The sequence below is a fragment of the Pipistrellus kuhlii genome, unplaced genomic scaffold (assembly GCF_014108245.1).
Source record: "Pipistrellus kuhlii isolate mPipKuh1 unplaced genomic scaffold, mPipKuh1.p scaffold_m20_p_1, whole genome shotgun sequence".
Taxonomy (NCBI): Eukaryota; Metazoa; Chordata; class Mammalia; order Chiroptera; family Vespertilionidae; genus Pipistrellus; species Pipistrellus kuhlii.
In genome coordinates, this window is record NW_023425404.1 from 62,785,714 (window position 1) to 62,922,513 (window position 136,800).

Consider the following 136,800-nt stretch of genomic DNA (forward strand, 5'->3'; position numbering starts at 1 on the left):
CTTAGTATGGAGAACCCAGCACCTCTCCCTCCCAGGAGCACACCCCATACTTTTCCCTTCCCCTCATCCTTTCCCTCTCCCTCCCCCCCAGGCCCATCACATTTACCTTCCTCACTTCTAAACTCCAAGGGCCCTTTCTTTACCTCTATATCCTTTTTCCTAAGCCCATTTTTTCTACAATTTACTTCTCCTCTGTGTTTTTCCAAATATATGTTCTTTTATAGTTTGAGTCTTAGTTCTGAATTCTTTCCTAGCCAGAACTCAAGTACCAAGGTTGCTAAAGCCAGGTCTGGTCTGACTCCACAGGTCTAACATCTGGTGCTGTTCCTTCTGCACCCAACATAGGGAAAATTAGAGAAAGGCTATAAACCTTAAATAGAGAAAGCTCCCTAGTTAGTATTTTTAAGTCATTAATTCAAAGTAAATGACAACAGCAGGAACTAATTTTAAGGCTGTACTAAAACCTGCCATGTTTGAAATCAGGAATAAATAATAGTTAAAGTTCACAGAGAAATAACTTCAGGCTTCTTTTTTTATTTGTTGTAGAGTCTCCTTTTTCCATCAACTCACAATACTTCTCTTTCTATTGGCCTAAGGCTCTGTGATAAGTATCAACCAACAATAATAAGGACTAGAAGTTCACTTATAATTTAGCATAATGCAAAAAGAAATTGTTTGTAAGACCAGATTATGGTTTTCCTTATTCTTACCCAGTCTCAATAAGATGATGATTTTTTTCTAGTGCATACTTGTTATTTGTGGAGAGACAGATCTTTTCATATAACCATAAACTCTACTTCTTGCATCTTGAATAACAAACATAAAATCTCCCAGAAACATTTTAATATTTTTAATGTATGTATTTTTATTTATTTCAAAAGGAAGGGAGAGAGATAAAAACATCAATGATGGGCGTGGCAGGGAGGTGAGGCGTGCGTGTCTGCCTGGATGGACGTCGCGGCCACCATGCAGCTGACGGTGAAGGCGCTCCAGGGCCGTTAGTGCAGCCTGCAGGTGTCAGAGGATGAGCTGGTGTCCACGCTGAAACATCTGGTCTCCGAGAAGCAAAATGTCCCTGTGCGCCAGCAGTGGCTCCTGTTCAGGGGCAAGGCCCTGGCAGATGGGAAAAGACTCTCCAATCACAGCATCGGGGCCAAGTCCAAGCTCAACCTCGTGGTCAAACCTCTGGAGAAGGTGTTACTGGAAGAAAGCCCCACGCAAAAAGTGGCCGAGGCCCCGCCCCTGCGCCCATCGGCCTGGCAGCTGATCGCCAAATTCTTGGCCCGCCACTTCAGTGCCTCCGATGCCAACAGGGTCCTAGATCAACTACAGAGGGATTATGAGAAGTCCCTGAGCCGCCTGACCCTGGATGACATCAAACGTTTAGCTAGCCGCTTCCTGCACCCCGAAGTCACTGAAGTTAAGGAGAAGGGGTTCTCTAAATAAGATTCACGGAGTGAGCCTGGCCAGGTTGCAAGCTGCATGTAGCATTAAATGTGTTCTGATGTTGCAATTTGGCTTATAATACTAGCTGGTGGGTACCCAGGAACTTGTACCTGGCTCTTGCGAGGTGCCAGGCACCACTGAAAGCACTTGACCTGGGTTGGTTCCTCCACCTCGAACAAAAGGTGGGACGGCCGAGACTCCTTGCAGCGAAGTGAGGGAGCTCCAACCCAAGTCCAGCCAACTTCTCTAAGTGCCTCCGGATGAGAAAAAAAGAGGGGCTGTCTGGAAGATGTCGAGGGATGGGCTTGGGCATCTGATGTTGAGCCCACTGAGACTAAACCCTCATGTGATGATTCCTTTGCAGACCTCTGGCAGGTCCAGCCTGGGTGAGAGGCCGAGTGCCAGGCAGTCCTGGCCCTCCCCCACAGCCGCTGCAGCCAGTGTGCACATGATGAAGGAAAAGCAGCTGGGGAGTCGGAGGTGAACATGGCCCAGAAAAGGCTTAGAACCACTGTGGGCAGTAAACTACACACATAATGGGCCCTGACACATAGTAGCACTAAGTGTAATGGGAAGATTCCCCAGTTCAGTAGGTAATAAATTTTTCTTACAACGTTTGTAACCTTCTGCACTACCACTATAATATTAGTAATGTGGTAGACAGTTAGACAGTCATGAGCAGAGCAAGGACGATGGGCCAGGTACAGAAGGTCACCACGGTGGAGGAAGATCCAAATGCCTAGCAAAGGACATTTGGAGGGTGGGAACTTGTCCCTGGGGTAACCTTTCCTCCCCTAGCATATCGCTGGTCATGTGGTTTGGACCCCCTGGCCTTTCCTCCCAGAGATAACACGTAGGCCTCAGTTGTATTTCAGCTCCAGGCCCAGAAAAGCAGCAAAACCAGACAAGCGACACCAAAGCTGACCTCAGGTCCTGCTGCATTAAATAATGCCTCCCACCCTGGTGCTGGCCAATCAATCAGTGGAGACCCCTATCCTAAAAGAACACACCTGAAAAACTGCTGACTATTCTATTGAGACCTTCCCCTGGTTCAGTCCCTGAAATCTCCTCCCTTAAAATCCTGAGGAAGGGGACCTAGTGCACGGCCCCTCCTGGAGCACATCCACACCATTTCCTTTCTCTTCCCCATTCCCACCCCGACCCCCAGGTGTGTCACTGTTGTGGCAGAATGCACGGGAGAACCATCAGCCAGCACTCTGAGGGAGGAAAGTTTAACCTTATTTCACAGATCTGCTAGTCCAGGGAAATTCCGGATCCAAAGCCTGAAGTGAACTCATGGGGAGGCTCTGATCTACATATCTCCTCCTGTGCGACCCCTGATGGTCCCCAAAGCTCCGCCCAAGTCAGCTGTGGCGGGGCCCTGGGGTTAGATTCTGCAGCTCCACCCAAGTCAGTCAGAGTGGGGAAGTGAGACTACAGTTTTAACCAGATACTGAGCTAGCTTGCAAAGGCCCCATCTTCCTTTTTATTACCATTTACCTTCCTCACTCCCAAGCTTCTAGGGTCCTTTCTTTGCCTCCATAACTCTTCCTCAGCCCATCTCTTCTACAAATTACTCTTTCTAACTCTGTGATTTTATAAATAAACCAGAGGCCCAGTGCATGAATCTGTGCATGGGTGGGGTCCCTCTGGGTGGCCTGCAGGGATCTGCCGAAACCCTTAGTCCAACGCCACCTGTAGCTCCTACCTGCCTTTCCTGCTCATCCCAGCCCCACTGTGCCTACCTCGGACTTGCACCCAATCAGTCCTGTTCCAGAGAGGCTCACGCTGCCACAGCCGCAGTGCCTACCCATGAGCCCTGCGTCTGGCACCCTCCCAAGGTGAGTAGCCTGCGAGATCAGGCTGAATCAGGCTCTTCCAACATCCCCCAAAGGGTCCCAGATTGGGTGCAGGGCAAGCTGAAGGACCCCACTGGTTCACAATTGGGCCAGGGAGGTACCACTGGAGGGCTCCAGGGTGTGTCTGGCCCATCTCAATCAGTCCCGATTGGCAGCAATCTAACCTACTGTTCAGAGCATCTGCCCCCTGATGGTTGAATAGCTTTAACATATCATTAGCATATTACACTTTGATTGGTTGTTCAGTTCTGCAGTTCGGTCTATTTGCATATTATCCTTTTATTATATAGGATGTTCTCTTATAGTTTGAGTTCTGATTCTGAATTCAAGTACTCAGGTTACTGAATCAAGGTCTGGTCTGACCCCATGGGTCTCATACCTGGTGCCATTCCTGCACCGTACAGCACGTCCTCTTAATAATCACCTGGACTTGCAAAACCGGTTTGGCTCAGTGGATAGAGCGTCAGCCTGCGGACTGAAAGGTCCCAGGTTCGATTCTGGTCAAGGGCATGTACCTGGGTTGCGGGCACATCCCCAGTAAGGGGCGTGCAAGAGGCAGCTGATTGATGACTCTCTCTCATCGATGTTTCTAACTCTGTATCTCTCTCCCTTCCTCTCTGTGAAAAATCAATAAAATATAAAATTTTAAAAAATCACCTGGACTCGTATTGTGAAATCTTTCCTGCACAAAGTTAAGAACCCACACACCACCAACTGGTCCTAGGTAGACCCACTCAGAGCCAGGTCCCCGCTCCAGTAATGTTTGTATCTTCAATTTTATAATTTTTGTTTTAATTTTTCTGTTTTCCCTATGTGAGTATACATAAGACCATTGTCAACTGTCTGCTCTTAGCTCCCCACACAGCTCACCCAGGAATTCATGTCGTCTTACAGTTTCCATTATCACATCAGTGCTGATGGTGAGAAAATATTTTCAACTCCTTGTATCTCCCACAAACTCCAGTGGTGTACTTCCATCTATTTACAAGGCTTTTATCTCTACTTGGATAGCCTACTGTCATTACAAATTCAAAATATCCAAAATCAAACCCCAAACCAGACCCAAAATCCAGCTCCACAACAGTTACAGTCAGGATCCAGTCAAGAGACAGAAACCACACCAATTATTTGAACAGAGAGTTGAATGTAAAGAATGGTTAAGTAGGTCTAAAATTGTTAATTGTGTAACTGTACAGCTTACATAGCAGTAGCAACTGCAGAAAGCAGCTCCCACCCTCACTGCTGAGGGAACAAAAGGAAGAGCTAGGGTTATTTGTACTTTGAAGCTTAGAGAAGGGCCCTGTCACAACTGAAATTCAGATATCTGAGGAGAGAGCACAGCCAACTGATGCTGGTGTCTCTGAGGGGATGTGACAAGATTGCTTCTGCAAGTGTTGGGGAAATTGAAAACCAGATTCAGCGACTCTAGGACAAGCACTGGTGGAGTGAAGAAGACTGCTGGGAGCTGCTCACAGGAAACACAACTAGATAAGCAGCCCGCATGGAATAAACAAGGTGCAAGTCATTTTTCCACCTCTAGCCTTCCAGCTCCCTCCAGCTCCCTCTAGCACCCTCTCCTGGCAGAGTTGAATAGGAGCCAGATGCCAAAGCAGAAATGCAGTTTGTTGATTACTGGCCCCACATCACAAAGCAGTAGAGTTTGGAACAGAAACAATTACAGATTGTCTAAGCTACATTAGTCAGGGACAAACAAGGAAACAGAACCCACATGAAGTATGGCAGGGGAATTTCACCACAGGAACTGGTAAATCGAGAGGATGCAGGTGTCTGGGGAGCTGAGAGTCCAGGACCTACTATGGGTTCTTGGCTTCATAAAAGAGAGAATTCAAACTCCAGCACAAAGTTCAAAGTGCAAGTGATTTTACTAATGAAGCCATGAGACAGAATGGGCTACTTGACAGAGCAGTCAGCCCTCTTTAGAGGAATTTGCTTTCTTTATTGAGATTCATTTAATTGGGAGTTGGGGAAGGGAGGGAGGGTATTCAATAAGGCGAGAGGTGGGGGTAGGGAATATTCAGATTCTTCCCAGAAAGGGATGGAGATTTCTCAGAGGAGCTCCATCAGCCATCTTGTGTTCTTTTATGTGCTGCCCATTTCTGATCAGAGCAGTTCGGGGTGTGTTGTTTAGCATGCTAATGTATTACATGATCTATAATGAGGCTAGGGGTGACCATTAGGTGAAATTAGTGACCATGTTGGATCGAGCTGGTCTCTGTGGGTTTTAAGCCATAAATCTGGTGGGGAAGGGCATGGGGTCTTACTGTCTTCTTGATAGTTCCTGTAGCTTTTATCCATTGCAACTATTCCAGAGAATACATAGTGTTTCTCAGAAGGACTAGGAAGACAAATGGGGAATAGTAAAGTAATCGAGAAATGGGCCACAGTGGTAAGCTGCTGACACACTCTAGGCTGGAGGAACCATTGGAGGTGGTGGTATTACTAGAGCCCAAGAATCTAAAGGCATCCAGCCTTTGGCCAGTGTGACTCAGTTGGGCATCCTCCAGTGCACTGAAAGGTTGCCAGTTCAATTCCTGGTCAGGGTACATACTTGGGTTGCAGGCTCTCCCCAGTGGGGGTCACCCAGGAGGCAGCCCTTTAGTTGGGCTCTCACATCAATGTTTCTCTCTCCCTCTGCCTCTCTCTCTAAAATTCAATTTTTTTAAAATCTTTTTTTTTTAAAGCCATCCCTGGTGTTCTCTTAGTTAGAAATAATCTCTCCTCAGAACTCCCAAAGCACTTTATTTGCCTCTATCAAACAACAAATATTCATGCTGGGTTAAAAAAAAAAAAATAGTCCCGGCAGGATGTGACTCAACTGGTTGGGCATTGCCCCATACACCAAAAGGTCACTGATTCAATTCCCAGTCAAGGCATGTGCATAAAGATCCCTGTAGTAGAGGCTTGTAGGAGTCAACCAATCCATTTTTTTTCTCTCTCTAAATATCAATAAACTATTCTTTAAAATAAATATGCCAAAAACTAAGTTTTTCACTTGAAATACATAGAAAACTAATGCAAGAATGCTATTTCAACAGTATCTAATTCTATAAACTTTTTCCACTTATAAATCAAATTTATTGATGTATAACTTAAAATTCAACTATTTAAGTAAATAGTTGTTGATTTTTGATAAATGTATTCACCTATACAATCACCATCTTCATCAAGATATAGAATATTTCTAAACATCTCTGCTTTCCTGCCTGGTGCTGCCTCTGCCGCATCTCAGCCAAGTCGTTGGGCCCGGCTTCATCCTCCTCAGACTGCCCTGAGTCCCGGAGCCTGCCCAGAGCCCCAGCATCGTGACTAGTGATGATGAACCAGGTTATAACCTTGATTTATTTTGTTATGCCTAATCATTATGCTGAGGATTTTGAAAAGGTCTTCATTCCTCATGGACTAATTATAAAAAAGACCCAATCATTTGTTTGAGATGTGATGAAGGAGATGTTAGGCCATCACTTCCTAACCCTGTGCATACTCAAGGGTTGCTATAAATTCTTTGCTGACCTACAGAGTATATCAACAGAAATAGTGATAGATCCATTCCTATGACTGTAGATTTTATCAGACTGAAGAACTACAGTAATGAACAGTCAACAAGGGACATAAAGGAATTGGCAGAGATTGTCTCATAGCTTGAACTGGAAAGAATGTCTTGATTGTTGAAGATATGAGTGACACTGGCAAAAACAATGCAAATCTTGCTTTTCTTGGTCTAGCCACATAATCCAAAGCTGATCACAATCTCAAGCTTGCTGGTAAAAAGGACCCCTCCAGCCTGGCCTGTGTGGTTCAGTGGTTTAACGTGGACCCATAACCAGGAAGTCACAGTTAGATTCCTGGTCAGGGTGTGTGTCTGGCTTTCAGCTCAATCTCCAGCAGGGAACATGCAGGAGGCAGTTGATGGATGATTCTCATTATTGATGTTTCTATCCCTCTCTATCTCTTCCTTCTTCTCTTTAAAATCAATAAAAACATATTTTTTAAAAATTTTAAAGGAGTCCTTGAAGTATTGAATATAGGCCAGACTTTGTTGTATTTTATTTTTTTAATATATTTTATTGATTTTGTACAGAGAGGAAGGGAGAGAGATAGAGAGTTAGAAACATCGATGAGAGATAGACATTGATCAGCTGCCTCTTGCACACCCCCTACTGGGGATATGCCTGCAACCAAGGTACATGCCCTTGACCGGAATCGAACCCGGGACCTTTCAGTCCCCAAGCAGATGATCTATCCATTGAGCCAAACCGGTCTTGGCTAGACTTTGTTGTATTTTAAATTCCAGACAATTTCTTATAGGGTATGCCCTTTATTATAACGAATACTTTAGGGATTTGAATTGTGTTTGTGTTATTAGTGAAACTGAGAAAACAAAATACAAAGCCTATGTTGATAGTTTGACTTTGGAAACATCTGGAGTCCCATGTGAAATCACCAGTGAAGTTCTCAGTCAGCTTATTGCATGTATCTTCTAAGAACTTTATCTGTTTTGTATTTAAGATATAGAATATTTACTCTCATGCCCCTCTGCAGCCAATTCTGCCCTCACCACCCATTCACAGCTCCAGGCAATCACTGATCTGCTTTCTGTCACTATAAATCAGTTTTACTGTTCTCGAACTTCGTGTAAATAGAATTGGGTTATGTATTTTTTGTGTCTGGCTTTTTTGAGTAAGCATAGTATTTTCAATATTCACCCATGTTATGGGTATTGGTGGTTCATACTTTTATTGCTACACTAGAGGCCCAGTGTCCCTCAGCTCAGTTTTCACACCATCATAAAGATGGCTGTGGCCACAGCGGAGGCCACGTTCCCGTAAGGAGCCTTAAGGAACAATCAGCAGGGAACTAAGGCTGTGTGGCGCTGGGCCAGGGCAGGGGACATGAACCTATGCCCCCTGCCCAGCAATACTTGACAGGGGACTTCAGCCTGTGCCCCTCACACAGCAGGCTTGATGGGGGACCTCAGGGTACACCCCCCGCCTTGGTGACAGTCTGGGGGACCTCAGGCCATGCCCCTACCCAACAGGACTTAACAGGGAACCTGAGGCTGTGTGGGACCCCTCTTCCCCTGCCTCGCCACCCAGTGGGGCTTGATGCAGGTGGGGCTGGCTGGGTCTGGATCTCGCTTGATTTTCGAGGTGCCACAGGTGGGCAGGGACTTGACTCTGGGTCTCATGGTATGCCCCAGACCTTGACAGAAGGAAGATTTTCATATACATTTTACTAATTTTCTTTCATCTCTGACACTTCTATTATAGAGGAAGGGCAGGCAAATAGCAATATTAAAATATTTCCTCTAATTAATCCCCTTTTAATGTGTATGAATTTCATGCACAAGGCCACTAGTTATGAATAAAGCTGCTGTGAACATTTATATACAAGTCTTTTTATATTTTTCACTTCTCTTAAATAAGTGCCTAAAAGTAGAATTATTTGATGTGCATTTAGTTTTTTATAAGAATCTGCCAAGTAATTATACCATTCTTCATTCTTATCAGAAATTTATGAAAGTGACACATCAAAATTACAACTAAATTATATACATATTCACCAATACTTGGAATTGTCAATCCTTTCATTTCAGCAATTCTAATAGGTCTGCAGTGATACACCACTGTGGTTTTATTTTGCATTTCTTTGATGACTAATGATACTGAGTGACTATCATGTAACTATTTCTTCTGATATCTACTTTTGTGAAATGTCTTATTAATACATTTACCTTTTTGTTGGATGGCTCTGCTTTTAATTAAGTTGTAAGAAAACATTTACATAGTGTAGATACAAATCATTTGTCAAATACATATATTGTGATTTTTTTCCCAGTATGTGTTTTGCCTTTTAATTTTTCTAATAGTGTCTTACATAGAGCAGAGGGTTTTCCATTTTGATGAAGTCCTATTTATCAAATTTTTCTTTTATGACTATTGATATTTTGTGTCCTATCTAGGAATTTTTTGCCTATTCCCATGGTTTTCTTTGGTGCTTTCTTCTAGGAAAATTATAGTTGTAGCTTTAAGTTCCAGACTATGATCCAGTCCAAGTTAACTTTTATATGTAATAAGGGACCCGATGCACAAAATTCGTGCAAGGGGCACGGCCCATGCAGCTGCAGCAGCTGCTCAGCCCTCTCAGCCCTGGCTTTGTCCGAAAGGTGGTCCAGGTCATTCTGCTGTTCGGCCATCTGGTCTAATTAGCATATCTATTATGTTTTTATTATTATAGATGTAGTACAAGCTAACAGTTGGGGTCTGAATTTTTTTATAGGAATATCCAGTTATTCCAGAACCTTTGTTGGAAAAACTTTCCTTTTTCCCTTTAAACTCCATTGGCACTTAAAAAAAAAAAAAAATCTCCACCCGAGAATGTTTTTATTGATTTTTAGAGAAAGAGGGAGAGAAACATTAATTGGTTGCCTCTTATATATACCCTGACCGGTGATAGAAGCTGTAAGTAACCTAGGAATGTGCCCTGACTGACAGTGAACCCAAAACCAGGACTATGCTCCAACCAACTAAGCCACACAACCAGAGGTCCCCTAGCACTTTTATTAAAATAAATTGATTTTATGTGTGGATTTATTTCTGGAAACTATTCTGTTCCTTTTATTCAAATGTCTATTCTTATGCCAGTTCCACACTGTCTTGATTATTGATACTTTATAGTAAACTTTGAAATCAGATATTGTAAATTCTCCAACTTTGTTCTTTTTCAAAAACATTTTGTCTAAGTGTTTTACATTTTTCATATATATGTATTAATTACTTATCAATTTCTATTAAATTTTTATTGAACCTGCTGTAAATCATTTTTAGAAGAATTAGCATCTGAACAATACTGATTTTTACAATCTATGAGCATAGTGTATCTCTCCATTTAATTAGGCCTTCTACATATTTTATCAGTAATGTCTTATAACTTTCAGTGTATAAGTTTCACATATATTTTGTCAAATTTGCTATTAAATTTTTCTTGTTTTTGATGCTCTTGTAAATGGTTTTATTAATTTTCACATTGTTCATTTTTAGTGTTTAGAAATGCAGTTGATTTTTGTATATTGACCTTGTATCATACATCCTGCTAAATTTACATATTAGTTCTAATAGAATTTTTTCGTATATTCCTCAAAGCTTTTCTCAAAACTTTATTGAGATATAATTGGCATATATAATTAATAAGTTCGAGTTATACAATATAATATTTTTATATACAGGTTGGGGGGAAATAGATTTACAGTTGTGAGTATGCAAAAATTTATTATTGCATTATTAATTATTATAAACCTACTTTTGACCCACCCTTTAAAAAATAATTACTACAATAAGATTACTTAACAGAGCCATCACCTACCTCACATTGTGACAACGTGTGTGTGCACAGGCGTGGGTGCACATACTGAAAATTTTTTCCAGTGTTGAGGTATAACTGTGCCCAGTGGTAGGGCAAAAGTGTAATGGCCACCATAATAAGAAGGTATTATCAGAGGGAAGAACAATACACACAACTCCACAGAATAAAACAGAATGTATTAAAGGTTAATTTACTTACAGAGTTGTAGGTGAGGGTGGACAGATGACCCAGCAATTCTGTATAAATTAGCCTCTGCTAACAGACACCTGATACAATACTTTTTTATTTATTTTTTTGTTTTGTTTTAAAACTATGGAAAGACTGTATTATATTTTGTTACAGAATTAGAAAACTTCAAAAATAATTGTTTGGCACCACTGTTAAAAAGAAACATAACAGCCCCATAAAATAAAAAATAAAAAATAGAAAAAAAGCATTCTGGCATCTGTTAGAATTTTTTCTCAGATTATGAAATGCAGCTTTCCAATGATTGTTATAATAGCCATGAATATCTATGATTTCTGAGGAATACTCTCATAATTTTTCTTCTGAAGGAAGACATGATGATTATGACTCATTTTTTTCTTTAATAGCTCCATCATTTCAGGAACTACCTTGAGTAAATCTGCAGCTATCTCATAATCTGTCACTTGAAAAATATTGTTACAATATTTTTTGAAGTTTTTATTCAATTTATTGGGGTGTCATTGGTTAATAAAATTTTATAGATTTCAGATGTCCAATTTTACATCATCTGTATATTGTATTGTTGTTCACCAACCCAAGTCAAGTCTCCTTCATCACCATGTATCATCCCCTTTCCCTCTTTTAGTTGCCCCACCCCTAAGCCCCTTTCCCTCTGGTAATCACCATACTATTGTTTGTGTCTATGAGGTTTTTTCTTTGCTTAATACTTTCACTTTTTTCACCCAGCTCCTCTGTTACAGTACTTTTAAAAATATTTTTTATTGATTTCAGAGAGAAAGAAATAGAAACACCAATGATGAGAGAAGGGTGCTGAATCATTAATCAACTGCCTCCTTCACACCCCTACTGGGGATTGAGCTTGCAACCCGGGCACGTACCCTGACTGGGAATCGAACCATGACATGACCTCCTGGTTCATGGATCAATGCTTAATCATTGAGCAACACTGGCCAGGCTGAGGTACAAATTATTGACAAGTCAATGGGACAAAGAATGTAGTACTGGCTAGGTGCCATATCTGTTGGTGGTCTTGTGATAAGTGATTATTTATCATCAATATATCAGTTTAATACTTATCTAATTGTCATGCCATGCCAGACATTACTAAAAAAAAGTTTTATTGCTACATTTTTTGGAACACAGATAATCATCAACTAGAAGGCTTTGATATGCTTGCTAAAGCCAGTGAAGTTGGCCAAAGGTCACAGCATGAAATAAATCCAGGACACTGAGATGGAGTTAGTTGTATTCACATCTGCATCTATACAAATTTATATATAGCACAGTATAAGTTTCAGTTGTACTACTTTCTATAGTAGCTGTACAAGACTGTACAAGTGTGCAAATAATGGTAGATATGGTTTATTGGAGACTGTAGGGAGCAGCTCTAGGTTCAAGCCTCGGACTGACCTATGGCAGGGCTACAAACAAGTCCCAGCTGGGGAGCAGAGCCTTATAGTTCTCACTAGTTCCTTTCTAGGTAGCTAATGGGCTGTGGGAGGTGCAGCTAGTGCTGCCAAAACAAAGTGAAACTCACGGGACATTGTAAACAGGTTGACCACTTCCCTTGTTTTTCTTTGTATGCTCTGACTATAAAATATGGCTTTAGCTTGCAGGCTGGGTCTCTCTGAGTCCTCATCCAGGTTCAGGAGATTCCCCCCAGCCCCAGCTGTATTCTCTTTGTCTGTCTTCTTTAATCAGGCTCACTGAACCTGACAGTGCTGGACAAGGTCCAGGGGGCCACCAAAGTAACTGTCTACCACAGGATAGTTTTATTTCCCCCCAAGTGCCCTGAGCTGTGTTTTTGTCATCAGTTCTAACTGTATTGATTCTTTTATGTATAATATATTTTTTAAATTTATTTCAGAGAGGAAGGGAGATGGAGAGAGAGAAACATCAATGATGAGAGAGAATCGTTAATTGGCTGCTCAGCCCCTACTGGGGATCGAGCCCAAAACTGGGCATGTGTTCTTAACTGGAATTGAACCTGGAACCCACTGTTCAGTCCACAGACAGATGCTCTATCCACTGAGTCAAACCTGCTAGGGCAACTGTATTGATTCTTTCAAGTAACAACAACAACAAAAATAATAATAAAAGCTTGCTTATAGTATCCAACATATGTGATTAATCAGTCATACTCCTAATTACTACTAAATCTATATATTCTATTTCTTTGCCTCTTATTATTACCATTTGTCAGGTATATTCATAACAATCCCCCAAAAGCAGTGATTGAAATAACTTCAAGCTATTGTATCTTTTTCAAGCTATGCTTTGTCATTCAAAAAGCATTTGTAGTTGACTTATTAGGGGGTTCCAATATAATCAACTTTCGCCTTTCTGAGCTGTTACTATTTTTTATTTGGAGGGAAGGAATTTCACCTCATATATCTTTAAGAAATGTTATTTGCTTTGAGAAACAAAACACCTAAGCAACAGAGACTTAGAATCTGGACAGTAAAGACTTTAATTATCTTACACAACAAAGTCTAGGGATGGGTGGCTACAAGGTTGGTGCAGCAGCTCAATGACATCATCAAGTATTCAGAGGTTTTCCATCTTTCCACACAGCCATCTTCATGTTAGCTTCTCATCTTCAACTTGTCCCTTCAGTCACAAAATGCTCCTCTCACAACCCCACTAAGGAAGCAAGAGGGTAAAGATGGAGTCTCCTCTTAAAACTCTGTGGGTTTTTTGGGTTTTTTTTTATCTGAGAGGTAATTTTTTTCCTAGAAGCTGCCTTCCTTCAATTTCTGTCAGACGCCAGAGTACACTCAATTTTCCCTGGATCTGCTACTCCAATATTATCTAGGAATAAGAATCGAACATCACTGGGCAAGAAAAAAAAAATCCACACCCGTCACAGCCAAGGCTGTCCGGAGGCTATTTTTTAGTTCAACACGTCGCAGGAGAATCAAGGATTTAGAGATGGAGGAAACTCCTCATCCACCTATGTAGCTCTTAACTCCATTCTCCTGGAACGAGGCCCTTGGCGCCTCCTTGCCCACTTCAAACATGGCCGCCAGACTCCGTCACCGCCGAGGCCGAGGCCGCAGCTCCAACTTCCGCCCACTTCCAAAAGGGCGTCGGCCCGCGAGGCTGCAGTTCCCAGTGCGCAGGTGCGAACGGAAGTCCTCTTCCCGTCAAGATGGCGGGGGTGTTGCAGTGCGGGCGCCGGGAGCTCCTCCGCCTGCTATGGTCCCAGCGGCAAGTAAGGAGGCGCCAGGGCTGAACAGCGGGGTGCCGCCCTGTCCCTGCGACCCGAGCCGGGGGCGCTCTTGCCGGGTCATGAGCAACGCTGAGCTGCTCGCCAGCCTGTGTCCCCTGACCTCGGGTCCCCTGAGGTCGCAGAAAGGTTACCTTCTATTACCCCAGGGGCTAGGCGACCCTGTGTGGTGGTCTGAACCCGGGAACAGGCCTCCCCCAGTCGAGGGAACCTCGGGGTGGTGGGCCTGCGGCAGGGGAGGTGCAGGACTTGCGGAGTTACTGCCCACCTGTGGGAGCGGGCTGCCTGCTTCTTGGGGGGGGGTTGCACAAATTGAGGGACTTGTGCTTCCAATAAAAGTGCTCCCCCTCCCTTTCCGCGCGCAGTTCCACAGCGTCGCGGGGCCCTCACAGTGGCCCCGGAAGCCGCTGGCTGCAGGGTTCGCGTTCCCAGCCGGCCGGTGCGGCGGGCGCCCCCACTATGCCCTCCTGGCGGCCCCCAGCCCGCGTGGCCTCAGCGTCTCTGCCATCGCATTTGCAGAAGCCCAGGTAAGACGCGTTTGCAGCCCTGCAGTGTTAGGAGTGGTGCCCCTTGGTCGGTTTTTTGTTTTTATTTTGCTTTGACTAGAGGGAAGTGGAATGTGCAGGCGAGTTCTTTCCACGCTGCACACAGCTCCCAGAATGGTAGCATCTCTGCCTGGGATATTTTCACATCCGCTGGGGGAAGGATTTGAGAGTACAGCAAGAGAGATTTACATTCATTCTATGCATGCCCTTGTTTCCCAGTGCCAAGCCACTGATGGCGATATGAAATGTGTTTCTAGGTGTGTATATGAAAAAAATTGAAACTTGCATAGCATTTACATGATTTCATGGATATTGATATTTTTGAGGATGAGACCAAGTAGATATTTTGATCATCTTTCTCTTTTTTTTTCTTTCTTTTTTTTTTTTTTTTTTTAGATATTTGGGTCTTAAAAACTTTTAAAGGGAAATTATGAGTACAATAGTTTGAGTATGTACAAAATCATAACAGTGATACTCGAATGAAATTTGGAAAATACTAATGCAAGAAATAACTTTCATAAAATATTAGTATAATATAGTAAGTTATTTTCCTACTTTGGGGGGAAAATAAAATGTTCTTTTTAAGAGCTGAGTTCTGTGGACATTTAGGCTAATCTGGGAGAACGAGAAGTAGAGTCAAGAGAACAACCTAGTACTGGTTATAAGGGAACCCTCAATGTCTGTGTCCCACCTACTGAATATTACACATGGCTTCCTTTTGCACAGGTTCAGGCCCCTCCCGTCATTCCTGCAACTCCCTCACCCACAGCAGTGACTGAGGCTGCTTCTGGAGAGACTGCAGATGTAGTCCAAGCTGCTGCAGAACAGAGCTTCGCTGAACTTGGGCTGGGGTCATATACCCCAGTGGGACTGATCCAAAACCTACTGGAATATATACACGTTGACCTTGGCCTACCTTGGTGGGGAGCCATTGCTGTGTGTAAGAGGATTGCATCCTGGAAAGGGATCCTGGAGGAAATGGGGACTTAGGGAGAGAACTTTAAAGAATAGCAGTTCTGTGAGGGGGTCAAGGAAATAGTGCAGAAGTTTAGGGGTCAGAAAAAACAGATTCAAATGAGGGGGAAAGGCTCATGATACTAGATATACTATACCTATATTTCCCAAAGGGCATTATAAAACCATGGTCAGCAAACTGCAGCTCTTGAGCTACATGTGGCTCTTTGGCCCCTTTAGTGTGGCTCTTCCACAAAATACCATGGCATGGGCAAGTCTATTTTGAAGAAGTGGCATTAGAAGAAATTTGAGTTTTAAAAATTTGGGTCTCAAAAGAAATTTCAGCCATACTGTTGATATTTGGCTCTGTTGACTAATGAGTTTGCAGACCACTGCACTAGAGCATCTGTAATTCAAGAAATGTAGATATTTGAGTGTGAGCATGAGGTTAGAGCAAGAGGATCTTGTTAACAGTGATGAAGCTGCCCTGGTTTAGGAGAGCAGGTTTGGTCAAGCAGTTAAACCCCAAAATTGGGAAAACACATTGCAGGCTAAAACTGCTTCAGATTCTGTATCCTCCTACATGTTATTCCAGTAATCATCTCCCTGAGTCTTCATCTCCTTTTTACTGCCCTACTCTGAACATACAAACATGCTCAAGCATACCATGTGTTTCTTGGAAGGAAATATTTTCCCTTTATCTTTAGTTTACCTTTGTCTTCTCTGCTGTCTTTCTCCTTTTCATAGCTGTTATTTAAAATTATATTCTGTATCATAGTAGGCTTATTTCTTTCTACTCTTTGACCCTCAGCAATCTGGCTTTTACTAATACTGCTTCATTTTAACTGCCAGTTATATCATTGCTAAATCCACTTTGCTATTTTTAGTTGGCCTTTCTGTGTTAGATACTAGACTTGGGAATATATTCCTTGGCTTTTGTGACAGTCTTTTCTGATTTTCTTCTGTCTTTCTGACCACAACTTACCATTTCCAGTGCTGGTGTTCTGCATTCCATCCTTAGCTCCCCTCTTTCCACAGCACATCAGCATCATGTTGGTAAAGTCTAAACTTAAGTCTCTCCCCAACCCCCATCTCTTTTTAGCCAGAACCCACTTTTTAATCTATAGATACCATAAATTAAATAAACATCTGTTGGCATAATTGGGAAATATAAAGTGTAAAAAAAGAAATAGGGCTCAAGCAGGGTAAGAAATAAAAAGGAGCTTAAGCAGCAGGCTACCATAATATTATACCTCCTGCTCCAGAGGTTTCTAGGGCAGCAGCTTTTAAACTTCATTTGTGAGAACCCCAGAGTTCTGTAAAGGTACCTCTGAGCAAAGCAAGTCGAGAACTAAAACAGTCCTACAACCAGACTATCCCCTCACCTAGGAGAGCTAGGTTTTATCTGTCACACATATTGGGACTAAGAGTTGGGGGCAGAGAGATGATGTTCCATTGATAGAAAAGTTTAGAAACCATTGGTCTAGAAAAGTACCTACTGTCGCCTTTTGTTGAAGGAAACAAACTAGATTCATGATCATTTGTTTAGAGAAGTTAATGCTAGACTTTTGTAATGTCAAAGCAGAGAACTGAGCCTTGAAGAAACTAACTCATATCCCTACCCTTTGTTTTATGCTCCTTGGGTATGAGTCACAATGTGGAAAGACTAGAATAAGAGAGCCTTTCAGTGAGAATCTAGAAATCTTCAACCTTCTAGCTGCAGAACTGCTTTAATTTCACTCCAATCCTCGTGTGTATTTTGTAGGTACAGTCATTGCCCGCTGCCTGGTGTTTCCTCTCATTGTGAAGGGCCAACGAGAGGCAGCCAAGATCCACAACCACATGCCAGAGATCCAGAAGTTTTCCATGCGAATCAGAGAGGCCAAGTTGGCAGGAGACCATGCTGAGTGTGAGTCAATTGCAGGATGAGCGTGGGACCACATTTACACTCTTCCTGACTTCTACAGAGGGAAAGAAACAACCTAAGTCAGGAGTTGCTACCTCTAGACAGGTCTTAAAGTTTTACCTACTTCTTGGGCCTAATGGTTCCAGTCTGATGGGTCAGTTAGAAATGCGATGGGCCGGGTAATGAGGACGGTCACTTCCATCAATGTAACTATCTGTCCAACCACTAACTTCTCCTCACTTCACAGTTTACAGGGCCTCCTCGGAGATGACACTGTATCAGAAAAAGCATGACATTAAACTCTTTAAACCTCTCATTCTACCTCTGACTCAGGTAAGTAAAAATATTTTCCTTTTATCCTGAACCAATCAGATTACCTCCTATTTCCCATGCCCTAGATGTCCAAAAACAGGTGGTTTTCAGGAATGGGATAATGAAAATATTCCCTCTGATAAAAGATACTGACACTGTTTGTCCTGTGTACTAGGCACCAATCTTCATCTCCTTCTTCATTTCCTTGAGAGAAATGGCCAACCTTCCTGTGCCCAGCCTGCAGACAGGCGGCCTCTGGTGGTTCCAGGACCTCACACTGTCTGACCCCACCTACATATTACCGATGGTGGTCACTGCTACAATGTGGGGTGTCCTTGAGGTAAGCCCAGGTTGGCCAAGTGCCAGGCCTGCAAAGTGAGCTGGGATTAGGAGTAATGTAGTTGTACAGAATAGTCCTCCTTCACTCCCTGGAGGAGGAGTTTTGATGCATAAGAAATTTGAGCCATAGTCCCTAAAATTGCTACTCTTCCTCTGATTTTTTTCCCCCCCCAGTTAGGTGCTGAGACTGGTGTGCAAAGTTCTGAGCTTCACTGGATGAGAAATGTTATGAGATTGATACCCCTGGCAGTCTTGCCCATAACTATCCATTTCCCCACGGTAGGTAACGACGTAGGGGCTAGCTTCAAGTCCTTTCACCTGGCCTAGTCACCTCCCAGCAGGCTGATCAGGGATGCAGCTTCTAAGAGCCTTCTTTTCCTTCCCATCTAGGCAGTGTTCGTGTATTGGTTCTCCTCGAATATGTTTTCCCTGGTCCAGGTGTCTTGCCTCCGTATTCCAGCTGTACGCACTATTCTTAAAATCCCCCAGCGTGTTGTGCATGACGCCGACAAATTACCTCCACGGGAAGGCTTCATAAAGAGCTTCAAACGCGGTAAGGGCCTGTCCTCTGAATCATGACCAGGGGAAAGTAGCCTAAAAGTAGGTATGAGACCCAACTGTCTTATTCTATATAGGCTGGAAGAATGCTGAAATCAACCATCAGCTACAAGAGCGTGAACGGCGCATGCAGAATCACTTGGAACTTGCAGCCAGGGGTAAATAACCCTTTCAGGCTAAATTCTGTCATTGTTTCTCCCTTTCCGTTGTTCATTAACCTTCTCTTCTTCCCCTAGGTCCCTTACGACAGACCTTTACCCACAACCCTCTGCTACAGCGTGGGGAAAATCCCCCTTCCACCACCCCTAACAGCAGCTGCAACAAACCAAAGTCAAAGAAACCCTGGCGTGACACACTCGGCTGAATTTTTTCCCTGCTCATACTGACATTAAGTCGTCTTCTCCCAAGACTCAGCCTTAGAACAAGATTTTTGCTGGGTCCTTGCCTCAGACCTAGAAACTATGGGACATGGAGATGTTTGTTTTAAAAGTGGATTCCACTATAAACTCTTACATCTATTATAAGTATAAAAGAGCACTGGGGAGCCAAGTGATCTTTCCATCTACAAAATTAGTAAACCTCTGTATTATATGTTGCTTCCTGGTACTTATTAAGTGGGGAGTTGGATTGTGTGCTTCAGAAAACTAAAGAACAGATTGATGGTGATTGCTCTTGCTGGCCCGTGCTCTTAGGAAGTGTCTCAGTGAAGTAACCTGGTGTTAGAGCTTAGATACCGACCCCATAAATGTGTTGTTCCAGCCACATTTGCATTGCAGAGATATGCCTGCTAAGTTGAGATTATATTTAAATAGAATAACCACATTTATTTATCCCAAGGTTACCTATAAGACATCCTTCAAGAGGTTGATGTGCTCAAATTCTTTTTTTTTAATACATTTTTATTTATTTTAGAGAGGAAGGGAGAGAGATAGAAACATCAATTATAAGAGAGAATCATTGATCGGCTGCCTCCTCATATCCACTGGGGATTGAGCCCGCAACCTGGGTATGTGCCCTGACTGGAATCAAACTGTGACCTCCTGATCAGTAGGTTGACTCTCAACCACTAAGCCATGCCAGCTGGGCTCAAATTCTTGGTGGAAATTAAGAATTGGTGGAAGTTGAGCCCTAACTGGTTTTGGCTCAGTGTCTAGAGCATCAGCCTGCACATTAAAGGGTCCCAGGTTCAATTCCAATCAAGGGCATGTACCTTGGTTGCAGGCACATCCCAATAGAGGGTGTGCAGGAGGCAGCTGATTGATTTTTTGCTCTCATGATGCTTATAACTCCCTTTCCCATCCTCTCTGTAAAAAATCAATGACATAAATTAAAAAAAAAAAAATGGAAGTTGATGTCATTTTTATCTAACCTTAACCTACAGCAGTTTAGAGGTAGAGATTGGTTTTATCAACCTTCAGCAATAGGCTTGAGAGGGAAGAAATACTCAGGTACTTTCAAGTATTAGATTGTGTGGGGTTTGTTTGTTTGTTTGTTTGTTTTCCTGCCAGACTAATAGGAACTGCCCCAGAGACACTATGTAAAATGAAGCCACTCAGAGTTTAGGAACATAACCCTTTTATTGTCCAGCACCCACACATTCTCATGTCTCTAAAAGAGACAGGAAGTTTGGAGCATTATTGGCCCTTTTAAAGGAAAAGAGGTGTAAGGCACACCCAGAGGTGAGTGAATATCTTAACACATGGGAATGTGCTATTAGAATAACCAAGCCCACACCTGACATGCTCCCACCACAGTCTGCTTTATTATCCCTTTTTAAAAATTGGAACAATATGTAGCAAAACAAATAAATTACTGTCTATCTCAAAAAAAGCAAGTTCAAAGGTGGTTGAAGCTGCCTAGACCAGGCTTCTGGACAGGTGCCTCCAAAGAAGTAAGCTTTCCTTTTCAACTTCCTTGGCTCCAACCAGTAGAAGATGAGGTTCTGCTTTTCATATCTCAGGATTCCAGGTGTTATTTACTTAGACTTGGGCATCTCTCCATCTTCCAAATCCATCTCTGCAGCTACTGACATACATAGGATCTGGAGGTACCTTGTAGTAGATGCTACAAAGAGAAGTGAATCAAAACTCAGAATTCTGAGGTCAACTGGTCTGAGTTCAGTGGCACTGAATTGGGCCTGAGGAGACGATAAGCCTTGCGGTTAACGATAAGAAGGGGCTATGGCCAAGGTGACTTGGAACAGGATTTTCAGAAGGGGCAAAAAAAAAGTACATTAGCCAAGCTAACCTGAGTATCCAGATCTTACCCACAATCCTTCGGAGGCAATGAGGTCGTTTTTGTTCTGGCACTCTGATAATGAAGAAGTAAAAGGGCAAGCCCGAGAGGGCAATGCCAATGCCAATGAGGGAGTTGATGGTGTCGCTGTAAAGTGGAATGACCACCAGGAAGATGGTACAGCAGCAGAAGACAATGGGGAAGAAAAGGCTGAGCTGAGGGCACAGAAGAAACAACTGGAAGTTAGCTCAGGATTGACAAGCTAAAGTAACCCCACCTCTGTGCAGATCAGAGCACTGAGCTGCCTTTCCATTCCCTTCATCTCAACACCCTGACACCAGCAAGTCCAGGGCAAAGGTTTCTAAACAAACCATCTTGTAAGAATCCCCAGGGCAGGTGGAGCAGAGGTGGGATGGAGGTGACTTACCTTAAGGGAGCGAGGTCGATCAGGCTCCTTCCAGCGCAGATAAAGCTGACCCACAATTGAGAGCCCCACAAAGAACCAGTAGCTGAAGCTATAGTAGTTAATGAGCTTGAAGATGTCCTCCACGCATAGATAGATCAATGCCATGAGTCCCTGTAAGTACAATCAGCTCCTCAGGGCCTTTGTTCAAGGTATTTTTCACTCCCCTTTACTGAGTCCCTCTCTTGTCAAATCTTCAGAGTCTCCCCATCTGTCCTTTTCTGCTCTAGCATCTCCTGAGTTTCAATACCTCATTTCTATAAGTATAGCTCAAAAACGATTCCTCAAAAATCTTGCTTAGCCTGTCTGGTGTGGCTCAGTGGTTGAGCATCAGTGTCAAGTGTGCATGAGGCAGCCAATCGATTCTCTCTCATTGATCTTTCTATCTCCTCTCTGAAATCAATAAAAATACATATTTTTAATTTTTTTTAATCTTTTGCTTAAAAGCCTCCCTATAATGGTTCCAACGTATTTTTCCAGCTTATCATCCACTACCCAACTTCACAGTGCTTTACCTCAGAACTTTCTGATGCTGTTTCTTTTAACCTAAAGCCCATCTCTACTACCATTTGCAACCCTAACCTTAAAAATCTACTTCAAATGCACTTAATCAAAGAAGTCTCTTCATTTACCCTTTTCCCCCGTGGACGTGACTTGTTTCTTCCCTAAACACTACATCACTGACTATCATGGCAATCATTACAAATAATCTCATGTGCTTTATGCCTTATCCTAAACCAAAGGAGGTTATCATTCCTTAGAGAAGATAGATTCTCTCTTAGGAACCACCGCAGCAGTTAGCAGTGTGTCTTGCCCACACTATGTTCCATTAGTATTTTTTTCTGTTAGATTCTCCTTTAGAGTATTTAGGAAGTTAGGACAGTTGCCTCTACTGTTACTAAAGTTTCCCCCACTCTGGCTTTCAGCCTCATCCTTGGGATCACTTACATTGAAAAGTAGCGCAGGCACTGGGGTGAACCGATGGACATGAATCATGCAGATAGCATCAGGGAGATGGCCTTCTCGTGAGCCCACAAAGAAAAGCCTATTTTAGGTAAGATAGGAGAGACTGAGAAACATGGGATATTGAGTGTGGCCTGGTTCCTGAACTAAAGGGCCCTCACTCTGCAATCACCTCCAAAAGGGTAGATAATATGGAATGGAGTTCAATGTAGAGATTCGTAAGTACTGGAGGCTACTGATGGAAATAAGAGCAAAGAGGTTGTGAACGTCATTTGGGGAGCACAGTGACTAAAGTCTGGATCCTGTAAGTCATACCCCCTGCCATAGTTTTCAAAATGCTTTCCAATAAAAGATACCGCTCATACCTAGAAGCAGCCACAATGGAAGCATTGAGGCCACCAAAGCAGGATAATGCAACTGCTAGTGGAATTGTCCAGTTGAATATTCCAAAAATCTGGTCTGCGAAAGTCTAAGGAAAAGAGTCATTAGGGGTGAGAGGCATAAACAGGCATGTCCCTAGATTCCCACTACTTGGAATCCAACCCTTCCACCACAGAGGTAATAGTACCTCCTTGCAAGCCCAGTATCCCAGCATCCTTTCAAGGACTGTCTCTTTACTGGGACTTTCAAGAGCTGCACTGTACCTAGAAGCCCACAAACACCCTCAGCTTCTCTGCTAATGAAAATCATTTACCACAGCAACAGCATCACTGGCCAGGATGTCCTTCATGTCTAGCACGGTGTAATAGGCCACATTGGTCAAGATGTAGATGATGGTGACAATGGGCATAGAAATGCCAATGGAGAGAGGCAAATTCCTACAGCCAAATAGAATAGAAGATATGTTAGTCCATAGTCGCATCCTCATCTCTCCTTTAATCCTTAGCTTTGAACTCTTAAGAACTAAAGAACATCAAAGGAAAGGATAATCTTATTTGGAGACACAGATACAATGCCAAGATAAAGTAAAATAAAGGATTTTATTTTACTACTAGGTGTACCAGTTAATAATGCAGATTTTTTTCAATAGATGGAGTAACACATATGTTGCTATATATGTGATTTGATATATATGCTATTTTGTTGTATTGACAACAAGCTTCAAAACTTTATATGTCAATTTTCTGAAAGTGTTAATAAATGTCAAATTTCATGCCAAAAAAAAGAGCATTTGTGAGAAGTTTTAATTCATTACTTTATTTTGAAGAAAAAGTTATTGTATATTTTGGGAAGCTTATGATAAACATATTTCATCTCAACATACTTGTGAATGCTGGTTTAAACACTTTGAAATTGATGATTTTGATGTGAAAGACAACGTCCAGGTCAAATGAAAAGGTTTGAAGACCAACAGTTATCATACAAGCATTATAGGATGAAGATGCGTGTCAAACTCAAAAACAATTTGCAGAAAAATTAAACATTACTCAGCAAACAATTTCTGATCCTTTACAAGCAATGGAAAAGATTTTAAAGGGAGGAAAATGGGTGCCACATCAACTGAATGGAAAACTGAAAAGTCATCAGTAAAATGTTGCCTCAACACACGAAAGAAAGTCTTTTTTACATTGAATTGTGACTGGCGATAAAAAGTGGATTTATTTTGAGAATCCCAAACTCACAAAATCATGGACTGATCCAGGTCAACCACCAACATCAATTGCAAGGCAAGGCCAAATTGCTTTGGAAAGAAGACAATGCTCTGCATTTGGTAGGATCAGGAAGATGTGGTGTATTATGAACTTCCAAAACCAGGTGAAACCATTAATACTGATCACTACCGACAAAAATAACCAATTTGAACCATGCTTTTATCGTGAAACAACCAGAATGTTCCAGAAAACAAGGCAAAGTAATTTTGCTTCATGATAATGCACCATTACACACTTCAAAACCAATTAAAGACACATTTAAAGATCTTGCCTGGGAATTATTAAACTACCCATCATATTCACCAGACCTTGCTCCTTCAGATTACCACTTGTTCCAATCAATGTCATACACACTTTCTGAGCAGGACTTCAAAACGTACGAAGAAGTGGACAATTGGGTCTCTGAATGGTTTGCCTCAAAACAAGAAAAGTTCTATTGGGACAGTATCCACAAATTAACCTAAAGATGGGGGAAATGTGTAGCTAGCAATGCACATTACTTTAAATCAAGCACTTTGGATGATTCTCTTGAATTTATCGTGTTTTGATTACAAAATCCGCATTAACTGGTACACGTAGTATGTCTTATAATAACAGCACAGGAAGATGGGTTTCTTTTGTTTTTTGTTTTACAACCAGAATTCTTTATAATAGTGAATACTGAAAAAAATAAAATGTAAAAAAAAAAAATTCTTAAGGTTGAGAAATATAAGAAGAAATTATGAAGGCCAAGTCTCCAGAGAAAAAGATATTCTCTCATTGGGAAGAACAGTGAATGAGCAACCTGAGATATGATATGTGAATGAGATATGTCCATCCACCTCCTTACTCAGTTTGAAAACCTTGGGTACCATCCTAACCAGTAGCCAAGAGAAAGATGCAAAGACTTCCCAAGGTCCCTCTAGCCCAGTGGTCAGCAAACCGCAGCTCATGAGCCAAAGTTTGCCGCCCTGTTGACTAATGAGTTTGCCAACCACTGCTCTAGTCCAAATAAAGCCATGATCTATATAAACATTCTTCACAGTGAGAATCAAGGGGGGAAGGGGCGGAGCTAAATACTCAAGTCATTCAGCTTCTGTCCAGTAGGTGGAAGTACCACCTAGGCCTCAATTCTGTTTCTATTTGCTCTGGGTTGCAACATTGCAAGTGTACCAAAAGTATTCTGTTTCTCAAAGCCAAAAGGAATTTATTATTATTCTTTTGACTAAAAATTTATATAAACTCCGCTCTTGGGCAAATCTTAGTTCCCAGAATTACTGAATTTCAAAGCCAGGAAAGGCTCTGAGATCTTATAATTTACCCCCTTCTGTTAGAGATAAGAAAGCAGATAGATGTCAAGGACTCCCTCAAGGTCATCCAAGAAATTGTTGGAAAGAGAGGCCTTGCTAATCCCTGTCCAGTGCTCTTCACTCTGCATAACTAGAGGGTAATTTAGGGTAACAATGGTGAGGTGATCCCATTGAATGACAAACAATACCACTATGCCAGTATGAATTTGAGAAACAAAGGATCAGAAGGGAAACAGGAAGGATTCTGGGAGTGTATGAGCTTAAATTCTCTATGTGGGGATATGGGTGAGTGAAAAACCTAGCAAGGAAAGTCTATTGTGAAAGCATACAGGAGTCCATTAGATAGCCTGCCTTAATACAGGGATGAATGAATAAGTGTGAAAAGACCTTAATTTTTTTTTTTTATAAACACAAGAAACTTCACAAAGCTCTGTTACTATGATGACAGATAAGATACTTTTCTGGGCCTCAGGCTTCACATCTATTAAAACGGGGCTGATAAACGCGTGTCTCGGTGGCTGTGGTGTGCTGTGCAGCAGAAGCTCCGTAAATGAAGGCCATCATTATTGCCGTGGAAAGCTGATGGTGGGATACCTACCTCTCAGGATTCTTGAGCTCTTCGGTGACATAGTTGAGGGTGTCCCAGCCCGAGTACGAGAACAAAGCTGAGTACAGCGCTAGAGCAATGTTACCCATTGCAAATGATGACCCCTCAAAGGAATTCTCAAAGTGATTCGTGGCTCCTGGAATCCAGGGAACATAGAATGGTAGGAGGATTAGTGACCTACTCCCCACCCTCAAGATAACCCAGTAAAGGAATGGCAGAGTATAACGAACAGCAGGTGAGTAGCTTAGAACACCTTTGGCAGCAAGGCTATCAGTGGAGGAACAGGAAATAGAACAGAGACATCTACTGTGGTGGGCCAAATGCAGGGCACAGAATGGGGATCTTGACAGGAAGGCCCCAAGGTGGACTCCTAGGAGAAGGGCTGGAGAACAGGAGTGATGCAGTTCTGTCCTGCCCTGCAAGCTGCCCAATCCTGCCTCCTTTTTAACACCAGACTGAGCTGATACAGGGTGGAGAAGGGCAAGGCTCAATATGCCCAGGTCAACAGAGCTGCTGTAGGGTAGGTGTTCAGGCCTGGATACTAGAGAGGGGTGGGTATAAGGAGTTCATTTCTGCCCTCCCTGGCTCATGCCCAAGGGGAGAGCAATCATAGCCATAGCATAGAGCTTGACAATCTGCAAAAGCCATCTCCCAGTGCATGGCTGTCTGCCCTTTTGCCAAGATCATCCTACACTGGGAAGCAGTATGCATAGACATTAAAGGACAGGTTTTGGGTACAGATTTCGGCTCCACTACTTAATAGCTAGGATCTTGGGCAAGATACTTAATTCTGAAGCCTCAGTTTTTTCATCTATAAAATGGGGATGATAGGGCCTATCAAATGAGATAATGCATAAAGAGGGCTTAGAGGAGTGTGACTCAGAAAATGGGTAACAAATGTTAGTTGCTATTATTTCTTACCTTGGCCAAGTTTAACGATGCCGGCGATGATGACACCGATCAGAGCCAGTACTTTAGCATAGGTGAAAATATCTTGTACCAATGTTCCCCACTTGACATAGGCACAGTTAATGAAGGTTAAGAGGCCTGAAAGAAAAATAATGCCGACTGGTGACCGACTGCACCATCCAGATGGCCTTACACTCCCAAGCAATTTTTCCAGTACCAGTAATAGACCTTTGGCCAAAGACAAGTGCTGGGCTCACACCTGCACTGTACTGGAAACCTCTGCCCAGAATGTCCTCACTATTATCATGCAAAAGAACTTGCTGAGCACCTATCTACACAGCACCACACACACACACACACACACACACACAAAAGCAAGCACACACGCATGCACACTCACACAGTCAACTAGATGACACAAATGGGAGACACAAAGTAAATGTGGATTTGCTTACATACAAAAGTGCTCACAGCAGTGGGAGGCAACTGGAGGCTGTAGGGAATTAGGATGTGTTCAGCTGTAGTCTCTGAAAAGTCACAGTTTCTGCCCCCTTTTCACCCTCCTACACACCCACCGCATGGGCTTAGGACCCAGGACACCGATGCTGTCGTATTACTATTAACCTTAAGGAGTCCTGTTATGACTATCCAATGTCTGGGCCAGCAGGTCAGGACTTGTAGCCAGAGTTTGGGATGGAGGCCAGACTTCCTGATAGTGTCTGCCAGCTCAGCTGCTTGTTTTTGTGCTTGGAAAGATTCTTGGAACAGAGATTCCTACAGAATGGGGACAGGGCATTTTTCCTGACTGTACAATGGAAAGATGAGAGCCACAAACAGTCCTCAAGTCCTTCCCCCAAGGTAGAGGCAATCCCTTCACCTGGAGGAGCTTCAGTAAAGTTCATTCGAGGATTGCCCTTAGAGCCAGAGTTCTTAACCTAGGACTTCCACAATGCCTGAAATGTTTCATAGAATGTTATGTAGGAATAGCCAAAGTATATGCATTTTTCTAAGAAAAAGGTTTGTAGCTTTTTTCAGAACCTCAGAGAAACCCATCACACTCCACAAAAAAGTTACAATCCGCTTCAGAAAAATAAATTCAAGAAGGAAAGGCCACACATGCTGTGAGGTTGACCAATAGCGCCAGGATGTGGCAGGGAAAAGTCACAAGATATAATTCTGAAACTCAGCAGAATGTCACTCAGCCATCCTGCTTGCCCCCCCTCCCCCGCCGCCAACCTCTTACACAGACAGGCAGGCACATACCCCACTGCGGCAGAGTGAACCGCTTCACTGCTCCTTCCTTCCCAGCTCAGCAACTGGAGCACAAGAAGGATAGCTTAACAGTCCTTCTCAAAAAGGGCAAGGTCAGAATCAGCCTGCCTTTCCGGTGGAGAAAGTGCGGCCCAGTGCTGGGCTTGCCTGCTTCAGGCCATCAACACAGTCGGAAAGCACTCCCTGTCTCAGTTCGCAGTGGCGTGTCCTTCCGTGTCCCTAGTTCTCCCATTTTGTTCTGTCCTAGCCTCATCACACTAGCCAGAGGCTACTTCATTCTGAGAAGCAGAAAGACCAGCCTCTCACCATAGTGGTCCTTTCTTCTGTTTGTTTCTCTCCCTTACCTTATAACCTTCCTGTTCTACTCACAGCACAACTTCTTTTCTGCTCCTCCTAGCAAAGGGACATTCCTGTCCCATGCACTTGCGTTTCTGCCTAATAAAAAAGACAACAAACTATAAAATCTTATCACAAGGGCTGGGCAAAAAAGTACCCGTAACTTTATATATAGTTATGGGTACAGTTAAACTGGCAGTCGGACATCACTCTCATAATCCAGGACCACTGGCTCCTAACCACTCACCTGCCTGCCTGCCTCATCACCCCTAACCATTTCCCTTCCTGCCTCATTGCCCCTAACCACCTGCCTGCCTGCCTCATTGCCCCTAACTGCCTCTGCCTCAGCCTCGCAGCCTCGGCTTTGTCCAGAAGGACTTATGGGATGACATCCAGAAGTTCGTTCTGCTGTCTGGTCTAATTAGCATATTACACTTTTATTATTATAGATATTTTTATTGATTTCATAAAGGAAGGAAGAGGGAGTGAGAAACATCAATGATGAGAGAGAATCACTGATCAGCTGCCTCCTGCATGCCCCACACTAGGGATCAAGCCCACAACTGAGACATAAGCCCTGACGGGGAATCGAACCGTGACCTCCTGGTCCATAAGTCAATTTTGAACCACTGACCCACGCCAGCTGGGCATTTTATTTTTTCCCCCCAGTGCTGTTAATAATTAAAGACAGAAGCATACAGTCTCCACAAGCACCCTACAAAATGGCTAAAGTGCCCTTTTTCTCACCCTCCACAAATCCTTCATATCTGTGGATCCTCCTCAGCTAGTCACTCATCCTTTATGCCCCACTGTACTTCTGCCTCCAGCCCTTCTCTTCCGCCTGTAACCCTTACCCTAACCCCTGGGGTTCTGCTTCTGTCTTACAAATGGAACCATATGATGCTGCCATAAAACCCATGCTTAGCCATCAGAGTAACCTCGGTCATAATACCAAATGGGATGGGCTGCGGGACTAGCTCTGGTTCAGTCTGTAGCCTGTGCATGGGTTCTGTTCTCGGCTCTGTCCTTTATTATAACAAATTCTGAAATGAAAATACATTGATGGCTTATACTTTAGTCCCCTACAGCTTCTCTACTCCCATCTCCATTCATTTGTATCCTTCCTTTTACCCACCAGTCACCACCCACCCACACTCAGCCTTCTTCCTCAGCCACTGTCCCACCATATTGCCATAATCTGCTCTCTGTATTGAGCACAGGGGGCTTGGTTTTAATGGAGAAGGGAATCCCATGGGAAGAAATCAGGAAGCAGAGGAACTGCCTAAAGAGAATACCTTCTCCCAAACACAGCTTCCTCCAGGACCTCCTGGCCATGAAGCAGGAAATGGTATGGCAAGTAGCAGTGCTGACTGGGCTCTTTGTCCCCAGTCAGCGGATACAGCTGACCGGAGGCCCTCAGAGCCCAGCCAAGTGCACTGTTCTCAAAGCAGAGCCCCCACCTCCTGCTTCAGAAACAGGGAAAGCAGGTGAGGACCATGGAGTTAGAATTTGAAGGCAGCTTCAAGTTAATCTCAAGGACCGAGATGCCCTATCCTCCTCTCTTTATCTCTAGGTACAATTCAGTCCCCACCCAACACTGACCCAAGTCCACCAGAAGATGGGCTGAAATCACTTTGGACCCTTGACTCAGGTGCAGCTCCATTCCTGTTCTGACACCTGCTTTGGAGAAAGGAGAGGCTGTAAAGAGGTCACTGCTCTAAGCATTTAAACCCAGTCTCCATGGGCTCCTGGAGTAGCTCAGGCACAAAGGCATCAACTCTGGAACTAACAGCCAGGAAGAAACCGCCTGAGTAGATCCAGAACAGAACGAAGCCTGCAGGCCCACTCAGGATCAGGTACCCACATTTAGTGTGCTTGCCCAAACTAAGAAGTCCCTGAGAAAGAATGGTAAACCTGAAATAATTCTTCCAGCACCAAATTTCAAACACTTACTATGTAACACACAAAACTTAGGCCACTGTTGAATCCATTTTCTGTTTCAAATGCCCAGGGACTATAAAATCTCAATACTTTACTAGAAAAATGATTCCATTTATTTAAAATTATGTTTTTATTGATTTCAGAGAGAGGCAGAGAGATAGAAACATCAGTCATGAAAGAGAATCATCCATCAGCTGCCTCCTACTGGGGATCAAGCCTGCAACCTAGGCATGTGCCTGACTAGAAATTGAACTGGCAATCTCCAGGTTCATGGATCAACACTCATCCAATGAGCCACACCAGCCAGACTCATTTCATTTTTTTTTTTTTAAGAGATTAATAGCTCTTCTTCCCACTAACCCAAAAACGTGTTTCTCACCGTTTCTACTCAGTAGTTCTAGGCCTCTCCTCTGGAGCTACACTGAGTCAAGCTAACACCTCTTCCACATAAGGGCCCTTCTTGCCATTAAATATTTATATCTCTCCCCCTTGAGTTTTCCCTCTTACAGGCTAATAATCCAGTTTCTTCAATCTCTTGTGTGACAAATATGGCTTCCAGACTACTCACCATCCCAGTTCTCTCCGCTGCATTTACAGGACTTCCCTCTGTCAGTGTCTCCCTGAAAACCTGAGACACACACAGGAAACGGCAGACAACTTGCAGTTTGAATCCACTGTCAACTACAACTCCCTTTTCCCACCTGAAACTGATGAGCTTTTCCCTCTCCTTTAGTGGGCCGATAAAAATGAATTTTTTCAAAATCCCAAATATGGCACTTTACATTCCTTTGTGAATTTTTAGGCATCTGTCCCATCTACCTTAATTTCGTCAGTTCAAATGCCTTGCATTTCAAATACAAAATTGAAGGTATTTGAACTAACTTCGCTGGAAGTCACTGATAAAAATGTTGACCAGGAGAGGCTAAGCCCTGTAATCTTTCTCTATAGACTCTCCTTTATGCTGGTATTTTTCCAGAACATCAATCAAGAATCCAGCAAACTATTCCTTTATCTAATCCACCTTTTTCCAGCTGGTCAACAAGAATATCATGAGAGTTTGCCAAGAACCTCTCTGCAAACTGTATACACGTGTCTCTGGTCTAACAATCTAATGATGCTATCAAATGATTCAAATAAAATTGGTACACATTTATACTAGATTGCTCATAACCATGCCATTGTAACAGTCAAAAATTAGAAACAAACCAAATGCCTATCAACAGTAGAGTGGCTAAATCAATACAATGGGATACGAAGCAGCAGTGAGAATAAGCCACCTACGACTACCCACAAAAATATGGATGAACCATGCCCAGCCAGCCAGAGGCACCTCGGCTTCCACACCTCCCGAGAGCCATGCTGGGTCTGGCCCTTAGGAAGGATCCGGAAGAACCCTGCTCCTGGCCTGCCTGCTGCCAAGCGCTGTGAGAGTGGGGCCTCCTACCTGGGCCTCGGCCCTGTCTCTGCACTTTTCTCTGGGGAGAAAGGACGCTGCCCCACCACCTGGGCCCACACTGCTGTCTTGTCCCAATAAGAGGCTTTTGGACCCTCGGACCCTGACCCCACTCAGCCAAGTGTCTTTCTATGTCTCTGGGGGTCATGGGGGGGGAGGGGAGTAGACTCCTGAGTGTATGGGCCAGTGTGTGCATGACATGGAATAAACTGTGCCCATTCTCAAATATATATATACTGTGTTTCCCCGAAAATAAGACATCCTCTGAAAATAAGACCTAGAACAAGGAAAGATAAGATATCCCCTGAAAATAAGACCTAGCGCAACTTTGGGAGAAAAAATTAATATAAGACACTGTCTTATTTTTGGGGAAACAGGGTATAAATACATATATATTAATTTCACAAACATATTAAGTGAACAAGCCAGACACAAAAGAGTACATACCCTTTATACCCATTTACATAAAAACAGGCAAAACTAATCTATACTACTGAGTCAGAACAGTGGCTTATTTTCCTTTGTGTATGTTTGATGGAGCAGAGGGGATGACTAGGAGGAACACAGGAAGGGTTTGAGGGCTACTTTCATGACATAGATGCTAATTACATGTGTGTTCAATTTGTGAAAATTCATCAAGCTGTACACTTATAAGGTATACTGTTTCTTGGTGTATATTACATGTTAATAAAAAAATTAAATTGCACAAAAAACAAGGTTAGCTTAGCATGGCTTGTTTTTAGTGAATCTATACAAGTTACTAGAGATTCTTCTTTCCTCTCAAATTCTGCTAATCAAGTGAGCCTAGAATTTGGGCAGGAATCAACTTCAAATTGTCAGTACAGAATGCTTCGAATCCACCTCTTCCTCTTTCCTGTAGTGGGCAGAACAAGGCCCTGGGAGGCAGAGGAATCAGTGTCAGAGTGATGTGATGTAGTGTGGTGTGGTGTGGTGTGATGTGATATAAGACTTGACCAGCTACTGTGGGCTTTGAAGACGAAACAGGGCCATGAGCTAAGGAATGTGGGCAGCCTCTAAAAGCTACAAAAGGCAAGAAAATAGATTCTCCTCTAGACACTGCTGACCCCTTGATTTTGGCCCAGTGAGACACAGTGAAGACTTCGATCTATGGAATGGTTAAGATAATAAATTTGTGTTGTTTTAAGCAGATAGTTGGTGGTATTTGTTAGAGCCTAATACATCACTCGATAGCTTCATTTCACACCCTTCCTGTTCTCCAAGATCCTGTAGATGCCAGGATTCTGTCAACTCAACTAATTATGAATCCTTTCCATTTGTCTACAAGTGGATAAAGACATTTAAAGCAATAACATGCTTTATTACTACCTGCTTTACTCTCTTGGCCTTGAGTTTTTGTTGGCCTAGATCTGTTAGCCTTCTGTTGTTTTGGGGAGTGTGTGTGTGTGTGTGTGTGTGTGTGTGTGTGTGTGTGTGTTTTAATTTAACCCTTTCTAGGTTAGCAATCCCTGCTAGGAAAAATTAGAAGAAAAATAAGCTTTCTTCTTTCTGGCCACCTTTCATATAACTAACTGCCATGCCCTTGCTGTTCTCACTCTGAAGATTCCTCTAGAGCAGTGTTTCCCAAACTTCTCTCATGATGAGAATCACCTGGTGGAGTTGTTAAAATACAAATTCCTGAATCCCAACTAAGAAGTACTAAACTAGAATTTTTGGGAATATACAGGTAAAATTATATATTTAACTAGTGCTCTAGACATTTCTTTTAGAGGAAACCTAGTATTTCTTTTTCTGGGAGATACAAAAACTGAACAAGCAAAGTCACTTCCTCACAAGGATTCCTCATTTCCCTGGTTAGGTTTAATAATAATTAAATAAGTCCTTATCCTTTTGAGATTCATATCAAAGCCTGTACAGGTTCAATGACTTGATGTCTTGGATTTACCTTAAATAATCTAGTGTGGTGGCACCTTGCTAGTGCATGTGTCAGACTCGGAGATAACAGCACCTTCTCGGCTGCTGCTCTCTGTGCCCTGAGGGCCCACACACCAGGGGAACCCCAAGAGTAGGAGGCAGATGCGAGCAGGTCTGAGGGTCCAACTGTCACTGCCAAGCACTCACAGCAAGATTCAGAGGACAGGCCCAGGAGTAAGGGAGTCCAAAGAGGAACAAGCAATAAAAAAAAAATCTCAACATGGAAAATTCAAACAGGAAAATGAAACAAAGAATGAAAATGAGCAAGACGCTAATAAAGGAGAGCCTGGGCCCTCCTTTGGGAGCTGGTGAGGAAACCATGAGAGGCTCCCTCTTGGGCAGCCCATCCTGCAGTACAGATGGGACGGGCAGAGGCATAGAGAGCCACAGGCAAGGATGGGACAGGAGAATACAGAAAGGATTGGGAAGAGATGAGACAGCTGATGGAAAACAGGAGGGAAAACAGTTAAGTCAAAGTCTGCAGGCAGTTAGCCCTGACCCCCTCACCATGACCATCACAATGAGTTTTGTGTTACGCCTTGAATCCCGATGTTTTCCCTGAAGTTAATGGGGAGATACACCTGTTTCCTAAACTGACATGTTCGTGATGTGCCTTCACTGTAAACCTTTTGTTGTTGCCTGTTTCCAGTGGGTCTCCTTTTACCAGTTTCTAATTGAATGTTGTGTTTTGACCCAATTTGTAAGTTTCTGTCAGCAGGAGAGTTTAACTATTGCATGGGAAGATGCTCATTACATACTGTGAAGTTAATAAAGCAGTTTAAAAAAGCAAATCATGCCGGGACCGGTTTGGCTCAATGGATAGAGCGTCGGCTTGGGGACTGAAGCGCCCCGGGTTCGATTCCAGTCAGGGGCATGTACCTTGGTTGCCGGCATATCCCCCGTAGGGGGTGTGCAAGAGGCAGCTGGTTGATGTTTCTCTCTCATTGATGTTTCTAGCTCTCTGTCTCTCTCTCTTCCACTCTGTACAAAAGTCAATAAAATATATTTTTTAAAATAAATAAATAAATAAATAAATAAGCAAATCATCATCATCACCTAGTGGGGTAAGGGTGGGGTAGTTTGAATATAGATAAAACAATGTTGATTGTCATTCATGAACCCTGGGAGTTCATCATATTGTTCACTCTATGTTTGGGTACTTTTGAAAATTTCCATAATAAACCTTTTTTTATTTTTTTAAAATATATTTTATTGATTTTTTACAGAGAGGAAGGGAGAGAGATAGAGAGCTAGAAACATCAATGAGAGAGAAACATCGGCCAGCTGCCTCTTGCACACCCCCTACCAGGGATGTGCCCGCAACCAATGTACCTGCCCCTGACCAGAATCGAACCCGGGACCCTTCAGTCAGCAGACCGACGCTCTACCACTGAGCCAAACTGGTTTCAGCTATAATAAACCTTTTTTTAAAAAAAACTTCACCCAATGATAAGTTTATTGACTTTAAAGAGCAAAAAAAGGGAGAGGGAGGGAGGGAGGGAGGGAGGGAGGGAAACATCAATGTGAAAGAGAAATATCAATCAGTTGCCTCCCAAACAAGCCCAACCAGGATCGAACCCACAACCTTTCTGGTTACAGGAAGATGCCCCAACCATCTGAGCCATCCAACCAGAGCCATAAAGAACCATTTTTAAAAATTTATAAAGGTACTGCTTTTAATAGAAGGCAACTATCGATAACTTTATTTATTTTTTTAAAGCATGTATAGCTGTTATTGAGGTATAAACTCATATATATATATATATATATATATATATATATATATATAATTTATTTTTGTACAGAGAGGAAGGGAGAGAGATAGAGAGTTAGAAACATCAATGAGAGAGAGTCATCGATCAACTGCCTCTTGCACACCCCCTACTGGGGATATGCCCACAACCAAGGTACATGCCCTTGACTGGAATCGAACCCGGGTCCCTTCAGTCCCCAAGCCGACGCTCTATCCATTGAGCCAAACCGGTTTCGGCAAGAAGGCAACTAACTTTAGCAAAATATGCTCAGAGACTTGAAGTTTCTATCACTACCATATTTTCCCTTTTGTACAAACTTTATAATCTTCAGTAAGAAAGCAAAATAGTCTCCCTCTGATCTGACAGTGTGCAACCTATGTCCACACTTACATCATTCCTACCTCTTTTTGCTTTTATCCTCTTGTTCTGTTCACCATGCTTCTTCCCATAGGGTGAGGACTTATTTCCATGCACTATTGCTATGAGAGACCTTCAGGAAAATTCCCTAAAAGGATCCTAGAGCCTCTGACAACACCATGTAATAATTCTTCTCAATGTGAGCAGACAGGACTACCAGAGGCTGGTGTCTTTGTGCCTTTCTAAGAGACAGGCCACATATCTGTAAGTTCTATTTAGCTGTAAGAAGAAACACACCTTCAGGCAGAACTGCAAACAGAAGTGGCTGGTACTATTCATTACATTCACTGGGGAAGTAAAATCCGTTGACAGGTCTCTGTATGTTAGTGCAGTGAAATTTCCCTCTCACTGCAATCAAAAGAATCAAAACCTGACCTTGCCCAGAGAGAGTAGGCATCCCTTATTACAGCAGAGCCTACTACAAGTACATCTCTCTGATACACACACACATTAGTCTCAGCTCTTCTGGTAAAACCATCATTTTTGAACAAAATATACCCTTTCATGTCATATTCTAATCAAATATGAAACTGTTTCTACCTTGCAGTAAAAGTAAAAAACAAATAAGCTTATTAGCCTTAAATGTTTATAGATGTGAGTCTAAAACATCACTCCCCTATTTTCTATCCTATTTTCTACAAATGCATTACTGAGCACATTTTCCATCTTTATTCTCCTTTCTGTATAATACCTCAAAGTCTCCAAAACACCCAGATTTATACTATAATCTGTGCATTTTCTCCTTTCCTTTAAAATTTCAGTTTAAAGCCTTAGTTAACACATCTCTTTCAATTCCTAAGAAATCTGCCCTGTCCCTTGCCAGAGTTCACCTTTCTGGTATCTTAGCATTTACAATCAGGCAGTCTGCTCTCTGTCCTTCTTTTCCTTCACATACACAGCCTTCTCACTTGGCAGTGAGATGAAAATTATACCTGCCACTCTCTCCACTATCTTGAATTTCAAAATCACATAACACACCTCAGGTGTCTTCTGACTAGTGACGCCATTGCCATTCATCCCACAGGACTTGGCAGGAGGGAAGTCTGTAGACTTAACTGGTGTGAATAAGCTTTTCATCATATGTTGCTCAAGAAAAACCACACATGCCCGGCTGGCATGGCTCAGTGACTGAGCATCGACCTATCAAATAGAAGATTACAGTTCGATTCCCAATCAGGGCACATGCCCAGGTTGTAGGCTTGATCTCCAGTGCAGGGTGTGCAGGAGGCAGCCAATCAATGATTCTCTTATCGTTGATGTTTCTATTTCTCTCCCCCTCCTTTCCTCTCTCTGAAATCAATAAAAATATATCTTAAGAAAAAAAATATGTCTCTCAGGGGACAGCCACGCTCCTTAATCTGTATGCCCAGGCCTGCTAGTACCCATATGTCTCCAGAACACTCTACCACTGCTGTTTCCATAGGAGTATCAGATTTATATTCTCTGAAAAAGTCTCAGATCTGTTGCCTAAAGCCAGGCATTGCAAGGTTTTCCTCCTTTTCTGTATTGCTTGATTTATTTGTGTTCCCTAAAGCTGGTTTAGGATACACTCTATACCTTACAATTCTCTTTCCCTTCCTGGTTTCCTTGAGGTATGATGTCTTCCATTCTTCCTAGGTGCTTTTATAGCTCTTGGAAAGCAGACCTCAAACTCTTACCTTTTCAGGCTAGAGCAGTGTTTCCCAACCTTCTCTCATGATGAGAATCACCTGGTGGAGTTGTTAAAACACAGATTCCTGAATCCCAACTAAGAAGTGCTAAACTATAATTTTTGGGAACATATAGGTAAAATTGCATACCTAACTTAGTGCTCTGTATATAAAATCTGTCTTAGAGCACTAGTTAAGTATACAATTTTACCTATATGTTCCCAAAAATTCTAGTTTAGCACTTCTTAGTTGGGATTCAGGAATCTGTGTTTTAACAACTCCACCAGGTGATTCTCATCATGAGAGAAGGTTGGGAAACACTGGCTAGAGAACCATTTTGCTTCCTCAGGCATCATGGGTGAGAGCATCTGGGTCACTGAATCAGATACCTCCTATTCTGCCTCCTGGAACTCAGTCAGCACTTGAGTTGCAGTGGCTCCGCTCCACTCCGAGGGAGCAAGCAGGCAGTCTGTACCGGAGGATCTCATATTAGACCACTCCATCTGCTCCCTTCTCAAAGCTGGCTAGTCCTTCCTGGTTTGCTCAGCTAGTTCCAACTGAGGTCCTCAGAAGCAAGACAACAAGCCTGAGTGAGCATCAGAATCACCTGAGGAATGTTAACCTACATCTCTGGCGTTCCCCCTCAGGTGTTTGAAGGCAGGGGTCTATGGCAGGGTTCCCAGGGAAATGTGATGGTCTGCCTGCTGCAGGTGTGCTACCTTAAGTAATGGCACACAGAACTGAACCCTTCACTTAACTCAGCGCTCCTCTATCCTGGCTGCACATTGGCCTCACTTGACAAGCTTTAACAGATCTCGGGCCCCACCCAGGCAGTGAAGTCAGAAACTGAAGGAACCCTGGCATCAGCATGTTTTCCAAGCTCAGCAGGTGCTCCTAAGGCACAGTGACAATTGAGATGCTCTCTTCCCAAGCTCCCCATCAGTGCTCCTCAGCAGCGACTTTCTACTCCTTCAGTTCACATTCTCTAAGCCAGTTCTCACCCTTCTACCCAGAGGTGCAGATTCATTTGGCTGGGGGCACAGGGAGGGAGAGGAAGAGCCATGAGTATTTTTTAAACCTCCCAGGTCATTTCAATGTACAGCCAGGGTCCGGATCCACTGTCCCTGACTCCTTTCCCAACTTCCTCCTGCGGCAGAGAGAAAGAGAACATATAGAGGAAGAGACCAAGGGTGAACCCCTCAAAAGTCTTGAGGATCAAAGCACAGGACCCCACACCCTCACTGTTGATGGGTTTGCTCCTACGGTCACACTGACCCCACATCAGAAAGAACCCAAGGCTCTGACTCCAGCTTCTTGGTTGCTGTGAATGTGGAACATGAAATGAAAGTTTCCCTACCATGAACTTAAAATGACTCTTGGGAAAATCCCTCCGGGAGCAATAACCAGCTTCCAAGAATAAAGTGCAAAGGGCAAATATCAGTTGAGGGCCCAGTATCTGGCTGTTCCATCCCATTAGCCACAAGGACACGAAGTCAGTTACCATTCTACCAGGAACAGCTGCAGGGGACATGTGGCCAAAGCTTCCAGACAAAAATACAGAAATCTGAAGTCCTTTATATTCCTCGAGTAGAGTTAGCAGACTCAGTATAAACTGTCTGCCTTCCCCTCTGCCCAATTCCTACAACTGCCCCATAACCCTCAGCACCACCACCCTGAGAGTCAAAAGCACTCAGCACTCAACTAAGCTGAATCTGGAAACATATCTTCTGTTCATTCATGGAAACATATCTTCTGGAGATGTGTTGCTGGCTGACCAGGATAACAGGCAGATTGAAGACACAGGAGGCAAATGTCCTGTCAGCGAAAGGCAAGAAACTAGACAAAAAAAACTAGACCATGTGATGGACACGGGTAAGCAGGAGCAGAATGACCCAACACTGCTAGCAGTGGACCGAAGCATGTCAGCTCCGAAGAAAGGGCCGTTGGGTGGAGCTGGACTCCTGGACACCTAACCCTGACTCCTGCAAAGAGGAAGGAGAGTCTCAGCCCTCCTTTCCGATCTCAGAGCTAGTATAAAATTAAAAGTAGGTGTGTTTATCTTATAAGTAAGATAAACTGAAGTCATTCAGGCCAGCTCCAAAGGTATACATTCCACCACTCCCTGTGCCTTCCTGTCTGGATTCAGGGATGTGAGCCTGGGAGTGGGATTATCTCCCCTCAGGTAATGGCTGCAGGGATCTGGAGCAACCTCAAAGAACTCTGGGGGGAGGGGGGACAAAAACAGAATAATCAGTCTCAGGAAGGGCCGTCTGCATACCTCACTGGTTGAGAAGGGTCCTTCCAAACTCAGAATTATTTAATCCACCCACCAAGCATGTCCTGGGACCCACTGCAATCCAGGCTTGTACGGGCTCTGTGATTAATACCCAGGCCCCAGCCTTCAAAGAAAAGTGAACATGGGCAATTATAAGAATGAATATCACTGCCAGGTAACCCATCCAGCCTGGGGCAGTGAAGGAGTGCAGATGGGTACCAGGACCACTGTTACTGGCACTGAGTACTATTAATAGTATATGGAGGCCGGTGCTGGGGTTGGGGGAGGGGAGGAAAAAATATCTGGCAGAAAGGGCAACATGTGATTACCCTGACAATGAAGTCAAAAGTGAGTAGTCATCCATACACACACAAAAAAATGTACCTAAGCCAGCAATTTTCTCTCTCTCTCTCCCTTCCTCCCTCTCTCTCCTTTTTTTTGTTTTGTTAATCCTTCACCCAAAGATATTTTTCCATTGATTTTTTTTTTTTAGAGAGAGTGGAAAGAAAGGAGAGAGACATAGAGAGAGAAACATCAATGTGAGAGAGATACATTAGTTCCCTCCCGCACATGCTCCAAGCCCTTGACTAGAATTGATTCCAGGACTCTTCAGTCTGCAGGCTCTATCCACTGAACCAAACCAGCTAGGGCCTGCAAGAATTTTTTAAATATTCAATATCTGACTATTTAGTCAAGGGCACTGACCACTTTTCAAATTATACCTATTTTTTTGGTCAGATCGGCAAAAAATGTATCTTTTGGTGTGCCACATAATTTTATTAGTTTATGTGTGCCATAAAAAAAAGGTTGAAAATCACAGACCTATATAATAATTGGTGATCTGGGACTGTTGCAATGCTAGTCTATCTAGAGCTGTAATTCACCAGCAGTTTACCTATAGAGGGATAGTAAGCCACTCTGACAAAAGCAGAAACCTTTATTTACTCTCTTGAAATGGTCACTGTTTAAACAGAAAAGGATGAAAGTATGGCAGAAATAGAGATCGTGCCTCTATGAGATAGAGACCCCATTATAGAGATGAGGAAACTGAGGCTAATAAATGTAGCCTGCCTGATCCCATGCTCTTAACTACCATGACTGCTGCCTCCCAAGGAATGAAGGTGTCCTCTGCACTGTTCAAGGGAGAGAGACGCTGACTCAAGGCACCCAAACACTCCAACCATGGAGATCACCTTATTGCAGGGTAAAGATATTTCACCCACCCTAGCCATTTGGCTCAGTGGACAGAGAGTCAGCCTGCAGACTGAAGGGGCCCAGGTTTGATTATGGTCAAGGGCACATGCCCAGGTTGTGGGCTCAATTCCTAGGAGGCAGCCAATCAATGATTCAGTCTCATCATTGATGTTTCTATCTCTATCTCCCTCTCCCTTTCTCTCTGAGATTGGTAAAAATATATTTAAAAAATAAAAGCTATTCCACCCAACTGTTCCAGAAAATACCCCCAAACCAAGCTAAGGCAGGCATAAACTCCTCCCTTAACCTTGGTCCCTTCCTCTACCTCTGCATTTCCTACCTTAAACAGTAGCCCACCCTGACCTCCTTACAATTTCTCAAAGATGTCCTTCTTTCTTGTCTGTGAGTTTTCATACATTCTGTTCTTGCTGCCTGAAAGGATCCCCTCTCTGCTCTTGGTTAATTTTTCTCCATCATTCAGATATCATGTTAAACTTCCTTAGGGAGAGTTTCTAAACTACTAGGCTAGTTCAGGCCTCCTCCTGTGGCTCCTTGCACCTCACAAATCACAACACACATCGTGATCCATTATAATCTTACGTAGTGTTGCCTCTCCTAGCCATCCACTAGAACACACACACACTGTCAGCTCCATAAAGACAATTATCCGTGCTGGGAGGATAGCAAGCACTTCATGAATATTTGGTGAATGCTCATTCTCCAGCCCCATCTCTTTCTTGAGCTCCAAATAGGCACATTGCCTACTATCTTACAAATAAATTTCAAATTCAACATCTTTGCATCCCCCTCCTTGTAAATTATGCCGGCACCTACTGATTGCCAAAGCCAGAAACCACATCTCTTCATTCAGGGAACATTTATTGAGTTCCTCTTTGTTTCTTTGCTGGGGATACAGTGGGTCATAAGACAGGCTCACACTTTATATGGCACAGAGCTTACAGGCTGGTGAACATCACCTACCTCTTCCTTATGCCAGACAACCCAATAAATGTTATTGGTTATACTGATTATAACTTCTAAATCATTCTCCCAGCCCTGGCTGGTTTTGCACAGTGGATAGAGTGTTGGCCTGGGGACTGAAGAGTCTCAGGTTCAGTTCTAGTCAAGGGTATATGCCAGGGTTGTTGGCTCGATCCCCAGTAGGGGACATGCAAGAGGCTGCCGATCAATGATTCTCATCATTAATGTTTCTCTCTCCCTCTCCCTCTCCCTTCCTCTCTAAAATCAATAAAAATATTTTTTTTAAATAATAATAATAATAATATTAAATCACTCTCCCATCTGTCCTTTCCCAGAAACAACATCTCCTGAATAAGCCATACCCCCTCTGCCATTGTCCTAATTCAAGCTTTTGTCATTTCCTGCCTGTATTTCCAGGAGAGCTTCCTATCAGGGTCTCTGCCTTCAGCCTTGCTCTTCTGTCCCAACCCAGCTACATGGCCCCCTGCTTAGAACTCTTCAATGGCTCCTCAGATGCTTTAAAATAAAATCTAAACCCTCTAGCAAGGTTTGTCTCAAGCGTTAGCCCCTTGCCTTCCCTTGTTCCCTCACATCCCAAAATCCTCCACAAACACCCCACACTCCATTCTTCTCACCTTTGTGCCTTTACATTGCCTTTCTCTGTATCTAGAATGTCCTTACTGTTTCCTCATCTATAGATATTTATTGAGTACCTTCCAGACAACAGACACTGTTACTAAGTGCCAGAGATTCAGCAGTGAGCAAAACAAAGTCCCTACTCTTATGATGTTTACATTCAAGAGGGAAGGATAGCCCTACCTGTGTGGCTCAGGTGATTGGGTGTCCTTCCCTGTGCTGAAAGGTTGCTGGTTCAATTCCCAGTCAGGGAGCATGCCCAGGTTTGCTCAGGAGTCAGCTAATGGGTACTTTGCTCTCACATCGATGTTTCTCTTTTTTTCTCTCTCTCTCCTTCCCCTCTCTCTCTCTGTCCCTTCCACTCTATCTAAAAATCAATGTAAAAATATCCTCAGGTGAGGACTGACCCAAAAAAGCAAGTGAAAGACTGAGATCCATAACTTTAAATAGGATAGATCTCTGATAAGGTAATATTTGTGCAAAGACATGAACGGGGTGAAGTAATACATTCTGAGGGTATATTTCAAAAGGAACAAAAATTGTTCCCCAAATACAAGATCCCTAAAGCAGAACAAGCCAGGAAAATTGAAAGAAAATCAAGACAGCCCATGGCTGATTTGGCTCAGTGGATAGAGCATCAGCCTGTGGACTGAAGGGTCCCAGGTTTGATTCCAGTCAAGGGCTCAATCCCCAGTAGAGGATGTGCAAGAGACATCCAATCAGTGATTCTCACCATTGATTTTTCTCTCCCTCTCTCTCCCGTCCTCTCTGGAAGCAATAAAATGTGTATTTTTTTTTTTTTTTAAGAGAGAGAAAATCAAGACAAACAGTATAGCCGGATCAGAGAGAGGGATGGGAGAAGTCTGGGATGAGTCGAAGAAATCAGATGAAGTGGGCCTTGAAGGTCATGCTAAGTGGGTGTTTCTCCCACCCCCTGACTCCTTTTCATCCTTCAGTGCCAAGTGCAGAAATCACTTCCTAAATAAGCAACACGCCACCCTACTCTTAGCACTTACATATACAATATGTTTAATTTACTACTTTTGCCAGTCTCCACCACACGATGAGTTCCCTAACAGCAGGAGCTCTACCTTTCTGCTCCATGTTTTATGGGCCCCATCACAAGCAGTAAATTGTTTCTGAATAGTTGAAACATTCTTCCTTCATTCTCATTTCATGCCCTGCAAGTAACTCCCCAATTGCCAGATTGGTTTCCCAGTGGCCATGGTACTAGAAAGGAATACCATGTGCTATATACCCTCCACATGCCTTGATAGTAAACACATACCCTCTGGAATGTAGAAATTACATGTGTATGCTCACCATTGTACATTTAATAAACATTATCATTTATCCACACCAGCCTCTTTTCTGGGTGAGACTTAATTGGTGAGAAAATGATCAACTCTGGGTCATGATGACCCAAGGAAGGCACTGCTCATGGAAGGGCCTCCTGAGCAGCCCTACAGAAGCCCCAGCTGAAACAGGTTTGGCTAAGTGGGTAGAGAGTTGGCCTGCGGACTGAAAGGTCCCAAGTTCGATTCCAGTCAAGGGCATGGACCTTGGTTGTGTACCCGGTGGGGAGTGTGCAGGAGGCAGCTGGTTGATGTTTCTCTCTCATCGATGTTTCTATCTCTTTATCCCTCTCTCTTCCTTTCTGTAAAAAAAAATCAATAAACTATATATTTTTTAAAAAAAGAAGCCCCAGATACCCCCTCATCACCACCTTCTCTATTTCATATGGCAACCCATCACCTTCCATCTGCCCAAGCTTGAATCCTTAACATCACCTCAAAGAGCTCCTACACATCCCCATATCCAGAAGTCCTAGAAATTCCACCTTATAACGATTTCTGTATCTACTCCCTCATCTCAGTTCCAAAGGCCCTGCCCAGAGGGCAGGCCTCCACCACACTTCCTATGGACTCAGGTTTCAGCTCCCTAAACCGGTCTCCCTACCTTGTCTCTCTTTCCAAAAACATTCTCCACATGTCCACCAGAGTTCCTCCAAGCAAATTGTACTTCCCCTCTTAAAATTGTCAGCTCTCCCCTCCCCCCCATTTCCAAAATAAAGTCTAACCTGTTCAGGCACCATATAAAACCCTCCTTGAGTTGACCCTGGGCTGTGTTTCTAGTCCTTATCTCCTCCCCTGTCTCTTATTCCACATTCCAGCTCTACCAACTACCTGCAATTCTCTGAACAGCCTGTACCTTTTGGCACTCCACACCGTTTTCCATGCAGTTACCCCTGTGAGAAATGTCCTAGCAGACAGCTACATATCTTTTCAAAATTCAGCTCAGACATTGTAGTCTCTATGATGCCTTCCTAAGAAGAAGAAAGTTGCCCTGCATGCTCCTCTGGTCCCTTTATCACTATACCTATTATCTCGCATGACAATTATTTGTTAGCATGTCTGTCTCCCTCTTGGTTTTCTCCTTCTTGGTTTCCTCCTGCATGATTATGGATCAATAGAGATATTACTGCATAGGCCGTATCTGGGCAGAAGGTCCTCAGAAGTCTCAGCATCTGACTTGTCCTGGGTACTCACTAAGCAATAGTTGAAGGGAGAAACTCACATGTCCTTAAGTTCTTACAATCTTGGTTGTCCTTCTGATCTTCTCCCAGATCTCTGTGCCTCTGACATTACTAGAAATAGGACAAAGTCCTATAAGCAACCAAGAGACATACTAATTTTAAATACAATAATTTATGTAACATTGAAGTCATGATTTATGGTTTTCACTGAATCTGATTTCATTTTTGCCGGAGCCTGGAAGTGAACAGTCATTGCACTTTGCATAAGGTCTCCAGTTACTAAGTCTAGGCTCAAACAAAGCCTGGTGCACGCTTCACTCTACCAGAGCTGTCTCAAATACATGTCATAAATCCATGCACAAAACTCTGTCTTCTATTCACTGGGAGCTCTGCAAACTAATGATAATTGCGGCTACTTTGCATATATCTGTATAAGAGTGCGTGTGCATGTATGTGGGTGTACAAGAGTTTGAGTACACCTCCATGCCCTAATTGGAAACAGCAAATTAAAAAGGAGATGACTGATGGAAGTAGGCACAATGACAGAATCAAGGAATGACAACTGTCAGAGATGACAGAGAAAAATCAGAAAAGAATAAAACCTGATGAACTGAAGTTAGTCCCGCAGCATAAGGCCACTGAGGAGCAAGCGTTCATCCCCACCCCTTTCCCACGCTGCTGGCCTGGGAAGGCCTCATGATCATACAAGAACTGAGACAGGCAATAGTAATTAATCCCAAGTCACCAAAAGAAATGTCCAGTTAGTAAGCCAAAGCATACATAGCTCTGCTTTTAAAGATATTTCAACAAAGATGGTTGAATAAGAGCATTCTGGTGTTTAAAGGAATGCAGCTTTCTTAGAAATTTTACTTAGATGGAATAATCCTTGCTCTACATGTGACTATCTACCTACATCTGAGCAGTCCCCAAGAGCAGCATATCCTAAAATTAGTTTCACCAGTAAGTCAACCTACCATATCATCTATAATAGCTTTAATAATCTAGCCGACAGCAAAACTCACACATGTGCAAAAAGATATTCACTGGAGCATTCTCTGTAAGACTGAAAGAGTTGGAACCAACTTAAATGGCCATTAACCGAAGACCTATTCTTAAAATTAACATGGAATAACATGAAGCATTTTTTAAAAAGTGGATCTATAAATAGAAAAGAATGTCACCGATAAATTCCTGGAGAAAGGCACACTGTAGAATTATTTGTGGACTATGATCCCTTTTTGTAAACCATAGAACAAAACTACATCTGGAGGAGCAAGAAAAAAATCAGGAAGGGCACACAAACTGCTAATGATGCTTACTATGGGCAGCTGGGCAAAAGGTAAACTGGTGGTTTTTTTACACTTTGGCACTGTTCGAATTTTCACACAAAGCATACATTAAAAAAAAAATTTTTTTTTTTAAATAAAAGCATTTCCAGGGGCATGCATTTCTTCCCGTCTCCTTCTCACCAGCTACTCACATCCAGGCCTCCGCCCTGGCGCTCCCCTCAACACCTCCTGCCCCAGCCCCACTTACAGATGCAGGCAGCTGCCAGCAGGCGGCCAGCAGCATAGGGGGCAAAGCAGCTGGGGAAGAAGGGCTGCACCATGTAGTTGGCAAAGGTGATGGCGATGATGGCCTGGCTGGTGGGCTCGATGATGAGAAGGGAGGTCCAGAGTCGGATGAAGGCAGGGAGTCCCCCGAAGGCCTCGAGGATGTAGGCATAGCTGGCCCCAGACTTCTTAATGGTGGTGCCCAGTTCCGCGTAGCAGAGGGCCCCAAAGACAGAGAAGATGCCCCCAACGGCCCAGATGACCAGGGAGAGGCCAAAGGAGGTACTATACATGAGCACGCCCTTAGGGGACACAAAGATGCCCGAGCCGATCATGTTCCCCACAATCAGGCTCACGCCGTTCAGCAGCGAGATCTCCTTCTTCAGTGTCACCTGCTCGGATCCTGCGTGGGCCTCCTCCGCCAAAGGGGAGGCGTCCCCTGTGTGCTGGGAGGCCACTTCATACTTCACACCGTTCACCATGGCGGAGGCGGAGAAGAGGCTTCACCAGCTTCCTGGCATGGCCCTCTAAGGAAGAATGGTGAAGATATACATCAGGTGGTTGGCAATTCCATGGATGGGCAGCCACCTCCACCTACCAGGGCAGAGACCTCTCTCTGCTTCCCACCCATGAAACTCTTCTTCTCGTGGGAGCTCTGGCTCATCAAAACAACCCCAACGTGAATCATTCCCCAGAGAGATGATCGTGAGGCTAGTGCTGCCTACCCGACTTACACCATAGAAAGCTGAGTCCTGGTTCTATCGGAGCCTGCCGTGACAGGAGGCAGGCATGAGGGCAATCATCTGGCAGTTACCGGGTGTAAGCGCAGTGATTTGAGCTGGCATTTTCCAGCCTTACCTCAAAAAGGTCTGCCTTGCCTCCCATTTCAGACTCACCTCTCACCCGTGCTGAGATGCAACACGAGGAACCAACCTTGCAAGCAAATAATCTGTGGGTTCTCCTGACAACACTGCTCTTTCCCCATCCTCCTCCCCAAGGATTCTAGCTCTGACAAACCTAAAGGCTTCAGTGATCTCTTGCTGGAAACCCATAACCATCACCTGCGTAGGTGAAGTCCCAGCAGCTTCACCCTATCCTGAAAGAAGACAGGCTATTCTCCTTCCCCAGATACCTTTAGATCCCCTGCCACCGAGGCCCTCCCATCAGCACAGGTGCATCACCCCAAACAGTATGAATGGGAAAAGGGTGATCCCAATGTGCAGCCCAACCTAGAGATGATTGGAGTCAGCTGATGACCGCTCCCTTCCCTGGAGATACAGCACCGGAAGCCAAGGCTAAGAAACAGCTGAAGGGGGGCAGCTGATGCCGGCACCGCAGAGCAGGAGACAGCTGAGAGAAAGAGGCTAGGCTGGCCGAGCGAGTGGAGAGATACTAGGGCAAGAGGCACTGGGGAGAGCCAGTGGCCAGACCCTGCGCAGCAAAGGGGTCTGGGGGCCAGGGAGCGGGGCTGAAAGAGAGAGTGGGCAGCACGCACTACCTGGCCAGAGGTATAAGCAGGTTCCTGCGGAGGCAGCAGCCAGAGGAGGCCAGGAGCTGTGTGCTCTGACCACTCCCCGTCCTCAGCCAGCAGTGAAAGGAATGGCCTGCCCAGTGCTTACGGAGGACTTAAGTCAAATCAAGAAGTCAAGAAGGGCGGAGGGGATGAGGGCAGGGCGGGGGAGAGGAGGATTAAGCAACTGTCTGGGTCCAAGGTTCACTGGCCCCTCACCCCTGGAAACAAAAAAAAAAAAAAAAAGGGCAGCTCGGAGCTCTGGGCTCAGCACTTTCCGAGATAAGGAAGGCGCTCCCTCAGGAATCTCCTCTGACAAGGAACAGAACAAAGGCCTGGCAGCTGGGCATGGCTCTGAAGCCCCGGGGAAACTGCCCCCTAGCAAATTAGCCCTGATAAGGCCGGGCGGTGGCTGGGAAGGGCCCTACCCCAGCCCAATTCTCTCTCACCCCAAACCAGAAAGGCAGGAGGATTGCACAACGTGACTCCACTCCGAAGGGTTGTTCATGCGCTGAGATTAGAGGAAGTGTGAGTGCAATCCCTGCGCCTCGTGATTGGCTGTGCTGAGAGGAGAAGTCCGCACACTTCCCCACGAGTGAGGAGTGGCTGCCGTGGGCCAGTTCCCCACGGTTGAGCCCCAAGCTCCTATCAAGGAAACAAGGTCAAAAAAGTATCCCCAAGCCTCTGACTGTATCTCCTTCCCTTCCATGTGCCCTTTCATCTTTAAAAAGACATACCAGGATCTTTGGGTAAGCAGAATTCTTATAAACACACCCCCCAAATACAAGTTAACTCCAATTTCCTAAAAATATGGGGAAATAAGATTTCCCTGAACATACAGACCCAGAACAGAAAGAAACGGTAGAGTATTTTTTGGAAATCATAGATTATTTTGCCTTTATAGTCTAGTTAGATATGGTATTTGGTGTCTCTTTTGCCAAAAGAAATACATTCTATCCCTTCTGAAATGCAACTACCTGACCCTTTCCACAATATTTCTAAAAACCTTCTTTGGTTATTCTATAACCGGAGAATAAAAATCCAAGGGACCTTGTCTTTACCCTACACTCTCCCATCCTAGCCCCTTAAAATTTATTTTTTAAAACAAGAGAGCGATCCAGATGTTAGCCTTCCCAGAGATCTTGCTTCTCCCAACCCACCCTCACAAATATCTGAAATCTGTAGATGAAAAAAAAAAAAAAAAAAAGGATTATATGAAAAGCAACCTCACAGGATAATCTAATCATAAATTCCTAACTAGGCAAGTCATGTTAGGTAGTCACACCCCTATATATAGGTATATAACTTCTTTCTAAAGGCTTATCTTTGGCTCAAGTCCTGTACATTGCTTCTATACATACAGGTTACACACCTTTGAAATGCCCCTCCTTCTAGTATATGCCCACCCTTTTAGGACCTCCTTCTAAGACATGATCACCCTCAAGAATGCACATAACGCTAGAACCAGTTTGGCTCAGTGGACAGAGCGTCGGCCTGCAGACTGAAAGGTCCAGGGTTCGATTCCGGTCTAGGACATGTACCTTGGTTGTGGGCACATCCACAGTAGGGGGTGTGCAAGAGGCAGCTGATGGATGATTCTCTCTCATTGATGTTTCTAACTCTCTATCCCTCTCCCTTCCTCTCTGTAAAAAATAAATAAAATAGATTTAAAAAGAAAAGAAGAATGCACATAACCTTAACCTATAATCTAATCCCCACCTTACTTTTTTCCACCTTCATGTAATCTTCTTTACATTTCTTCCTTGATTTCAAATGCATTAAAGAAACTATAATACTGTTATTCTCAGGACCATATGAGAACTTGCTTCCCTAGCATATGTTGCCAGTTTGGCCCAAGTAAACTCATAAAAATTCTCTATAGGACTGCCTGGCCAGCATGGCTCAGTGGTTGAGCTTCAACCTATGTATGAACCAGGAGGTCATGGTTCGATTCCCGATCAGGGTACATGCCCGGGTTGAGGGCTCAATCCCGTGTGGGACATGCAGGAGGTTCCCTGTCAATGATTCTCATCATTGATGTTTCTATCTCTCTATCCTTCTCCCTTCTTCTCTGAAATTATAAATATAATTTTATTTTTTAAAATTCTCTACAAGTTTGGACATTTTTATGTCCACAAATCTGACCAGAGGAGACTGTCCTTCTCTCCCAGGTGCCCCCTAAATACTCCTATAATAGCTGTCATTTATGAGCACTCATCAGGGCCGGACTCACTGCTAAGCACCTACATGCCTGATCTCATTTAATCCTCCCTGCAGTCCCTTAAGGCAGGCACTAAGTCCCATGCCAGGGTGGCAAACCAGTGAGGGAGGCTAGCCAATAGAGCCCAAGACCTTAACTGGCACTGCCATACCTCCCCAAGCCACCCCCCACCTGCCCAGCCTCTAGGCCTTCCTCAGACAAGAGGCATTATCAGATGTCTGCCTAAATGAATTATCCAGAGGAGGCCGTGATTAAATTAAAAAGAAATCCTCTGCTCTCCCACAGCCCTCCCTAGACCTTCCACCAAAGCCCATTCCTGCGGCTCCTCCCCTTTCTCTCTCTTTGCAGGGGATTACCCATCCTCTTGGCAGCACTGCCCTCGCCAGGGTGCCCACTGCTAAAGCAAACAAGACCCATGGAAATACATCATCATGCCTGCCCTTTTAAGACCAAATCCACGGGCACCAAGGAGTGGGCATGAGTCCTAATGGGATGTTAAAAAAAAAAAAAAAAAGGCAATGAAGGTGGGATAAAGGAAGGAGAGAGCGTGAGGGAAAGTGGGGAGAGAAGCCTGTCGGAGTTAGTTCCTGGCTAGTGGTATCCGAAAGGTAAAAGGCTCCTCTTAGAATCTTGGGACACTCCAGCCAACAGCATATCCCAGCGGACTCACCAGGAATGCAACAAGCAGACCCTCATCCTCTCCTACGCTTCATTGGCCCACACCAACTGGGCAAAGGTTAGGGGCTACCCTTCACGGAAAAGATGCCCCCTCTTTCCTCAACCACCGCCCAGCACCGGCTCGAATCCCTCCCTGAGACCCTAGTTCCCAGGGCACTGCTTCCACCAGTCAGGCAGCCTGGGACCGGCAGGACCTCTCCTAAAGGGCTCTTGACTGGAGAACTCTGCAGAGCTTGGAGCCCCGTGCGATAAAGGCGTTCCAATAAGCAGCACCCCTTGCCTTCTTCCCCTGACTGATGTGCATTCGGGATCCAGTGGAGACTACAGGACAGCACGCATCCCACAGCCTGTGGGAGAAGTTGCAGTTCAGAGGTTCAGGAAACACAGGTAGCAGGGCCCCCGGCATGCAGTGCCTGGCACAGCAGCCAGTGGAACCCCTTGCCCTGTCCCTACCCATGCATGGCAACACCAAAACACCCTTCCTCCGGGAACCGGCCCACAGCTCAGGGTCGTGGCTCCTCGGTCGAGCGCAGGGAGCTGACTGTGAGCAGATCCTTTCTCCCCCAGGGACCCCATGTCCTGCCTTCCCAGCTCCAACTGGTCTGTGCTGCCTCCCTAACAACAGAAACAGAAAACAGATACACTCTGGTACAGCTAGATTGCCCCATCACCCCGGGCTGGAAGCTCAGCTCCTCCCTCCCCAGTTCTCCGTTTGTTTTTCTATGCTCCACTGTAGCTAGACAGCCCCTTTTTTAAAAAAAAAGTGAAACAAGAAATTGTTTACTCCTGTGGCCAGGCCTTTCACTAACGTAGGGCTGCAGTCTCTGGGCAGAGGGAGGTCAGAGCTGGGACCAGGAAGCAGGAGGCTCTTGAGTCTCCTCCATCAGTCCATTTTCAGGACTCACTCCATCCTCCTCCTGCACTTCCCCTCTCACCCACTGTCCCCGACTCCCACCTCTTACCTGTCCCTTGCCCTTGGGGCAGGTGCGAGGAGGAGGGGCTACCAGCACGCTGGGACTAGGGGGAGGGAAAGGTGCTAAGAGGGGCACCGAGGTGTGGCTGGAGCTGCCGCAGCTGTTGACTCTGGGGAGAAAAGGCAGAGGGTGCCGATCAAATGAAAAACAGGAAAACATATGTGTGACTCTGGCCAGCAGCGGCGGCGGCGGCGGGGAGGGGCCTGGAGGACGGAGGACGGGCTGGAGCTGGGACCCATAAGACCTCAAAGCCTGCCCGCCCCCCTCTAGGCTCCTCCTCTTCCCTACCTCAGCCCCCCGAACTTCCTCGTTGCCCTTCATTTATTCCCAGGGACTTACAGTGCCCTTCCCGTGGGGCCTTTACAACTCTCCCCCATAACTCCATTTCCTCGGCATCTCCCCCTGGAATACTGACATTGGTCCTGCAGAGGGCATGGGATCCATGGCGAGGGCAATAATGGACCTCTGTGGCCTCATCTCTCTCAGTGCCATGTCAGCCCCTATGTAAAGCAATACATGCCGAGGAATGTCACGTGTGGGGGTACAGGTGAGCACATACCTAAACACTAAGCAATCCCACTCACAGCTCAGGTCCCCAGTTGGATCAGGTGATGTGTGTTTCAAAGGAAGGCCACCTAAGGGCTAATGAGTTGGCGCCCCTCCAAACCAGGATTTTTTAAATATTTGTTGCATGTTTATTTAACAAAAGTAGGGAGATACGATTTTCTGGGAATAAAAACTGTGAGCCTCATTCTTTCTATTCAAAATTAGAACTTACTACATGAATTCATTACATACACTTTCTGAAGCAGACAACTTCGTGGTAGCTATATTAAACTATTTAAAATGTAGATTCAGCTGAAACCGGTTTGGCTCAATGGATAGAGCGTCGGCCTGTGGACTGAAAGGTTCCGGGTTCGATTCCGGTCAAGGGCATGTAACTTGGTTGCGGGCACTTCCCCAATAGGGGGTGTGCAAGAGGCAACTGATCAGTGATTCTCTCTCATCGATGTTTCTGACTCTCTGTCCCTCTCTCTTCCTCTCTGTAAAAAATCAATAAAATATATATTTTTAAAGGTAGATACAGTCCTGGCCAATGTGGCTCTGTTGAGTATCATCCCATGTACCCAAGTTTGCCAGTTCAATTCCTGGTCAGAGCAGATGCCCAGATTTCAGGCTTGATTCCTAAGGGTGAGGATAACAGGGGGAGGGGGGAGAGAGTCATGTAGTGCATTCTCACATTGATGTCTCTCTCCCTTCCTCTTTCTCTAAAAATCAATTTAAAGTTTTGGTTTTTTTTTAATATAGATACAGCTGAAACCAGTTTGGCTCAGTGGATAGAGCGTCGGTCTGTGGACTGAAAGGTCTCAGATTCAATTCCGGTCAAGGGCATGTACATTGGTTGTGGGCACATCCCTGGTGGGGGATGTGCAGGAGGCAGCTGGTCAATGTTTCTCTCATCATCGATGTTTCTAGCTCTCTCTCCCTTCCTCTCTATAAAAAATCAATAAAATATATATTTAAAATAATAATAATAAATAAATAAATGTAGATACAGCATAAATCTCTCTCAGGGAGTGGCACTTCACAGGGTATGGTGCATTCTCAGAATTCCAGCTGTGACTGCTGCCTTTAGGCAACTGAAAGCTGGTCACAGGACCACATCGTGCAGCTTATGCCTGTACCTGCATGTTGCAAAATTATTGTGGAGACAGGCTGTCCAGGTAAGCAGTTGTTAAGGATCTCTCAGTGGATGGGAGCCAACTTACAGTTCACCCAGAGACAGACAGAAATCTGAGTTCACGGGCACCAGATGTCTGAATTACCCCCAGAATCCTTTAGTGCCCTTTTCGACCCAGGCTGCTGCCCGGCTGGCCTGCCCCTTTATCCTACTCTGGGGTCGGTCCAACGTGTAAATGAGAGAAGTCCTGGAAAGTCTGCAGCTGCCCCTCGGCTCTGGCCCCTGCTCCCTCACTCCACTCCGGCCACAATGGCCCTGCTGCCACCGCACAAGCATGCTCCTGACTAAGAGCTTTTGCAATTGGTCTTTCCTCTGCCTGAATGGAACCTTCTTCCCAGAGATAGTGTTCATTCCTTCACTCCATCCAGGTCTGTGTTTGAGTCCTTCCTGAGGAGTCTCTGAAAAAGCTCCATGCTTGACTTTTCTTCAAGGGCACTCACTACCACTCCTGAGTTGAGGGTTCCGTGGAGTTGGGGGTTCAATGGAGTTCATTGGTTGTCGACTCCCTCACTAGAATGCACGCACCACGAGAGCTTCATGCCCAGTACAGGGCACATGTAGACCAAGACATGTTTGCTGGAAGAATAAATGAAGGAATGAACAATATTGTCCTCCCTCACAAACAATCACACACACACACACACACACACACACTGATTTCCTAGCAGCCCGGCTCTGGGAATGCCCTTGACCTTGCCCTCTGGCCCACCTGAAGAAGCTGCTCTGGTTTCTAAGCAAGGAGTGTTTAGAAGCCTTGGTTCTTCTTCAGAGTAATGGGCTGAAAGGAAGGGGAAAGTATAATGTTCAGTTTACCGGGAGTGGGGGGGGGGGGGGGGTGCCTAGCATGATCTGAAATGAGCTTATGTTCCATTAGTAGGAAAACCAAAGGGCCCCCTCTCCTGTGCTCTCGCACATCCGGAAAGCTCTCAGGGCTCGGTCTCACACCCAGCCTGGGGGGGGGGGGGGGGGGGGAGGCCTCTGGGTGCCAGGGGAGCGAAATGTGGGCCGAGCCGCGGTGAGAGGGCAGAGAAGGCAGAGCGAGGGGGCGCGGGCCCAGCAAATGCAGCAGGTGGTGCGGGAAGAGCGGAGCGCCCCCTTAGCATGAGCTCTCCGCAGACCCGCCCCGGCTCCCGCCCTCAGCTCCCTCCGCCCTCCCGCCCCCGCCCCCGCCCCCACCCCACCCCCGCCCCGCCGGCGGCTGCGGCCACCTTTGCCCCCTCCCCGCTCCCCCGCACCAGCCCCCCCTTCCCGCCCGGCCCCTTCGGTCAGCCCGCCGCCTCTCTGGTGCCGCGCCCGCGGCCCTGGGATCGCCCTCCCCTCGCCCGAACCTGCCCGCCGCCCCGTGCCCATCGGGAGGTCGGTCTTCCAGGGGGCACCGGTCTGGCTGCGGGGCCGAACCCGGTTCTGCCTTGGGGCGCCTGGACCCCACTCCCCCGGCTTCCCTCCCGCCCCCTCCCGGGCCCCAGGAAGCGCTGCAAGAGGGGGTTGTGGCGGGTAACCGCTCAGGGCGCAAAGGGCGAGAGCCGGGGACCCCGTCACCCGCCCCCTGCCTCCTCCGGGCCCCCCGGAAAGGAGAGTGACCGCGGGCACCCCGGGCGCGTCCTCCGCCCCCCCGAGCGCCCAGCTTCCTCTTCCCTCCCGGCCCGTCCGACGGGGGTCTGCGCCGGAGCCCCAAACCCTGCAACCCCGACTCCGGCCCCGAGACGAGCGGCTGCAACTGCGAGGGACTCTGGACTGCAAAGCCCCATCGGAGCCCGGAGGGCTCCCGGAAGGGCGTCTCCGGCCCCATCCCCGCTCCCCGCCCCCTCGGGGGAGCTGTTGCGTCAGTTTCGAGATCCCAAATGAGGAAAAGTGGTCTCCACCGGGCCGGAGAGGTGTCGGGCAGCGGAGCCGCCGCCAGGAGGCAGCACTTAACAAAAAATGTTGGGGTTGAGGGCGCCGGGGAGGCCGGAGTCACCAAAGCACCTTTCAATCTGAAGAACTTTAGAAGCAGCGTGGTCCCCACAATAGAGGGATTTGCTGGGCTAGTTCAAAAAAGGCACGTGGGAATGCTTCCACGTGTTTTAAGGCTAAAGGATGACTTATAAATAATAGTTACCTTTTTTGTCTATACCTTTTGGACAGTCTCGCTTTGCAGTTTCAAAGCCAACATTGCTCCTCTGCAGAGATTTGCAGAGCCACCCTCCTTCAAGACCAGTCTGAGGAAAAGGCACACTGCCGAAGAGACTTCAAAGCTTTCGGGCATGAAAAAGTAGTGTAGCCCTAGCTGGTTTGGCTCCGTGAATGGAGCGCTGGCCTGGGAACTGAAGGGTCCTGGGTTCGATTCCTGTCAAGGGCATGTACCTTTGTTGCAGGCACATTCCCAATGGGGGGTGTGCAGGAGGCAGCTGATCAATGTTTCTCTCTTATCGATGTTTCTAATTCTCTATCCCTCTCCCTTCCTCTCTGTAAAAACTCAATAAAATATATTAGAAAGAAAAAACAAGGCAGTGTAGCCCTAGTTGGTTTACCTAATTGGATAGAGCACATGTGTCAAACACAAGGCCCTCGGGCCAAATCCGTCCCGCCAGGCCTTGCAATGTGGCCCGCACCGCGCTGTCATCACTGCACTCCGCTGCGTTTCCATCACAATGACAGTTTATGACTGTTCCGTAAACCATTCGGCCCGCGATTTAGGCTGGATTTTAGATTTTGGCCCCTTCTCTGATTGAGTTCGACACCCCTAGGATAGAGCATCGGCTTGCGGACTGGAGGGTCCTGGGTTCCATTCTGGTCAAGGACACATACTGGGATTATGGGCTCAGTCCCCAGTAGGGGACCTGTAGGAGGCAGCCAATCAATGATTCTCTCTCATCATTGATGTTTCTATCCCTCTCTGAAATCAATGAAAATATATATTTTTTTAAGTAGTGTAGTCCGAGGTCATACTAATTTAGCAGGGATTTGACAGCCATGGGAAAAGAAAAGGAATATGTTGCAATAAATTATGTAATAAAATAATATGCACAGCAATGTATTGTGTGAGTCGCTGGTTTCTAGTCATCAATTCCGACACTTTGTTTATTAATCCTTATCCAAGGATATTTTTTCCATTGTTTTTTAGAGAGAGTGGAAGGGAGGGAAGGAGACACACACACACACACACCCGTTGCCCCAGCCAGGGCAGGGATCAAGCCTACACAACCCAGGTACATGCCCTTGACCGGAAGTCAAACCCAAGACCCTTCAGTGCTTGAGGCAACTTTTTAACCACTGAGAACACTGGTGAGGGAAATTTCCACACTTCTTGCTGAGTGTGACAGTGATTTGGTCTTGAGCTGTCCTAAGAAGGAAGATACAAAAGAAATGTGAAGTGAAATAAGACATTTCCCCAAACTTAGAATTTGGTCACAAGCATGCAAAATTAGGTGGAATTGGCAACCCCCTCCCCCGCCCCCTCAGCTTTACTTATGCTCTTTCTCCAACATCATCATTATTCATCACAATGGTTAAAAAAGCACCTAATTTGCCTAGCCGATGTTTACTGTCAGTACTAGTTTGTTCTCTCCCTCCCTCTCTCTCTCTCTCTCTCTCTCTCTCAAAATCCTCGTATTTCCTGCTATTTACAACCCATGGGTTGTCACCCTGCCACATCAAAATAACCACGTCAAAGGCTGAAATTGTCTTCCTTCCCAAGACCTTTGCCCTTCCATATTTCCCAGGTTTCCTAGTCAAACTTCCTATCCTGCCCCCAAGTTTCTCCAGCTCTACCTCCTTTATTCCCACAGCTATTCAAGTATTACATGTGTTCACTTCTGCATGTGGAATTCACAGTGTCTACACACCCTAGTTGTGCACTTTATTTTTTAAATATATTTTATTGATTTTTTACAGAGAGGAAGTTAGAGGGATAGAAAGTTAGAAACATTGATCAGCTGCCTCTTGAACACCCCCTACTGGGTATGTGCCCACAACCAAGGTACATACCCTTGATCGAAATCAAACCCTGGACCCTTCAGTCTGCAGGCCAATGCTCTATCCACTGAGCCAATCCGGTTTTGGCTATTTGTGCACTTTAATGCATATACCCTATTTTTTTATTTTACAAATCAGTGGTGTCCCCTGCTGTGTGAGCTTCTAGAATAGAGAAATGTTGCTGGTTTGGTTCTACAAACATTATAAAGATACTAGAGGCCCGATGCATGAAATTTGTGTGTATGTTGGGGGGTGTCCCTCAGCCTAGCCTGCAACCTCTCCAATCTGGGACCCCTGATTGGAGGGATGTCCGACTGGCTGTTTATTTTTATTTTTTTAAAAAAATATATTTTATTGATTTTGTAGAGAGGAAAGGAGAGAGATAGAGATTAGAAACATCGATGAGAGAGAGTCATCGATCAGCTGCCTCTTGCACAACCCCTACTGGGATATGCCTGCAACCAAGGTACATGCCCTTGACCGGAATCGAACCTGGGACCTTTCAGTCCCCAAGCTGACGCTCTATCCATTGAGCCAAATCGGTTTCGGCCCGACTGCCTGTTTAAACGGGACTGCTAGCTCCTAACTGCTCGCCTGCCTGCCTTCCTGATTGCCCCCAACCGCTTCTGCCTCCCAGCCTGATAACCCCCTAACCACTCCCCTGCAAGCCTGATTGCCCCTAACTGCCCTCCCCTGCAGGCCTGGTCACCCCTAACTGCCCTCCCCCTGCAGGCCTGAGTTCCTCTCCCCCCCAACTGCTCTTCCCTGAAGGCTGGTTGCCCCCAATTTCCCTCCTCTGCCAGCCTGGTCACCCCTAACTGCCCTCCCCTGCAGGCTTGATCTCCCCCAACTTTCCTCCCTTGCAGGCCTGGTCCCTCCCAACTGCTCTCCACTGCTGGCCTGATTGCCCACAACTGCCCTCCCTTGCAGATCTGGTCCCTCCCAACTGCCCTTCCCTGCTGGCCATCTTGTGGAGGCCATCTTATGTCTATATGGGAGCAGGATCTTTGACCATATAGGGGCAGCCATCTTGTGTGTTGGAGTGATGGTCAATTTGCATATTACTCTTCTATTGGATAGGATAGCGACCTGGTGCATGGGTGGGGGCCAGCTGGTTTGCCCTGAAGGGTGTCCCAGATCAGGGTGGGGATTCCCTTGGGGCATGGGGGTGGCCTGGGTGAGGAACCTGTGGTGGTTGCAGGATGGCCACGCCCCCTGGCAACCAAAGCAGAGGCCCTGGTATCTGGGATTTATTTATCTTCTATAATTTAAACTTTTTTTTTTTTTTTTTTTTTTTTTTTAATATATTTTATTGATTTTTTACAGAGAGGAAGAGAGAGAGATAGAGAGTTAGAAACGTCGATGAGAGAGAAACATCGACCAGCTGCCTCTTGCACACCCCCTACTGGGGATATGCCCGCAACCAATGTACATGCCCTTGACCGGAATCGAACCCGGGACCTTTCAGTCCGCAGACCGACGCTCTACCACTGAGCCAAACCGGCTTCGGCTATAATTTAAACTTTGTAGTCTTAAGTGGAGGCCAAGGCAGGCCAGGGCAGGCAGAAAGCTTAGCTTCCTCCATTGCCAGGGAAACCCAAGCCTCCTGCTCTCTCTGTTGGCACAGCCATCTTGGTTGGGTTAATTTGTATACTCACTCCTGATTGGCTGGAATGTGTGGCGTGTGGGTTTGGCAGAGGTATGGTCAACATTCATATTACTCTTTTATTAGACAGGATAGCATTGGTGGTAGTGCCAGCCTGTCACCTTTCTTGCCAATCATGAATGTTGACACTGAGGTTATTTTTCCAATGCTTGGCTTCTACTACTTGATTCCCCAACTATAAACTATGTAATGGGATTCCAGCATTGTATGTCTCAGTTGTCTATCTCAGAACCTGCCAAAGACACGTGGAGCCCAGCTTAGGAAAGGTGTCACTCAGTGGTTATTGCAACTGTAAAATAATAACTCCACAACCATATTTTGGTTCAATTTCCTGATCTCTGAAAACTATAAACAACCTGTATAAATTATTAGTTCCTGGGCTGTCTTACCTACTTTACAGGTTTATTATGAAAATTATAGAAATCATTTATATACAAGTGCTTTTTGATAAGTGAAAATTCAGTGTGTGAATGTAAGATAACAATGGTTCTCTATTGCCTTATTTCTCTTGCTTAATTTTTTGGGTCCATCTGGTGTTTTACAGCCAAGTTTCTTTTGTCCCCGTCTTTTCTGGTTCAGCCCTAGCCTATACTATTCTTATTGTTATCAAAATAACTTCTTTTACTTCTTAAACTAGGATCCACCCTTCCCCTCTTTCAAAGCACAGTTCAGAGGCACCTCCTGTGGAAAAAGTTTCCAGTCTTGCAGAAGGAAATGATAATTTTTTAACAAAGAATCAACCAATGAATGCATAAGTGGAACAAGAAATCAATGTTTTGCTGTAACCGGTTTGGTTCAGTGGATAGAGTGTCAGCCTGCGGATTCAAGAGTCTCAGGTTCGATTCCGGTCAAGGGCATGTACCTGGTTTGCAGGCACATCCCCAGTAGGAGGTGTGTAAGAGACAGCTGATCGATGTTTCTAATTCTCTATCCCTCTCCCTTCCTCTCTGTTAAAAATCAATAAAATATATTTTTTAAAAAGAAATCAATGTTTTTTTCTCTCACTCCTTCTCTCTAAAAAGATCAATTAAAATTTTTTAAATATTTGCACAAATGTGATATATGAAACTTTTAAAAAAATATATTTTTATTGATTTCAAAGAGGAAGAGAAAGATAGAAACATCAATGATGAGAATCATTGATCAGCTGCCTCCTGTATGCCCCCTACTGGGATCGAGCCCATAACCTGGATGGAGCCCTTGACTAGAACAGAACCCGGGACCATTTAGTCCACAGGCTGATGCTCTATCCATTGAGCCAAACCATGAAGAAATTAAGGATGACTTACTCAAGGCAAGTAAGTGATTAAAAAAGAGGAAGGAGCCCTGACTGGTTTGGCTCAGTGGATAGAGCATTGGCCTGCCAACTGAAGGGTCCCAAGTTCTATTCCAGTCAGGGGCATGTACCTTGGTTGCGGGCACATACCCAGCAAGGGGTGTGCAGGAGGCAGCTGATTGATGACTCTCTCTCATCCATGTTTCTAACTCTCTATCCCTCTCCCTCGCTGTAAAAGATCAATAAAATATATTTTTTAAATAAATAAATAAATAAATAAATAAATAAATAAATAAATGAAGGAGTTACAGATCTGGGTTTGCCACTTACTACTGTGTTTCCCCGAAAATAAGACATCCCCTGAAAATAAGACCTAGCGCAACTTTGGGAGAAAAAATTAATAAAAGACACTGTCTTATTTTCAGGGAAACAGGGTAGTACCTACCTCACAAAGTTGTTGCAATATGTGCTGATTGCTTTTATAAAAATTGAATCAGATCCTAGTTTGTTACTTCTTCGTCAGGAAAGCCTTCACAACCCACTCTAGATCAAGTTTCCATTGATTTTACCAACATCACACACTTCCCTTCCCAGTACTTATCTCAGAATTATTACAGCGATGTGCGTGATTATTTGATTATTGTCTTCTCTCCATAGACTGGGAGCTCTAGCAGAATAATGATGTCTCACCAAAACCGGTTTGGCTCAGTGGATAGAGTGTCAGCCTGCGGACCGAAGGGTCCAGGGTTGGATTCCAGTCAGGGGCATGTGCCTTGGTTGTGGGCGCACCCCCAGTGGGGGGTGTGCAAGAGGCGGCTGATCCATGTTTCTCAAAAATGTTTCTGGCTCTCTATCCCTCTCTCTTCCTCTCTGTAAAAAATCAATAAAATATATTTTTTTTTTAAAAGAAAGAATAATGATGCCTGTCTTGTTCTCCATAGAATCTTCTGCATTGGTTGCGCGCTTGTCACAAACCTCTTCAGTTCCCTGGGACAGCCCCGGCCTGTGTGGTCCTTGGCTGGGCAAAAGTGGGGTGCACCAAAGGTCACCGGCTCAATCCTGTCTGGGTCCATGTGGTTGGGATGCATGCAGGAGGCAGCTAATCACGTCTCCCTTCCTCTCTCTAAAAATTCAATAAAAGCATACTTTAAAAATGGTCTCTGTTGGATAAATGAGTGAAAACGGAAGCCCGGACTTTCTGATTCACTACAGGTTTGACTCACAGGCTGGGAAAAATACGTTACAGCGCTGAGGGGCGGGATAAGGTAACGTGTAAGTTACTCCACTGGGATAAACTATGAATCTCAAAGGACCGCCGCAGGGACGTCGTAGACACAGTTCCGAGGACACAACTTCCCCTGAGGAAGTATCCACCCCTGAGGATGCCTACGATGACCATCGACCCTTCTGGTGCAAAAATCGCAGCCGCAATCTCGCCCTTCTCTTCCGTACAGTGACCCAAGATGGCGGGGCCCGTGATTGGAAAACCAGGTCCAAGATGGCGGCTTCCTACTTCCTCCCACGGAGTAGCGCGTGGCCGCCGAGGCCCCGCCCACTTCCGGTCCTCCGCCAGCAGCATGGCTGCTTTAGGTGTCCTGCTCCGCAGTAAGTGGGCGCGGGAGCGCGCTGGGGGCGCGGGGCCTGGGACCCCCGGGCTGGCCGCACGGCCCCTCTCTCGCCTCTGCCGTCTTCCCAGCAGGTGCCCGGAGGCTGCACGGCAGCGCGGCGGCGCGGGTAGGGAGTGAGTGGAGACTCCAGTGAGTGTGGGTTTGGGGGAAGGGAAGACGGGGGTCCCGACACTGTGCGGAATCCTAACCCAACTGTTCTTCTCCCCCAGGCAGGGCATGGCCGCCAACCCCTCGGGCTACGGGCCCCTGACGGAGCTTCCAGACTGGTCCTACGCGGGTGAGCGCCGATCTGGCCTGATGGCTGCACCCGGAGAGCACGCCCTGCAGAGAGCTGGGAGGGGAGAGAGGGTGGAAAGAGGGGTGTCAAGGTGGCGGTATGTCTTTGTGAACAATGTATTGAGCTTTGTAGGGGGAAGAAGCCCTCTTGTTTATTTTATAAATTAAACTAGGTCCAGGCCGATGGGAAATAAAGCTGGACGGGTCTTTTCGGCTTGTGCAGATCAGCAGAAACAGTTCTGACTTGGAGCGCCCCCGCCCCGCCCCCCATGTCAGGGAGAGAGTGGACAGACTTTCCTGTTTCTCAAAGGGTGGTGAGGTTCTTAGAAAGTTCTCTGTGCTGAGTGCATTATTGAGAATTTGGTACCAAATGCAGGGAGAGCTCCTGGAAAGGCTGCCAACCTGAGCATCACAGAAAGAGTAGAAAAGTGAATAGTGGGGATGGTGGCCGCCCTGCAGAAAGGTCTCTTCCCTTTATTATTTGCAAAAAAAAAAAAAAAAAAAAATTAAAAAAAAAATATATATATGTATATATATTTATTATTATTTATTTATTTATTTTTTTAAATTATTTCAGAGATGAAGGGAGAGAGCAAAACATCAGTGATGAGAGAGAATAGTGGATTGGCTGCCTCCTGCACACCCCCCACTGAGGACCTGTTCCCTGAAGACCAGGAATCCAACCTACCCAGAATCCAGTGTCACCTTCTGGTTCATAGGTCTATGCCCAACTACTGAACCACACAGGCTGGGCTCTTCCCTTCACTCCAGTTTACAGATAGGAAAATTGAGGCCTAGAAATGTGAATTGCCTGTGGTCACCCACTAGGAAAGAGCAAAGCCAAGTCTAGAACAGGGCAGAGGCCAGGCCCCCTTCAACAGCACACAAACCTGAGTATTAATACGCTGTTGGATTTTACAGGAGTATGACTTGGCTTAATTGGAGAGCTGTTGCCTGAGGAGGACGGTGAAGATTTTTTTCTACTTGTCATTTATTAGGATCTTCTTGAAGTAGTATGGAATATTGGGAAGACTCTGGAATTTGGAATTGGTTCATTTTTGGTTGTTGTTAATCCTTATCTGAGCATATTTTTCCATTTATTTTTAGAGATAAGGGAAGGGGAGAGACAGAGAGAAACATCTATGTAAGAGAGATACATAGATTGGTTGCCTCCTGGACATACCAGACCAGGGCTGGGGATTGAGCCTGCAACCAAGGTACATTCCCTTGACCAGAATTGGAATCAAACCCAGGACCTTTCAGTCTGCGGGGGCCAATGCTGTATCCATTGAGCCAAACTGGCTAGGGCTGGGATTCATTTTTTAAATATGTTTTTATTTATCTATTTCAGAGAGGAAGGAAGAAGGAGAGACAGAAACACCAATGATGAGAATCATCAATTGGCTGCCTCCTGAATGCCTCCCACTGGGGACTGAGCCCACATCCCAGGCATATGCCCTTGACAGGAATCGAATCCTTCAGTCCTCAGGCCAACGCTCTAACCACTGAACAAAACCAGCCTGGCTGGAATTGATTTTTAATCTAGGCTTCTCTATTTGCTAACTATGAGTCTTGGTCAAGTTATTTAATTGTATCTCTCAGTTTCCGAGTCTGTAAAAAAAATACCTATCTCATATGGTTCTTGTAAGGATAAAATAAAATGACCGATGAAAACACCTCTCATACACAACATTGGTTCCCTTTATTGATAAATAATATCTCTTACCTGTTTTACCTTCAAACATTTGGGCAGAGAATTCACTCTGTTTCTTTGTTGAAAATGCCCTTTTCAACTCCATTATAAGCCATTTAAGATAGTTTATAGCAAGTATGTAGATGTTTATGAAATTTTTATTATGTGCATATGTGCCTACATTACACTATAGTGAAAGTTTAGCAATATGGTCCCTGATCCCAAGGAACTTAAAGTCTAGCTGGGAAAACAAAGCATGGACATTTAAATATATATATATATATTTTATAGAGAGGAAGGGAGAGAGAGTAAGAAACATGGAGAGAGAAACATTGATCAGCTGCCTCCACGCCCCCTACTGGGGATGTGCCGGAAACCAAGTTACATGCCCTTGACCAGAATTGAATCTGGGACCTTTCAGTCAACAGGCTGATGTTCTATCCACTGAGCCAAAGCATGGACATTTTAAAAATTAAGTGATAACACTTCAGTGCTCTGCTCCTTTCCAAAATAATTAGAGATGACTAAATAAAGTTAAAAACAACAGTACATAAGTCACAAGGCAAATAGATGAGTATTAAATGAATGATATACACTTTTCCCCCCTCTTTTTTATTGTGATAAGAAACACAATTTGCCTTTATAGAGTGGACCCCTGGTATTATTTCAAGTAACCCCCCCCTGCCTGTACATAACTATTACAATATTAATTTTTTCCTCCCATTAACCTCTCCCCTGCCACTCCTATCCCCCAGCACATGCCCTCACTGCACCCCCCCACACTCCCAGTGTCTTTGTCCATTGGTAATGCTTATATACATGCATAGGAGTCCTTTGATTGATCTACCCCCACCTTCCCTCTGAGGTTTGACAGTTCAATGCTTCTGTCTCTGGATCTATTTTGGTTCATTAGTTTGTGTTGCTCATTATATTACACGTTTCAGTGAGATCATGTATATTTATCTTTCTCGGACTGGCTTATTTCACTTAGCATAATGTTCTCCAGTTCCATCCATGCTGTTGCAAATGGTAAGAGTTCATTCTTTTTTACAGCAGCATAGTATTCCATTGTGTAGATGTACCATGGTTTTTTAATCCCTTTCTTGGCACTTAAGCCGTTTCCAAATCTTAGCTATGGTAAATTGTGATATGCACTTTTTTGAAGAGAGTTTTAAGAGGTTAAAGAAAGGTTTCTGGGACAGGTAGGGCTTGAGGTGTGCCTAAGGATGAGAATTTGGCTGGAAGGAAAGGCAAGAGGTGTTGTCAAGGAGTTAGGTGGAATTTAACAAAGATTAGGTGGAATTTAACAAAGATTCGAGGTGAGTAGAACAATGATCAGTTTGCTTGAGTGGGGGCTTTGTGAAGATAAAACAGGTGATTCAGCATTGCAAAGAACCTTGAATTCTAGGCTAATGAGGGGTGAGATACTATAGGGCAAAGCTCAGGAGCTTATTCTTGGTGGTTCTGGCATACTTCACCCTTGAAGATTAAGTATTTTACAGTGTGTGTGAAATGGAAGAAGAGCTAAAAACTTTTTTCCCTCCTTTCTGTCTGCTGTTGCCATATGATGGCCATATCTAACATTTGCCTTTTCTCTCATGTCTATCTCCAGATGGCCGCCCTGCTCCTCCGATGAAAGGCCAGCTTCGAAGACTAGCCCAAAGAGAGAAATTCGCAGTGAGTTGCTACAGCCCCATCCAGGGCAACCTGCATGTAATCTGAGGGACAGAGTTTAAATTGTAATTTGTCTTGAGCTGTGTTGACACCTAAGCTAACATGTACACCCCACACTGTTTTGACAGGCAAGGTTTTAACAGTACTGTGAGAAGGAAGGAATACAGGGATACTCCCAAGGCAGGAGCCAGGAGCAGACACTGCCACACATTTACTGTCTTCCCCCTGCTTCCCATCCCAGGACCTGGCCCCACCCCTTCCCCAGTCAGTGGTGTCATTTTCCAGCTGAAACCTCTGACTTTGATCTGTGAATGAAAGGATATATGGTGCAGAGCTCAAGCCCCAGATGTTATTCACACTGTTTTCCTGTCTGTTTCAGAGACGAGTTGTACTGCTGTCACAGGAAATGGATGCTGGATTAGAGGCATGGCAGCTCAAACAGCAGCAGAAGGTGCAGGAAGAAGAACAGAAGAAGAAAAACGCTCTTAAACGTAAAGGGGCTGCTCGGCAGAGCCCACCGCCACGTCAATAAAAAGCAACTCCTCTCTCTTTTCCCAGCCTCTGTTGTTGTTGTTGGACTCCAGGAAAGACGGGTTGTAAGAGCACTGCCTGGAAGGTCTGGCTACAGGCCCTCCCCCCTGGCTCCCTTCCAGTTCAGGGGTATCTTGCTCTGGGATATTTACCCGCACCTTAGCAGGTCGTAGGTCTGGCCCAACTTTGAGCAGTTACTGCTCTGCAAACATGAAAAGGGGGCCAAAGTTTACTCATCTTAGCCACCATTCAAGCCTTGAAAAACCTATACACAGTTCAGTCTGCATGCAGTTACACATTTAATAAATATTTTTATGAAAAACTTTCCAGCTGAAGTGCATTTCTTGGCAAGCAGCTGGTGTCAGTTTTCCTAAGCCAGATCCATGGCCCAAGAGGATCCCAGTAGTGGGAAGGCTGACATGGGAAGAACCATACTTGGGTGTTGCATGTTCTAAAGATTTGGTTCTGATTGAATCTTAGAAATTGATTAGAGAGAGAGGACTGTCCTAGCCCCAATTTACATAGGGAGCCCTGGAGATAACCCCAAAAACAGTCATTGTGGGTTAGGTATATCCCATATACTTCCTACAAACCTTTAGCTGTCCCCCAAGGCCCAGGGAAACCTTTAATTTTTAGGGAGAGAAACATCGATGTGCTGCCTCCTGTACACCCCCTATTGGACATCAAGCCTGAAAACCAGGCGTGTGCTCTGACCGGGAATCAAACCCGGGACCACTTGTTGGTGCATGGGACAACTCAACCAGCTGAGCCACACTGGCTGGGCAAAACTTACATCTTATTGATCGTGAATTCTGTGTAGAAAAGGCCTTTGCTCTCATTACAATATAGTACACTGGACTCCCCCCCCCCCCCCCCCCCCATTTTCATATCACAAACTTGTGTTAGTTCCTGGACTTCTGGAGTTTCTTACCTGACCTAATTTTTGTCCAGCCTCCCAGTTACTCCTTCCCTTGCTTTCTTTCCCTCCCTTCTTGCCCCCAATACCTCCTTCCCTTCCCCTCTCTCTGACCAATGTAATTCTTGGGTCTTAGATTTCGCTGATGGTTGAGTTTTCTGTCTCCCACACTTTTCCTGCTTGTTGTTCTGCCTTTCCAGATGTAGTTCTCAGCCTCTTATCTGTCTCCCTTTCTCAGCTGTAGCCTGCCCTCCCCCTTCCCTGCATACCTCCACCTTTTGTTCTCAGAGACTGCTCAGTCCTTGAAGGAGATTTTACCCTTGAATAAACTGCCTCCTTTTCCAGGGTATGGAATTAAACCCTGAAGTTCCAACTTCCGATCTCTAACAGTTGCACCAAACTTGATTTGCCTTTTCCCGGATTCCATGGCCTTGCACCCCTTTCCTTCCCAACCAGCTCTAATTTAAGGATCAGCCAGATTGCAAATGGCATAAGGAGAGCACATTTGTTTTTCTGCAAGGATGGGACCCCCTCTGCCCCCATTCAGTGTGGTGGTGGGCTTTGTTGATGGGTAGTTGGGCTTTGATATTGGTGTGTTTTTTTGTTGGTGGTGGTGGTTTGGTTGGTTGTTTTTTATTGATTTCAGAGAGAAAGGGAGAGAGAAACATTAATGATGAGAATCATTGGTTGGCTGCCTACTGAGGATTGAGCTCGCAACCGGGGCACGTGCCCTTGGCCAGAATCCAACAGGGACCCTTTAGTCCACAGGCCTTTTGCTCCATCCATCCACCGAGGCAAACTGGCTAGGGCTGATATTGTTTTTGTTTGTTTGTTTGCAACAGGGACAGAGGTGATTGTCAAGAATAAGTGACAAAGATTCAATTTGGTTTAATCACAGGTCCCAAGAGACAATCCCCTAACCCAGGTCTCCGGACATGGAAGACCCCAGACTCTGAACTTGTTTGCCCCAAGTTCTCTCCCAGAACTCCCCCCTCTGAGGTGCGGCAAAGGCTGAACACCGGAGGAATCCACCATCCAAAATGTGCCTGGGGGGAGAAAGTCTCCCACATCGGGTGCCCTTAGGACCCCCGCCCCCACCCGCCGCCACACACACAGCTCCCTGCCCTCGGCTGCGGCCTCAGCCCCTGGAGATAGCAGCCTTCACCGCAGAAAGTCAACTTAGGTTTGGTTTTTCCTTCTTTTGGTTTTTTGTTGTTTTTTTTTTTTTTTTAACCGGGCTCTTGGCTGTAATTGGATTCGGGCTGAAACAACCACGTCCGCACCGGGAAAGGAGGGCATTGGGGCGTGGGCGGGAGGAGAGGCTGTGGGATAAAGGGAGGGACCAGAGCGGAGAGCAGGAGAGGGCTCGCCATCCAGTCCGCCGACTAAGCAGAAGGAAGACCAGAAAGCGGAGGAGAGGCCACGAGCGCACGGGCGCCCTCGGGAACCACTGCCTCTCCTCCGGGCGGACAGCCCTCCAACACCCCGCACCCGGTGCCTCCCGGGGACAAAGGGTCCGAGGCAGAGGCGGCGCGACCCCCAGGCTCGGCCCCACCGCGGAGCCCACGCCACTGCCCGGACCATGTCTCCCGCCGCCCGGCCCGCCCGCCGCCCGCTGCTCCCCCTGCTCGCGCTCGCCGCCGCGCTCGCCGCCCTCGGTTCGGCCCAGAGCAGCTTCAGCCCCGAAGTAAGTGACCCTCCGGCCCTGCCCGAGCCGCGGCCGCGGAGGAGGCGAGCCGGGTCCCCGGGGACGGCCCCGCCGGGGAGGAGCGCTGTCGAGGTCCCGTGTGCGCCGGGCCTGCGGGACCCCTCCTCCCCGTCCCCTCCTCATCCCCAAACTTCCCAGGCGAGCCAACTCCTGCCTCCTCCCCCACCCGCCGCCTCTCCCGCTCCCTTCCCGGGAGGAACTCCACGCCAGCCCCTCTCCCGGGTCCCGCCCCGCGCTCCGCGCTCAGCTCCGGGGCCAGTGGAGCCTGAGGACCATTTGGACTCCTCTCCGGTCCCGCGCTGCCTCGGTTCTCGTCCTGAGCCAGAGCCGGCCGCTCCTGCAACTTTCCTGCTCCCGCGCTCTCCTGCCCGCGCTGCCCGCGCGGGGGAGGCCGGGGGCCCGGCGGGACGATCGCCCCGGTCCCCCGCTGCCCGCTGCCCGCTGCCCCCGGCACGGCCCTCCGCCCGCGCATCAGCCCAGGTGGGGCCGCGGGTGGACGGCGGGGCGGCCCCCTGGGTCGCGGCCCCCGAGCCCCGGCGTCGAGGGTCCCGGCGCTGCGCCCCGGCCGCCCTTCCGTCCACACAAAGCTCTCCTTGTGAGCGGGGGCCGCCGCCGCCCCCGCCCCTCCCTCCGCGCCTTCAGGCCTTTTTTTTTTGTTCATTGTTTTTCTGCGTTAATTGCACGGAGACTGGGCACGTTGCAAGGGGAAGTGGGGAGAGGGCCTGGGCCCGGGCGCCCACACAGGTCTTCACTGGCTCCGGTCCCCCCTCCCCCCCAAACACCCATTCACTGACTTTGGCCCACCCGGCCTGGAGGAAGTGGCGTGGGAGTTGTCTGAGGAGGTTTTTCCTCTCTCTCCCTTTTATTTTGGGGTGAAGGTGGGAGACGGATTTGATCAGCTTCTTATTTTGGGACATCCCAACCCACTCAGCCCTGCCTGGGTGCCTGGGTGCGGTCTGGAGGGGCCGGGAAGTGCCCCGGGAGGGGGAGGGGATCAGGACTTGCTTCCTCAACCTCTCCGGCGCCCGGGTTCCATCCCCAGAGGAAACGTCTCCCCAGAGAGAACACACTCTGTCCTGAGGCTGAAAGGAAAGCTGGCCGTAGGGATGGGGGTGCCCGGGGAGTGTGAACATCTGCCCCGTGGCCAATCCTGGCACCAGCCAGGAGGAGGAGGCATCGCTTTCCAGGCATGAAGTGTGCATCTGGGGCCCGAAAGGAGAGCTCTTCACAATAGGAGCCTTGCCGAGGCCGGTTTGGCTCAGTGAATAGAGCGTCGGCCTGTGGACTAAAAGGTGTCAGGTTTGATTCCAGTCAAGGGCATGTACCTTGGTTTCGGGTGCATCCCCAATGGGAGGTGTGCAGGAGGCAGCTGATCAATTATTCTCCCTCATCGATGTTTCTCTCTATCCCTCTCCCTTTCTCTCTGTAAAAAATCAATAAAATATATATTTAAAAAACACACACACACACACACAAAACACAATAGGAGCCTAGGCTCTGCCTTCTCCCACCCCTTGCCCCATTAGGCCCCCTCCTGGAGGGGCAGCAGCCCTGCCTCTGCTTTACGTGGGTCCTGGGCAGTCCCAGTATCAGAACCACCATTTGCTTCTGGGCTATGGAGGGGTGGGAGGCCGAGGGAGGGAGGAGCAGGCCAGAGGCTCCCATCCAGAGCCTGCTGGAGAGCCAGCGATTGCTACACACACACACACACACACACCCTCAACTCCTAGGCCAAAGGTGGGGTGGGTTCCCTTGACTTTCCCTTAGGGCAGCAGTTTTCAGCTGGCCTGCAGCATGCAGAGGCCCACTGTTGTGCCGCAAGAATTTTAAAACTCGTGCAATACCTGACTGTTTAGTCAGGGCCTTTGACCTCTTTCCCTTTGATTGTCAAATAAAAAAAAATGACAACAGCCAACACAACAATAGCCGTCCAGTGTGAATGTTCCAAATGTTACCTATTTGTCAGATCGGCAAAAAATACCATGTATTTTGTGGTGTGCCACAGAATTTTAACAAAATTTTTATGTGTGTCATGAGACGGGAAAGGTTGAAAATCACTCCCCTCGGGGAATACTGTCCACCAGCCAGTTTTCAAGACGAAGCCAACCAACGGAGTTCTTTGACCCAACATAGTTGCTCCCTCTCCAGGCCAGGCTGGGGTGGCCCGGGCCTCAGGCAGCCGGTTCCGCCCTCCAGGCCTCCGTAGTCCTGCACCAGCTTCAGAACAGCCCTCTCCTCCCTGTCTGGCACTCAGCCCTTCCCCCACCCAGCCGCAGACACAGGAGTCCTCTCTTCTGTGGTTCCAATCCCAGTCTCTGTGGTTCCTGCTTCGCTCAGAGCTGGCCCCTGTGAGGGAAGAAAGCCTGGGCATGGAGCAATGGGGCAGGGGCACCTCCTTTCCAGGCCTTTCAGTTCCCTTGACGCCAGGGATGGCCCTTTTTTTTACTAAGTCTCTACTTTTAACTATTGGGTGTGAGGTGGAGGTTGTGGGCGTCGATGTTTTCATCTGCCTACCTTCCTGAAAGACTCATCAGGCGGAGGGATTTACCCCAGAGCTCTTGGCTGTGGATTCTCCCCACTGCCTGCCACCCACCCTTCCGTCATCCAGTCCTAGAATTCCCCTCAGCTTGGCTTCCTGGGGGTTGAGGAGGCCTGACCTCAGTCCTCCTGACTTCCAGTTCCGCTTAGATCACAAAACTGAACTCCTACCCAGGTCATGAGCCTGGTGTCCACCCTACAGGTGAGACTAAGGGCACAGAGAGTTTCCTGCACACTCAGGCGTATGCCACAGCAGGCTTCCTGCAGGCATTGGCTGAGGCATCAGCCAGTGCAGGTCAAGGCAAGCATTCATCTGTTGGAGAGCAGCCCACGCCGGCAGCACCTTTCTCTGCTCCCCTCTGGCGGACCAGGGGTTAAACTTCACTCCTCCTTCTACCCCTGAGGTGGAGCCCTCAGAGCAGGTGGTGCTAGGGTGACTCTGGCCAGGCCTATTGGCTGGGGAAAGGGTGGGTTGTTTACATCTCAGGCCCTATCTCAGGCCCTACCTCCATCATCCTTGGGGGATCACTTCCCAAAACCATGTTGCAATTCTCTCTCTCTCCCTTTTTTTTTTTTTTTTAAGTTATTTTTTAAATTTTTTTACTGGTTTCAGAGAGGCAGGGAGAGGGAGAGCTGAAACCGGTTTGGCTCAGTGGATAGAGCGTCAGCCTGCGGACTGAAGGGTTCCGGGTTCGATTCCGGTCAAGGGCATGTACCTTGGTTGCGGGCACACAGGAGGCAGCTCATCGATGTTTCTAACTCTCTATTCCTCTCTCTCTTCCTCTCTGTGAAAAATTAATAAAATATATTTTTTTAAAAAGAAAAAAAGAAACATCAATGATGCCTCCTGCGTACCTCCTACTTGGGATCCAGCCTGCAACCTGGGCGTGTGGATTGAACTATGACCTCCTGGTTCCTAGGTCAATGCTCAACCACTGAGCCACACCAGCTGGGCCCATTATTTCAGTTCTTGCCCCTGCAGGCTCAGGTCCCCAATCAGTTGCTCCTGAATCACCTCTAGCCCCTGTGCAAGAGTGCTATTTCATCAGTGGGGCGTGTGCCTCGAAATGAAGGGCCACATGGAGATTTATCCTAATAACCTAACAGCCGTAGCCTCAAGCTCCCATCCCAGGCAACGTGCAGCCCCTCTGGACTGCTTAGGAGAGCAGCACTGGATCAATGACCAGCTGTCAGGGTAGCATCTCCCTGTAGGAAAATCCAAGTATTTTCATATCCCGTATATAATTTGGCTCATTTTACTTTGCAGGCTTTAGGAAAATATTCCATTGTTCTTACAATAAAGGCTGATTTTTTTTTTTTTTCCAGTGAGGTTTTACAGATTTTGTTTTGTTAATCTTCACCCAAGGATATTTTTCCATTATTATTTTACTTTTTTTAGAGAGTGGAAAGGAGTGGGAGAGACAGAGAGAAACATCCATGTGAGAGAAACACATTGATTGGTTGCCTCCCAAATGTGTGGGCCAGGGATTAGGGCCTAGGATCAAGCCTGCAACTGAGGTACAAGGTATGTCCCCTTGACCAGAATCGGAATCGAACCCAGGGCACTTCAGTCCAAGGTGACGCTCTAGCCACTGGGCAAAACCAGCGAGAGCTGTCCTTTCAATCAAACACCAAAAATCTAACTTTACTTTAAGGCACAGGGGTGAGGGTTATAAAAGCCTGTGAATTCATTTGGTCTGGCCCTGCCTGGACATTAGGGATGAGTTAATTAAATGTTTGGCCAGCAATAGCAGGCTAGTTTTTAAGTTGATCATTTTGTATGGCCCAAGAATGTTATAAATATTCAAATGAGTGTTATAAATATTCAAATGGCCCTTGGCAGAAAAAAATGTTCCCCATCCCTGCTTTTATATGTCAGCGTTAAATTATGGACCATTTACCACATACCTGAAGTAAAATACAGGCACCAAGAACCCACCTCACTCCCCCTATGTGATCCTGAAATGGATAGTGCGGGACCCAAGACCCAAGACCTAGGTCAGGAGCCGTTTGGATGGAAAATGGGGCAGGATCCTGGCTCCGGCTGCATCACACTTCTCACCACTCGCAGAGGCCCCGGCTTCCCCTGTCAGCAGCCAGCCTCAGCCCAGGCTCTTTTTCTGCCCTCCTTTCTTTAAAAATTCTCAGCTATCAGAGTCCTGGAGGCTTGGCATCCCCCTCCCATGAGGGCCTCCTGCCGGGCTCCAGAGTGGAGGCCCTCAGCCTCTCCCCTCTCTGCCCTGAGAAGACACCTGAGAACTCAGTTAAACTCGGTTCCCAGGAAGACCGCTGCAGCCAAAGTCCGGAGCTGAGGCCTGCAGCTCCAAGAGGACAAGGCACACTGGGGCCGGGGCCAGCATTCAGGTCCAGCCCTGGAGCTCCTCCAGACCCACTGCCAGAGCCAGGCTGGAGGCTCACTGCCCTTTCCTCAGCAAGCAAGCGGGGGTGCGAGCCAGCTGACGGAGGAGGCGGAGGCTTCCCTCCGGCCGGTGGGGATGCGCTAAGCCACATCCCTCTCCCTGCAGGCCTGGCTGCAGCAGTATGGCTACCTGCCCCCCGGGGACCTGCGGACCCACACACAGCGCTTACCTCAGTCACTCTCAGCTGCCATCGCTGCCATGCAGAAGTTCTACGGTCTACGAGTGACGGGCAAAGTAGATCCAGACACCATGAAGTAAGTGCTAGACCCTGGCAGGGATTCTGCCCGACACACACTGACCAAACCCTGAGCTACCCTAGAAGCTGCTCCCTGAACGCCTGACTCGTGCCCCTCTACCTCATCGCCGCATGCTGATCCTGAGCCTGTTTATTTACCCTGACCGTCCTCACACCGACCCTGGGGCCAGATAGTCGCCCTGTCCTCCAAAGACCTTGCTCTTTCACGCGCTATACTGACCCGTCTTCACACTTCAACCACCCCAGGGCCATGAAGCGCCCCCGCTGTGGTGTTCCAGACAAGTTTGGGGCTGAGATCAAGGCCAACGTTCGAAGGAAGCGCTACGCCATCCAGGGCCCCAAATGGCCGCATAACGAGATCACTTTCTGGTGAGTCTACCAGGCCAGTGGCCTTCCTCACACCAGGTTCCCCTTCCCTGTCAGTTGTGCTTAGAGACTCAGAGGCGTCTTGCCACACTCGCCTCTTCCTGGGATGCATCCTTGGACGTGGGGAGAAAAAACGCTGTCACCCTGAGAGAGATACAGCCTGTAAGGGAGAAGGGGTACACCCCAGGCCACAAAGCTAAAGCCTGAGGGCCCCAGAGCTCTCAGTACTTGAGGCAAAGGCACCCTGAGGTGGCAAAGGTGGTGGCTGAGCAAGTTCACTCAGACTTGGGAGAGGACTGGGAAGGAGAATGTTGTCCCTTGTAATCCTAACATAACTCTCATCCTCTCCCCACGTGGCCGGACCTCAGCATCCAGAACTACACCCCCAAAGTGGGCGAGTACCGCACATACGAGGCCATCCGCAAGGCGTTCCGCGTGTGGGAGAGCCACACGCCGCTGCGCTTCCGAGAGATCCCCTATTCCTACATTGAGAACGGCCACCAGCACGCCGACATCATGATCATGTTTGCCGAGGGCTTCCACGGCGACAGCACGCCCTTTGACGGCGAGGGTGGCTTCCTGGCACACGCCTACTTCCCAGGCCCCAACATCGGAGGCGACACCCACTTTGACTCTGCGGAGCCCTGGACTGTGGAGAATCAGGATCTGAATGGTGAGCCCTGGGACTCTTATTCAATGATCATCGGGACAGGGTTCTCCTACCTCCCCCCAAAACCTCAAACCCCCAAATCGCAGGGCCACAGGGGACTGCAAAAATCTCCAGGTCTGACTTCCAACAAAACAGGAATCCAGTTTTTTTTCTGTGTGTGGTTTTTTTGTTTGTTTGTTTTTTTAGTATATTTTAATGATTTTTTTACAGAGAGGAAGAGAGAGGGATAGAGAGCTAGAAACATCGACGAGAGAGAAACATCGATCAGCTGCCTCCTGCACAACCCCCACTGGTTGTGTGTCCACAACCAAGGTACATGCCCTTGACTGGAATCAAACCCGGGACCCTTCAGTCTGCAGGCCGAAGCTCTATCCACGGAAACAAACCGGTTAAGGCAGAAATCCAGTTTTAAACTATTTATATGTGGTTCCTTCTCTCAACCAATAATTGACTTCTCGGTCAAAGACTTCCTAGTCTCCCCATCACCCGCTTACCCGACAGATGTCACCCTGGGAGGAAAAGGCCCCGACAGAGACCTCAGCTTCCCTTCACGCAAGTCTCGTGGGCTCGGGATCTAGTCCCCGAGCCTGCTCACCTCCTCCCAGAAGAGCATGGTGGGTTGGTGGCTTTGGTGAGGCAGGCTGGGTGTGACGCTAACGCCTCTGACGGGAAGGCCGGAAGCCTGCAGGGCGGGACCCAGGCTGGCATCCTAACCTCTCTCCTCCCTCCAGGGAACGACATCTTCCTGGTGGCCGTGCACGAGCTGGGCCACGCCCTGGGCCTCGAGCACTCCAGCGACCCCTCGGCCATCATGGCCCCCTTCTACCAGTGGATGGACACGGAGAACTTCGTGCTGCCCGACGACGACCGCCGGGGCATCCAGCAGCTCTACGGCGAGTGACCTGTGCCCGCCTCTGCTCCTTCCTCTCTGCCCCTCGTCTGTGTGTGCTTGGCCTTCGTGTCTCTTCCCATCTCCCCACCACCCGCTCCTGATGCTGCCTCTGTCTGCTCCCACGTCTCAGTCCCCCTCTTCTGTCCTTTCTCAGCTGATTGCCTCGGCCTCTCTCCCCTTCCCGAGAGTGTTGTCTGCCCTCATGCCTGTCCTTTCCCCTCCCTCTGCCGCCAAGTCTGAAGTGCCCCCCTGTTCTCCGCCCCCAGGGAGTAAGTCGGGCCCCACCAAGATGCCCCCTCCGCCCAGGACCACCGCCCGGCCCTCTTTCCCTGATAAGCCCAAAAACCCCACCTTCGGGCCCAACATCTGCGACGGGAACTTTGACACCGTGGCTGTGCTCCGAGGGGAGATGTTTGTCTTCAAGGTGAGAGGAGGGTGTGGCTGGTTTGGAGGACACAAGGGCTCCGTGACAAATGGCAGCAGGAGGACTAAAAACTAAGGCGGGGGGGGGGGGGGGGGAGCTTTGGGAACTGGATCAGAGGATAAGTGACAAGACATCATGAGCTCTTACATCGACTGCCTCCCAGGAGCGCTGGTTCTGGCGAGTGAGAAACAACCAAGTGATGGACGGGTACCCCATGCCCATCGGCCAGTTCTGGCGGGGCCTGCCTGCATCCATCAACACTGCCTACGAGAGGAAGGATGGCAAGTTTGTCTTCTTCAAAGGTAACCAGGCCTTACTTAGTCTCTGAGTGTGCGGGGAGTCCCCCTGGGTGGGCAGATGCCACTTGACTCCTCCACGGACCCTGGAAACCGAGTGGAGCCTCCATCCTGCCCTCTGTCTCCCCAGGAGACAGGCACTGGGTGTTTGACGAAGCTTCCCTGGAGCCTGGCTACCCCAAGCCCCTTAAGGAGCTGGGCCGAGGGCTGCCTGCCGACAGGATTGATGCCGCCATCTTCTGGGTACCCAATGGGAAGACCTACTTCTTCCGGGGAAACAAGTAAGACCTTAACCCACATGTGTCAAACACAAGGCCCGCAGGCCAAATCCGCCCCGCCAGGCCTTGCAATGTGGCCCGCACCGCGCTGTCATCACTGCACTCCGCTGCATTTCCATCACAATGACAGTTTATGACTGTTCAGTAAACCATTCGGCCCGCGATTTAGGCTGGATTTTAGATTTTGGCCCCTTCTCTGATAGAGTTCGACACCCCTACCTTAACCCCTGGGCCCCAGGCCTGCGTCCTCAGCTACCAGATCCCTTCAGTCCTGGAGGGAGACCCACTCTGTGCCTGGGCGGTTTCCCTGGAGAAGGAGCTGGCTGAGCCTCTGTGGTTGCCTAGCGATGAGCAGCCTCCACTGGGGGCCGAGTGAGTGGGAAGTGACCGGGTCACCGTTGCAGACCTGGTCATTTGACGCCTCCTGCCCCGGCACCAGGCCTCCGCTCCGGCGGCCTCGCACTGTCATTAAGGGCCGCCGGTGGCTCCTTGCAGCCTGGCCCTCCCTCCCACCCCCACCTTCCGCTGCTTCCAGCTGCAGGCCCTCATTACCCAAACCCCTGGCCACAACCACCCTTACCTCACTGGTGGACTCGGTCCCGGGTCCTGCTGCCCTCTGAGGAAGGGCCCCGTGTCCACCACTTCCTTCCTGTCCTCTGCACCAGGTACTACCGCTTCAACGAGGAGCTCAGGACGGTGGAGAACGACTACCCCCAGAACATCAAGATCTGGGAAGGCATTCCCGAGGCTCCCAGAGGGTCCTTCATGGGCAGCGACGAAGGTGAGAAGGGCATGGGCCGTGTCTGTGCGGGGAGGATCGGAACAACGGGTTAAGAGAGAGGAAGAAGAAAGATGGAGGGCATTGTGGGGAGATAATGACAATGATGATGACAGGGATAATGACTGCTCCCACTTTTCAGTCCTCCTCTTCTTTGCCGTGGGCCAGTCACTGGGCTCATGCTTCCCCATAGCGCCCACCACTCCTCCCACCTGGTGCTAGAATCACCCCGTTTCCAGCTGAGGAAACTGCTGTGAGGAGAGGTGGGAGGTGGACTCAGCCAGCCCCACCCTGACGGGTCTCCTTTCTGCTCTTCCCTCCTGGTCTCCTGGGTGCCGCCCACCCGTGTCCTCTCGGCCACCTTCCCGCTGCCCCTGCAGTCTTCACGTACTTCTACAAGGGGAACAAGTACTGGAAATTCAACAACCAGAAGCTGAAAGTGGAGCCGGGCTACCCCAAGTCCGCCCTGCGGGACTGGATGGGCTGCCCGTCGGAGGGCCGGCCGGACGGGGGGACTGAGGAGGAGACGGAGGTGATCATCATCGAGGTGGACGAGGATGGCGGTGGGGCGGTGAGCGCGGCCGCGGTGGTGCTGCCTGTGCTGCTGCTGCTGCTGGTGCTGGCCGTGGGCCTCGCTGTCTTCTTCTTCCGGCGCCACGGGACCCCCAAGCGGCTGCTCTACTGCCAGCGGTCCCTGCTGGACAAGGTCTGACCCCCACCGCTGCCCACCCACTCCTACCACGTGGACTTGGCCTCTGAGGGCGAGTGGCAGCAGATGGTGGTGGGTGGGCTGCTCCCACCCGCTCCAAGCTCTCCCCCCACCCTGCCTCCCTCCTCTGTTCCACAGCAGGCCCCTCCCACCTCAACCCTGGCATTGCTTCTTCTCTAGACCGGTCCCCTGGGGGCTGAACAGGGGCCACCCCTTCCGGCCCCTGCCCCTCCACGGCCCCTGTAGCCTGGCATGTGTCCAGCCCCGTCTGAATGTCTTGGCTCTGCACTTGAAGGCAGGACCCTCAGACCTCACTGGTAAAGGTCAAATGGGGTCACCTGCTCCTTTCCATTCCCTGACATACCTTCAACCTCTGAACTCTGACCTCAGGAGGCTCTGGGCACTGCAGCCCCGGCAGGCCCCCCAAGTGTACCCAGTTGGCAGCCTCCCACCACTCTTCTTTTGTGGGGGGAGACCCTGCGAGAGGGTGAGGAGATGGGGGCCACATTGCCACCTTGTAAGACCTGGGGAGGAAGGTTCAGAGAGGATCAGTCTTCTTCAGAAAGCTCTGCCTCTCCCCCTCATTCTGCTCCCCAAGAACTTCATGGAAGGAGCCTGAGCCATTAAGGAGGTAACTGAGGCTGCAGAAACCCCCGACAGCCCTACCCTCCCAAATGTTAGCCTTGGACGAGGATGTCGAGGTTGGAAGAGCTGAGGCCTGGGAGTGCAGATACGGGGTGTGTCTCTGTAGGAAGAGACTCGGTCCAGAGCCCTGGGGGTGAGCCTCAAGGCCACGGAGAAAGGACCTTGCAGGTGCCAGGGGCCGAGCAGTCAGAGGGGATAAGAGGGACCAAAAGGAGGTTCAGCGGGAGTGGACAGCGGGAGGTGACGCGCTGGAGGTGGAGCAGGCTAAGCCGTTAGGGACGCACAGGGTGGACGCACCTGGGGGAGGCACGTTTTACCGGAGCTGGAGGAGGAGCCCACGAAAGGCACACCTGCTCCGCCTCGTGCCTTCCCTCTGACCGGAGAGCACAGAGGGGAAGGGGAAGGAGCCCAGGAAAAGGAGCAGAGATGGCACGTCTGGGGACTGGCAGCTGGCCCTTGGAGAGAGTAGCTACCTAGTTAGAGAGCAGAGAGCTCCCAGCGGTAGGAGCACCGAGTCAGCAGGCCTCAGAGAGAGCAGATGCCTGAGCATTTCTTGTTTCTTGGTCAGGTTACCTCATCACTTCCTGGTGCCCCCACCCCTCTGCCCATCCTTTCTGTGTCCCGCCCTCCCCTCATCCCGCCCCCTTCCCCAGCCCATCCATTTGAAGTCTCCTTCAGCCACCGAAGGTGGTCATGGTACTGGGGACTTGAGAAAGTGAGAGACCCTTCGGGAGTGAAAAGAGAGGGATGTCAGGGGTGGGGCATTGGGGGGGGGGGTTGGGGGGGAATGGGATGAACGGTGCTGGCAGTTCGGCTAAATTTGTCTTGTTTGGGTTTTTTGTTTTGTTTAATGTATATTTTTATTATAATTATTATATATGAATTCCCTTCAAATCGTTCCTTTTTGTTAACAAGGGGCATGGGGAGGGTTTGGGGTGGGGGGGGCAGAGGCATTGACCCCAGGAACCTGCAGGGCGGGGCTGGGTCAGTGCCCTTTAAGGATATTTTTTACCTTGTTCAACCTTTCCACAAAAAATAAATGGTGTTTCACATTCCTTGTGTGGCTTCAGTTCTCTCCTAGGGTAAACGGGATGTGGCTATGAGAACAAGAGAAAAGGGGAGTCCTAACCAGTTTGGCCCATAGACTGAAGAATCCCAGGTTCAATACCAGTCTAGGGCACATACCTCAGTTGCAGGCTCGATCCCGGCCCAGTCAGGGTTCGTCTGGAAGCAACCAAATGATGTGTCTCTGTCACATCAATGTCCCTCCCCTCCTTCGTTTCACACTCTCTAAAAATCAATGGACTCTTCCTGATTTGAGTTTTGGAAGATTGTATTTTTCTAGGAATATGTCCACTTCATTAAGGTTGTCCAATTTGTTAGAATAGAGTTCTTTATAGTATTTTTTTATGATCCCTTGTATTTATGTGGGGTCAGCTGTTACTTCACCTCTTTCATTTTTGATTTTGTTTATTTGAGTCCTCTATGTTTCTTGGTGAGTCTGGCTGGAGGTTCATAAATCTTGTTTATGAAATGGATATGTTCCTTAAAAAATACAATCTTCTAAAACTCAATCAGGAAGAATCAGAAAACCTGAATAGGCCAATAACTACTTATGAAATTGATGCAGTAATAAAATTTTTTTAAAAAACATCCAGCAAACAAAAGCCCTGGTCCGGCTGAGACCGGTTTGGCTCAATGGATAGAGCGTCGGCTTGGGGACTGAAGGGCCCCGGGTTCGATTCAGGTCAAGGGCATGTACCTTGGTTGCGGGCATATCCCCAGTAGGGGTTGTGCAGGGGGCAGCTGATCGATGACTCTCTCTCATCGATGTTTCTAACTCTCTATCTCTCTCCCTTCCTCTCTGTACAAAATCAATAAAATATATTAAAAAAAAAAAAAAAAAAAAAAGCCCTGGTCCGGACAGCTTCACAGAGTTTACCAAACATTCAAAGGCAAACTAGCACCTATACTCAAAACTATTCCAAAAATATTCAAGAGGAAGGAATACTTCCATGCTCTTTCTAAGAGGCCAGCATTATCCTAATTCCAAAACCAGATAAAGAGACTACAAAGAAAGAATTACAGGCCAATATCCCAGAAGAACATTTATGCTAAAATCCTCAACAAAATATTAGCAAATCATTAAAAAGAGCATACACCATGACCAAGGGGATTTACTTCAGGGCTGCAAGGCTGGTACAATAGCTGCAAATTAATAAATGTGAAACCACATTAAAAAATTGCAAAACAAAAATCATATGATCATATCAATTGATTCAGAAAAAGCATTCGACAAAATCCAACACCCTTTTTTGGTAAAAACTCTCAATAAAGTGGGAACAGGGGACTCATACCTCAACATGATAAAAATCATATGACAAACCTACTGCAACATCGTACTCACTGGGCAGAAACAAACCATTTCCCTAAGAATAGGAATCCCCCTTTCACCACTCATGTTTTACATAGTACTGGAAGTGCTAGCCATAGCAATCAGACAAGAAGAAATAAAAGGCATCCAAACTGGAGAAAAGGAAGTAAAACTGTGATTATTCAGATGACGTGTTGTTATACATAGAAAACCCTAAAGACTTCAAAAAACTACTAGGTTTAATAAGTGAATTTGGCAACTAGCAGGATACAAAATTAACACCCAGAAATCTATGGCATTTTTATACACCGATAATGAACTCACAGAAAGAGAAACTAAACAATTCCATTTACCATTGCAACAACAAAAATTAAGATACCTTGGAAAAAACTTAACCAAGGAGGTAAAAGACCTAGACTTGGAAAACTACAGGTCATTGAAAAAAACAGATAGTAAGATATAAACAAGTGGAAGAATATACCAAGTTCATGGATTGGTAGAATCAACACCATTAACATGTCCATACTACCCAAAACAATCTATAGATTTAATGCAATCCTTATTAAAATATCAAGAGCATATTTTACAGACCTAGAACAAACTCTCCAAAAATTTATATGGAACCAAAAAAAAAGGACCCCAAATAGCCATAGCAATCTTGAGAAAGAAGAACAAAGTTGGAGGAATCACAACACCAGATATCAAGTTACACTACAAAGCCACTGTATTCAAAACAGCTTGGTTTTGGTATAAGAATAGGCATATAGACCAATGGAATAGAACAGAGAACACAAATCGACCCAAGCCATTATGCTCAATTAATATTTGACAAAGGAGACAAGAGTATATAATGTGTCAAGACAGTCTCTTCAATACACAGTGTTGGGAAAATTGGACAGATACATGCAAAAAAAAAATGAAATTTCACTGCCATTTTACACTATATATAAGAATAAACTCAAAAGTGAATAAAAGACTTGGTTGTAAGATGTGAAACCGTAAAAATCTTAGAAGAATCCACAGACAGCAAAATCTCAGACAACTTTCATAGCAATGTGGGGGTTTTTTTTATCTTTGTTTTTTGTTTTTAAGTAATTCTTTATTGTTATATGTCCCCTTTCTTCCCTTATTGACCCCTCCAGTCTGCCCCCCGCCCCTCACCCCAGGCCTTCAGCACCCTGGTTGTCTGTGTCCATGGGTTGTGCATATATGCATACAAGGTTTTTGGTTGATTACTTCCCACCCATCCTCCCTCCCCCACCTTCCCGCTGAGATCCTTCACTCTGTTCCATGCTTCCATATCTCTGAATCTGCTCCATTCATCAGTTTATTTCATTAATTAGATTTCACATATGAGTGAGATCATGTGATACTTGTCTTTCTCTGGCTTATTTCACTTAGCTTGATATTCTCTAGGTCCCTCCATGCTGTCTCAAAGGGTAAGAGATTCTTCTTTTTTACTACTGCATAGGATTCCATGGCATAAATGTCCCACAGCGTTTTTATCCACTCATCCACTGATGGGCACTTGGGCTGTTTCCAGATCTTAACTTTTGTAAATTGTGCTGCTATGAACATAGGGTGCATACATTCCTTCTGCTTCGGGTTTCACAGGATATATATAACTAGAGATGGGATCACTGGGTCAAATGGCAGTTCCATATTTAGGTTTTCTTTAATATTTTTATTATGTATTTTTTTATTGATTAAGGTATTACAAATGTGTCTTTATCCCCCCATCATATTTAATTTTTTGACGTAACTCCATACTGTTTTCCATAATGGTTGCACCAGTCTGCAATCCCACCAGCAGTGTACAAGGGTTCCCTTTCACCACATCCTTGCCAGCACTTGTCATTTGTTGCTTTCTTAAAGGTAGCCATCCTGACAGATGTGAGCTGATACCTCATTGTCATTTTAATTTGCATCTCTTTGATGATCAGTGACTTTGAGCATTTTTTCATATGTCTCTTGGCCATCAGTATGTCCACTTTGAAGTAGTATCTATTTAGGTCCCTTGCCCATTTTTAAATTGGATTGTTTGTCTTCCTTTTGTTAAGTTGCATGAGTTCCTTATATATTTTGGATATTATAATAACTCTCTATCAGATAAATACTAGGTATACTGGTTAATAATGCGGATTTTTTCCAATAGATTTACACATATGTTGATATATATGTGATTTGATATGTATGCAATTTTGTTGTATTGACAACAAGCTTCAAAACTTCATATGTCAATTTTCGGAAGATGTTAACATCATATATATTTTTGCTTAAAAATGTCGAATTTCATGCCCAAAAAAAGAGCATTTGTGGGAAGTTTTAATTCATTACTTTATTTTGAAGAAAAGTGCTGCTGAAAGTTATTGTATACTTATAGAAGCTTATGGTAAACATGCTTCATCTCAAGATACTTGTGAACGCTGGTTTAAACGCTTTAAAAGTGATGATTTTGATATGAAAGACAAAGAACGTCCAGGTCAACCAAAAAAGTTTGAAGACTAATGATTACAAACATAATTGGATAAAGATACATGTCAAACTCAAAAACAATTTGCAGAAAGATTAAACCTTGCTCAGCAAACAATTTTTGATCATTTACCAGCAATGGGAAAGATTTTATTTTATTTTTTATTTTTTTTTTTAATCAATCTTTATTGTTCATATTGTTACAAAGGTTCCTCATTTCTTCCCCCCTCCACCAGGTACCCTCCCCATCCCAATGGGAAAGATTTTAAAGAACGGAAAATGGGTGCCACATCAACTGAATGAAAGACAAGTGGAAAATCAAAAAGTCATCAGTAAAATGTTGCTTCAATGGCACAAAAATCTTTTTTGCATTGAATTGTGACTGGCAATGAAAGTGGATTTATTTTGAGAATCCCAAATGCACAAAATCATGGATTGATCCAGGTCAACTATCAACATCAATTGCAAGACAAGGCCAAATTGCTTCAGAAAGAAGACAATACTCTGCGTTTGGTGGGATCAGGAAGGTGTGATGTATTATGAGCTTCTAAACCCCGATGAAACCATTAATAATGATCACTACCGGCAACAAATAATCAATTTGAACCACGCTTTGATTGTGAAATGATCAGAATATTCCAGAAGACACGGCAAAATAATTTTGCTTCATGATAACGCACCATCACACACTTCAAAACCAGTTAAAGACACGTTAAAAGATCTTGCCTAGGAAGTGTTAATCCATCACCATATTCACCAGACCTTGCTCCTTCAGATTACCACTTGTTCCGATAGATGGCACAGGCACTTTCTGAGCAGCACTTCAAAACATACAAAGAGCTGAAACCAGTTTGGCTCAGTGGATAGAGCGTCAGCCTGTGGACTGAAAGGTCCCAGGTCCCAGGTTCAATTCCAGTCAGGGGCATGTACCTTGGTTGTGGGTACATCCCCAGTAGGGGGTGTGCAGGAGGCAGCTAATTGATGTTTCTAACTATCTTGCTCCCTTCCTCTCTGTAAAAAAAATCAACAAGATATATATTTTTTAAATTATATATATATATATACACACACACACACACACACACACACACACACAAAGAAGTGGAAAATTGGGTCTCTGAATGGTTTGCCTCAAAACAAGAAAAGTTCTATTGGGATGGTATCCACAAATTACCTAAAGATGAGGCAAATGGGTAGCTAGTGATGGACATTACTTTGAATAAAGCACTTCGATGTTTCTCTTGAAATTATATGTTTTCTTTGATTATAAATCCACATTAACAGATATACCTACGGTAGTATGGTCTCCCATGCAGTGGGCTCCCTTTTCATTTTGTTGATGGTTTCTTTTGCTGAGCAGAAGCTTTTTATTTTTATGTAGCCCCTTTGTTTATTTTCTCCTTATTTTCCTTTGCTCTAGGACAGTGGTCGGCAAACCACAGCTCGTGAGCCACATGCGGCTCTTTGGCCCCTTGAGTGTGGCTTGGCATTAGAACCACTTTATCAAAATAGTCTCGCCCAGGCCGAAAACCGACTTCTGCACATGGACCTCAAAGTTTCAGTCGCACTGTATGTATGCCCACACATGGTATTTTGTGGAAGAGCTACACTCAAGGGGCCAAAGAGCCGCATGTGGCTCTCGAGCCGCGGTTTGCTGACCACTGCTCTAGGAGATGTATCCATAAACATATTGCTATGAGAGATGTCTGAGATTTTTGCTGCCTATGTTTTCTTCTGGGATTCTTATCATTTCATGACTTACATTTAAGTCTTTTGTCCATTTTGAGTTTATTCTTGTATATGGTGTGAGTTGATAGTCGTTTCTTTTCTTTTTTTTTTCTTTTTTTTTTTTTTTTTTTTTTTGCATGTAGCTGTTCAATTTCCCAACATTATTTATTGAAGAGACTGTCTTGACACCATGGTGTGCTCTAGCCTCCTTTGTCAAATATTAATTGAGCATAATGGCATTGGTCGATTTCTGGGGTCTATTCTGTTCCATTAATCTATGTGCCTGTTCTTATTCCAGTACTAGCCTGTTTTGATTACAGTGGCTTTGTAGTATAACTTGATATCTGATATTGTGATTCCTCCAACTTTGTTTTTTTTTTCTCAAGATTGCTGTGGCTATCTAGGGTCTTTTTTGTTCCATGTGCATTTTGGAGTATTTGTTCTAAGTCTGTGAAATATGCTCTTGGTATTTAACAGGGATTGCATTGAATCTATACATTGCCTTGGGTAGTATGGACATTTTAATGATGTTGATTCTACCAATCCATGAACACAGTATATTCTTCCATTTGTTCATATCTTTTTCTATCTCTTTTTACAACATCCTGTAGTTTTTTAAGTACAAGTCTTTTACCTCCTTGGTTAAGTTTATTCCTAAATATCTTAATGTTTTTGTTGCAATGGTGAATTTTTTTAGTTTCTCTTTCTAATACTTTATTATTGGTGTATAAAAAACCCCCATCTATTCTAAAAACATACTCTAAGTGGAAGTTTTTAATAAATCAGTATTTGATCCTAAAAAAAAAAGCCATGTATTTTTAGGTGTGATTTTGTATTCTGCTACATTACCTAGTTGATTTATTAAACCTATTATAGTTAGCATTTTGGTGGTCTTTAGGGTTTTCCATGTATAATATCATGTCATCTGCAAATAATGAGAGTTTTACTTCCTCCTTTTCAATTTGGATGGCTTTTAGCTCCCGAGATCAGACGAGATCGGGCGCATTCAGGGTGATATAGCCGTAGACTTGGATGCCTTTTATTCCTTCTTTTTGTCTGATTGCTGTGGCTAGGAATTCCAGTACTATGTTGAGTAAGAGTGGCAAAAACAGACATCCCTGTCTTGTTCTTCTTCTTAGGGGAAATGGTTTTAGTTTCTGCCCATTGAGTATGATGTTAGCTGTAAGTTTGTCACATATGGTCTTTATCATGTTGAGGGTTGATCCTTCTAGTCCCACTTTGCTGAGAGTTTTTATCAAAAAAGGGTGTTGGATATTGTCAAATGCTTTTTCTGCATTTAATGATATGATCATGTGTTTTTGTCTTTCAAATTCCTTATGTGATTTATCATGTTTATTGATTTGCAGATATTGTACCAACCTTACATCCTTGGAATAAATCCCACTTGGTCATGGTCAAGGGCATGTACATTGGTTGCGGGCACATCCCTAGCAGGGGGTATGCAGAAGGCAGCTGGTCGATGTTTCTCTATCATTGATGTTTCTAGCTCTCTATCCCTCTCCCTTCCTCTCTGTGGAAAATCAATAAAATGTTTTTTTTTTCTTGTTTTCTTTTTTAAAATATATTTTATTAATTTTTTACAGAAAGGAAGGGAGAGGGATAGAGAAACATTGATGAGAGAGAAACATCGACCAGCTGCCTCCTGCACAGCCCCCACCGGGGATAAGCCCACAACCAAGGTACATGCCCTTGACCAGAATCGAATCTGGGACCTTCGTCCACAGGCTGATGCTTTATCCACTGAGCCAAACTGGTTTTAGCAATTTTTCTTGTTTTCTGAGGTAGGCCTGTACTGCTATGAACTTTCTTCTCAGGACTGCTTTTGCTATGTCCCAGAGATTTGGCGTTATTGTATATTCATTTTCATTTGTATCTATCCAGAAGTTTTTTATTTCTTTCTGGATCTCATTGGTAACCCATTCATTGTTTGATAACATGTCATAGCAATATGTTTACTGATACATCTCCTAGGACAATGGAAATGAAGGAGAAAATAAACAAATGGGGCTACAAACATTTAAAAAATTCCTGCACTGGCCAGAACTGGTTTGGTTCAATGGATAGAACATCAGCCTGTGAACTGAAAGGTCCCAGGTTTGATTCTGGTCAAGGGCATATACCTTGGTTGCGGGCACATCCCCAGTGGAGAGTGTGCAGGAGGCAGCTGGTTGATGTTTCTCTCTCATTGATGTTTCTGACTTTCTATTCCTATCCCTTCCTCTCTGTAAAAATCAATAAAATATATCTAATAAATAAATAAATAACTCCTGCACTGCAAAAGAAACCATCAATAAAACAGCAAGAGAGCCCACTTCATGAGAACATATTTGCCAATGATACATTTGGGATTAATCTCCAAATGTATAGGGAACTCATACAACTTAACAAAAGGATGATAAACAATCCAATTTTAAAAATGGGCAGCCCGCCAAAACTGGTTTGGCTCAATGGATAGAGGGTCGGCTTGGGGACTGAAAGGTCCTGGGTTCGATTCCGGTCAAGGGCATGTATCTTGGTTGCGGGCATATCCCCAGTAGGGGGTGTGAAAGAGGCAGCTGACCGATGACTCTCTCATCGATGTTTCTAACTCTCTATCTCTCTCCCTTCCTCTCTGTACAAAATCAATAAAATATATTAAAATAAATAAATAAATAAATAAATAAATAAAAGAACCCAATTCTTTAAAAAATAAAAAAATAAAAATGGGCAGTCAAAGCCGGTTTGGCTCAGTGGTAGAGCGTCCGTCTGTGGACTGAAAGGTCCCAGGTTCGATTCCGGTCAAGGGCATGTACATTGGTTGCGGGCACATCCCAGGTAGGAGGTGTGCAGGAGGCAGCTGATCGATGTTTCTCTCTCATAGACGTTTCTAGCTCTCTATCTCTCTCCCTTCCTCTCTGTAAAAAATCAATAAAATATGTATTTTAAAAAAATGGGCAAATGACTTAATAGACACTTCTCCAAAGTGGATATACAGAAGGCCAAGAGGCATATGAAAAACTGCTAAGTCATTAATCATCCAAGAGATGCAAATCAAAACGATAATGAGGTACCACCTCATAACTGTCCAAATGGCTATCATTAACAAATCAACAAATGACAAGGGCCAGCGAGGACGTGTAAACTACTGGTGGGAATGCAGACTGTTGCAGCCATTATAGAAAATAATATGGAGTTTCCTCAAAAATTAAAAATGGAACTCCTGCCCTAGCTGGTTTGGCTCAGTGAGTAGAGCATCAGCCTGCAGACCAAAGGGCTGAGTTCAATTCCAGTCAAGGGCACATACGTTGGTTGCAGGCTCCTCCCTCACCCGTGCTCTGGTCAGGGTTTCAGGGTTTGTGCAAGAGGCAACCAATCGATGTGTTTCTCTCACATTGATGTTTCTCTCTCTTCCACTGTCCCTAAAATTCAATGGAAAAATATCCTTATGTGAGGATTAACAAGAAAAAGAAAAAATCCTCAAAACAAAAACTGAAACTCCCATTTGACCCAGTGATCCCACTTCTAGAAATATATCCCAAGGAATTAGAAACAACAATCAGAAAGAATATATGCAACTCTATGTTCATAGCAGCACAATTTACAATAGCTAAGATTTGGAAACAGCCTAAGTGCCCATCAGCAGGTGAGTGGATTAAAAACTGTGGCACATCCACACAATGGAATACTATGCAGCTATAAAAAAGAAAGAGCATGGATGAACCTGGAGAGCATTATGCTAAGTGAAATACACCAGTCAGAGAAAGATAAGTATCACATGATCTCACTCATATCTATATATAAAAGCCTAAGTGACTGACCATCCGTCTGTCTGTCCGACTGACTGACCTGCTGGTACATATGATGCATACTGACAACTTAAAAATAAATGTTGACTCTCGCATGCATGATACATATAAAACTCTTGCTGGCGCCAATCACAGGCAAGTGTTTTGATCTGTCATTGTTGAATTTAGTTGACACTTCTATTACAGAAAAAGGGTGAATAGCAATATTAAAATATTTCTTCTAATTAATTTCCTTTCAATGTGCATGAATCAGTGCACTGGGCCACTATGTGGAATATAATGAACAACATAAACTGATTAACAAAAATAGATCCAGAAAAAAAAAATAGATACAGAGACATAGAAGCATCAGACAAACTATCAAACCTCAGAGGGAGGGTAGGGGAGGGTAGGCAGGTGGGAAGAGATCAACCAATGAACTTGTATGCATATATGCATAACCAATGGGCACAGACAATAGGGGGGTGAAGGCCTGAGTGGGCTGGAGGGTGGGAGGGGTGGACAGGAGCAGGCTGTGAGTGGTCAGTGGGGCAGAAGGGAACATATGTAATACTTTCAACAAACATTTTTAAATAAAATAAAATAAATAAAAACATTAAACAAAAAATAAATAAAAATCAATGGGGGAGGATTAACAAAATAAAAAGGGGAAGCATGCTCATGAGCAATGCTTTATAAGAGATGGGGTTTTGCTATTTTTTGTAAAAGAATATGTTTATTCTTGGCGGACAAAGGGATTCAGAGGCCGGAGTTGGGGAGGGGGGCACTCCATGGGGCAGAGGAGAGTCCGCAGAGCCCAGCTGCTCTCTGCCAACCTGGCCTAAGGGACTACAAAGAGACCCACGGCTACGAAGGCAAGAGGAAGTGGTCAAGCTGAGGCCACTCGGAAAATCTTCCTACACTGCATTACCCTGCCGTCCTGTGATCTGGCCACAGACCCCGTTTCCTCACTCCTCTGCATGCTGCGGGGAGATTCCCAGGATCATATTCAGCCCCAGCTCTGTGGCAGCCTTCCCCCCTCCCCCCTCAGCCCTTAGGATCTATGTTTCTTCCAGGCCTGGGCTCAGCTCTTGGGGCAGAAATAACAGAGGGGGGAAGAGGTTGCCCCATGGTCAACGAGGAGCAGCCTGACAAAACAGACATCGCACCCCAACTGCTCAAGCGAGGCAGGATGGCCAGGTTGGAAGGGCAGAACAGAAGAGCGAGGCTTTGTTTCCTCTTTCCTGAGAAACTGCAGCCCAGACAGGGTTCCCAGGCTGCGACCCACCCTTCCTCCAAACCAGCCTGCAGGGAGGGTTGGCTCGGTTGCTGAGTCAGCTCAGCTGGAGGGAGCAAGTCCTCCCGCCCCTTTCCCTTCCTGCCTCAGCCCAGCCCGGCCCACTGGGCTTCAGCCCAGGCCCCCTCCACAGCCTGCCTCCGAGAGTCCTGGCCCCACCTAGGCCGGTCCTTCTATCCAGCTGCTATTCAGGGCTGCGTGGTGTGATTGCTTTGGCAGAAGGGGTACCCCACCTTCCAGCCAGGAACCCTGACCCTGTGCCCGGCCTCCTGTGCCTCTCCTGCCAACAGCTGTTTGGCACCGCCTGCGTGTCTCGGTGGAGCTGGACACCACCTCCCTGCCACCCTCACCAGAGGGGACGGGGACCCACGGGAAGCGGCGGGAGGAAGTCAGGGGTGTCTGGCGTGGTGGGTCCCATGCATGTGGCGAGGAGCTCACAGATGAGCTCATGGCCCCTTTGTGTTTCTGTGGCCCACATCTGGAGGCAATTACAGATGCTATCCAGTGGGAGTTCTGCAAAACACAGCTGGAACCCGTGGAGGAGCCTGAGGAGGAGAGGCTGCCAGAGGGAAGAGAAGGGGGAGCCCAGGGCTCCCGAGGCTAAGTGCGGTTTCCCCATCACGAGGAAATTGTTTGGCCCTGATTCTGGAATCACAAGATGCTCTCTGGAGCCAAGGCGGAGAGATGGGCCTGGAGAGCCAGAGACAAAGGGGGAAGGGGTGGACGTGGCTTTGCAAGCAGGGAACAGTGCCGGGTGGAGGCTGCTGGTCCCGTGCTGCCCTGGGCCCGAGGAATCCAACCCAGGGAGGCTGCCTGGCTCCCCTAGGAAATGGCTGTGCTCTCCAGGCCCCGCTGGGTAAATGCTGGTCAGGCCGGGTGAGAGGAGAGCAGAGGGCCCTGCGGCTCCTGAGAGGCCTGCAAATGCACTTTCCCTGGCCCTACCCCCTCTGTCCACTGGGCCCGACCCAACGGCCACGGTTCCAAGTTCCTTTATTCGAAAGCAGCACATGTGAGTTAGAGCAGCCAGGGGGGAGCCGAGGGGACTCTGCAAGGAGGTTTGGGCAGAACCCAAAGAAGCCAGCTCTGAGGATTGGGGCAAGCACGGAGGAGAGGCAGTGTTCTGCCCACCACTACCCCCCACACGTTTGGAGAGGGGAGCCATGGACTCCCTTGTCATCACCTCTCTTCTCCAGGGCTCCGGCCACCAGCTGGGCCCTTGCCTCCGAGGCTGCCAGCCAGGCACTGGGTCAGCAGGCTGGGAAGGGAAGATCGAAGTGGAGCTGAGTGCTGGAGAGGAGAGAGGACTGAGCACAGTGACCCCAGCACGTGAATACACACACACACACACACACACACACACACACACACACACACACCAGTCTGGTCAGCTCTACTGACCTTTCCCAGTCTCTCCCCAAGGCCCCCTCCTCCCCACAATCTGATGGACTTCCCAGCCCTCTCCCCTCTGGATCCCCATTTCCCTTTCCAGCTCAGAGGAGGTGGTAAACCAGCTGAGACCTTCACCACACCCAGTGGCACAAGCACGGACACTGCCTCCATTTTACAGCTGCCATAACTGGGCCCAGCTAAGACTTGCTTGAGGTCACAGCTCATTCATCCAAAACTAAAACTCAGGCCTGTCTGACGTTTCCCCTGTACAGGCAGATTCTGGCCCTGTCTCTGAGTGTCCCTTCCTGGATGGACCATTTAGCTGGCTATCTCCATGGTACGGAATCATGTGCTTGCCTGCTGTGCCCTGAGGTGCATCAGCAGCATGGGGATTGGAGATTCAGGGAGAAGGACTCTTCCTCAGGAATCCACTTTGCCAGCCGTCACCTCCCTTCTTAGGGGCAGGAACAGGCTTTGGTGGGGAAAGAAAAGAGGCAGCAGGACTCAGAAGCCAAAGCACTAAGTAGGACAATGGCAGCAGGTAGAGGAAGGATGGGGTGCTAAATGGCCATGGCAAGGACTTAGGAGGGAGAGGGAGGCCTTCAGGGGTCGTTCCCATTCCCTAAAACCCCAAGAAAACCCCAGTCAAGGATGCCCTGTTGTCATGAAGTCCCTGTTCCCCCTTCTTATCTGGCCCCCAAATCTGAATTCACCTCCTCAGAAGACCAGTTTCTGCACAACCAACTGGGGGTTTCTGCATTCCTCCCTCAGTCCTGGGAGAGGAGACAGGGGAGACCCAGAGACAAGGGGAGACCTAGAGGCAGCTTGCAAGGAGGCTGGGCAGAGGAGGCCTGAAAGGGAGGCAGGCCTGGCTGGCCAGGAGCCACCTTCCAGATGAGCTCACACACATACTTTCCACCCTGGCCCAGGGCCGATGGCTGAGCTCCGTCCAGGCCAGCCTTCCCCCGTCAGCCCAACCCCCTCTGGCCTCCCTGTCCCTCACCCGTCGTCCTGGCCCCAGAGGCGCCACACCAAGCCGGGGCACCCCAGACCAGAGCTGCCACCACATTGTAGGAGAGAAGCTTCTGCTTCCATGCTGAGGCCAGCTCCCTCCCCCCCCCCCCCCCCCCCGGCCCCCCTCACACACGCACACCCATCCCTTATTCCTCCAAGGGATCCTCTGGGGCTTAGAGAAGGAATTACCTTCCTGTCCCTAAAGACCCACACCTGGGTAAGAAGGGGCAGTAGAGGGGGCAGAAGAGGTGTCAACGCTATAGTGAACTAGCAAACTGGCAGAAGGAGTTCCTTTTAAGTACCCGAAGTAGCGTATTGACTCAGGGATCAGGGAAGGTCTGGAAGCTACCTCACCATGGGTCACATCCTGCTCACTCACTTGACTTCCCGGGGCACTTCCCTGGTCTGAGCAGGATGGGGTGATGGGGTCTGAGTGAGACAAGGCCAGGCTGACCACAAAGCACAGATGGGGAGGGAGGGTGATGGGACACCAGTGCCTTCAAAGGCCTAAGGGATTCTCTCTCTCTCTTCCTCTTTCTCACATGCAACAGGCTCCAATTCATTTTGATCCCGCCTGTGGTCAAAGACATCACCCTTTGTACAGCTTCCAGAGACATGTAGCCCCAGGCCAGAGAGCAGGATCTACTTCCAAAAACGCTCTCCTTAGCCACTCAGTGCCTGGCTCTGTGCTGGGAGCGTGGCTGCCCTGACCAAACGTCCTGGATCCAATAATATCTTCTGAGGTTCTGTGAGTTAGTATATTCAGACATGACAATTTGTCTCACTTTGGATTCCAAAAATACAGCCACTGCAAGTGATGACACACCCGGCCATTCCCCTCCAAGGCCCTAACGGTTCATTCTGTCAAGGAATGACTACAATAATAATACTGACCTCATCACAGCCACGGTACAAACATGTACTGTCCTTCCTTCCTTTCCTTTTCTTTTTTAAATATATTTTTATTGATTTTTAGAGAGAGGAAGGAAGGAAGAGGGATAGAAACATCAATGAGAGAGAGGTCATCAATTGGCTGCCTCCTGCATGGCCTGAGCCTGCAACCCAGGCATGTGACTGGAAATCAAACCAGCTTTTGGTTCCTGGGTCAACACTCAACTGCTGAGCCACACCAACCGTGCTGTCCTTACTTTTCTTTTTTTCTTTTTTTATTGGCTTCAGAGAGGAAGGAAGAAAGAGAGGGAAAGAGGAAGAGAGAGAAACAAAGAGAAAGAGAGAGAGAGAGAGAGAGAGAGAGAGAGAGAGAGAGAGAGAAACATCAATCGGCTGCCTTCTGCACACCCTCTCCTGAGGACCATGCTCACGACCCCAGGCATTTACCCTTGACCTGAATCGAACCTGGGACCCTTCACTCCACAGGCTGACGTTCTATCCAGAGAGCCAAACTGGCTAGGACTGTCTTGACTTTTCATACAGAAGAGTAGGATAGTGGTAGGCAGACAGAAGCTCCTTAATTTAGTAAAAACTTGCTGAATTGGATTGCCAACAAGAGCTGTGACATACAGACATAAACAGTGGCACCTGTGAATATGTAAGTATTGTATATGTATGCACATAATATTATGCATAATAACTAGTCAAAACATAAGTTAAAAAAACAACTGAGCTGTATAGTTAAACTTATTTCATGTCTGTAAACCCTGTTTCTGCAACGTTGCTATATTGCACCTCAGTCTTTTGGTGGCGCGTGTGCAGGAGGCAGCCAATCCATGTTCCACTGTCACATCATTGTTTCTCTCTCTCTAAAAAGCAATTTAAAAATATATATACTTTTTAAAAAATAAAATATTTTTTAAAGAAAAATAGCTTGAGGTAAAGAGATTCGTAACTCCAGAACCACTACTTTGACCCCATAAGGCTCCTCCTAGTGTGCTGACCCTGCCCACCAGCCTTCCCTTAAGCGGGAGTGGTCAGTACTCGGTTGTGTTAGCCGAGCTCTAGGGAAAACATCAGTTCTTCCCGGTGCACTCCAAGTCCAGCCTGTGGCCGCATCCGCAGAGCCCGGCAGCAGGGTCTCTGCTGCACCCCCGGAAGCTCCATTCCAGCAGTCCCCAGTCTCTCCTCCACGCTGTGGGCCTGCACGTCCTAGTACGTTCTGGGTGGAGGAAAGCTGGAGAAGGCGCCCAGAAATCCACCCTCTCTGGCAGGGGCGCACCCTCTCTGCAGCTGAGAATCGCTGGGCAAGTTTTGCAAGGTGGTAGCTCCCCCTTGTGATGGGTGATGATACTGCAAGCCAAGCCTGGAGAAAGAGACGCAGGGGCCAAGCCAACCGCCCCACTCCCACCCCAGAACCACAGGTGCCACCAGCCTGTCCCTTCCCCTTTTCCACTTTCCATGCATCCCCCCAGATTCCTGTACTTAAAGGGGTGGGGCTATGGTGCGACAGGATAACAAGCCTTAGTCTTACAGCTGCAGAGAAGGAAAAGTCAGAGTTTCTGTCTCCAGTCACTGGGGCAGGGGTGAGGGTGGGGGGAAAGGGGTCGGGAATAAGTCCCAGAGGAAGAGGAATTGGCCGGTATGAGACGGAGGGTCTGCGGGAGGAAGTTGGGGAGACACTTTGGGACTCTTCAGAGCTCTCTGAGTTGTTGCACTGCCCCCTGAGGATACCTCAGACTCTGGCCACTCCGGGGTGCCTGGGTGGGGGTCCAGGTGGATCTGTACTCCTGAACCTCGGAATGCTGTGACAGAACCCCCTCTAGCCAAGGCAAGCAGGCTTCTGTGGCTGCCTTTCTAAGGTTGGGGCGTTGTTGGACTCTGAGGCCTTGGAGATCATGCCCAGGCCTGTTGGGGAGGGTGGGGGGTGGCTAACCTGCACACATCCTCCAAATTCACCCTCACCCTGGGGCCGGGAGGATCCTCTAATCCCATCTTCACATTTAAAAGGTTCTTACATGTTGTAGTTTGAAAAATGCCTATAGGTGATCCGTGAATAGCACTATATTATTGCTCTGTGCTAAAAGTTTCATTTGTTAAATGTAAACATTTAAAATATACCAAATATTTTCAAAACCATCTTAGAATTAATTTTGTAATATACCAGGGGCTCTGCCAAAACCGGTTTGGCTCAGTGGATAGAGTGTCGGCCTGCGGACTGAAGGGTCCCAGGTTCGATTCCAGTCAAGGGCATGTGCCATAGTTGCAGGCACATTCCCGGTGGGGGTGGTGGGGGAGGCGGCTGATCAGTGTTTCTCTCTCATCGATGTTTCTAGCTCTCTATCCCTCTCCCTTCCTCTCTGTAAAAAATCAATAAAGCATATTAAAAATTTTTATACACACACACACACACACACACACACACACACACACACTAGGGGCTCTAACAATGGACATGACTGAGGTAGCTCTCAAACCTCCAAGGGGTGTGCCCAGCCTCACATCTCATTCTCTTCCAAAGCACGAGGCAACCATATGGTAGAGTCTTCAACTTCCCCAATCCCTTCAAACATAGAGGCTTCCCCATCTTGAAAAGCTCTCTCCTGGCTGCAGTCTTGAATGATTTCTCCAACTTCCCCCTTTTCTCTCAAGCCAACGAGATTCAAAAGCTGTCTGCATTCCTTTTCCAGTCTGGCTCTTTTTAACCCAACCTCAACCTCCATATCCCAACCCAGGACATTCAGAAATTTACTGAAACTGCTCCTTGAAAGGCCTTCCTGACCTTTTTTCTTCCCACCCCAGGCCTTTTCCTTTTTCCTTTTTTTTTTTTTCAGCGTCAATTTATTTTTCCTAGAATTTGGACACAATAACTGCAGCAAGACAATGCTTGATACTATTCAATCCTTACTTTAGGTTCTTAAACTACCTCATGTGACTTCACATTCAGTAAAACTGGGGAACTAAAATTCGACATGCCAACAAATTTACTCAATACTGATGTAACTACAAAATTTTATATGTTAACATGTGGCCTTCACAGAATTTGACCTAGACACTAGCTTACAACACAAAGTTACTTTTTGCTTATCTGTCCTAACCTACTTAGTGTTACACCAACAGACCCCCTTTCCCATAGCTTTTACCATGAAGGTGATTCCTCCCTTTAAGTAGGGGAGTGAGGGTGGGGGGAGGGGGGGCAAAGTTCCCACCCAGAAAAAAAATACTAACAGAACTATCCAATTGTAAAGTATCAGCAGATATAAATAGGTCATGAGCAACTCTGAACCTTTTACCTAAGTAGTATAACAGAAAGTTACAGTGTTGACCAAAAGAATACACAGGTTTCTCATTAAACTTTGTTATTTTAATGGGTCTCAAAATTCTGTAAGCTGTGTGACCATCCAGCACAGGTGCATATCGGGCACTGATGGGGCTTGGGTGGTTCAGGATAATCACCTGAGCTGTGAAGCCAGCTGCTTCCACTGGTGGGTCGTTTTTTTTTTTTTTTTGTTTTTTTTTTTAAATATATTTTATTGATTTTGTACAGAGAGGAAGGGAGAGAGATAGAGAGTTAGAAACATCGATGAGAGAGAGTCATCGATCAGCTGCCTCTTGCACACCCCCTACTGGGGATATGCCCGCAACCAAGGTACATGCCCTTGACCGGAATCGAACCCGGGACCCTTCAGTCCCCAAGCCGACGCTCTATCCATTGAGCCAAACCGGTCCCGGCGGTGGGTCGTTTTTGCTGTCACCAGCCACATTGCCACGGCGAACATCTTTGACAAACACGTTCTTGACATTGAAGCCCACATTGTCCCCAGGAAGAGCTTCCCTCACAGCTTCGTGGTGCATTTCAGCACACTTTACTTCAGTTGTAACATTGACTGGAGCAAAGCCTAGGTGACCACCAGCCTGGCTTGAGAACACCAGTCTCCACTCAGCCCACGGGGACAGTACCAATATCACCAATTCTGTAGACATCCTGGAGGGCAGACTCAGGCGCTTGTCAGTTGGACGAGTTGGTGGCAGGATGCAATCCAGAGCTTCAGGCAGTGTGGTTCCACTGGCATTGCCATCTTGACGGGTGACCTTCCATCCCTTGAACCAAGGCAATTAGCACGTGGATCCAGCATGTTGTCACCATTCCAACCAGAAACTGGCACAAATGCTACTGTGTCAGGGTTGTAGCCAATTTTCTTAATGTAGGTGCTGATTTCTTTTAGCAATTTCCTCGTATCTTTTCAGGCTTGATCCCCAGTAGGGGGCGGGCAGGAGACAGCTGATCAGTGATTCTCACTCATCATTGATGTTTCTATCTCTCTCTCCCTCTCCCTTCCTCTCTGAAATTAATAAAAATATTTTTTTAAATAAAAGAACTATGGGCAGTGTGGATTGGGGCTCAGTGACACAGACGATGCTGGAGATCCAGCTGTTCCTCTTAAAAAGCTGAACTTACAAGGTCCTGCTTCCTCTGAGCTCTAGCACCAGGGCCAGGCTCTGAGGAGCACAGACACATAGAAGGAGGAACTAGATTGTCTGGCATTGGGTCAGGAACTCAGGGACAGCTTTCTCCCAGACAGAAGTGCTCAAAGGGATGGGCTGACAAATATTTTTTTAAGAAGAGGAAGAAAAAAAAGACAAAGATAAAAAATATGAACAAGCCCTATCCAGTTTGGCTCAATGGATAGAGTGTTGGCCTGCAGACTGAAAGGTCCTGGGTTTGATTCCAGTCAAGGGCACAAGCCCAGGTTGCAGGCTCAATCCCCAGTGGGGGTGTGCAGGAGGCAGCCGGTCAATGATTCTCCCTCATCATTGATGCTTCAATCTCTCTCTCCCTCTTCCTTCCTCTTTCTGAAATCAATAAAAATATTTTTTTTAAATATGTGAACAACAAAATGGCAATAAATACATACCTATCAACAATTGAATCTAGGGTCGGGGTTTCGTACGTAGCAAAGCAGTTCCCTTGCTGCGATCTATTGAAAGTCAGCCCTCGACACAAGGATTTGTAAGGAAAAAAAACACACACACAAAAAAAACACACAATTGAATCTAAATATCAAAATAAGAGAATAAGAAATCTAATGAACAGAATAAACTGGTGAATAACATAGAATCAGAGGCATGGAAATGGAATAGACTGATGATTCTCAGCTGGAAGTTGGGGGGAGGTGGGAAGAGATATTTTATATGTATATATGCAGTACCTAGGGACCCAGACAATAGGATGGCAAAGGCCTGGGGAGGGCTGGAAGCTGAGTGGAGGGGAGCAATGGGAATAAAAAAGTGACATCTGTAATAATCTCAACAATTAAAATTAAGAAAAAGAATTTGGAGGGGCAGTGTTCAAAGGACAATGCCATATAAATTCAGTATCTAGCATTATTGGTTTTTGCAGCTTTCATGCATGTAAAACCTGTTTGTTTGTTTGTTTGCTTACTTGTTTGTTTTTTAACTGATTTTGAGTACAGGGACACATCAATTTGTTGTTCCACTTATTTATGCATTTATTGTTGATTCCTTTTTTTTTTTTAATACATCCTATTAAGAGTTTATTAAGAAGTTTTATTTCACCCTAGCCAACTTGGCTCAGTGGATAGAGTGCAGACTGAAGGGTCCCGGGTTCATTTCCGGTCAAGGGCACATGCCTGGGTTCTGGGCTCAATCCCCAGTAGGGGGTGTGCAGGAAGCAGTCAATCAATGATTCTGTCACATCACTGATGTTTCTATCTCTCTCTCCCTCTCCCTTCCTCTTTGAAATCAATAAAAATATGTTTTAAAAAAGAAATTTTATTTCACAGACCACACACAAATAAATATTTTTAGATTCAACTGTTGTTGTTTTTTATTATGTGCAGGCTTTCAGGAAACAGGCAGGGAGCTGAGGAGGGCCAAGATGAGACTAGGGCTTTGGTGGCTGCAAATCCTGGCAGAGGGGGCCCACATTCCTGGAGGGGGATGCCCACTGGAGTTTCTCGTCCAGGGGGGTCCCCACTGAGGGACCCATGGGAGGTCTCATACCAGGAGGTGGGCCCATCACGCCTGGAGGGGGTGCCCCTCAGCTGATAGGTGGGGGAGGACCTCCACAGCTCGGTGGTACTGGGATGGGGCCCCTGCAACACTAGCTGTGGCAGCAGCTGCAGCAGTTGCAACAATCCCTCTTGCTTATAGGGTCACTACCTGATGGGATGGTCCACCAACCCCACGAACTGGCCTAGCAAGTCCTGCAGGGGCCTGGGGCCTGTCAGCAGCCCTGCCAATCCCTGGCACCGAGCAGCTCCAGCAAGTGGCACTCAGGGCAATGCCAGTATCTTTGGGAAGAGTTCCCTCTGCTGTCATTGAGACTAGGCTCTCTTCTCGAAGTAGCACCAGCCTGAGGACTGATTTCTCTTCTCTTTCAGCTTGTTTTGAGTTCTTTGGCTTGCTCTTCCTGAATTCATCACAATCACATAGGATCAAATTCATATGCTTTTTAAAAAATATATTTTATTGATTTTTTACAGAGAGGAAGGGAGAGGGATAGAGAGTTAGAAACATCGATCAGCTGCCTCCTGCACATCCCCCAGTGGGGATGTGCCCACAATCAAGGTACATGCCCTTGACCGGGTCGAACCTGGGATCTTTCAATCTGCAGGCCGACACTCTATCCATTGAGCCAAACCGGTTTCGGCTCAAATTCATATGCTTGAATGGATGCAGACAACAGGGGGTGATGTGAGGGCATGTTTGGAGGGAGGCAATGGGGGCAGGGATGAGAACAAATATATAATATCTTAATCAATAAAGAAAAAAAAAATCAGTGCTTGTTGAAAGCCTTGAAGGTGCCAATGAAGATACGACCATCTTGCAGGATGCAGCTCATCCTGTAATTGATTACAGTGTAATCAATGTGCTGCAGCATCTTGCTGCTCTTGCCCACAGTCATGATGGCAGTTCTGATGCCTTCGATTTCCTCTGGGTTTGCTGCACCAAGGCGTGGCCCTCCTGTAGCCCACTTCCTGCCACTACTACCGGCATTAGTAGATTCCTGTATGTGCCCTGACTAGGGATCCAATCCACAACCTTGGCATATCAGGATGCTGCTCCAACTAACTGAGCTACCGGGCCAGGCCCTAAACCTGGTATTTTTATTGATATAGCTGTTGGGTTTTTTTGTTTTTTTGTTTTGTTTTGTTTTTTTCTTTTTTAAGATATTTTATTGATTTTTTACAGAGAAGAAGGGAGAGGGATAAAAAGCTAGAAACATCGGACCACCCGCCTCCTGCACACTCCCAACTGGGAATGTGGGATGTGCCCGCAACCAAGGTACATGCCCCTAACTGGAATCGAACCTGGGACCCTTCAGTCCACAAGCCAATGCTCTATCCACTGAACCAAACCGGTTTTGGCTTTAATGTATTTTTCTTGATTTCAGAGAAGAAGGGAGAGGGATAGAAAGAGCTAGAAACATCAATGATGAAAGAGAATAATTGTTTGGCTGCCTCCTGCACACCCCCAACTGGGGATCAAGCCCACAACTTGGGCATGTGCCCTTGACTGGAATCGAACTTGGGACCCTTCAGTTCTCAGGCCAATGCTCTATTCACTGAGCCAAACCAGCCAGGGCACCTCTTTCATTTCTGATTTTGGTTTATTTGGGTCCTCTCTCTTTGCTTTTTGGTGAGCCTGGATAGAAGTTTATCAATCTCGTTTATCCTTTCAAAGAACCAGCTCTTGGTTTTGTTGATCTTTGGTATTTTTTTTGTTTGTTTGTTTCTATGTCATTTATTTTTACTCTGATCTTTATGTATTTCCTTCCTTCTGCTTATGCTGGGCTTTTTTTGTTTCTCTCTTTCTAACTCTTTGAGTTCTAGGGTGAGATAATTTATTACCATTTTCTCTTGTTGTTTTAGTTAGGCCTGTAGAGCTATGAACGTCCCTTCAAGACTGCTTTTACTATGTCCATTAGATTTTGGATTGTGTGTTTTCATTGTCGTTTGTTCCCATGATGCTTTTTATTTCTTTTTTTTTTTTTAATATATTTTATTGTTGTGTTTTTTTTTTTGCCCTCCTCATACCCTCCCTCCCCAGAGTTTTATGTCCATCGGTTGTACTTATTTGCATGTACACAAGTCCTTCGGTTGATCTATTATCTCCCCCAGATCTTCCTCCCCTCCCCGATATAGCTGTTGTTTTTTAAAGAGCCCAGGTGGTATGGCTCAGTGGTTGAGCATCGACCCATGAACCAAAAGGTCACCGGCTTGATTCCTGGCTGGGGCACATGCCTGGGGTTTCAAGCTTGCAGTAAGGGGCATGCAGGAGGCAGTTGATGGATGTTTCTATTTCACTCTCCCTCTCCCTTCCTCTTCTCTAAAAGAATTAATGAAACATATTGTTTTGGTTTTTAAAAAATATATTTTATTGACTTTTTACAGAGAGGAAGAGAGGGATAGAGAGTTAGAAACATCAGTGAGAGAGAATCATCGATCAACTGCTTCTTGCACACCCCGTACTGGGGATGTGCCCGCAACCAAGGTACATGCCCTTGACCAGAATCGAACCTGGGACCTTTCAGTCTGCAGGCTGATGCTCTATCCACTGAACCAAACCGGTTTCGGCTAAAACACATTGTTTTAAAAAATAATTTGGGGTGACACAAACATTCAGACCATAGAACCTTGTCTCCTGCACATACCTCTAGTTTCCTCAACTATAAAACAAGGACAAATATAACACCTACTCCCCAGAGGTGTGGTGAGGATTGAATGAGAATTATATGAAGTACTTTGAACAGTGCTGAGCATGTGATGAGTACTCTATAAAAGTTATATGTTGTCATTTGGAAAGCCAAGCACTTGCCCATTTTCCAATGCTTCCATATTTTTCATAATTCTTCAAAGAGTTCCAAGAACATCTCCATAGACCCATTCTTAAGTGTACTTAATGGTCTAGGATGTGATTTATGGGAGCTTGGACTCTTAAAATCACTAAGCAAATTAAAGTTTAAACTCTTTATAAGTACCTTGGTCCTCATTAATTTCTTCCTCATCTTATTTTTTTTTTAACTTAAATTCACTCTTTTTCTCTCCCCCCACTCCAGTTTTTTATTTAAAAAAAATAATTTTAAATATAATAATGTTACATACAATAAACCTTAATATTTCAAGAAAAACTATCTTAAATATAGTAATGTTACATGCAATAAACATTAACATTTAAAGAATAAAAGGATTTTAAGTATAACAATATTCCCAAAACTGTAATAACATAGTATGGTATCACAAAAGTTGTAGGAAATATTAAAATTCTGCAAATAACAAAATTACTTTATTATATTCTAGAATATTTTTCCCCTCTGGCTCTATTTTTGTTCTTCAGTTTATGTTGTTTATTATATTCCACAAATGAATGAGAATATATGATATTTATCTTTCTCCAACAGGCTTATTTTATTTAGCATGATGCTTTTAAAGTCTATTTTGTTGGATATGAGTATTGCTTTTTTTCTTTTCCATTTGCATGGAAATTTTTTTCTAATCCCTTCACTTTCATACTGTGTGTGTCTTTTATTTTGAGGTGGGTCTCTTGTAGACAGCATATAGTTGGGTCATGTTTTTGTATTCATTCATCTACCCTACATCTTTTGATTGGAGCATTTAATCCATTTACATTTAGGGTTATTATTGAGAGGTACTTATCGATAGCTATTTTAATTCTGTATGGCTAGGTTTCTCTTTCTGTTTCTTCTCAGCAATCCATTACAGCAATCCCTTTAACATTTCTTGTAGTGCTGGCTTGGTGATGATGAACTTCTTTAGCCTTTTTATGTCTGAGAAGATCTTTATTTCACCATCTATTTTGAATAATAGCCTTGCTGGATATAGTAATCTTGGTCTCAGATTCTTGCTATGCCATTCCTTCATGCCATTCCCTTCTGGCCTGTAGAGTTTCTGATGAGAAATCAGGTGTCAGCCTTATGGGGATTCCTTTGTAGGTAACCATTTTCTTTTCTCTTGCCGCCTTTAAGATTCTCTCTTTGTCTTTAATTTTTGGCATTTTAATTATGATGTATCTGGGCTTGGATCTCTTTGGGTTCTTGTTTGGGGTCCTCTGTGCCTCCTGAACTTATGTGACTTTTTCCTTTGCCTGGTTAGGGAAGTTTTCTACCATTATTTCTTCAAACACCTTTTCTATTTCTTCCTTTCTGCCTCTTCTGGCACTCCTACTATTTTAATATTGTTACATTTTACATTGTCCCACAGCTCCCTTAAGCTGTCCTTCTAATTCATTGATTTGATCCTCAGCTTTCCCTAATCTGCTGTGTATTCCTTCCAATGTGTTCTTTATTTATGTTATGTCATTCTTTATCTCAGACCAGGCGTCTTCAAACTACGGCCCTCAGGCCACATGCGGCCCTCAGAGGAGTCTGATCCGGCCCGCCAGGTTTTTTGGGCAGTGAGCGCAGCCGAGGTGTTACAGTAGGAATTAGTAGTTCATATAGTCCGGCCCTCCAGCTCTCTGAGGGACCGTGATCTGGCCCCCACTTTAAAAAGTTTGAGGACCCCTGACTCAGACTGTTCCTTTTTCATAGTTACTATACCTTTTTTCCTACTGTTGAGCATTTTTTAAAAATATATTTTATTGATTTTTTACAGAGAGGAAGGGAGAGAGAGATAGAGAGCTAGAAACATCGATGAGAGAGAAACATTGACCAGCTGCCTCTTGCAAACCCCCTACCAGGGATGTGCCCGCAACCAATGTACATGCCCTTGGCCAGAATCAAACCTGGGACCTTTCAGTCCGCAGACCGACGCTCTACCACTGAGCCAAACCGGCTTTGGCACTGTTGAGCATTTTTAACATCATTACTCTGAACTCTGTTTTAGATAAATTTCTTATCTTTGCTTCATTTATCACTTCTTCTGGAGGATTTGCTAGTTCTTTCATTTGGGAGTTGTTTCTTTGTTTCTTCATTTTGGTAGTCTGTTTGGGTTTGTGACTATGTATTAGGTAGATCCTCTATACCTCTCAATCTCTAGTGCAGGACAGTGTTAAAAGTTGTTTCTAATTGGATCAGGCAAAGACCCAAAGCCTCCAGAGACCGCCTTTGTCTACAGACTAATAGGATGTCAACTTGAATTTCCAACAGGCAATCATTCTCAGGTATGAAGAGAGTTGTTTTTGTTTTGTTTTTTTTTCAACAGGGTGGGACAGTTGATTTTGCCTAGAGGCTAATTGTTACTTTTATTTTCTTAAGTTGCCTCAGGGCAAGGTGTTTTCCAATAGGGTGTGTCAACTGTCTTTGCCCTAGGCAAGGCAGGTGTCTATGTGGGAGAGATAGATGTCCTCTGCTGTGTGAGGGAATGACTCAGCTCAGGAAACTTGGAGTATCTGCCTTCTGAGCTCTTTCCCCCAAGTCCCCAGTCCTGGGTTCTGCTCACAGCTTCAATCCACTTCACCCTCCCTCTGCCAGAGCACAAGGTGGGTGGCTCCACAGGGAATTTTTGTGCATTGGCCCTTTAAGTGGGTGCCTGAACTTTCAGCTGCCACTCCCTGGCAGACAGCACCCCACTGCTTTTCACAGCTAGCTGTGATGTGCTCTCTGCTGAGGAGCCCAGCTTCAGGATTAGATTCCAGAGTTCTCAGTAGCACCCCAACCCCCTCAGCTGAGATCTCTCTCTGGGACTTTAGTTGCTGTCTCTGGGTGCCCGGCCAGCCCTTTCATGCCCCTGCCTCTCCTACCAGTCTCTATGTGGTCTCCACCTTCAGTCCTTGGGTATCAGGGTTCTCTCCTCTGAGTTTTCCATTTATTATTCAGGAAACCTTTCCATATTTCAGTTGTAATTCCAGCTTGTTCCTGGGAGCATGTCCGTGCAGCATCCCCTACTCTACCGCCATTTTTTAGTTCACTTTTTAAAATGTCTAACATGGTGTCTTGCACTTGTAAGTTAGTCTAGTAAATATTTATAGAATGAAAGTTTGTTTTACCCTGGTGCCATTTCTTGATGATAATAGTGGTAGTAATGATGATGATTGCTCCTAACAGCATAGATCTTGATTTTATTTTCTGAAAATTTCTGTTCATTCAGCATCTCAGACTATGGGCTCCCTTCTTTCTTCCCCTGCCCCCAACAACTCTTCCAGTCTCACCACCATCTGTCCTGCTTCCTTTCCACATTTTTAACCACCCACATGCTGGCTCCCATGGGTACTCCCCATGGCTCTCTGTTTTTTTACTTATTTTTTAAATCCTCATCCCAGGATATTTTTTAAATATATTTTCTTTCTTTCTTTGTTTTTAGAGAAAGGAAGGGCGATGGGTAGAGAAATAGAAATATTGATAGAGAGGAACATCATCGATAGATCTGCTGCCTCCTTCATGCCCCCCCTTCCCACCCACCAGGGGATCCAGCCTGAAACCCAAACATGTGCTCTGACCAGGAATCTAACCAGCCATCCTTTGGTTCCTGGGTTGACATTCAACCTCTGAGCCACACCAGCCAGGCCACCCCAGGATATTTTTTCATGAATTTATAGAAAGAATGGAAGGGAGAGAGGAAGGGAAGAGAGAGAGTGACAAAGATAGGTGTGAGAGAGACATATTGGTTGGTTGCCTCCCTTACAAGCCCTGACCTGGCCGAGGGATGGGGCCTGCAACCGAGGTATGTGCCCTTGCCTGGGAATAGAACCATTGAGGAAAATGAGCTATTGCTGGCTTTTTAATTTAGGTATCTGACCTCTCTTTCCAACTAGACTGAAAGTTCCTTGAAGCTAAAGTGAAGTCTTAAGAGTTACAGGCATATGCCAAGTATCCGGCATAGACAACATAGCCAGGCAATCTACTGAAAGCTCCATAATCGCTTTTTGGACTTAAATAATTTTAATTTTCCCAACCTCTCAGCCCTTCTTCCCTTTGCTCAACACCCTCCTCCTACATTCAGGATTCTATTTCACCCCTCATTCATCCCAAGGGCTGCAGTAGAGTCCAGGGAGAGGTCGGGCATGGGTCCAAGTGGAAGTAAGGGCCTTTTTATGACCAGCTCTACATCTTCAGGCCTTGCTGAGGTCCCAGTTTTGAACAAATCAACATAAAACTATTTTGTATCATTTGTAAGAGGTGAGAGTAGCAAGGATCCAAGGGTTACATTCTATCCAAAACCAGATCACCTAGGTTCAAACCTTTGTTTCAGTATTTACTAGATCCATGACCGTGGGCAAAATACTTAACCTTTCTGCACCCGGAGTTTCCTTATATGTAAAATGGGAGGAACAATAGAATCTTACCTCACAAGATTGTTGAAATAAAAGAGCAAACATTTGAAAAAGTGCTTAGATTTGTACCTGAAATGTAAAGGAAAAAAAAAAAAAAGCTCAAAAGGTGTTTGCTGTTGTATTGTTTACGTTTACTACCAACAGTGTCACAGACAATCGGTAACCTCAAGCCCACATAAATTAGAAATATCTCCTGTGACTAATCATAATAATAGTAGTAATAATATTATTACCGGGTACGGCACACTTCCTGTGTGCTCACCTTGCATTATCTCCTCCCTAAAGGGCTGACAACATCCTCACGAGGAAGGTGCACTATTATTACCCCCATGTGTAACTGAGAGGCTAAGTCATTTTCTCAAGATCACAACGCCAGCAAGTGGGAAAGGCACATTTACTCTCTTATTTGCCATTTATTGAGTCCTGACAGGGGAGAAGCCCGTGGGTACAAAGGTAAACAGGAAGTTTCAGTTTCCCGAGAAGAGGCGGGGCGGCCGGCGTGACGGGCACCCAGAGTCCGAACCTCGAGACGTAATGTCTGTAATAGCGGCGCACGCCCTCCGCGGCGGCTCCGGGCCCTCGGACAAGGAAGCCCTGGGCGCTCAGGATCCACGGGAAGCGAAGACGCGGCAGTTACGGGACTCGCAGTTGTCTTTTCACCGACGTGTCCTGTCACCGCCGTGTCACACCGAAAGGGGTCAACAAAGCCGAGCGGAGGCCCGAGACTGAGCGCCCCGTCCCGAAGCCGGTCCAACCGGCCAGGGCAGCGCTGAGAGGGGTTAAGGCGCGCGGGCGGGGCGGGGCGCAAGCGCGGGGCGGAGGTGGGGCCCGGCCTGGCCCGCCCCCCGCCCCCGCCCGGCTGCTCCAACCCCGGGGCGGGCTGGGGTGCCGCCCGGGCAAGGGCCGGGAGTTGGGCCGCGGCGTCCCCGTCCCCGATCCCGTCCCCGATCCCGTCCCAGCTCCGCAACCTGGACGCGCGGGGAGGAAGGTGAGCCGCCCGGGCCGGCCGTGCGGGCGGCAAAGTTTGGCTCCGAGAGGAAGCGGCCTCCGGCGCCGGCAGGTGGCGGCCGGGCCTGGCCCCCGGCGCTCGCGGCCTGCGGACGGGCTCCGGGCGAGGGTGCGCCCGACGGGGCCTCGAGCGGGTGGCCGGGCCGCGGGCGAGAGGGGAGGGACGGCGCGAGAGCGGGCGGCGGCGCCGGGGAGACAGCGCCGAAGTTGGCGAGAGGCGCCGCCCCGCCCCCAGCCCTGGCCCCCCGAGAGCGGCCCGAGCCATGGAGCCCCCGCGGGGAGGCGGCCCTGCGGGCCCGGGACGCGCGGAGCGGCGCCTCCTCCCCGCCGGGTAGACCACGGAAGCTGCCGGACTTCTGCCCCAGCGGGCCGCTCAGGATGCCGCCGCTCAGCCTCCTCTTCCTCCTCCTGGGTGAGAAGCAAACAGGACTCCTCTTCCTCTCCCGCCCCCACCCTCGCCCCCGGCTGTCACCCCCGGACGCTCTGCGCTTTCCTCCTCCGAGGCCCCTCGCCCTCCCCGGCCAGCCCGAGCCTCCCGTCCCCCGCCGCCCCCAGCGCTGCCCGCCCAGCCCCTGGGAAGCCCGAAGTCTCTGCCCTCAGCTTCCCTCTGGCTCACCCAGGCCCCCGCACCCACCCCTCAGGCTATGCTGCCCGAGGTCGCGAACTGCAGTCTCCCCCTGCTCCCGCACCCCCTCCCACAAACTACCCGGAAGTCCCAGCTGGCTCCTTCCCTCCCGGAGTGGGACAGGTGGAGCGAACTTCTAAAAATGACTCCTTCTCCTGCCCTTTCTCTCTCTCCCTCTAGGAGGCGCGCTGGCCCATCCAGACCGGATCCTTTTCCCAAATCCTGGTGAGTAGATGATGCATGCCTCTGGGGACTCGGGGCTTGGTAAAAGGAGGGAAGCCCCACGGGAAGGAGTCTCTCTTCCCTAGATTCTTACTGTACCTGCGTAGTTTTTGAGTGGAGAGTATCCACCCTTTATTTCACAGGTGGGGAAACTGAGACCCCGTGTGAACCCTCACCTGGTACTTAGGTACAATTTTGTGTTTCCCCCAGTCGCCATGCTTGATCTCCTAGTCTCCCTGAGGCTAGAGACAGTATTTTCGGTTCCTCCTGGTCCAAGGGCTGACACAAAGCAGACATCAGATTGTATATACTGTTGGTACTTAAGGCGAAGCTATGATGCTTGTGGGAGGAAGGGGAGCCACTGAAGGCTATGACTACATCAAGTATGGGAAGGAGGGCAAGTTGATATGCTCCTTCTTGAAGAGACCAGGACCTTGGGGGCTTCAAGTCTGGGGAGGGATAGGATAGTAACACTCTCAGCCAGTGTCTCTGCCTCTCTCACCAGCCTGTGAAGACCCTCCAGCAGTGATCTTGGAAGTACAGGGCACCTTACAGAGGCCCTTGAGCCGCGACAGCCACAGCTCCCCTGCCAACTGCACCTGGCTCATCCCTGGCAGCAAGGATCAGACAGTGATGATCAGGTGAGCAACAGGGCCAGACTCTATTCCTCTCCCTGCTCCTCCCAGCTTCCTCATGGGGAAACCTTCTTTGTGGAATTCCCATCTCTGTCAACAGGGGGAAGAGTAGAATTTGATTTGGCCTCATCCAGTGGTTCCCAACCTTTTTTTGGCCATGCCCCACCTAAGCATCTCTAAAATCCTGATTCCCCCGCCTCCCCCATGACATATAATTCTTATTTCCCAAAGAGTGTACTCCTATTCAAGTGGAGGAAGCCTAAAAGGCCATTAACTTGTTCTAAACAAGCTTCTAAAGAGCATGGCATCCATGAAAGAGAAAAATAAAAGAACAAAAAGATGGTTGAAGTACTGAGGAAGCAACCAGTAAGAAATTGTTTAAATGATAATCCTACATAATAAAAGCCAGGCAACTGAATGGTGGAATGACCAGGACGACTGGTCGACTAGTTGCTATGATGTGCACTGACCACAGTGGGAGCAGCCACTCAGAGGGCGGGTCCACAGCCACTCATGATCATTTCAGATGCATAGCTGTTCCCGTAGCAGGCCGATCCCCGCAGGCCACACCCCCCACCAGTGCACGAACCTTGTGCACCGGGCCTCTAGTAATAATATGAATTGATATGAAAAAATAGCAAATAAAGTTTCAAAACATATCATAGAGAATTGAAATGCATTAATATGTCACAATATATATTTATATGAGGCCCCTAGAATCATAAGAAATGCAAAATACTCAGTTAATAACTCATCCTCAAATTGCCCTTCTTAAAAATCAAATTGTGCCCCACGTTGGGAACCACTGGCTTCATCTGTCCTAAAAGCCTTCCTTGTTCTGAACCAGACACAGTGAATTGGATCTGGGTGGGGATGGTCATCTCTGAAGGTCAACAGTCATTCTAGCCGAAACCGGTTGGATAGAGCGTCAGCTTGGGAACTGAAAGGTCCCGGGTTCGATTCCGGTCAAGGGCATGTACCTTGGTTGTGGGCATATCCCCAGTAGGGGGTGTGCAAGAGGCAGCTGATCGATGACTCTCTCTCATTGATGTTTCTAACTCTCTATTTCTCTCCCTTCCTCTCTGTACAAAATCAATAAAATATATTTAAACAAAACAAAACAAAACAAAAACACTCATTCTAGAAACATCCTTGGGTTCCTATATGGCTGCTCTGAGGAAGTCCTTAATCCTTGCACATCTTTACCTAGGACTCAGAGCTATTCCCTTATCAGCTAGACCATTCCTCAGCCTCCCCAGATCTCGTGAATAATCCAGGTCTCCCAGGCTCCTCCAACCTTGGGCCATGAGGTTGGGCCCATGTTAATTAAGTTTCTGGCTATTTGCTTCACACAGTTCACTTTTCATGTATTTACCCAGAAAGGGGTAGGGGAATGGAGAAGGAAATCTGTGGAGAGGCTTTTGGAGCAGAGGGATCAAAGTGCATGGTGATCCAAGCCTCACTCCCAGGCATGTGGAGGGAAGGCAAGTTCTGGTTAATGGAACTGTATGGTTGCTGTCAGTTCCTGCTAACACTGTACTTGAGCGACAGAGCTGCAACAGCTGGAAAGCAGTACTCCTGTTCATGTTGCAGTCCCAGAAGACAAGACTGTTTTTCCATGGGAATCTGGGATATATCATATAGTCTTAAGGTGCCACTGGCCTCTGGTAGGATGAGTGCCATCGACTACCAAGGAATTTAGCTGACTGAATTTTCACTTAGCTATTTGAGTTGTGGATAAGTAGATGCTCATGCTTTTGCGGGTAGAAAAGTCCTGGGGGAGGAAGAAGCCAGCGGTAGTAGTCAGAACTATCTCACAGCCCTGGGCGGTGTAGCTCAGTTAGGTGGACCATCGTCCCGTACACCAAAAAGTTTGTGGGTTCTGTTCCAGGTCAGGACACATTCCTAGGTTTCGGGATCCATCCCCAGTCACGGCTCATACAGGAGGCAAAACAATTGATGTTTCTCTCTCATGTTGATATTTTTATCTTTTTCTCTCTCCATTCCTCTCTCTAAAACAAATAAAGTATCCTCGGGTGAGGATCAACAAAGAAAGAATATCACATCCTGCTTTCCACCCCTGTAGGTTCCAAAAACTGCACTTGGCCTGTGGCTCAGAGCGCTTAATCCTGCGCTCCCCTCTCCAGCCACAGATCTCCCTGTGCGAGGCACCGGCCAGCCCTCTGCAGCTGCCTGGGGGCAATGTCACCATCACCTACAGCTACGCCGGGGCCAGAGCACCCATGGGCCAGGGCTTTCTGCTCTCCTACAGCCAAGGTAGACTGGACAGGGTGTCCCTGGGGCTATGGACACAGGCAGTGGAACCCCCAGGGAGGAGGGAGGACCCACCAGCTCCCGTGCTTCATAGCTCCTCTCCCTGGTGCCTCTGCAGATTGGCTGATATGCCTGCAGGAGGAGTTCCAGTGCCTGAACCACCGCTGTGTGCCCTCCGCCCAGCACTGCGACGGGGTCGATACCTGTGGAGATGGCTCGGATGAGGCAGGTTGCAGTTCAGATCCCTTCCCTGACCTGGTCCCTGCCTCTGACCCCTCCCCACCCTGCAATCACACCTTGGAAGACTTCTATGGGGTCTTCTCCTCCCCTGGATACTCACACCTGGTGTCAGTCTCCCGCCCCCAGTCCTGCCTCTGGCTGCTGGACCCCCACGACGGCCGGCGCCTAGCAGTGCGCTTCACAGCCCTGGATCTGGGCTATGAAGATGCAGTGCATGTGTACGATGGCCCTGGGCCCCCCAAAACGTCCCGGCTGCTGCGCAGGCTCACCCGCTTCAACAATGGCAAGGCTGTCACCGTGGAGACGCTGTCTGGCCAGGCCATTGTGGCCTACCACACAGTTCCTTGGAGCAGTGGTCGGGGCTTCAATGCCACCTACCACGTGCAGGGCTATTGCTTACCTTGGGACCAACCTTGCGGCCTAGGCTCCGGCCTGGGGGCCAGTGAGGGCCTCGGGGAGCGCTGCTACAGTGAGGCCCAGCGCTGTGATGGCTCGTGGGACTGTGCCGATGGCACAGATGAGGAGAACTGCCCCAGCTGCCCGCCTGGACACTATCCCTGTGGGGCTTTTGGCACCCCTAGTGCCACAGCCTGCTACCTGCCTGCTGACCGCTGTAACTACCAGACCTTCTGTGCTGACGGAGCAGATGAGAGTCGTTGCCGGCACTGCCAGCCTGGCAACTTCCGATGTCGGGACGAGAAATGCGTGTATGAGACATGGGTGTGCGATGGGCAGCCAGACTGTGCTGACGGCAGCGATGAGTGGGACTGCTCCTATGCCCTGCCCCGCAAGGTCATTACCGCTGCAGTCATCGGCAGCCTGGTGTGCGGTTTGCTGCTGGTCATTGCTCTGGGCTGCACCTGCAAGCTCTATGCCATTCGCACCCAGGAGTACAGGTCAGCTGGCTTTAGAGGAGGGGGGCTGGAGGGTGAGACAGGGCCGGTGATGCCACGGGAGACCCGGAGGGTGCCATGTTGGGGATAGTTCAGTGACCAGCTTATGGGTTAGCTCGGGGGGTTATCCAGCTTGGGGAAAGAGGTTCTTCTTTGAGGAAAGAGCAGGTCTATGTTCTGAAAGCCATCTCAAGAAGGAGGGGACCTCAGGTGACTTTTGGGAAAACCGTGGTATAGCTTCAGTTGTCCGGTCCTGGGTGTGGCGGGAAGAGGCCTGTCCAGGCTGGGACAGGCTCCTGCAGCTGGACCACCTGTGACTGAGCAGCCCTCATTCCTTCCAGCATTTTTGCCCCCCTCTCCCGAATGGAGGCTGAGATTGTGCAGCAGCAGGCACCCCCCTCTTATGGGCAGCTCATTGCCCAGGGCGCCATCCCACCTGTGGAGGACTTCCCTACGGAGAATCCTAACGATGTAAGTCACTACCCCAACTCTAGCTCATCCTGCCCCCAACCCACTGTGACCCTGCCACTGTCCCTTCCTCCTCTCAGGCTTCTGGCCCTCATCCCTCCGACTGATGTCTCCTCCTCTCCCTGCAGAACTCGGTGCTGGGCAACCTGCGTTCTCTGCTTCAGATCTTGCGACAGGATATGACTCCCGGGGGTGCCTCAGGTGCCCGCCGCCGCCAGCGCGGCCGCACTGTCCGCCGCCTGGTGCGCCGTCTCCGCCGCTGGGGCCTGCTTCCTCGAACCAACCCCCCAGCCCGAACCCCTGAGGCCAGATCCCAAGTCACACCTCCTGACGCTCCCCTTGAAGCCTTAGATGGCAGCACAGGTCCAGCCCGTGAGGTTGGGGCAGTAGGTGGGCAGGATGGGGAACAGGCACCCCCACTGCCTGTCAAGGCTCCCCTCCCATCTGCCAGCATATCTCCAGCCCTCCCTGCTGTCCTGGAGGCCCCAGGGCCACTGCCTTCAGTGCCCCTAGAACCATCACTGCTGTCTGGAGTGGTACAGGCCCTGCGAGGCCGCCTCCTGCCCGGCCTTCGGCCGCCAGGACCAATCCGGCCCCCAGGACCAACCCAAACCCCACCTGAACCCCACACAATAGTGCTGTCCCCAGAGGATGAAGACGATGTACTGCTGGTGCCACTGGCTGAGCCAGGAGTCTGGGTAGTTGAAGCGGAGGACGAGCCACTGCTTGCCTGAGGTGACCAAGACTCTCCCGGGGGCTCTAGTCACATGACAACAACCTTTAGAAAACAGCTCAGCTTCACTCCCACCACTTCCCTCCCCGGCTCTAGGTCTGAGGGGACGTGGTGAGCCTTCCTTTGGGCCTGTGTAGCTGCTGTCAAGTTAGGTGTCCCTCAGGCAGAGAGAGGGCTCAGAGCTCCCTTTGCACCTGGCAGAGATCACAGTCTCTCCACCACCACCCTCTCCTCACACCACCACCATTTGGGTGGCTTTTAAAAAAGTAAAGTTCTTAAACAGGCGTCCTCAAACTTTTTAAAGTGGGGGCCAGATCACGGTCCCTCAGAGAGCTGGAGGGCCGGACTATATGAACTACTAATTCCTACTGTAACACCTCGGCTGTGCTCACTGCCCAGAAAACCTGGCGGGCCGGATGTGGCCCGCGGGCCGTAGTTTGAAGACGCCTGTAAGAGGTCTTAGGCCTGAACACTCCATCCTTAACAATTCCCCACCAAAGTGGCCTTAAACACCTGCGTGCTAATTGGCTGGAGACCTCTAGGCTCCAAGGGAAGGATTTCGGTAGGGACTGTGGTTTTGCCAACTGTGATCCTTCCTATAGGGCCTGGCTCAAAAGAAAGAAAAGGAAAAAAAAAAAAAAAGAAGAAGCACAACAAATGCTTTTGTCTGATAGGTCATTGCCCAGAAGTCAAGGTTGAAAATAAAGGAATCAGAAATTTAAGATTTTTGTACATGAGCTGTGAGCCTGAGCCCTGCCTCTCTACCCGTCTCAGCTTATGCTCCTTCCTGTGTAGGTTTTTGCTCTGCCCTCTTCCTATTGATCTAATCACACACACACTTGTGGGGGTGTTTTTACCACTCAGTGGGTAAGAAAATCCTAGGGATCCTAAGAAACAACCCTTTTCACCTTCACTTACCACCTGGGGCCCAACTCTACAGGGATTGACACCAGGGTGAACACCAAGCCTCTATTCCCTGCCACGCCAGAAGTCTGGTGAGCCTGCTGGGCCCTGTAGCTGGAATGGTTTCCATTTGTGGAGTACTCCCAGGGTACACATCACAGGAGCACATGGTCCCTGATGGAATATGGGAGCTGTGACTCCTGCCCTCTACCCTCACCAATTACAGTCTGCCCTAGGCAAGACAGATGAATTTTTAGCAGGCTGTCTCGAAGCAGGCAAAAGTGAATTGAAAGAAAAATCAGAAACATTCTGAGTGTGAAGATGCTGGCATCTACTTGGCCAAATCTAAGAGGTCTTCCTGGAAGAAGGCCCAAACTAGGCTAGAACACTATCAGTAGTGGGAATAGAGTTGTGATTGCAGGCATGCTGAATGTCCACAGGATAAGCAGACTTGAAAGTGAAGGCTATAAGCTAGACCCTGAATCTCAGAAAAGGTGCAGGAACGCAAGCAGTAGCCAGAGTCAAAGAGCTGGAGAGAGTGATGGAGGAGAGAATGATCTGTGGAAATGTTGGAACCCAGCCTCTGGTAAGCAAGGTGATAGAGCTGTCCCAGAGTTTGACATGCAAATCCAGACAAAGGATATAGAAGAAAATATGGGGGTGAGTATTATGCCTCAGGAGCAGAGCTGAGGCATCCCTGGCAGAACGCACTCCCCCCCATCCCCAGGGAAACCCCCAACCTTGTCCTTGCCCTTCTGGCCTGGCCTGGCCTATCCTCACCCCCTTGGTAGAGGGCCCTGTTGATTATACCCTGTCAAGATCCTTATATGCAGTGCTGATTGCATAATGTTTCCTCCTTCCCAGTGAACAAGAGCCTAAGGAATGACAAAGGGGTATATAGTGCAGTCCTGGGACCCTGGCATCTTGGCTCCAGAAAGACCCAACTTCCTTTCACTGCAGATCCTCTCCAGACTTTGGAGAAGGGCCTCCAGAGATCTCCATTCTTGCTCACTGTTCTTCCTTTGGGCCTTCCTTCCCCAGTGCAACAATCCTGGGTCCCACCAATGTCCGACCCAGTGAAACGGAATGTTGATTTCCCCTCCCATTCCTCCACCACCTGGTCTCTACCTTCTTCCTGCTCCTCCTGTCTTGCCTACAGCCATCTCAAAACCTTCAACCTGGTATCTTCATCCCTTGTCCTTTTTTTTTTTTTTTTTTTTTTTTTTTTATAATGAAAATGGACAGATTCAGAATGCTGGAGGGAGAACTTGAAGGTAGAGTTCACTAGGAAGGCCTGTGTGTATAGATTCATGAGCCTAAAAGAACCTTCTCTGGGTGCTGGGTGTGTGTGCTCTGGGAGATGCAAGCAGGAACACTTAGCAGCCACAGTGACGCTCCAGGTGGTGGGGAGAAGGAATTGGCCTTGCACAGGCAGGAAGAGAAATCTAATAAAACAGGGTCCTACCTAGGAGAGGGTGGTACATTGGGGAACATTCACCCAAGTTTATTTTAACCATGGCCCAAGGAAAAAGAGGCAACTTCAAACACTATCTGGATGGACACCACTATCTATGTGCCCAATATCAGAGCTGAATGAGGAGTGTGGTGGTCTCACCTTAAGAGGGGGATTGACTAGAAATGTGAGAACAACAGAATTCAGTTTTGGGTGTTTTTTTTTAAATATATTTTATTGATTTTTTTATAGAGAGGAAGGGAGAGAGAGAGCCAGAAACATCGATGAGAGAGAAACATTGACCAGCTGCCTCCTGCACACCCCCTACCAGGGATGTGCCCGCAACCAAGGTACATGCCTTTGGCCGGAATCGAACCTGGGACCTTTCAGTCCGCAGACCGATGCTCTACCGCTGAGCCGAACCGGTTTCGGCAGAATTCAGTTCTTGAGCAAAATCTGGGCCTGATCAAGTTCCAGTCTCTACTGGGAAGGAAGGGGGTCCCCCATCACATAGAATGGGCAGTGGGAGCACCAGTAATTGGGCACTCTGCTAAGTGTCAATCCATTATCCTTTGTGGCCAACCCTCACGACAAGGCTGTGCCATAGGCATCATAACACACAAGCCAATTCACAGGGTCAGAAGCAGCACCCAAAGAATTAGGGACCAGCCTAGTCTACGGAGAGGCAGATTTAAACCTGGGTTGGTTGGCTTCCAAATCTCACCCTTTCCCACTTTCATAGGATCTCCCATTCCTGGGGGAGCTTGGAGATGGATGCGCAAGTATACAGCACCTTACCAGTAAGAAAAAGAGATGGTGGTTTAAGGTGAAACCCAACCTGTTCTGTAGCCTAAAGCTGGTTGGAGGGCAGGCAGAAGTCATGGTCAAGGAGCCTTGCTGGGTTCAGCAGCCCGACTCGCTCATCTGGTATCAGAAAAAGGAATCCAACCATCTCATTGAGTTTTCCAGCTACATCAAGCTCACACCTTTATAATTTAAATTTTTTCTAAACTCATTTTAGAAGGAAATCGTTCTAAAACATAACATTCATATTTAGCTCATCGGTGTTCTCTAGACAGTGCTCAGCTCTGATGGGAGTCAGGGATGGGAGCAGCCCCTGGGAGCCAGAACCTAGTATAAATGTTTGTGGGATGCTGAGGATCGCTCATAGAAACCAATGGCTCCTCTTAAGCTATGTTTTCAGAAGTGATAACAGCGCCAGGGGGCTGTTGCCTTTATGCCAAATGATACTAGAGCACTTTTTAAATGCTTATGACTGCTTTAAAAGGTTTTTGTGGTGTTGCTTCCCTTACTAGCAGGCTATCAGGGTCACTTGCTGCTCTAAATGTGCTGATCTATGTGTACATGAACACACATGGACACATTAATATTGTGAATAACATAAATAGTCTATGATCAAAGACTGGAGAGTCTATCCTATGAGTAAAGCACATGAGTATTGTACCTGTTCAGGAGTCCTTTCTGCTCCCACTAGACCCCACAATGTTGCCCTGTAGTTGGTATCCAGATGTTAGTCGGATTACCATTTGCCTCTTCGATTGGAAAAGTCCACCAAAGACTGCAATATGGGTTGTTCCCAATAGTAGGAGACAGTTGGAATATTTAAGACAAGGAAGGCAGCACAGGGCAAAGATGAAGAACAATCTTTGGCATTGGAAAGATGTAGGTGGGAGTCCTGATGTCCCTACTTTTTTTCCAGCTGCATTATTGATTTGGAGACAGGCCACCCGCCTACAGCCATGAGGATAAAAGATACTGTAGGAAGACCTGACAAAAATGGTCAGCAGGGGCTAGGAAATCAGGAAATCACAATGTTCGGGTGCTTGCAGGTGTCAGGAAGGAAGTCCAAGAATAATTGGGCAGGAAAGGAACAGTAAATGAGACACCATCCTGGTTTTACAAAAGGAGGTAGACATCGTGTCTGCCTTGTGTAGCCAGAAGCCCTGGTGGCTGGCCGGGAGGGACTCCAGGGGAGGGGCTCGTATCCTATACCTGACCTTGGCATTGGGAACCTCCAAAGAGTTAGCCTCTCCCCTTTTTCCTGCTCTGATTAACACTCGGCTGGTTAGCCTGTCAGGGAGGGGGAGGAAGAGGAAGCCGCCTCAATGGTTTGCAGTACCTGAACTTGGTGACTTAAGGAAACAGCTCAAACAAAACAACCATCTCCTTTTCCTCAAAGCCCCACCTAGCCGAAACCGGTTTGGCTCAGTGGATAGAGTGTCGGCCTGCGGACTGAGGGGCCCTAGGTTTGATACCGGTCAAGGGCATGTACCTTGGTTGCGGGCACATCCTCAGTGTGTGTGTGTGTGTGTGTGTGTGCAAGAGGCAGCTGATAGATGATTCTCTCTCATCGATGTTTCTAACTCTCTATTCCTCTCAGTGAAAAATCAATTTTATATATATATATATATATATATATATATATATATATATATATATATATATATATATTTTTTTTTTTTTTTTTTTTTTTTTTTTAAAGCCCCATCTACCTGGGTACTTTTCTGGGCCTTAGCCTAGAAGGGGAGGTATGGGGATGAAGAGGATGACAGGGAAGCTTGGTGGCAAGGTGGGTGCCTCTTTTGGTTTCTGCCTCTAGACCTCCATTTAGCCACAGAGCACCTACTCCGGGCTAGATATTGGGCTAGGGGGCTGGGAACACAGAGATAAAAGATGCATAATCCTGGCTCCTGGAGAAAGACCTCCTGGGTCCTTGTGTCCCTGCCTCCTGCCTTCCTCAGCTCCCTCACCCACCAAACCCTCGCCCCACTTTCTCGGAGACCCTGTCTCTTCTCTCTGACTTTGTTCTATTGTGTCTTACCCTGATTCTGCAGTGTGTGCTCCCGGAGGGAAGCGACACAAAGCGGGGAGGGCAGAAAGGAGGGAATCCCGCTGACATCACTGTTCATTAGCATGTGTGACCTCATCAGGGGCGGGACAATTTCCCCAGGTGTCTAGGGGGGAGGACACGTGGGGGGGAGGTATTTAAAGGGAAAAGCTGACAGTGCTCTGAATGAGATAGCGGTACTGCTGGTCGCTGGGCTGCGCACTCACGCACACCGATGCATTCGGACCTGGACGCCGACATGGACGCGGACACGGAAACCACAGCTCTCTGCCCCTCCGGTAGCCACCAGAATTCCTCCCCAGGGACGCCCACACCAGGTGAGGCAGAGCGTGGCAGGTTTTGGCTGGAACCATGGGGGTGGGAGCCGAAGCTTTGGTGGGGAGGTCAGATCTAGGCGTTAAAGGAGCTTGAACCCAAACAGCAAGAAGGGGAGAGAGCACCTTGGAAAGGGGAGAAGCCTCCCACTCACACTAGGAATGGGGTTGGACTGGGGGGTGGGGAGAAGAGCTGCTTAAATGCCCCCTCCCCCTCACTCTCAGAGCTACGCTGGGGAAATTTGTACTTGTCCCCCTAGGTCCCACTCGTTCCCTAGAGGCAGGAGGAAAGGAACGGGAAAAGGGAAGGGGCGGCCCCCGAGCCGGGGGAATCACGGGCAAGGGGCTGCCCTGGGGACCTGTTGTAAGGGTTTCTTTAGCTCCGAGGCTCTGGCTGCTAGCCAAGTATTGATCCTGGGCTATTTCCAGCCTCTCTCCATCCCCCTTTGTTGTGTCTGTCCATCTTCCTCCTGTTACCCTGACCCATGCATTGTCACTCTCTTATGCTCCTGCTCTCTCCCTCTCCCTCTCTCTCCCTCTCCCATCCTTCCTCTTCCTCACCATGAATACAATATTTTTTCCAACTCATTGAAACAGCCAGGGATGCAGGATTCTCACGCACCGCCATGCACTGGGGGATACTCACCTACAGGGCCACGGGAGAGGCAGCCTCTCGCATGCACACACCCACAGAGACACAAAGCACACATCTCAAAGCGCAAAGGACCTTCCCTGGGATCAGGCTCCCCGCAAAGTTTTTGACTACCGCTACCCACCCCCACAGAACACGGCAGCCGCTCCAGTTTCTCATCGCTGAGCCAGCAAGCCAGGGGGTTGCCAGTGCAGGAAGCAGCAGGGGCCGGGCTTCTTGGCCGAAGGAAGAGCAGCCCCCAGGCCAGAGAGTGTGCCTATGTGTCCGTGTGAAGTGTGAGTGGGTGTGCAAGACTGCACACAGGTGCCTCCCCTGCAGGGGCAGTTTTGAATAGGTTATGGCTGGAGCCACTTTGGACAAGCCATCAGGTCAGCTCTTTGGTGCCGCACCAGTTCAGGCTTCTGGGGGAGTTTCAGTGGAAGGGGTCAGACTAAGGATTCTCGGCTCCTTCTGGGTCATGGACATCGGCTGGGCCTTTAAAGCTGGAACCACCAGGACTGAGCCCTCTGCAGAAGGCTAGGCATCCCCTGCTCATAGCTTCTGTCTCTTTGCCCCCCAGAAGCAAATGCCACACTGCTGAAGAAGTCAGAGAAACTGTTGGCAGGCTTGGACCGGAGCGGGCCGCCCTCTGCCCCTGGCCTCCCCAGACGAAGGGGCAGCATGCCTGTCCCCTACAAGCACCAGCTGCGGCGGGCCCAGGCTGTAGATGAACTTGACTGGCCACCTCAAGCCTCATCCTCTGGCTCTTCTGACTCCTTGGGCTCAGGGGAGGCAGCCACCACCCAAAAGGATGCCATCTTCAAGGTCATGCTTGTGGGGGAGAGTGGCGTGGGCAAGAGCTCCTTAGCAGGCACTTTTGGCGGTCTCCAGGGAGACGGTGCTCAAGAGCCAGAGAACCCAGGTATTTGGGGGAGCCCTGCAGGGGTTGAGGGTGCCTCCAGAGCTGGTCAGGGGTGGAGGAGCTCAAGGCATGAGCAGCTCCTGGGAGCCAGAACCTAAGAGAAGTTTCTCCAATGCTTTTTGTGGCATCCTCCCCGGAGGACGCTCCCTGGTTCTGGGATCTGAGGCGTCCTTGGTTACCAGGTTCACAAGAGTGGAGAGCTTCCTAATGGGCACCATTCCCTGTCCTTACTTCCCCACAGAGGACACCTATGAGAGACGCATCATGGTGGACAAGGAGGAAGTGACTTTAGTGGTTTATGACATCTGGGAACAGGTGAGAACTAACACGTGGCTCCGAGCAGGGGATGAACCCCCGGAGAACTGAGGAAGGGCGAAGCCTGGGGGAAGGCTGCTGTGTTATCATCTTAGAGAGCCAAGGCCCACAACAGTGTGCATTTCATGGCAACAAGAGCCACTTCCTTCCAGGGTCTTCTGATCCAGAGGAAAGTTTAGGATTTGAATTTGGCAAACCCTGCAGATGAAATCCAGGCTACACATTCTGAAATGGACCCTATCCCATACTTTTTTCAGCCTGGAAGAGTCTGACCCGGCAGGGGCTCAGGGCTCTGGAATGTCAGGGAAAGAAAAAGAAAAAAGTGAGGACTTGTGAACATAGGGATATAAATGGTTACTATATAGAAACAAGAGACCAGATTACATAACACTTGAATAGCAGTCATTTCTTAAACTTTCTTGAGCTTATTGTGTATCAGAAAATAGGACGGGTTACCCTACCTAGCCTAGGATCCTATGTCTCCAACTCTCCAGTGAGGGGCTCACATTACTAACTCGTACCTCCCCCACAAACACACCCTGGAGATGGAGATACTGCCATTCACTAGCTCTGCTGTTCTAAACAGGTGGTTTCTCCCTCACATCCCGATTCCTTGTCCTTGAGATTGCAGGTGCCTGGCAGGTTTTCCCATGCTCCCCAGCCCGACATTCTATGACTTTCTGCCCCTCTGCAGGGGGACGGTGCTGGGTGGCTGCAGGACCACTGCCTTCAGACTGGGGACGCCTTCCTCATCGTCTTCTCAGTCACTGACCGACGAAGCTTCTCCAAAGTTCCAGAGACTCTCCTTCGACTCCGAGCTGGGAGGCCCCACCACGACCTGCCTGTCATCCTCGTGGGAAACAAGAGTGACCTGGCCCGCTCCCGGGAGGTCTCACTGGAGGGTGGGTGTCCTGAACCTCATCATCCCTACTTGCCATCCTAAGGTATCTTCTCCCTTCCAAGTCACCCCTTTTCCATACGGCCTTTCTGCTATCAGGTGCACAAACTTAACTGCATTTAGCCCCCGCAGTCTCGCAGTGCCCATGCCTGGGGCCCCGAGGAGCCCTTCCCTTCACTCCCCCTCGCATCTTCTCCAACTGCCCCCCTTTTCCCTCCCCACGATCCCTACTTGTCCCTCTGGGCCTCGCACCCTTCCCGCCGCACACCCTGACCCTGACCCCGCCCCTCCCCGCAGAGGGCCGCCACCTGGCCGGGACCCTGAGCTGCAAGCACATCGAGACGTCGGCCGCGCTGCACCACAACACCCGGGAGCTCTTCGAGGGCGCCGTCCGCCAGATCCGCCTGAGGCGGGGCCGCGGCCACGCGGGGGGCCCGCGGCCGGAGCGGGGCAGCCCCGAGGGCCCCGCGCCCGCCGCGCGCCGCGAGAGCCTCACCAAGAAGGCCAAGCGCTTCCTTGCCAACCTGGTGCCCCGCAACGCCAAGTTCTTCAAGCAGCGCTCCAGGTCGTGTCACGACCTCTCCGTGCTCTGAGCCGCGGTCGCCATGGTCACCGCGGTCGCCATGGTCACCGTGGTCGCCATGGTCACCGCTCTCGGCTCGCCCCCCAGGCCCCGCCGCGCCCTGTCCGACTTCCTTTGTGAAGACGGCCGGGGCCGGAGGGGGGAGGGTGTAGACTCTAGGAAACCAAAAACTCCCCGGACGCCCCGGGGTGACCGCGTGAGAGGGGTGGGGGGCGGCCTCCGAAACGCCCGCCTCCGCCCCGGGCGCCAGAGACGGGCCTCAGCCCCGAAGGCGGGCGCGCCGACGGGCGGGAAGGTACAGTGTTTTGTTCATTACTTCGCGCTTCACCACCTCTTCTGTAGAGACCCTGAGACCGAGAACTGGAAAAGTGCTTTGTAGACTCTTTTACAGGGTTTTTCCATCTTTGTACTCTGCACGAACATGCCTCACCTTTAAGAGATTCTTAAAGGTAAAGACACAGAGACCCTTCTTGGAGACTTTTCCTATAACGTTCTGGCTCTTATCTGCTGCACTTGTCCACTTTGCCTTTAAGGAGTTAAATAAGGCAGGGGCCTGGTAGTGCTATTTTTTGAGAATTGATTTTGTGATATATCATTACACCACGGCACTTCCCCTTTAAGGCTCTTAAAGGTAAGGTGTGGACAGACTTTTGCCTTCAGATGCCAGCGTGAGTTGCTGAGCGGGTGGTAACTCCCCTTTGGCCAGGGCCCAGGAGGTGCCAGCAAGGGTCCACCTTTCCCTTTAGAATAAAGAATTTTTCTACTGCACCTGTTCACTTTGACTTTGTTTTCAACACCCCCACACAAGGGATGGATGTGGGAAACTCTTGTCTGTTATAGACAAGAAAACTCAGGCCCTAAGGAGCAAGGACCTACATTTCTAGGGAGGCTTCAGAACTGACTTGGTCCTGATGTAGGCCGTGACAGGTGACCACAGCCCCTTGGAGATAACTGGGTCTAACTCGTGCCGTTGCCTTTGCTGTTGAAGAAACAGGCCTGGAGAGGAGCTTGAAGTAATCTATCAGCTAGAATTTAGTAACTTAGTGACCCAGTAGTACCAAGTACCCATCTCTTTACCCTACCTTATACTGCAAGAAGCAGGCTAGAGGCTACATTTATTTCCCAGAGCTACATTCAGCTGTGACCTGGACTGGTTCGAGGTGAGGCCCACATACACCAGAGAGGCCCACCAGCTGGGTCATGACAGGGTCAGCCTGCAACTCCCCTGACAGGGATCTACCACCCCAGCTGTCACCTGCAAAGCCGGGTGAGCACTGAAGCTGTCAGTGCCTTCCCTGCTAACGCCCACGCCTGCTGCTGCCTGAGCCACGAGTTTGAACAAAGGGAACAGAGGCAGCCGCTTACACATGCAGTGCTAGCTACCTGAGCACCCAGGGGCCAGGCCTCCACCTCACCCACTCAGGTTCCCAGAACTTGATGGGAAGAGGAATGAGATGTCTGTCTTCTTAGTCCTTACAGCTGCAGAGGAACCAAGTGAGACTAGCCCAGCATGAGATAATGTGACAGTGACACTCTCCTTAGGACTTTATTCACTTTGTTAATTCTTTAATGACTGTATAAGGTGTTACTACCGTACCTGTTTTTACTGTGGAAGAAACAAGTTTAAGTAACCTGTCTGAGAGGTCAATAAGCAGAGCTGGGGTTCCACTCATGTCTGCTTGATACTTAATGATTTTATCAAGCTTTGCATCTGAGGTTGCCTTTTCACTAAGGATTAAGGGGCGGGGGGGGGGAGGAAGAGGAACAGTAGGAGAAATGTAGGCAACACAATGAGCAGGGCCGTGGGCAGTGGCTGTGGTGAAAGGGCCAGAGAAATTACATGGCTGTGGTAGAGTAAGCCAGCTCTAATCTCTGGGGACCATGAACAAAGACAGTTCAAATATTAAAATTCAGGAAAACACACTGGGCCCATTAAGAGACCAGATGGTTCTGCAGTTTAGTTGAAACTTCAGAGTCATGAAGAGGGGGGTAAGAGAGGAACATGGAAAAGAAGGTTTGCTGCCCTATTACAAAGGACTTTAAATGCTGGCAAAGGAGTTAGTGCTCTAGGCAATCAGATGGATGGTCTTTGGGAAGAGGAGGCTGGGAGAGGAGTGTATGGATTAGAGAAGCAGAGGCAAGGCCTAAGGACCTGAATGTAGGGACCAATCACAAGTGTTACATCTGAAGGGCAATGAAGGAGCAGCCCGAGAGAGAGAGCAGTAGGAAAGTAGACACAGCATGGGTTTGAGAGTCAGAATAGATGGGACTTGGCAACTGAGTGGCTGGTATAAAGAGGGAGCGGTTGCAGGTTGTGGGAGGATGCTAAGGCATTAAGAGTTAGGGGTTAGCCCAGCCAGTATGGCCCAGTTGCTTGAGTGTCATCCCATGTACTAGGAGGTCACCAGGTGAATTCCTGCTCAGGGCACATGTCTGGATTGTGGGCTGGATCCATTTATGTTTCTTTTTCATCAATGTTTCTATCTTTCTCTTCCCCTCTCTGAAATCAATAAAAACATTAAAAAAAAAAAAAAAAAAAAAAAAAGAGGCTCAGTGGTTGAGCATCAACCCATGGACCAAGAGGTCATTGGTTCGATTCTCGTAGGGGCACATTCCTGGGTTGCAGGCTCGATCCCTGGTTGAGGTGGGTACAATCTCTCTCCTTCTCTCTAGAATAAAAAAAATTTGAAGTACAATTTCTATCTATTTTCCCCCCAGAGAACTTTTCTTCACTCTTTAAAGACTGAGCTCCTTACATGGGCTTTGGTGGAGGTCGTGGGGCAGCACCCGCAGGTCTAAATCGGGGTGGGGAGTTGGGTCCTTCCGGGCTTCACGCGAGCGATTCCTGACTGCCTTGCTGTGAGTGGCACAGCTCACACAGTAATGCAGCAGCTTAGAAAAGGTGGAAAGACAGCCACCAGAGGCAGTGGAAGAACTACAACTGAGCAGGAGGCTACTGCCACGGGAGGAGGGCTTTGCTAGAGGAAGAGTACCACCAACGGTCAAAGGGGGCAGAAAGGGAGGAAGAGAAACAAGTCCAGTGCCTTGCCCAGCTGAGGTGGCTCAGTGGTTGAGCACTGACCTATGAACCAGGAAGTCATGGCACAAGCCTGGGCTGTGGGCTCAATCCTGTGTAGGGCATGCAGGAGACAGCCGATCAATGATTCTCTCTCATCATGATGTTTCTATCCCTCTCTCCCTTTCTGAAATAAATAAAAACATTAAAAAAGAAAAAAAAGAAAAAGAGAAAGCTCAGTGCCTTTCATGCAGCAGAATTCTGAAGATGATGGCCGGACCTCCTCATGAGGGAACCACACACACCATAGGCTTCCCTGCCCCCAACTCAGCCAGTCTATCAGCCGACCCATCTGTGTTCCCTCCAGACGCCTACAGGGAAGAGCTCAGAACAGAAGGAAGCTGAAGTCACGCTCCTGCCAGACTGGGGAGAGGTGGGGTCTTCTCTGAGAGCCAGGCCATTTGTCTTCCTCCCTCGATCAAGGCAAAGTACAGAAGACTGGCTGCTGATCTGATCTGGTGTGAGAGATAGCTAAGGGCCCTGGGACCCGAGCTGGCTGTGCCAGGTAAGACTTCCTCTGCTCTTGCGCTCCCCTTAACCACTGTGATTGTCTTGGGGTCTGTGCTCTTACCAGCCAAAAACTTGCCCACCTGCCGAAACCAGTTTGGCTCAATGGATAGAGCGTCGGCTTGGGCACTGAAGGGTCCTGGGTTCGATTCCAGCCAAGGGCATGTACCTTGCTTGCGGGCATATCCCCAGTAGGGGGTGTGCAAGAGGCAGCTGATCGATGACTCTCTTGCATCGATGTTTCTAACTATCTCTCTCCCTTCCTCTCTGTACAAAATCAATAAAATATATTTAAAAAACAAACAAAAAACCTGCCCACCTGTTATCTCCATTCCCCCAGCTCATAAGGCCTTCTCATTGGCCCACAGACTGTGTCCTCCCCTGATGCAGTCTTAGAATGTAGTCCTCTGTTCTGGGCTCTGCTTAAAGTTGGAACATTAGGCCCTGCTGTATCTAATAGTTTCTACAGAGACTGGAGCAGGGTCTCTTGTCTTCTGAAAGGCTGCCAGTCATGCAGTGACAACTCCACAAGTCTTCTGGGTTAAACACTCACTCCAAGAAAGTCCACTCATATGTACATCTTTTATTAATTTAACACTAGAGGCCTGGTGCACGAATTTGTGCACAGTGGGGCCCCAAGGGGGGTGGGGGTGGGGGTGGGGCTGGGACACGATTGGCCCTCCGGGCAGGCAGTGGGACGCCGGTCCCAGGATCCCATCCTGCTGACATTCACGTCAGTTGTAAGGAGCCATTTGGCTGCTGCTTTTATATTGTTTCTTCCTTGTGGAAGTCTAGGGAGAGGAAGTGGCCACAGTGCTGGAAGCTGACTTCCAGGAGGCCAGCAGGGCTGTCTGGATCTGTTGGCGCCTGGCCCATTCTCCAAAGATTGGACCTGCAGGACTACTGAGGGAGGGAGTGGCTGCCACTGGGCTGGTGAGATGCTGGGCCAGGTTAATTAGCTGAGCAGCACTCCTGCTGTGGGAACACAGACCACCAGGGGCAGCTCCTGCGTTGAGCATCTGCCCCCTGGTGGTCAGTGCACATCATAACGACAGATCATTCAGTCACTTAGGCATATATATATATATATATATATATATATATATAGTCTCCAATCCACATCAGTCCAAGTAAATTTTTCCTGGATATTATCATCTTTCATATACAAATGCTTATTGTTCCTCTCAGATATTACACTCTGACAATCACTGTGCTGGGCCCTCTGAGGAAAGCAAATACAGATAAAACTCCATCCCTGCCTGCAGGTAACTTACAACTGATGAGAAGAAATGAAACAAGGTGGTGACAGCACTACTATGGACAAACAGCAGCATACTGTACCATATTCCATCTAACTGGGGGTAACATCCTGTGCTTTAAATTTTCTAAGAATGCGAGAAACAAAATTTAGAAGACATATTTTAGCAACTGGGGCTTGAAGGACGTATGCTGAAAAGTGCAGGTAGATGGAGGAAAGAAGGAAAAGAACCCCTTGTGAAGCTACATGAGCAAATGCACAGAAGAAATGGTGGGCAGCCGGCCTCATGATGGGTAAAGACTTTCCCGATACAGAAGGCAACAACGTTTGGTTGGATTTAAAAGACAAGAGTGTCCTGCTTTTTTTTTTTTTTTTTTTTTAATAAATCTTTATTGTTCATATTATTACAAATGTTCCTCATCCCCCCCCCCCCATTGCTCCCCTCCACCAGGTTCCCACCCCAACCTCTCCCCTTTCCCCACCCCCCATTGTCCTCATCCATAGATGCACAGTTTATGTTCAGTCTCTTCCCACATCCCCCTCTCCCCTTTTCCCCAAGAATCATCAGTCCACTCCCCTTCCATACCTCTGATTCTATTATATTCAACAGTTAATATTGTTCATCAGATTTTTTTTTAATTCCCTTGGTTTTTAGATTCACTTGTTTATAGTTATTTGTTGTTCATAGTTTTTATCTTTATTTACTTTCTCTTCCGAAAGAATCCCCTTCAGCAATTCATATAATTCTGGTTTGGCGGTGATGAACTCCTTTAGCTTTTTATTAGTGAAGCTCTTTATCTGACCTTCGATTCTGAGTGATAGCTTTGCTGGGTAGATTATTTTTGGCTGTAGGTTCTTGCTATTCATTACCTTGAATATTTCTTGCCATTCCCGTCTGGCCTGCATGGTTTCTGTTGAGAAATCAGCTGACAATTGTATGGGTGCTCCTTTATAGGTAACTATCTGCTTTTCTCTTGTTGCTTTTAATATTCTCTTTGTCTTTTGCTCTTGGAATTTTAATTATGATATATCTTGGTGTGGTCTTCTTTGGATTCCTTTTGTTTGGAGTTCTGTGTGCTTCCTGGACTTGTAAGTCTAATTCTTTCACCAGGTGGGGGAAGTTTTCTGTCACTATTTCTTTCAGTGTATTTTCGATATCTTGCTCTCTCTCATCTTCTGGGACCCCCATAATTCTGATGTTGGTTCGCTTGAAGTTGTCCCAGAGGTTTCTTACATTATCTTCAACTTTCTGGATACTCTTGTCTTCTTGCTTCTGCAGAGGAGTGTCTTCTGGCTCTTTATGTTCCAAATCTTTGACTTGATTCTTGCGATCTTCCATTTTGTTTTTAGGACTCTGTATAATATTTTTTTATTTCAGACAATGTATTCTTTATTTCTTGTTGATCCCTTATTTTTTCTTGTTGATCTTATTAGTTCTAGTTGATTCCTTTTCATATCCTCATAGGTCTCATTTATTTTATCGGCCTTTTCTAGGAAATTCTTGAAAAACCTTATAAGCGTGGTTTTGAATTCTATATTGTCTCTTCTTTTCCTCCATTTCTTTGGTTTGTGATCTATTTCCTTGTCTTGGCATTTTCACAGTTTCCCTGAGTTGGTAGGGTGGCTTTGTGTGCTAAGGTGTCCTATATGGTTCAGTGAGTCAGCCTCCCAGTTACCTGAGGTGGACAGTCTTGGTGTAGCCCTTTATGGGCTGTGTGTGTAGTCTTAAGCCTTGCTTGTTGTTGGTATCACTCGAGTGTCCTTTTTATTTTTTATTTTTTTGTAAATATATTTTATTGATTTTTCACAGAGAGGAAGAGGGATAGAGAGTTAGAAACATCAATGAGAGAGAATCATCGATTAGCTGCCTCTTGCACACCCCCTACTGGGGATGTGCCCGCAACCAAGGTACATGCCCTTGCCCGGAATCGAACCTGGGACCTTTCAGTCCGCAGGCCGACGCTCTATCCACTGAGCCAAACCGGTCTCAGCTGACCTGCTTTTTAATTCTTTATCTTGATGGCTCTCTAATGCATACTCACGGTCCCTTTTCATCTATTTGAATCTTGATGCCATGCCTCCATAGCTTGGTGGTCTTGTAAACTCAAGATGTGAATACGCCAGGCAGGCATGGCTCAGTAGTTGAGTGTTGACCTATGAACTAGGAGGTCATGGTTCAGTCCGCGATCAGGACACATGCCTAGGTTGCAGGCTCAATACCCATTGTGGAGCATGGAGGCAGCCAATCAGATTCTCTCTCATCATTAATGTTTCTCTCTCCCCCTTCCTTTTTTTTTTTTTTTTAAATATATTTTATTGATTTTTTACAGAGGAAGGGAGAGAGATAGAGGGCTAGAAACATTGATGAGAGAGAAGCATAGGTCAGCTGTCTCCTGCACACTCCCGTCTAGGGATGTAGCGGCAACCAAGATACATGCCCATGACCAGAATCTAACACAAGACGTTTCAGTCCACAAGTCAATGCTCTATCCATTGAGCCAAACTGGTTTTGGCTCCCTTCCTCTTTGAAATAAGTAAATTCAAATTCAGTAGGGCCTTGCAGGTAGCACTCAGGCCCACTACTTCTTGGATGGAAGTCTAGGTTAAGAGTCACTATTTATTTATTTATTTATTTATTTGTTAATCCTTACCCTAGGATATTTTTTCCATGTAAAAGGGAGAGATATTGACTTGAGAGACACATCGATTGGTTACTTCCTACATGCCTCCCAAGGGGCTGGGGATCAAATTTGCTGCAACCCAGGTATGTGCCCTTGACTGGAAATTGAACCTGCGATTGGTTGGTGCACAGGCCAATGTGCTAACCACTGGACACACCGGCCAGGGTGAAAAGTAGCTCTTAAACTCTGCCCTTCTGAACCTCAGCTCTCACAACTATACAACAAAAGCAGCACCTACCCTTGTAGGAGACTTAAGAGGACTAAATACAATGCCAATATCTTTGTAATTTGTTAAGCATTATACAAATGAGCAGTGGAAGTAATGTTTTTTGACACCTGTGTCCTGGTCCCTTATTCAGGCCTTTAGCAATTTGCTAGCCTCTCAAAGCACACCACCACTGTGGAAATACAATTTTAAGTTGCGGTCTGCAAGGTCCAACATATATCCCACAGGACTCACAGGTGACCCATTATTGGATTTGTTATTTTAGGGAGGACTGGGGGAAGATTAGCATCTAAAGCCTAAGTGATGGTATTATAGTACAGTTTTTCATTTTTTGTTCAAATGACAATTGGCCTTAGGCAGAGAACCTGTGACGATTTAAAATACTTATTCTGAAAGGAAATTGCCAGAGTAGGGCTAGGGTCTGGAGACCAACAGCAGGTGCTACAGGGCTGCCTGGGAGGTTAGGAGGAACGCTAAGGGCTCTAACAGTGAGTGCCAGAGAAAGCAAAGGGCACTAAATAGGTACCAGGAAGGCACAGCGGGGAGGAGGGGGGGGGCCGCGCCCGCGCACTCACCTTGATTTTTCAAAGCCACCTGCCCATAATCTGATTAAACAGAGTTTCAGGCATAAAAAAGATTGGACAGTGGGATCTGTTTTCCTGAAAGTTAGGCTGGCTGTATGTGACCCAGGACCTTGTGAACCTGAGACTTAGCCAGGAACAATTAAGGTTTATTTTCATTATGGTCCCATCCTCTCCTCTCCTCTTTATAAATCTTGAGCATGCTCTGAAGTTGGGGAAGAGAGTGAGGTCAGGTAGAAAGTCAAGTGTGCAGGCATACAGGAAAATGGGGAAAAAAGACGGCAGTAGTAATGACAAGCTAACGAGCTTTAAGCCCTCTATAGAGATCATTTCATTTAATCCTCACAACCTTAAAATAGGTACTATTATTAATAATATATTGCAGATGAGTTTTCAAAGCCATCTGGCCATAATCTGATTGTATAGAGTTGGAATTAAGAGGTAAAACAACATCCAAGCTCACTCAGCTGGTTTGAGTCAGATCAGGCAGGGTTGCTCCACAGTGTGACCAATTTGCTACAGGTTGGAGGTCCCCCGAGTTGGTTTGGCCCAGAAATTGAGAGGCGGCGGCTAATTCTCAGCACCACGTATCCTAAACACGTAGGCATCATAATGCTTGAAAGCTAATTGAAACTCCCATCCTTTATGGAACACTGGCACGAATCTGACAAGTCTCTGATTTCCAACGTCACCGTTTCCGCTCCACGATCCAGCACTGGCTGGCTCCTTTCCAGTCTCAGGCACCTCATCTGCCCATTGCCCTCAAAAATAACTGCTTAATGACTCTCCAGTACCTCCAGCCAACTCCTTAAGGTCTCTGAAAGCAGATCATCTGGGAGAGCTAACAGAACTCATCCAACTTTCAATGTGATCTTTGATCAGCTCTTTCCTTGTCTCCACCTTCCCTCACGACCTAAGTTGCCTGGTCTGCTTCACCTCACACAAAGCTCTCTCCACCAAGAGCAGAGAAAATTAGTTCTGGACACAGAGTGCAAATGTTAGGAAGGAGGAGGATGTTTGAAGCTAGAAGATTCAGACACACAGCTTCTCAGACTTCAGTATTCCTTTCCGACATCCAACTCATAACTATAGATTTCACCTGGTTGCCATGGAAACACCAGTCTGGTGTATGGCAAGCGGCATTTTAGACAGAAAGCCTCACAGGCTACCATGGTAACACTAAAAAGAGTCAAGTTGCCTCCTCACTTGAAGGGGTGAGGAAGGATAGATGAAGCTGCCGGGAAGGCAGGCTGAAAGGGATAGCCTTTAGAAGCCTGGCTCCCACGTGAGCAGGGAGGGACTCAGTTCAATAGATACATAATAGGTGCAGGCAAAGCAGTAATGAAAAGGGCACATCTATGACTGGTCTCATTAGGCTATAACCATCTATTAATAGAGTATACAAAGAACTGTAAATTAAGGCAGAATAAGACCCATAATAGGACAAAGAATACGGAAAAAGGAATTCAGTTCCAACTAGGAAAGTTTCAGAGTCTTAAAAGGCCTAGATTTTGACAAGCAGAAGACAGGAAGAATAAAATAAGCAGACATGGAGTGGAGAATTTCAGGATATACTGAGAATTACAGGTAGAGACAGAAAAAAGGAGACCTCCCCATGACTCCAAGGCCTTGGCTTCCACAGTGGTGCTGAGGCAGGTTAAGATGAAGATCAAGGGATCTTGAAGCTAGATTGCCTGGACTTGCTAACTCTGTAACTGTGGGGCAAATTATTTAGCCTCTTTAGGTATCAGTTTCCTTATTTACATTGTAAAGGTAAAAGAATCTACCTCAGAGGATCACTGGAAGTGAAATGATTCAGTATACATACTGGCTACATTGCCTAACCCAAAACAAATCCTGCATAAATGTTATCACCTCCTACCACCTCCCTTTTCAGAGCCAGAATACACTCTTCTAACTGTCCAAGTATTGCTTCCTGAATCCCAATGTCAAAACACAGTAACTTAAAGAATAGGGAAGAAACGCCACTGCCTTAGAGAAGACAAAAGCATAGGCTGGATAAGTCAAAAGTCAGGCGAAAATCACATTATGAATGGAGAACTATTCAATTCCAACTATGCTGGGAAAGAATCCCAGTCCCAGTGCCCCCTCTCCCCTCATCCTTGCCACCACACTCAGGAGAGGTTGAGGGAGGTTTCTTTTACCTTTAGCTGGGCCCAGAGAGACTGATTACTGCCCCCTTTTCTCCACTCCAACCACTCCCAAGAGGGATGACTAGACACTGAGTCATACATAGTGACAAGGCTGTCGCCCACTAGTCACCTTACATAGGTTAAGACTAGAGAAGCAGTCCTCTTTCACTTCTGCCATTGTCTCTCTTCCAGCAAGAGGATATATGAGGCAAGACCAGGAGGTCAGGAAAAACTGAGCAAAAGGAGCCAATGTGCGGGAAGCCCAAAGTAGCTAGGAATAGGAATATAAAGAAACCCTAGCCAACGGCTCAGTGAAGAGTGTCGGCCCGCAGACCAAAGGGTCCCCAGGTTCGATTCTGGTCAAAGGCACATACCTGGGTTTCAGGCTCTATCCTCAGTCCTGGTCAGGGTGCAAGCAGGAGGCAACCAATGTTCCTCTCTCTTCCTCCCCCTCTCCCCTGCTTCTCATCCTCCTCCTCCCTTCCCTTCTCCCTAACCACCAATGGAGAAAAAGACAGGGGTTAGTAGGACAGAGATGAGATGAACTTGCAGGAAGTTGGAGAAGGCTTCTTGGAAGAGTCACTTCTGAGCTGAGTCAGAAGGATGTCTGACCGACGGGGAGGGAGAGGACAGGCATTTCAGGCTGAGGGAGCAGCACAAGTAAAGATACAGAGGAGCCCAGATGAAGATTTATTGATCTGATTCTGGAACAGTGGCATTGCAGAGGCCCTTGACAAAGACAATCAAAGGACTTTAAAAAGAGCAGCAACAAAACTAACTTGTGTTCAGTTTTCCTTCTGCTTCACGACTGGACAGTCTTCAATAAAACACACATAATTAAAAAAAATTCAATGGAAAAATATCCTCAGGTGAGGATTAACAACAACAACACTACCAACAGCAAAAAAACAAGCAGAGATGGAGGTCCACCTGAGGAGGGCAGGGAGGTGAGGCCTGGGGTATTTAGATTTTGATGAGTTGAAGACTTCTATGAAGAGGCCTGGTCCATAGCTTCAGGATGACAAACAAAAATGGTCCGCACTGTGCTTCTCAGGATGCATTAGCAGCAAATCAATAACTACAGGGGTACTGGGCCACAGCCAGCTGCTCCTGCCTAAAAATAATGCATCCTCCTTCCCTTCCCCCAGGTTCAGAGAGCAAACTAGGGAAGGGGTGGGGGTGGCAGCCAAACAGAAGCAGCAAGACTGCAGCAGCCTAGAAGAACCAAGAGCTAGTCCTGGGTCCCAGGGGTCTTTTATATCACAGACAGACTTCACGTACTTATTAGGTCTAGTAATAATTAATGTTGTTTTCTAATACTTTTTTAAATCGAATTTATTTAAACAACAAAATTTAATCAACAATATAGTTGCCGTTGTTTTCTACTACTTGTGCCCAACGCTCAGGAAGCATTTTAATCCCTCTGTTGTAAAATTCTTGTGATTTTGATGCAAAACATTTGGTCAATGCATTTTTGAGGCATTCTTCATTATTAAATTTTTTTCCAAGAAGAAAGTTTTGCAAAGAACGAAACAAATGGTAATCAGAAGGGGCAATATCAGGAGAATATGCAGGTTGAGGGAGAACTTCCCATTCCAACTGGCGCAGTTTTTCAGCAGTGATTCTTGCAGTATGCGGTCATGCGTTATCGTGGTGAAGAATTACGCCCTTCCGATTAATCAGCGCGGGTTCTTTTTCTCTTAAAGCTTGGGCTAACCTTTCCAATTGGGCACTATACACTGCACTTGTAATGGTTTCGGTAGATGGTAAAAGTTCATAATGAAGAATTCCTTTAAAATTCCACCAAACACACATCACTTTTTTCGCATGCAAGTCAGGTTTTGGCGTGGGCTGCGGAGCTCATTTTTTTCCAACCATTGAGGCCGCCTTTTCAAATTAACATACAGCACCCATTTTTTCATCTCCGGTAACAATTTGCTCTAAAAAGGGCAAACGGTTTTGACGAGAGAGGAGCGAACTGCAAATTGTGACTCTTTGATTACGGTTGTTGTCGGTCAACTCATGAGGAACCCATTTTCCAAACTTTTGGACTTTGCCAAGTGCACGCAATTGATTGGAAATTGTTTTTTGTGAACAATTTAAAGTTGTCGCAAGCTCTTGTTGGGTAATTTGAGGATTTTGCACCAAAAGAGCTTGAAGAGCCTCTTTATTTATTTATTTATTTTTAAATATATATATATTTTATTGATTTTGTACAGAGAGGAAGGGAGAGATAGAGAGAGAGAGTCATCGATCAGCTGCCTCTTGCACACCCCCTACTGGGGATATGCCCGCAACCAAGGTACATGCCTTTGACCCGAATCGAACCCGGGACCTTTCAGTCCCCAAGCCGACGCTCTATCCATTGAGCCAAACCGGTTTCGGCATTGAAGAGCTTCTTGATCAAAATTGGACACACGGCCTCGACCACTCTTGTCATCTAACGAAATATTTCCCTCGCGAAATTTCTCAAACCAACACTGGCATTTTCTGGCGCTAACTGCATCTTGACCAAGAGCACTACAGATGTTTTTTGCAGCCTCACTTGCTTTTCTTCCTAATTGGAACTCGTAAAGCATGCAGTGCCGAATATGCTCTTCATCCGCC

The 136,800-nt window shown here is 47.0% G+C and overlaps 5 protein-coding genes, 1 long non-coding RNA gene and 4 pseudogenes across 10 annotated transcripts; 7 read left to right on the forward strand and 3 right to left on the reverse strand.

Moving 5' to 3' along the window:
- The first annotated feature begins 966 nt into the window (after nucleotides 1-966).
- LOC118725099 lies at nucleotides 967-1,708 on the forward strand (annotated as a pseudogene).
- A 430-nt stretch (nucleotides 1,709-2,138) lies between these two features.
- LOC118714817 lies at nucleotides 2,139-8,152 on the forward strand (annotated as a pseudogene).
- A 5,814-nt stretch (nucleotides 8,153-13,966) lies between these two features.
- Nucleotides 13,967-19,326, forward strand: OXA1L (OXA1L mitochondrial inner membrane protein). The gene is made up of 10 exons (XM_036448735.2): nucleotides 13,967-14,106; nucleotides 14,487-14,648; nucleotides 15,393-15,606; nucleotides 17,386-17,529; nucleotides 17,774-17,859; nucleotides 18,014-18,178; nucleotides 18,352-18,456; nucleotides 18,568-18,730; nucleotides 18,813-18,893; nucleotides 18,972-19,326. Exons 1-10 carry the CDS (start codon nucleotides 14,044-14,046, stop codon nucleotides 19,097-19,099), a joined length of 1,311 nt encoding a protein of 436 aa, XP_036304628.1. The 5' UTR covers nucleotides 13,967-14,043; the 3' UTR covers nucleotides 19,100-19,326.
- Nucleotides 19,327-20,293: 967 nt separating this feature from the next.
- Nucleotides 20,294-52,327, reverse strand: SLC7A7 (solute carrier family 7 member 7). Of its 2 annotated transcripts, none has more exons than XM_036448704.2 (10): nucleotides 52,175-52,327; nucleotides 46,787-47,330; nucleotides 26,866-26,991; nucleotides 25,936-26,080; nucleotides 23,091-23,214; nucleotides 22,762-22,865; nucleotides 22,382-22,478; nucleotides 21,398-21,547; nucleotides 21,002-21,185; nucleotides 20,294-20,799 (listed from the first exon to the last, which is right to left on the reverse strand). In XM_036448704.2, exons 2-10 carry the CDS (start codon nucleotides 47,283-47,285, stop codon nucleotides 20,711-20,713), a joined length of 1,518 nt encoding a protein of 505 aa, XP_036304597.1. In that variant the 5' UTR covers nucleotides 47,286-47,330; nucleotides 52,175-52,327; the 3' UTR covers nucleotides 20,294-20,710. The 2 variants fall into 2 exon arrangements, with proteins under 2 accessions (XP_036304597.1, XP_036304590.1); XM_036448697.2 differs by lacking the exon at nucleotides 52,175-52,327 and adding an exon at nucleotides 48,302-48,464.
- On the forward strand, nucleotides 29,795-34,672 carry LOC118703828 (annotated as a pseudogene).
- A 1,402-nt stretch (nucleotides 52,328-53,729) lies between the features above and the next one.
- LOC123652704 lies at nucleotides 53,730-54,741 on the reverse strand. The gene is made up of 2 exons (XR_006742173.1): nucleotides 54,637-54,741; nucleotides 53,730-54,503 (listed from the first exon to the last, which is right to left on the reverse strand). It is a non-coding gene; the product is annotated as an uncharacterized LOC123652704 (long non-coding RNA).
- Nucleotides 54,742-62,356: 7,615 nt separating this feature from the next.
- MRPL52 (mitochondrial ribosomal protein L52) lies at nucleotides 62,357-66,638 on the forward strand. 2 transcript variants are annotated; one of them, XM_045584431.1, is made up of 5 exons: nucleotides 62,357-62,428; nucleotides 62,520-62,580; nucleotides 62,661-62,728; nucleotides 66,033-66,097; nucleotides 66,474-66,638. In XM_045584431.1, the coding sequence occupies exons 1-5, from the start codon at nucleotides 62,401-62,403 to the stop codon at nucleotides 66,624-66,626; spliced, it is 375 nt and encodes a 124-aa protein (XP_045440387.1). In that variant the 5' UTR covers nucleotides 62,357-62,400; the 3' UTR covers nucleotides 66,627-66,638. The 2 variants fall into 2 exon arrangements, with proteins under 2 accessions (XP_045440387.1, XP_036304631.1); XM_036448738.2 differs by having other exon boundaries at nucleotides 62,366-62,428; nucleotides 62,523-62,580.
- A 2,240-nt stretch (nucleotides 66,639-68,878) lies between these two features.
- Nucleotides 68,879-80,573, forward strand: MMP14 (matrix metallopeptidase 14). The gene is made up of 10 exons (XM_036448677.2): nucleotides 68,879-69,228; nucleotides 74,313-74,461; nucleotides 74,710-74,832; nucleotides 75,198-75,502; nucleotides 76,231-76,392; nucleotides 76,658-76,815; nucleotides 76,979-77,117; nucleotides 77,242-77,392; nucleotides 78,055-78,170; nucleotides 78,548-80,573. The coding sequence occupies exons 1-10, from the start codon at nucleotides 69,124-69,126 to the stop codon at nucleotides 78,877-78,879; spliced, it is 1,740 nt and encodes a 579-aa protein (XP_036304570.1). The 5' UTR covers nucleotides 68,879-69,123; the 3' UTR covers nucleotides 78,880-80,573.
- A 19,729-nt stretch (nucleotides 80,574-100,302) lies between these two features.
- LOC118714893 lies at nucleotides 100,303-101,481 on the reverse strand (annotated as a pseudogene).
- Nucleotides 101,482-108,575: 7,094 nt separating this feature from the next.
- On the forward strand, nucleotides 108,576-124,479 carry LOC118724894 (GTP-binding protein REM 2). Of its 3 annotated transcripts, none has more exons than XM_036448635.2 (12): nucleotides 108,576-109,145; nucleotides 109,539-109,583; nucleotides 109,724-109,759; nucleotides 110,086-110,221; nucleotides 112,302-112,492; nucleotides 112,608-113,625; nucleotides 113,964-114,093; nucleotides 114,219-114,462; nucleotides 121,574-121,915; nucleotides 122,157-122,230; nucleotides 122,925-123,132; nucleotides 123,426-124,479. In XM_036448635.2, exons 1-12 carry the CDS (start codon nucleotides 109,112-109,114, stop codon nucleotides 123,719-123,721), a joined length of 2,754 nt encoding a protein of 917 aa, XP_036304528.1. In that variant the 5' UTR covers nucleotides 108,576-109,111; the 3' UTR covers nucleotides 123,722-124,479. The 3 variants fall into 3 exon arrangements, with proteins under 3 accessions (XP_036304528.1, XP_036304520.1, XP_036304539.1); XM_036448627.2 differs by lacking the exon at nucleotides 109,724-109,759 and adding an exon at nucleotides 123,198-123,207 and having other exon boundaries at nucleotides 123,370-124,479; XM_036448646.1 differs by lacking the exons at nucleotides 108,576-109,145; nucleotides 109,539-109,583; nucleotides 109,724-109,759; ... (3 more) ...; nucleotides 113,964-114,093; nucleotides 114,219-114,462 and adding an exon at nucleotides 119,700-120,365.
- Nucleotides 124,480-136,800: the final 12,321 nt, after the last annotated feature.

Coding starts and splice junctions, on each gene's coding strand:
- OXA1L (XM_036448735.2), top strand. CDS start 14,044: ATGGCGGGGGTGTTGCAGTGCGGGCGCCGGGAGCTCCTCCGCCTGCTA. Junction 17,860..18,013: donor TCATTCTACCTCTGACTCAG/GTAAGTAAAAAT, acceptor CCTGTGTACTAG/GCACCAATCTTCATCTCCTT. Junction 18,179..18,351: donor CAATGTGGGGTGTCCTTGAG/GTAAGCCCAGGT, acceptor TTCCCCCCCCAG/TTAGGTGCTGAGACTGGTGT.
- SLC7A7 (XM_036448704.2), bottom strand. CDS start 47,285: ATGGTGAACGGTGTGAAGTATGAAGTGGCCTCCCAGCACACAGGGGAC. Junction 26,081..26,865: donor CATCGTTAAACTTGGCCAAG/GTAAGAAATAAT, acceptor CCTGGATTCCAG/GAGCCACGAATCACTTTGAG. Junction 21,186..21,397: donor ATCGACCTCGCTCCCTTAAG/GTAAGTCACCTC, acceptor CTGTGCCCTCAG/CTCAGCCTTTTCTTCCCCAT.
- MRPL52 (XM_045584431.1), top strand. CDS start 62,401: ATGGCTGCTTTAGGTGTCCTGCTCCGCA. Junction 62,581..62,660: donor GGGAGTGAGTGGAGACTCCA/GTGAGTGTGGGT, acceptor CTTCTCCCCCAG/GCAGGGCATGGCCGCCAACC. Junction 66,098..66,473: donor CCCAAAGAGAGAAATTCGCA/GTGAGTTGCTAC, acceptor TGTCTGTTTCAG/AGACGAGTTGTACTGCTGTC.
- MMP14 (XM_036448677.2), top strand. CDS start 69,124: ATGTCTCCCGCCGCCCGGCCCGCCCGCCGCCCGCTGCTCCCCCTGCTC. Junction 69,229..74,312: donor AGAGCAGCTTCAGCCCCGAA/GTAAGTGACCCT, acceptor CTCTCCCTGCAG/GCCTGGCTGCAGCAGTATGG. Junction 75,503..76,230: donor GGAGAATCAGGATCTGAATG/GTGAGCCCTGGG, acceptor TCCTCCCTCCAG/GGAACGACATCTTCCTGGTG.
- LOC118724894 (XM_036448627.2), top strand. CDS start 109,112: ATGCCGCCGCTCAGCCTCCTCTTCCTCCTCCTGG. Junction 112,493..112,607: donor TCTGCTCTCCTACAGCCAAG/GTAGACTGGACA, acceptor GTGCCTCTGCAG/ATTGGCTGATATGCCTGCAG. Junction 114,463..121,573: donor TGGCAGCACAGGTCCAGCCC/GTGAGGTTGGGG, acceptor TTTGCCCCCCAG/AAGCAAATGCCACACTGCTG.